The sequence below is a fragment of the Notechis scutatus genome, chromosome Z (genome assembly GCF_049901735.1).
Source record: "Notechis scutatus isolate UNSWTSFEM ecotype Mainland chromosome Z, rNotScu1.2, whole genome shotgun sequence".
Taxonomy (NCBI): Eukaryota; Metazoa; Chordata; class Lepidosauria; order Squamata; family Elapidae; genus Notechis; species Notechis scutatus.
In genome coordinates this window covers 92389070-92512780 of record NC_142025.1, presented here as the reverse complement: position 1 = coordinate 92512780, position 123711 = coordinate 92389070, and the positions used below count along the sequence as shown (strand labels likewise).

The 123711-nt window shown below is 40.2% G+C and overlaps 3 protein-coding genes and 1 pseudogene across 5 annotated transcripts; 1 reads left to right on the top strand and 3 right to left on the bottom strand.

The window, feature by feature from the left end:
- Window positions 1-20849: 20849 nt before the first annotated feature.
- Window positions 20850-30448, bottom strand: CSF3 (colony stimulating factor 3). 2 transcript variants are annotated; one of them, XM_087945131.1, is made up of 5 exons: window positions 30325-30448; window positions 29193-29353; window positions 26325-26432; window positions 24311-24457; window positions 20850-23034 (listed from the first exon to the last, which is right to left on the bottom strand). In XM_087945131.1, exons 1-5 carry the CDS (start codon window positions 30338-30340, stop codon window positions 22876-22878), a joined length of 591 nt encoding a protein of 196 aa, XP_087801257.1. In that variant the 5' UTR covers window positions 30341-30448; the 3' UTR covers window positions 20850-22875. The 2 variants fall into 2 exon arrangements, with proteins under 2 accessions (XP_087801257.1, XP_026535458.1); XM_026679673.2 differs by having other exon boundaries at window positions 30264-30348.
- A 13844-nt stretch (window positions 30449-44292) lies between these two features.
- PSMD3 (proteasome 26S subunit, non-ATPase 3) lies at window positions 44293-56507 on the bottom strand. Its single transcript, XM_026679699.2, has 12 exons — window positions 56310-56507; window positions 54425-54636; window positions 53831-53968; window positions 51717-51853; window positions 51422-51612; window positions 49207-49310; window positions 48994-49108; window positions 48005-48124; window positions 47599-47702; window positions 47083-47238; window positions 45719-45769; window positions 44293-44954 (listed from the first exon to the last, which is right to left on the bottom strand). The coding sequence occupies exons 1-12, from the start codon at window positions 56488-56490 to the stop codon at window positions 44877-44879; spliced, it is 1587 nt and encodes a 528-aa protein (XP_026535484.1). The 5' UTR covers window positions 56491-56507; the 3' UTR covers window positions 44293-44876.
- Window positions 56508-71606: 15099 nt separating this feature from the next.
- On the bottom strand, window positions 71607-115756 carry GSDMA (gasdermin A). 2 transcript variants are annotated; one of them, XM_087947591.1, is made up of 11 exons: window positions 115472-115756; window positions 111168-111404; window positions 102203-102383; window positions 95576-95741; window positions 95371-95464; window positions 85780-85818; window positions 83167-83211; window positions 81269-81465; window positions 74565-74715; window positions 73016-73089; window positions 71607-71926 (listed from the first exon to the last, which is right to left on the bottom strand). In XM_087947591.1, exons 2-11 carry the CDS (start codon window positions 111382-111384, stop codon window positions 71684-71686), a joined length of 1407 nt encoding a protein of 468 aa, XP_087803717.1. In that variant the 5' UTR covers window positions 111385-111404; window positions 115472-115756; the 3' UTR covers window positions 71607-71683. The 2 variants fall into 2 exon arrangements, with proteins under 2 accessions (XP_087803717.1, XP_087803716.1); XM_087947590.1 differs by lacking the exon at window positions 115472-115756 and having other exon boundaries at window positions 111168-111438.
- On the top strand, window positions 103803-108757 carry LOC148129001 (E3 SUMO-protein ligase KIAA1586 pseudogene; annotated as a pseudogene).
- Window positions 115757-123711: the final 7955 nt, after the last annotated feature.

Below are 123711 nucleotides of genomic sequence, written 5' to 3'. Positions count from 1 at the left end.
CAAAAAACCCAATGGCTCCCTAGGACATATGATCTACTGGAAAAAAAATACACACCAACCACTACCTAAATGCACAATCCCATCACCACCCTGCACATATCAACTCCATAGCCAAGACCCTCATCTCCAGAACCAAACGCCTAGCTGACAAAGACCACCTGAGAACAGAACTACACACCTTCACTAACGTATTAATTTCCAATGGATTCCAAAGAAGCACTATCACCAATCTAATCCGAAAAGAGATACCCCCAAAAAAACAAGACACAGAACAAGACAATGGTATCACACTCCTCCCCTACATCAAAGGCACCACAGACAAAATCAGCAAAATTCTCCACAAATACAATATCAGGACAGCCTTTGGCACTGACCAAAAAAAGCCAACATCCTAAAAAACCCCAAAGACAAGATCCAGCTAGAAAACCAAGGAGTTTATGAAATACCATGCAGCCACAACAATGAAATTAAAGCCACAGGACATGAAATTAAAGCCACAGGACATGAAATTAATTTTAAAGGAACCAAATTAATATCCAACACTGAACACTCCAGCAAGAGAATAATCAGGGAAACCATCGAGATAGAGAAACACACCCATAACATGAATAGACGGGACAATACCTCCCACCTACCAGATATCTGGAAGCTAGCCCTCACCAACAAACGAGTCCCAGCCATGAAAACCAACACCAGACCCAAAACAACACGGGACACCACCGCCAATCTCCCTCATCAGACCCAGGCCCAAGCCCATCCTATAAACAAAGGACAACCACCATCCAGAAAACAGACCACGGCTGCTTTGCCAGCTGTCGCACCCCCCAACCCCAAAACCAAACAAGCTGACACACGCCAAGAACACAGACCCAGACTCCAAACTCTAAACCAGACTAAAACCCAGAATGCTACATCACAGCCACCCGCTCAGGATATCACATCAGAAAACTCAGGAAATTACACCACAAGAACTCAAGAAGTTGCAACACAGCAAATGACCCAGGATATCACAGCACAAGACCAAGGATACCACAGCAATAAATCTCACAAGGTCATCACATAACCCATTATCCAAGCCGTTACTACACAGGAGGCTAATGGAAAAGAGATCAAAACACAAACGACCCAGGAGATTACAATGCAGGACCCAGAATACCACAACAAAAGAACTTGCAAGCCCATCACACAACCCATTACCCAAGCGGTTAAAACACGAGAGGCTAATGGAAAAAAGATCACTACAAAACAAACGGCCCAGGAGATTACAGCACAAGATCCAGGATATCTCCACAACAAAACTCACAAGGCCATCACACAGCCCATTATACCAACATCAACTCCATCCACTAATTAAGAGGCAGCAGCGCAGCCAACCAGCCCAGCACACCAGCCCCCACCACCAGTATTTATAGAGAGACGATATGGCCCTTACCACATTCAGGATCCCTAGCTTAGGAACATAGCCAGCTTTAGGGCTATACTTTAGGGTATACTATACTTGGCTTAGACTAAACCCACCATGGTTTGAATAAATCCATTTCTGTTTTTGGAGATCCTAGTACCCCAGGGTTTAAAAATTGCTGTGCTATAATGCACACTTCAAACCCAAGAATACACTAAGGCAGAAGCTTGTCCATCCCAAGGATAAAACATCCAGACAGAAACTGAGCAACGTGGCATATGCAGTACAATGCAGTGAGCCATATGCAGATCTATACATTGGGGAAACTAAACAACCACTTCATAAACGTGTGGCACAACATAGGAGAACAAATACAGCCCACCTGCATTTAAAAGACACAGGCCACTCTTTTGAAGACAACAAAGTCCATATTTTGGGTAGGGAGGATAGCTGGTTTGAAAGAGGTGTTAAAGAGGCCATCTATGTCAAAATTTAACAGTCCGCTCTCAACAGAGGGGATGGGATATGACATCATCTATCTCCAAACTACAACACAGTCCTTTCAGGTTCCACACCCATTTGACCACTCAGGTGACCCCGATGACACAGACAAACCTCCAGGTGACCTTAACAACCCATTAAAAGAATGGAAATGACTAGCTGTCTGTAAGAAATATAAATCCTTCTATTCCCCACCATCCAGTCAGCATTGAAGAAGCTTCTTGGATGAGAAGCAAAATATCTTCAAAGAAAAACCAGAAAGTCCAGTTGTCTCTTGAAAAAAGCACCTTTGGGATAACCATGACCTGCATGATTGAGAGTCTCCATAGACTGCTGTGCTAAAGGATTTCAGAGGAATGTTCTTATCTCTTTTTTTTCCATAAGAGGAAAGAAGGAAAATGAAGCGGGAAAAACCAATAAGGTTATTTGTGGACAGATAGGCTCACATAACAAAAATCTGTAATATTTTTAAAGTCTTCACATTAACTAACTTTTTTTTAAAGTGAAGTTATCACTGGGAACTCCTGCTGAAAGAAGAAGGGGGGAAACCAGGATGATTAAGCTCGCTCGACAAGTTAGTTTAGGCCAGTCACTGTGATGACCCAGGATGGGATACAAAATAAACACAGCCACAAAAAAAACAGGTAAAGCCCCTTTTATTCTTTCACTTTGCTTCCAAACTCCAAATATCCTTGACTGGAGACAAAAAACTCCCACATGAGCAGTTACAAGAAGGAAATGCTATTTAAACTAAAAATGCCTATAAATTATAAAGAGTAAAAAACAACACAAACCAGGTAAGATAGGGGCTTGAAGACATCCACAGATATCAGAACACACACTGGGAAGGACGCCAAACTCAGAGAGGAACAATAAACTAGAGATATTTCCACGCTTTGTTTCCAGCACTGGCCCATACGCGTGTCTGTCCTCTTATCCAGTTGTCACAGCTGCAGCCCATGAAGAGGATCAAGGCCTTCTCTTCCCCCATAGACCATGTCTCTCCCTTATCCTCTCCTCTCTGCGTGCCCTAGGATGGAGAAAGGATGGGCCTGGGTCCTCCTCTGACTCCCAGCCGGCCTCTGCTCTTCCCCAGCCTCCTCCACAACCTCCAGAGCCACTCTTCCACTCCCTGTCGGCTGTTCCTCCTTTCCCTCAGAGTCAGTCTCCACTAGGGGCATGACAGTCATTTTTAGCCTACCCCAGTCCCACAAATGTCTTATTTTAGAAGGGGGGATGGGAGGCAGAAGAGATATGCCTTCCTTACCTAAGGGGTATGTGTCTGTATCTCTGTGTATATATTGCTATGTGTGTATGCACACACACACACACACACACACACACACACACATTTGCACATACCTGTATATTACTAAAATTCTCTTTCTTGTATCCTTTAATTGAACAAAATGGTGCATTTTAGGACAATAAGGTGCTTCCAACGTGCTAACTTATAAAAGGTGTCCAAAATCTGGGGCCCACCACTTCTGTGGAATCAAAATTTGGCAATTTTTATAAAACGTTTTATGTCTCAAAAATTATCATAAAACAATTTATGACATAATAAAAAGTCTTAAAATCATCCTGTGTTGATGTTTGGCATGCTACACCATTCAACACACACTTTTTTCAAAGCAGATACAGCTCTGAATATCTCCCTAAATTTTTAAGAACTTTTTGAGTATATTAGAAATGCTGTCCTTGTTGAAGGTATTGAGGAATCTGGTAAGGAAATGTCTCTGAAATGACATGAGATTATGGGTTATCTAGTATATATAATAATCAGAGAGGAACCTGGTATATAGTACTATGAAACAAACATAGTACTGGGTAGAACTGTATATATTTTCACCAATACTGCTGGGCCCATGACCACAGAGATGCTGGAGCACATCATTTGCATATTAGTAAATGGCTGCTCTATGATTGGCCACCTTCATCACAGCTGCCATTTTGCAAATGGGCCAGGCTCCTATAGCACAATTCTCTGAACACCTGCCACATGCTCTTAACATTTCCAAGACAGGTCCAAATGTTGCCTTCTTCCATCTAGGCTTGTGTTTTGGCAAATCTTGGCAAATTTAAGGTGTTTGGACTTCAACTCCCAGAATTCTGCTGGCTGGGGAATTCAGGGAATTGAAGTTATAGATCTTTAAATTGCCAACATTGAAAACACTGATCTAGGTACTATTTCTAGTATTCATTCTTTTACTAACATATTCTTTTCCACAGTTGTTACTTCAAGGGATAAAACTGGGAAAGCTTCTTTTAGGGAGTTGCAAAATACAAAACAATTGCTCTCTGGGCATACATAGTTTTAAAAATATTGTAGGAAGCCCACCCACCCCTCTCAGAATTAAAATATTCTTTATTCTTAACATTAAAAGAGGAAGGATAGAATATTTCTCCAAAGGAGAAATAGAGAAAACATGTTCTTAAAGGCAGAAAGCAGCCCCAGTCTTTCTAAATAGCCTCCAGTAGAAGCTTCAAGTCTTTAGAGATGGCTATTTTGCACCCATTAAGAAAGACTGGGCAAATCTATTAATAAACAAACACCTTCCGCTCCAACTGATGGGTTTGAGAAGGATGGGACATGACCTTTAGGACATAACAGGATTAACCTATATGTAACTGGCTGACCAACTGCACTCAATGAATAGTCCTCAATGGAACTGCAACTACATCGAGGGAAGTATGCAGTGGGGTACCCCAAGGCTCTGTTTTTGGCCCAGTACTCTTCAACATCTTCATCAATGATTTGGATGAGGAGATAGATGGAGAACTAATTAAATTTGAAGACGACACCAAGGAATAGCCAACATTCCAGAAGACAGGTTTAAGATTCAGAAGGATCTTGACAGACTTGAACATTGGGCACTATCTAACAAAATGAAATTCAATGGTGAAAAAAGTATGGTTCTACATTTAGGCAAGAAAAACCAAATGCACAGGTATGAAATGCTCAATAATACTAGAGTGGAGGAGATATTGGAGTCCTAGTGGACAATCAAATATGAGCTAGTAGTATGCTACAGCTACCAAAAAAGCCAACACAGTTCTAGGCTGCATTAAAAGAGGGATAGAATCAAAATCATGTGAAGTGTTAATACCACTTTATAATGCCTTGGTAAGGCCACACTTGAATACTGCATCCAGTTTTGATCACCACAATGTAAAAAAGATGTTGAGACTCACGAAAGAGTACAGAGAAGAGCAACAAAGATGATTAGAGTCCTGGAAGCTAAAACATAAACAATGGTTGCTAGAATTGGGTATGTCTACTTTGACAAAAAGAAGGACTAGGGGTGACATGATAGCAATCTTCCAATATCTCAGAGGCTGCCACAAAGAAGAGGGAGTCAAACTATTTTCCAAAGCACCTGAGGGCAGGACAAGAAGCAATGAATGAAAATTAATCAAGGAGAGAAGCAATCTAGAACTAAGGAGAAATTTTCTGACAGAACAATAAATCAGTGGAACAACTTGCCTCCAGAAGTTGTGAATTCTCTAACACTGGAAATTTTTAAGAAGAGATTGGACAACTATTTGTATGAATTGGTATAGATTTTCCTGTCTAAACAGGGGGTTAGACTAGAAGACCTCCAAATTCTATTCTATTCTATTCTATTCTATTCTATTCTATTCTATTCTATTCTATTCTATTCTATTCTATTCTATCACCATTGAAATAGCAAAAGACGAAAAGCTCACTTCATTACACAACCTCTTAGAATGACTCAGAACCCTATAAAAATCCATCTGTTCCTAAGCCAAGGGGGTCAGCCAGTCCAGAAACATGCTTCAGTCACTGAAGTTTCTGGCATTTAAATAAACAAAGATCATCTTTCCATGTGGCTTCCATTTTATTTCCAGTGCCTTTCTCCCAGCTTTGAATCAGACCAGATTTTTCTTCCAACAATTGGCATGCTAGATAGGACTCTAAGCTAACCTGTCCAACAGATCTGGCCCTGGTAAACATCCATCTTGCCAGCACCTTGTGTCTGTGGGTGGCTCCCTGGGCCTTGGCCATTTGGAGCAAGGGTAGTAAAGAGAGTTTTGAATCTGGAGCTCAACAGGTTGCTTGGAAAGAAGGTGATTACCTCTAAGTTTTAACTTTAGAAGCCCAGGAGGTGAAAGAGGGTGTGTGTGTGTGTGTGTGTGTGTGCGTGTGTGCGTGTGTGTGTACATTTGAGTAGAAATCCCTCCCTTTGCCACAGCTGGATCATGCTTCCTCTGCACCTTTCCTAGTAACAGATTCATTGTTAGTCCCCCTGGACTATGACTGTAAATTCTAGAACAGGGGTCTCCAACCACCGGTCCCCAGACTGGGACCGGTCCGTGGATCATTTTTTACCAGGCCGCAAAGCTTGGGCACCGCCATCTTGTTTTGACGGCACTTCTGGGTTTTCGGTTGCTTCCAGGTTTTCGGTTGGAAAGTGCTTCCGGGTTTTCAGTTGGAAAGCGACGTTTGGGTGCTCGTGCCTTAGTTTCGTCGAAGGGGGTGGTGGCTTCGAACAAAGAGCCATCCCAATGGCGGTGGAGTCTCACGTTACTCAGGTACCGGTCCCTGGTTCAAAAAGGTTGGGGGCCACTGTTCTAGAAAGCAAGGCAGTTTGGCCAGAGCAAAGGACCTTCTGTTAAGAGAAGGGAAGGAGTGTATGGGGAAGTGATTGAATAAAAGGAAAGTGAGAGATTCATTCCTGGGCAGCCAGCTGAAAATCACTGAGCAGAGCCCTGTTCTGGAAAAGGAGCTGCCTGTTCTCTGATTAATTTCAATAGACAGAATCCTCCCAGGCCATTTGCCTAAAAATACAGGGCAGCAGGCCACAGGTTGAAAGGTACCTTCACCTGATGGGTGTGGTGTAGTACCGCGGATGTAAGAGACCCAGGTAAAGGAACTTCGGAGTCTCATGGCGGATGGTGGGAAGAGCAGCCCCAAATATGGGGAGCTCAGAGTCTAGGATCCCACCAAGATCTCCCCTAGGGAGACTAATGAAAGCAAGAAGACAGGAGACATTGACCATCCAGCGGGGGATGAGGAAAAAGCATGAGTGCGTGAGATTGTGTGAGAAATGGACTGTTCTCAGGGATGAAGCAGGAAAACCAATTTGCCTAGATAAAGGTAATCAAAATAAAATAAAATATAGTAACATTAATCCCTTCTAGATTTTTGCCTTTCTAATTTCAGTTAACAGTGATTAATGGTGAGAATGAAGAGGGTGTTTAAATCTGAATGTTCTGTTTTCCCCTTCTTTCTCCTTTTTTCTTGTCTTTATATTGTTATCTGTGCTCAAAGTCTTTGTGTGGTGGGAATGTAAAATGTCTCCAGTTCACAGTGACAAGAATTTTAAATTAGAAGTTAGAAAATCATGTTAAAATAAGCAATGAAAAGAAAAATACCTTCAGCCTAGTTTGCCTGGCCAGCAAAATAGGATGAAGAGAATTCTGTCCTTTCCCCCATTTCCCTCTCTGTGCCTTTAAGAATGGTCCAAGGTTGTCAGGAGGGACTAGTTAAGCTCCTTTAGAAGAAAAGTTTTGTTTATTTGTGTTTTGCATTTACTGTATGTGTTATAAATGGAATTTATCTGTCTATCTTTTTCCTGAAACGTGAGGTATTTCCATCCCTAGGAGCCTCTCAAGTTTACTCATGTAGACATAACCATTTCTTATCTACTTTTCTTATCCTATCAGTAGTCAGTAAAATTACTATGGAACTAATCCTGGAATATATAAGCATTTTTCAAAAATAATGTGACATCAATTGGAAAACTCCTGACATCAATTGGAAGACTAATTCCGTACCAAGTGAGAAATTGAATAGGTTCCTGACCAACCTAGCTGACAACTTAGAGGGACAGCCAGGGGTGGGATTCTACTGGTTCTATCCGGTTCTATAGAATCCCTTGTTAACTTTCTAAGCAGGAGAACAGGTAGTTAGAAGCAATCTCCTTTTGTTTTTTTCCACCCTTATTACATTCTTGGCAGACAGCCTAGACTTCCTGTCTCCGGAGCTTATGAGGCTTGGCTTTCTTAAAGGGGAAGGGTTGTTTTAAGATTTTTACACTGCTGTTGGGAGGAAATACTTTCCTGGACAATCAGTATTTTGAAGAAATAATTGAATAATGAAGCAAAGCTTTTAGTGACAGGGAACCAAAATGTGTGACATTCAACAAAGCTTCTTGGCTAGCTAGAAAGATTGACAATCAAACATGAGTTTACATACCCTTTCTGAGTTTTGGTCTAAAACTGTTTTTTTGGTGAAGGTTAATTCTGTGCTTGGTGATATTTAACCCTATGTTTATTGATGGGACAATTTTCCCTATTCAGCTTCAAAAAGCAACAGCTACTGTTGTGATTTAATTATTTGTATTGTGTTTGAATTTTTTCTTGCTTCATGGTTTCTCTTTCTATCTGGGGAGGGGGTCTTCCTCACTGCTTTCGTACTATCTGGAATTGTCCTTTTGGGGTATACTTCCAAGAGGCAGGATGCAAACTTGGCATTGATTTTTTTATTGCCTTTCTGGGGGGCATGTGACCTTTCCTTAAAGCTGGATGGTTCCCTTAGGATATCTTGTGAGGTGAGTGAAACCAGGTGGTATCTTTAAGTGGTGCAAATGGATCTAAGGATTGCTTTTCCTGGATGTGCTTTTCCTGGAGAGCTTAAATAACCTCTCTGCTAAAGGGTTTCACTTTATGAGCAAGAATTGGCTGCCTGATAGTTATCACTGCATTTTAACTATTTTCATTCCTCAAGGTGCTCTGGCACCCTGCCTGATTTGTAACTCTGGCTTGCGGGTATTTTTAATCTAATGGTTGGTATTTAGGGCAGCTTTTTGCAAGCAAAGAAGCTTTTTGTATTTTTGTAGTCCTTGACTTACAACAGTTCATTTAGTGACCATTCAAAGTTACAATGGCACTGAAAAAAGTGACATGACCATTCTTCATACTTATGACTGTTGCAGCATCCCCACTGTCATGAGAGGCCAGGCGAGGAGAAACATCCCTTGACATGAATGATGTCGAGTTGGCCATGCCCACCCAATCACATGACCACCAAGCCACACCCACCAACTAACCCATGCCCACAGAACCGGTTGTTAAAAAACCTGAATCCCACTCCTGGGGACAGCCATACTGGAGTTAATTCTTACAAACAGAGAAGAAGTGATAGAGGGAAACTGCAGGAACCTTGGTGAGAGTGACCATGTCATACTAGAATCCAAGCTTCTTGAGCTGTTTCCCCTTTAGGATTTTCATCCAAGGAATCTTTCCCAAGTTCTCTCTGAGTTTGCTAAAATCAGTTCTTTTAAAATCTAGGACTCTAGTATTATTAGGTTCTATTGCTTGTATTTGTGTTATGTTGTGGATTCAAGAAGCTTGGAAAATTCTGAAAAATATGATCATAAAAGCCCAGACCAGCACAATATAACTGAAAAAGAAAAAAAAATCCAAGAAGAAACCAGCATGGCTGCACAAAGACCTCTCTGACAAATTGAAATACAAAAAGGACAAGTACAAAAAATGGAAAGGACACATAACTAAGGCAGAATATCAGCATATAGCCAGAATCTGCAAAGACGAAGTCAGGAAAGCAAAGGCTCAGAGTGAACAAAGACTTGCAACAAAAGTCAAAGATAATAAAAAAAAGTTTCTTCCAACATATAAATAACAAGAAAACAATCAAGGAAACAGTTAGTCCACTAAAGAGAGAAGACGACAAGGAAGTAATAGGCAGCAGAGAGAAAGCAGAGCTGCTTAACTCATTCTTTACACCGGTCTTCATGCAAAAAGAAACTATAGTCCAATCTACCAAAAACATAACTATAAAAGACAGACCAGAAATAAAAGTTAAAATAAGCAAAAAAAAAAAATGGTAAGAGAACATCTGTCTGATCTTGATGAATACAAATCACTGGGACCTGATGGATTACATCCCAGAGTTCTAAAAGAGCTGGCAGAGGTCATCTCAGAACCACTGCACCATATCTTTCAAAAATCCTGAGCACTGGGGAACTACCAGAGGACTGGAAAAGAGCTGATGTGGTTCCTATCTTCAAAAAAAGGGGAGGGAAAACAGACCCAGGAAACTTACAGACCAATGAGCCTAACATTAATACCCAGGAAGCTAGAAAAAAAGTGGGATAGATAGCATCACCATCAAATGGATTTGTAACTGGCTGACAAACCATACACAACGAATAGTCCTTAATGGTACTACATCTACATGGAATAAGCAGTGGGGTACCACAAGGTCCCATTTTAGACCTAGTACTCTTTAATATCTTCATAAATGACTTAGATGAAGGAACTTATCAAATTTGTGGATGATACTAAGCTGGCAGGGATAGCCAACACCCTAGATGATAGGCTCAATAGCCAGATGGATCTTGACAGACTTGAACACTGGGCCTATCTAACAAAATGAAATTCAATGTAAAGAAAAGTAGTCTTAGACTTAGGCAAGAAAAAACAAAAGTACACATATAGACTGGGTGAAACCAGCTTAATAGCAGTAATTGTGAGAGAGATCTTGGAGTCTTAGTGGACAACCAATTAAATATGATCCAACAATGTGCGGCGGCAGCCAAAAAAGCTAATGCAATCCTAAATTGCATTAACAGAGGGATACAATCAAGATCAAGTGAAGTACTCCCCCTCCTCTATAAAGCCTTAGTAAGACCACACCTAGAATACTGCATCCAGTTTTGGTCACCACACTATAAAAAAGATGTTGAGATTCCAGAAAGAGTGCAGAGAAGAGCAACAAAGATGATTAGGGGACTGGAAACGTACAATTAATGATTGCAGGAACTGGGCATGGATGGTCTAATGAAGAGAAGGACATGATAACAGTCTTCCAATATTTGAGGGGCTGCCACAGAGAAGAAGAGGTCAAGCTACTTTTCAAAGCACCCGAAGGCCAGACAAGAAATAATAGATGGAAACTGAACAAGCAGAGATTCAACCTGGAAATAAGGATAAATTTTCTGACAGTGAGAACAACCAACCAATGGAACAGCTTGCCTTCAGAAGTTGTGGGAGTTTCATCACTGGAAGCTTTCAAGAAGATACTGGACTGCCATCTGTCACAAATGGTATAGGGCAGGTGTCAGCAACCCATGGCTCTGGAGCCACATATGGCTCTTTCATCCCTCTGCTGCGGCTCCCTGTCACTCAAAATACACATCCCAACCATCAATGTGTGACACCTGCCAGTATGTGATTTATTGAGCTTTTTGAGCCCCAGTCAACGATGGGTAAATCCAAGAAAAGAAAAGTTTCAGAAAAAAACAGAATGTTTAATTCAAGTACATATGTTAGTTTTGTGGCCACTCAGGAAATAGTTAGGCACGGGAAGGGTTTTGTTGCTCCCGATGTTTTCTTTTCTATGGGAAACGGGTCCAAATGGCTCTTTGAGTGTTTAAGGTTGCTGATCCCTGGTGTAAGGTCTCCTGCTTGGGTGGGGAGTTGGACTAGATGACCTATAGGGTCCCTTCCAACTCTGTTAATCTGTTAATCTAAACTGTGAATTGATAATACCAGGCCAAATGCTGTCATGATGTTTAGTTATTGTAAAACAAATGTTAAAGGTAGACTCTCTATGCCTCTGACAAATTGTACACACCAAAATACTAATTATAAAATTATTTAAAACTTTCAGCATTCTCAAGCTGACAGTCCTTAAGATCTCTTTAATATATGCTTTACAAAAGTTATGCTGCATATGTTGCACTTTCAGAGGTGACACCCTTCATGTCTTGTTCTCTTTCATCATTACCAGAATCCAGCTTCACTTTTTTTCTCATTCTGTGGTGTCCCCCCATTTTGTTGTGGCTGATTTAACTGTTTCTTTATCAACTGCAGTGTTGATGCTTTTTCAAATGCTGCCTGCAAGTTATCTACCCTCCCATTCTATCTCTCCATTCATATGTCAGATATTTCTCTATTCCTATGTCAGATCAACAATGCCTCTTCTGGGAGGGTCACCCACAAAGTGGGAGGTGGTCTTGTTCTCATATCTTTCAGTCTTGCACAGATGAATCCCACGACATTTGGAAACAGAACACAGTGACCCAGACGCTGCCTCCAGATGAGACCTCCATCCATTTGAAGCAGGGAGTTGGGTTTGGATCCGGTCATTTACTAGAAAGTCATCACTGCAATCAGATGGAACAGAACTTCCTTCCCAGGTCCTATGGATCACCCCAATGTCTGTGACAGTTGCAGAGAAAAGGGACTTCTGGGTCCATTGGCCCCCACATAAATCAATCATAGCACTAAATCATAGCATAAATCAATCATAGCACTAAGCCAAGCCCAATACCACCCATCAGACTTAAAAGAGAGGACATTGCTATGGACAAGTAGATACTAAAAACTCTGTTTGCAGCCTCAGAAGATAACTGAAAAGACTATGGGAGGAGGGTGGAAATTAATTGTAGGGTTTTCTTTCTTGCCTCATTTACATTGTAATTAGACAGTTAAATGGAGGGATACCATTTGGGAGTGGTTAGCACAACAAGTCCTCGGACTTCTGTCTGGTGGGAGGGAAAAATTGTCCAGGATGTTTATATCTACATGTCTACTAGGAGTAGCTGCACACACACACACACACACACACACACACCATTCAGAACCATACTGAGGCTATCCCCTTCACCTACCTCCACATAAAGCTTCCCCTAGGCTGGTTCTTGCTCTGTAGCACTACGGCCTATGCATGCATATCTTCCTGCCAATTCCATGGGAGGCCATGTCCACCTTGGGCAATTAACAATCCATATGCCCTCACTGAAGAGGTAGCAGAAAAGAGATCTCCAAACCCCAAGCCCTGATTGTAAGTCACAAATGATGCTGCCCAATAAAGCAAAATATGTTGCACTGGTGGCAGAGGTGGCATTCAGCAGGTTCTGACCAGTTCTGGAGAACCGGTAGCAGAAATTTTGAGTAGTTCAGAGAACTGGCAAATACCACCTCTGACTGGAGATTTTACAGTATCCTTCCTCTGCCATGCCCACCAAGACACACCCACAGAACCAGTAGTAAAAAAATTTGAATCCCATCTCTGACTGGTGGTCTCATTAGTAGAAGTCCCAGGGCTCATTGTGTGCAATTTCAAAAATATGGGCTTGCACACTGGCTAACCTCATTTTGACCTCACAAATCCTGGATGCACTAAACTAAGAGAAAGGTTTAGGAAGCGACCCTTAAGGAAAAATCATGGCTGTGAAGAAATTTGGGGCACGTGCTTGCTTCAAACCTGACTGAAAGCTCACAGAAAGTGACATCAAACATTGAAAGGAATTGGCACAGAAAATTGGACGCTACAAATTTATTCTCTACTTAACAGAACTTTTGCTCTGGCTGCTAGACCTTCATGGGTTGAAAGTTCTCCTTTTGGGAGCCACTGCAGGGATCCTTTTCTGCTGCCCCTATCAATGCCTTCCCTTTTGCATTAACACCCCCCTATAGAGGTGTCCATCAAGTCTCCCTGATCAGATCAATTCTTAACCTTGTGCCAATAAAATGTGTGTGTCACCCACTTTTATTTGGCACAAAGGGGGAATTGTAGAAAGCCTCCCCAGATTAAAATATTCTTTATTCTTAATATTAAAAGAAGAACAGAATACTTCTCCAAAGGAGAAATAGAGAAAACATGTTATTAAAGGCACAAAGCAGCCCCAGTCTTTCTAAATAGCCTCCAGTAGAAGCTTCAAGTCTTTACAGATGGATATTTTGTGCCCATAAAGAAAGACTGGGCCAATCAATTCATAAACAAAACACCTTCAGCTCCAGCTGATGGGTTTAAGAAGGACAGGACATGACCTTTAGGATAGAATAGAATTAATCCACCACTACTGAAATAGCAAAAGACACAAAACTCACTCCATTGCACAAATCGCTAGAACCATGATGACGCATACCAGAGGTGGCTCACAGAGCCCGTCACCCCAGCTCAGCTCTGCTGCACAAGCGCACGTGTGCCTCTCGCCAGCCAGCCGGTCTTAGGTCTCTACCGCGCATACACAGGGCGGATGGGTGGGAATTGTGTGTGCATGCATGGGGGTGGGGTGCATGTGCAGGAATCACATGTGCAGGGGGTGGGGCGCACTTGTGGGAGTCATGCGCGCATGCCAGGGATGGAACAGGGGTCTTATGCACACATGTGCAGGGGCATGCACGCATGTGCAGGGGCTTGGGGGCCCACATGCACATGTGGGTGGGATGCATGTGTGGGGCATGCGTGCATGTTGCATTTTGGAGATGCACATGCGCACTTTGGGCACTTGGTGCCAAAAAGGTTAGCCATCACTGCCCTAGAACATCCCAGAACCCTAAAAAAATCCATCTGTTCCTAAGCCAAGGAGTCAGCTGGCTCAGAAACCTGCTTTTGTTGCTGAGGTTTCTGGCATCCAAGTAAACAGAGACCTTTTTTCCATGCAGCCTCCATATATTTGATTGATACGTTTTTAACTGGTGAGCATAGTTTCCAGTTACTTAACACTGAAAGATGAAGCAATTTGCCTTGCGTTTTTTCCAGTATTACTCAAACTGTTGCATTTTTAAGGGAAACAGGTTAGAAAAGGATATCTGTTCCAATCCCTCTTTTGTATTTTACCCCTCCTGCTCTACTTATTCCTAGGCTAATCTTTTTCTCAAGGGCAGCTTTTTGACGAAAGAAACCTCTCCTTTTGTTCTGGTAAATCTGCAACAAAACAAACAGGAAGCTATTCCAAATAAATACATTGCAGCTTTTTGGCTTACATTTTTGGTCTTACAAACTTACAAGAAAATAAACATTAAGTTTTTCCAAAGAAATGTAGCAATTTGGGAAAGTTTTTTTTGTGAAGAAAGTTTTCTTCCTACGTCATGGCAAGATACCTGGGAACCTGGATCTATAGATATGAATCAACAAGCCCCAACAAAGATTTTGTGCAGCTGGTTTGGATAATCCAGCCTGAATATTTCTTGATTTTAAGGACCCTTTAAGGATGTGTTAATTATGTCAGTTTCACTTTCCACTCCATTTTTGCCTAATTCCATAAACTAATGCCAATTTTTCATGTATTTATAATCTCAGAATGCTGAGCAACTGACCGATCTCCAGCAATTATGTTTAAAAAAAAAACTTGTGAAAAGCCATAAAAAGTCCTGATTTAGCATAACCTGCTATCTCTACCCACTCGGTAAGGGGAGGAGGGAATTATTCTCAACCTCTTTCTTCATAGGAGCATGTGACTGTGGATATGTCTGCATCTGAAAGTGATAGACACATTTTTTACCTCTGCACTTCTCCAAAATAAGCCTGAGTTGCTGTACAGCAGAGGTGGCATTCAGCAGGTTTTGACCAGTTCTGGAGAACCGGTAGAGAAAATCTTGAGTAGTTTGGAGAACTGGCAAATATCACTTCTGACTGGAGATTTTGCAGCATCCTTCCCCTGCCACGCCCACCAAGCCACGCCCACAGAACCAGTAGTAAAAAAAATAGAATCCCACTACTGCTGTACAGGTAATCTTTGATTTACAACCAATTGCTTAGCCACCATCAAAGTTATGACAGACTCCCCCCAAAATTTATTTAGGATCTAATTTTGAAATTATGATGGCCATATCTGCCTAGCTTACCCATAGTCACATTATCACATTTTGAGTGCTCAGCTTTAAGGCAGTTTGCAGCATCCCGTACCATGTGACCACAACTTTTTTTTGCTGGTTCCTGGTATTTACTTTGGAGCTTCCAGCGAAAAACAGTCATTCAGTTTTAAAAAATTCATTTAACAACTGCTGGGAAAAAAAATGTAAAACTGGATGTGGTGATGTGATGACTTCACTTAACCACTATGACTTAAGACCGTAGTTCCAGGTAAAGCTATGGTTGTAAGTAGAGGACTACCTGTATATATGTTTGTCCAAATCCCGTGTCTCCCCTCCCCGTCACCCAAATAAAACCAGATTGACAGCAATGAATTTCAGCAATGGCCCAAAATAAGCAGTATGGCTTATTTTCATGGGTTGTCTGAATTTTTTCCCCATGTATGAAAGGTCCACTTTCTTTTACTTGCTTGTGGTAGGGCAGAGGCCGCGTGGCGCGCCAGTGGAGCCAGTGAGGCCGGAGGAGCTACCCCATGTGCCCTGCACCAGCTTATCTTAGGGCCCCCGCAGCCAGGCCACCAGCTTTGCCTCATAGTGGCAGCTCTGGCAGGCCTGTCCAGCATGACCCCATGTGGCTGCTGGCCCATTTCTGTTTGCTCGCAGCTGCAATGGAACAGGAGGCCATGTGGTATGCCAGTGAGGCAGGGGGAACTGCCCCATTAATCCCACACTGGCTTACCTTAGCCCCCCCCATCCAGGCCCCAACACCTGCCTTGCCTCGCGGCCATGGCACCAGCACACCTCTGAGCCTCCTGCTTCGTTGTGGCCATGAGCAAGCAGAAAAAGTGGGCCATTAGCCACATGAGCTCCTGCTGCAAATGGGTGCTGCTGCTGCTGCTGTGAGGCAGGCGTCAGGGCACATATGGGTTGGCTGCAGGGGCCCTGAGGTTAGCCGGTGCAGGGCAGCTCCACACTCCCGCCTCACCTCATGAGTGCGACACCGCAAGTATCTAGATCAGTGGTCCCCAACCTTTTTTGTACCACGGACAGATACAATCCACAGACTGATCCACGGACCGGTACCGGCATCAGCACGCACGACCAAGGCAAGGTGAGCCGAGCGACTGGCCAGCCAGCCGTCCCCTGCTTCTCCCCGCCACCTTCAACTCCTTTGTACCTTCTTGCGGTTGATGGGCTTTTCGGGCTCTTTCTTAATCTCCTGAGTAACGCGAGACTCCACCGCCATCGGGACGGCTCTTCATTTGAAGCCACCACCCCCTCTTCGACGAAACTAAGGTGTGAGGATTCCTTCAGCACCCAAATGCCGCTTTCCAACCGATGACCGACAAGCTCACCGGAAGCACTTTCTCAAGCGCTGTCGAAACAAGATGGCGGCGCCCACTTCTTTGCAGCCCAGTACAAAATGATCCATGGACCGGTACCGGTCCGGGGCCCGGTGGTTGGGGACTCCTGATCTAGATAGAATGGGCGGGCGGTTGGCTGCACAGGCTCTTAAGTAGGGCTTATTGTGGTGGGTAGGGTTTATATTAGGTGCACATGTAAATACATGCTAGGTCTTATTTTTCAGATAGGCCTTATTTTTGGGGTAACAAGGTCTTATCAACTTGGCTTGGGGCTGAATAAATGGTTAGGGACAGAATATGTGCAGGATTAACAGAAAAGCTGTTAATATGATTTTTCTTGTTTTGCATTCCAAAATTTTATCTGCTGTTAAGAAAGTTTTCAAACGGCATTTCATTCCTGTCCATTTTATATTTTTGTTTAAAAATCCCGAAAATCTTGTACAAAGTGATACCCTCTTTAATTTCCTCTTTCTGCTATGCGTTTCTGCATTAAATTTCACAACCAAAATTATCTAACCAGTTTTAGAATTAGTTTGATAATTCTGATATCCGGTTTTATTTTTCTGGTTTATATAATAGCACATATCGGTTGAAACTGATTCCTAGGAAGCTCTGTCATAGAGAGTTAACCCGAGTGAACTCAAATGGACAAGTTGGGTCATGTTTTCTCTGCAAGTGAGACAGTCATTCACCTGACAGGATACAGTGCCCTCTTGGATTTCTCCCCCCACACACACTTTTACTTCTGGCTTAGCTCCAAAATAACTCTGGCCACATGATTAATCATGTAAGAATCAACTTGCTATACATACACTGTAAATATTGTTTTGTATTACTCCTGGTAAGTTTTAGACAAGTGTGCCCTTAAAATAATAAAATTCAATTTTACTAGCATCTGTTAGTTTGTTATTTTCTACTTGGGTATTTATTTTTTCTGCCTAATAGCTGTTTTCTGTTGGATAAAGAAGACCCTTTAATCCTGTTCATGCCCTATAGCAGTGATGGTGAACCTTTTGGGCACGCCCAAAAGTTTTAGAATTTCCAGCTGATTGGCTGGGTCTTATTTTGTTGCCCTGCAAAGGAAAGTGGGTTAGTGGGATGGGAATACAGTATCCTTCCCCTGCTACACCCACCAAGACATGTCATGCCCACAGAACTGGTAGTAAAATTTGTTGAATCCCACCACTGCTGAAGTTTGCTCTTTCTCATTTCATCTCTGCACATTCTAATATTTTCCTGATTACTTCCTTGTCTTTGGGAATCTTGTCACCTTTCCAATGTTGTGCACACACATACCCAAAAAGCAAGATGCACCCCTGTGCATACCCCCTGCCCCCCTTGCATGTGCCCACCATGTGCCCCACTCCTGTGCATGCACCCCCCATACATGCATGGCACAGACCCGAAGGCCAGCTGACCGGTGGGAGGTGTGTGCGCATGTGCGGTGAAGCTGAGCTAGGGCGACGGTGTGCGTGTCCACAGAGAGGGCTCTTCATGCCACCTGTGGCATTTGTGCCTTAGGTTGTCCACCACTGCCCTATAGGATCAGTAGATAAATATTTTAAAAATTTAATGTTAAGATATCATATAATTGTAGCTTTTAAACTATATGATTGGAGAAAGTGTTGGGGCAGCATGTCTGTGTAGATTTTTTTTTTATAATAAGTTTTTTATTTTTCAGTTTCAAAAATACAAACATTTCATTTTTTTCTCAAGCAGTGTGTCGTCTAGGCACAAACACCTCTGTGCCACATCCTTCACCATTTACAACATCATTTATGTTCACATTGATATTATTTATCTAAACTTAGAGTTAAGATACATCAATCAGCTAAGTATTATACAACTCTTCTGGTGATAGTACCTAATTGGGGTTACATCTCATTATCCTCATCATACATATAATAACAGTTATCTTTTTCTATCTCTATCTTAATTTGTTTTCTATTCTCCTTTATTCTTTATTTCCAAATTCCTTTTTTATTCTCCAACCATAGATAAAATATTTTCCATATCATATAAAACTCAGTTTCAGAGGATGGTATTCAGCAGATTCTGACCAGTTTTGAAGAACTGGTAGCAGAAATTTTGAGTAGTACAGAGAACTGGCGAATACCACCTCTGACTGGCCCCGTCCCCATCTATTCTCTGCCTCCTGAGTCCCAGCTGATAGGCTGGGTCCTCTTTTGTTGCTCTGCATAGGAGAACGGAGCTGGAAAGCAGGTTAGTGGGGTGGGAATAGAGATTTTACAGTATTCTTCCCCTGCCACACCCACCAAGCCACACCCACAGAACTGGTAGTAAAAAAATTTGAATCCCACCACTGCTGAGGTTTGCTCTTTCTCCTTAATTGCTAGTGTTAATCTATTCATCTCTGCACATTCTAATATTTTTCTGATTACTTCGTCTTTGGGAATCTCCTTACCTTTCCAATGTTGTGCAAATACCATTCTAGCTGCAGTTAGTACATGAATAATTAAATATACATTCTCTTTGTTATATATTTCTAAAGCACCTGTAGGCCAGACAAGGAACAATGGTTGGAAACTGAACAAGGAGAGATTTAACCTGGAAATAAGGAGAAACTTTCTGACAGTGAGAACAATCAACCAATGGAACAGGTTGCCCTCAGAAGTTGTGGGAGCGCCATCACTTGAGACTTTCAAGAAGAGATTGGACTGCCATTTGTCAGAAATGGTGTAGGGTCTCCTGCTTGGGCGGGGGGTTGGACTGGATGACCTACAAAGTCCCTTCCAACTCTGATTACCTGTTCTCTGTTATAAACTTCAGGTAAAATCACTAACAGAAATATTTCTGGTTTTAACTCAATACGTTGTTTTATCATCTCTTCCAATCATGTCTTTATTTCCATCCAATATGTTTTTGCTTCTCCATACGTCCACCACATATGATAGTAAGATCCAGGTTTCTGGTGACATTTCCAACATTTAGCTGACTTATCTTTAAACATCTTTGCTAACCTCACCGGTGCAAAATGCCAGCTATAAAATATCTTATACAAATTCTCTTTATATGCAGTTGACATCATTAACTTATAATTCCTATCACACAATTTCTGTAGAGATTCTCAATAATCCAGGTCATAATTGTCTCAAAGGTGCTTTTTCAAAAGGCAACTGAATTGTTTTTTCCTTGAGGAAGACATTTCGCTTCTCATCCAAGAAGCTTCATCTGTTCTGGCTGAATGGTATGGGCGATGGAAGGATTAGTGACAGGATGTTGGAAGGATTGGATCATATTTCTTTGCTATCATCTGCTATCATATTAGCACTTTCCATGAGAGCTCTTGAGCTCCAATACATCATTCAGATATGATAAATTATCTCAGAATCTACTTGCTGGTTGTCAAATGATAGACAATGATTACATGGTTTTCAGTAGTAATTTGAGGTTTTCATTGTATTTCAGTAAAAAGTTTATTTAAATTAGAATGGAACATGTGCAAGTGTTTGTATTTTGAAGAACCTATTTGCACTGAGAATGCCTCCATCCTTAGCGCTTGTACAACTCCAAGCCCAGGTGATCTTGCATTGTTTATTCATTAGGAACTGATCTTAGTAAAAGCTCTGGACTTCTAATGGGTGTTAGGGTAGGCCACCCTGGCCTGCCTCTTGGGTTTTATATATATATATATCTAGTAGCAATAAAACTATAAATTATTAAAATTATGGTAAAAAGAGGGGGGAAGGAGCAAGGTGGGTGGTGGAATCTGCTATTGATCCATCAACCACCTCCAGTGTGAAACACTCCTCTGCCCCCAAGTTGAGGCCTCAAGCAACTGACAGAGCCAGGTCTTCAAGCCCTATAGAAGACCAGGAGGGTGGGAGAAGATCTCATCCAGAGGTATTCCAAAGGGCAGGAGCCATTACATTACTATCTTTTTGAAAATTACAACTGTAGCTTTCTATGTTCCTCATTCAACTTTATTTTCAAAAAAGCTTAGAAAAATGACAATAATGCACTAGAGATTGTTGTGATAGAAAATTTATTTAAAAACAGGTAAAAATTTAACATTGCATTTAGTGTCATGATCATAGAAGTAGTTACAGCTTAGATTAACTGTTTACAATTTATTTCTCACCTCTTCAAAGAACTGACAGACAGGAATGCTGACATTTTACCTCAAATGGAATGTGTTGGCTATACCACAACTAAACACAAAAATAAAACAGCATTTAGAAAATAAAAGTTGTCAAAAGTTTTGATGAAATTGCTCCTTTGAACAAGATTCAAGATACTGACACTATATAATGTTCAAGCAATATCATTTCAAATTCATTCAGTTATAGTAGACATTAGCAGCTGGGGAAATTGAATGACAAGAATTCTGTGCAAACTTTAAACAAACGCTCAAATTTACTATAACGTTCTCCCAAAATGAATAGCTATTTTGAACCCGATGGGATTCAATAGAAATCAGCGATTTTGGCAAAGGACTGCATTAAAACAAAGAAACATAGTATTCAAGTAGTTAGGAATTGAGTGCAACTCTAATGGCTGTTTACCTTTGTGTTCAAATCATTTAAATGATAATTTAATTCCACTGTAACATAAATAAGTTCCATAGATAATTATTAAATAATACCTCTACATAGAATTCTACAGCAAATGAACGAACACTTTATACTTATGGATTTTTAAAGCTTGAAATGGTATCAACTTAACCACTTGGCCCTGTTTAGAATCGGTCTGTCTACCTCTACCACCGGACTCTTAAAGGGAAGAGGTAGATGCCTGGTGACGTAACATGGTCGGCTTGGTGATATCAGAAATTGTCTAGCAAATATGCTGACACAATGGCAGAGGGAGTGCTGTTTACTAGTTTGCTTAAATCAGGAATTTATTTTGGACCAGGATTACTGTATATAAAGTAAGGTTAAGCAGTCTGGGAACTATTTACCTTTTAATGCTACAATTATCTTCTGCACAATAGTATGGCAAATGATTGAGGATGATGAAAGTTATGAACTGAACCTCTTCCTTAAAGAGGCCAAACAAGCCTGCATTCTATTTCATACCTGTAAAAAGTGGTAAGGACACAGACTATGCTGTATACCCCAGATACTAATAAATACAGGAATTGCAAATTTCCCTTACGTTTCATCCTGTAGTTTCATCTAGCTACCACCAGCTAATACTCTTATGTTTAAATATTAAACAGTAGTTTAATGTTGTATGTACCTCAAGATACATAACACACGTGGCTATAAGCACTGTGAACTGTGCGCTCAATGGCTGAAATCTAAACAACTGTTTTCCATTTATCTGATAGCATTGGTATAAATAATAAATAAATATCTAGTACTGAAGTCCAAATTCAAGATTCAACAATTCTGACACTATAAATATTAAATATGCTAATAAATTAAAACTCATAACTATTAAAAACTTATCACAGTAATATCTCATCAGGGAAAGAAGAGCCTGAGTGAACTGGGAACTTGCCATCCCATTTTCACGTACATGTGTGAGATGCTCTTCTCTGATTATCATACCAATAGAAGTGAATGAATGCTAATCTATAAAAAAATTAAACAGTCAGTTTTAAAACGAATTACAACTTAACCCAGTGTTTGTCAACCTTAGCAACCCTTAAGACTTCCAACTTTCCTCAAAGCCAGAATTGCTGAGTTTGAGAAACAGTGACTTAAGAGAATGGAGTGTTCACGATAGAAGACAATAGCTTGCTTTTCACAACATGCTGAATCTCAAGCAACCCAGCTCAACTTTAGTCTAATCTAACATGTTGTACAAACTCAGTTAATATTATTTCATTTAGAGCTAAATTTATCTGAATTACTTTATTGTCTCCTACTTTCAGTGTATTAAAATGGTGTATAAACATTTAAAATAAATTAAAAACAAAGACAGAGAAGCTGGAATTCTGCCTGCCAGAGCAATCCTGCCAGACGAAAGCAGGGCTTAGGACTTCCTTTTGTGCACAGAACTATTTCAGCTTCAAGGTCTTTTGTGAGAATTCTCCATAGATTTCCCTTATGTGCTACAGTGCCTCAGGGCCCGGAAAATCATATCCATAAATTTCTGGAGTTTGCAGAGGACCAGGTAACTTCCAATTTCTCCTTGAACTTCCACAAATCTGGGCTCATTTTCTGCCTGTGGATAGACAACACTGGTCAGGCTGCTTTCTTCCATCTGTAACAAAGATTAGGGAAATTGAGGAATCTCATATTAATAATTAACATTTGCATATTAACTCCAACACTATCTAAATCGGCCTTGCCTCGCATGTTATTCTTGGATCAATCCTATTGCAGCCAATATTGTCACTATCATATCCCCAAGTCCTCTTCAATGACCTTATTTTAATAAATAAGCACTGTGTGTATCAAGGCACGGGGCAATGGGATGTAACTCAGCAGGGAAAAACATGGTCCCAGCCTTCAGAAAAGCAGAGAGAAGCATTTTTCTCCACAAGGAGCAGTGGGTCAAGGGATAGGCTCTTAAATACATATTTGAGCTGGTGTAAGCAAAATAATGCACACAGATATATTTACTTCCTCATGCATAAACACATCCCTACTCTTTGCCCTACCACAGTTGCAGCAACAATTTTATAAGGCATGCTTGAGAATTGCCTTGGTGCAGTTTGTATATGTTAGGATTAATGCATGAACAGGAAAAATGCTCATACCATCTAAAATGAAGTTCAATACATAGAAAGGTGTGCAAAAGCCAGGCACTAGGATTATCCAAAATGCGAATAGCAAAAGCCTAAGTATTTATTACTTTGAAATTTATGCTTATAAATTGACAAAGGCAAAGTTTTCTTTTTACAAGACTCGATATACAATTGTTCAACAAGTAATAGCAACAGAGGTTATTCCTGAAGATGAAGTGTGTCAGTAATTTAAAAAATCTTCCCGCAAACTCAGCACTTTGGGCTGGATTTGAGTGCTGAAGCAGTCCATTTCTTAGATCCCATTTAAAAGCATCTAGCCACCACTACTCTATGAGGACTGAGTAGTTTACATCGTGCAAATACCAGGGCCATAGAGTACTTTGGATCTGATGCTAAAAAAAGTGCTCTGGAATACTAAAATAACCCCTGTGTTCAATAGCAGGAAAATCCCAATGGTCTTCCCTTTCACAGCTATTGTGTGATCCCACAAAAAGATAAAGCCTTTGAGTGTTGCAACAGATGCTATTCATGTTCCATGTATCCTTTGGAAACTGAATCTAAAGCACTCTCCATATCTGCAATTTTTAGAAACTTACCTTCATAGTTCATCAAATTCACCAAGAGAACATTGCTAATGTCCAGGTAGGTGATTTGCTAAATTATTATAACAGATTCACACCTTCATACCTATATTAAACATTTCTTATATTCCCCTTAGAATTGAGTGGTTTCGCCTCACTACCTGGCTCTAATTCTTTCCCAACTTAGAGTATTTATGCAACTCCTCACCTGTTGTTGAATGTTGTGGGACAAGTTGGAAATATCCAGTTGAACACTAAGTACTTTGTCAGAGTAAGTTGTTAAGATTTGGTGAATATGCGAGAGGTAACCAGAGTAGGTTTGGAGGCCTGCCTGTATCTGATTGAAGCAGCTTTCCTACATGATATAAATATAATAGGGAATTATTACAAAAAGTTATTATGCATTCCTTATTCAAATTTCAGAAAAATATTTATTTGATTACAATGGTGTTGTACCACTTGTGTTGAGAGACAAGTTGAGCTGCGTTTTCCAGAGAGTGGACAAAATTATTGAAATTATGAAAAAAGTGATTTCCACAAGAAAATGTACACCTATTTTGATTCTGCTGTGCCACAATTAAAAGCTATGGTATATTAATTACAACTGAGGTTAGAGATAAGGCAACAGTGACACTATCCAGGATGAAATGTTAGAATTGCCTTAATATGGATAAATATGGACATTTTCTACTGTTTTAAATTAAGCAACGAAGGGTAAACTGAAGGATAAAAAGTGACTTCGTTTCACCTCATTTTAAACAATAACCAGTCAGTATATACTAGGAAATAATATAGTAACAGTGGAAAAATTGACAAAGTTATAGTGGCAGCTAGAAAAATGTATTTTGAATAAACATACATTTTAATTATTAAACAATAAAATAGATGTTGATTATGCACTAGACTTGAATGTAGAGCTCTTAAGATATGCTTACTGGGAAAACAGACGGGAATTTTCTCTTAATACTGTTATCAGTGATATTTACCTATTTTGTAATATTCTTCTCTGGAGATGTTGGATATTGGATAGATACATAAAATATAATCACCCTGAAACTGTCTGCTTTTTAAAAAAATCAATTTAGACTCAAGATCAGAGAATTAGAATAAGTGCATTGCTGTCTTCTTTCATTACTGTTTAGGGTTTGCCTATTCATCTTTTAAGAAATAACAAATATTTCACAGTTGAATTTGACATCAGCAGTACTAATGGCCAAATTTGAAGTAGGCACCCATCTAGGAGTTAAGTGTAGTTATACACTTTTTAAGAAAGTACACTTAATGCATGTGTACTATCAGTGGAAGCCCCATTAAAAAGGTTGTTTTAAAATTATTAGGATTAGAAAAAAGATGGGCCAATGACAGTAAATGCGATTATTTCATCTCCAGTGAAATCAAGCTACTGATTTAGATGATTATTGATATTACATGGAACTACACAAAGGGTGCATATCCTTGTTATGGGGAATGTGTAAAAAACTTGCAAGAATAGAATCCACAATAAGGTAGGTGGGCATTTGCAGGAGTGAATACCATTACTGGCTTAAAATCAATATTGCTTTTGTTTCTGCTTTGGTTTGTCTGCAGTACTTTTATAGTATCTGATTATGGATAATACAATCTCCAAGAGTATCTTTGTAAATATGTAAACTGTTAATGTTAAAATAGGAAAAGGTCCTCCTGAGCACCAACACAGGTCCTGTCTTAACTCATTCTAATTTTAAAGGCATTTATTTTCCTTCAGCAAAAAGGAAAAAAAGGAGGCAATATGATAAAGTATAATTATATACTTACACGTATACCTGAGAACCAAATAATTTCCAAAAGCATTTTTAAGAAATTAAAAATAGTTGGTGGCTAGGGTCAAACACACTGTCTTTTCAGACAAATTAATCACCAGCTAGAAAAAGAGCCAATCTGGGTAAAAAAGGATCCCCAAAATCTAGAAAGGTGATTAAGAAATATCCTTATCAGCTTACTTATAAGGAAGGATACTTAGTCATGTAGGCTGGGGAATTCTGGGAGTTGAAGTCCATATGTCTTAAATTTGCTGAATTGAGTCTAGGCAGACAAACAGCACATTGGCTGTGAGAATATTCACAGATGCTCTTAAAATCACAAACATTGCCATGATTGGTTAGAAAATCATGTGCTGCTACCCTAGTACTTCATCGAAGGGAAAAATGTGTTTAAGTTACAATCAGATGGGTGTTGCTACTTACCATGTCACAGGGGTCCTGCTGGCAATGAGAGATATTAACTTGTTGAATGCCCAAGAGTTTCTCTATTGCCATCAGTTCTCTGTTGCTGCCAAAGCTCAATGCTTTACGCTGGAGGAAAAAAAAAAAGGAAAAGATTGAAGAGATATTTCTGTGATTTTTTTTAAAAAAAGAGCAAACATATTTAAGTGCTTTTATATCCTTGCTCCCTAAAAGCAGTATTTTACAAAATCCTTCCTGTCCCCTAATCCTATTTTTATTATACTTCAAAATCCAATGAAGCTCAGAGAATCTGAGCAAGGTTTAATATGTACTTATTAAAAGAATGCATACTGTTAACTTATATGAATATAAAGATTCAGAGGTAAAATTTAGCCTTTATTGTTAAGAATAATCCTAAAGCCTGTCCTCATTGTAAATTGTGCCAAGTTGTACTCAGTTTGCAATACTAAAGTTCTCATTACTGTTGTTTTGGTCCAGCAATGGCTGGATAACTCCAAAGACACTGTAAGCTATTAATGAAGAAATTATCTTAGTCACAGCTAACTTCAAGATTTATAGGTTTTCACGGTTTAGCTGTGTATGGCTGATATGCAAATAGCAGTAAGGAAAAGGACTGAATAATGCTACATTCTGACATAGCAAATACTCATCTTGAGACTCACCATTTAAAATTTCCCACCAAGTTTCTAAATCTTTGAGCAGGATGCTTTAAAGTGTATGAGTAATGTCTATAGAAATCTCAGAAGCTAATGAGGACTGTTGGAGATATGACTTTCAGCGATTAGGAGATTTTGATTGCTCTTTTCATCTTCCTCATGATTAACAAATCTTTTCATCTTCATGATTTACAAATTATGCTCTACTAAAAATAGGGAGGCATTGAATGCATATTAGCCACACAGAGCTAAACAGTTAAAACCAATCAAACTTAAAGTTAGCCGTGACTAAGGTAATTTCTTCGTTAATATCTTACAGCATCTTTGGAGTTATCCAGCCATTGCTGGACCAAAACAACAGTAATGAGAACTTTAATATTGCTTCAATAACATCTGAGTGATTTTATGAAGACACTAGAAGTTAGTGGAAAAATGATAGAAAATCCTACTGGATTCATTGATGCTCCCCTGTAGTGCAGGGAAATCTGATTGAACCCTTTAAAACTGAGCACAATGTGGCACAATTTATAATGAGAACAGGCTTTAAGATTATTCTTAAAATAAAGGATAAATTTTACCTCTGAATTTAGAGCCCTATTCACCATAAGCTATTCTTATACAAATCACTATCCACACAATCCAAACTAAAATAATTATTTAAAGAATTGCAACGGAGCATCAAGCAATTCCACTCCCTTTGTATTTAGTAAGCCTTAAATTTCAATATATTTCATATTCATTTGACAGATTCAGTCAAAATATTCCCTCCCAACACCCAAAGAGGAAGGCATCAAAAATGCTAAAGTTTGCTGGCTTGTTTGCAAACAATTTTCCTCCCTTGAGCTTTGACATTCTGAATTGGCACAATCTTACATGTATTCCGGAAACACGAGACAGAAATATTTGTGTAATTTTAGTAGGGAGGGGCTCTATTCACAGTGCTAGGAAATACATGAGATTAAGACATTTTGGAAGACTGACCTGTAATTTATGGGAAGTACTAGAAAAGGAACCCATATCTGAATGATGTTCCAAGTATTTTATGTGAAAATCTCAGTCACTATGACTTTTGATTTTCTCTATGTATAATGCTCTAATTATTTGTCTATCACTTTTCTCAATTATGTTGCTATTGTAGAAGATATTTGGCACTATGGGCATCAAGATACCTCTAAATAACACTCTTCATGCCAGGTTTTCAGTACTATTAAGTTTAAACTCTATGTTTTGCAGGTATTGCTGGACTGTAACTGCTGGTTTCCTTCATTATAGCTGCTAAAAGTTGAAATTCAACATTTGCAAGATTGATTTTCCACTCCCACAAGGGTTTGGGAGGTTGTGGATCAAATTCAACAATTGCACGTGGTTTTATAACATGAAGCATCTTCATCTAACTAAAAGAGAAGTCAACTGCAAATGCTCTACTGTAGCTTCGTCATAGTTTTAACCAGGTATCCTAACTGATCTACTGATTAATAGTTCAATTCCTTTGTTCAAGAATGCAAGAACTTCTGTAGATGAGTTATGAAGCAATAGACTAGCACATCTAAGTGCACACTGAACGCACACCCTCAAAAATAATGGTTTAAAGCCATATCTGTGCTACCTTATCTCATTCAAGTCTTTTATATTAGATTCTTCCCCAAATCCTCCATTATTTAAAATTATGCATTGATTTAAGTAGTGAGTTAAAGGGTATTTCAGCTTTGGGATTCTTTGAAATAACATTTCAGTGGAAGCTTAACAGAAGAAAATCAAAAGTCTTCAAGTTTATTACTTCAATACATTTAACCTGACAATTTTTTTCCCTTCCACTATTCAACATTTTCCATTAGTCTGAAATTCTTCTGTATTGTTTCAATATAATAGGGATAGTTTATGAATTTTAGATTTAAAAATAGGATTTCATCTAGCTGTATTACACCTGAAATTCATAAATGTCTAGGCTTTCATGGTCAATAACCATAATGGCTTGGAAATTTTCATCAATATATTCTAATTAATCTATAGATTTGTTTCCCTCTACCACTACAGTTCCTTTACTTTTTGTTAGAAACTTGGTATACAGCAATTTAATACATGATTGACTCAAAAGCCAATTCATAAATGCTGATAACATATAGCTCCAACACCTTTAAAATAACCTGAGAAACTTGTTTTACAAACTATATGTATATCTCTTTGTAGATCTCTTCACCCAGCATATACTTACCAGAAGCCCATTCAATACAAGGAGATCAGCCTTTATCCGCATGGCAAACTCCTTATTTTTCGAAACAAACTGATGTAAGCCAGGATCTCCAGAAAATTCTGGGTGAGGTGCACCTAAGCACATTAACCAAGAAAGTGCAATACTGACAAGAAGAAGACCACCTGGGAAAATAAAATATACAATGGTAAGGAGAGACGTCGTTTAAAAAACTAGACCCACTCTATGAACTGCACTAAAATATCTAGCTGATACCAATGTCTAAACGATTGAAACCATTATGTGATTATCATTTATCAGCTCCAGCCCACCCTCTTCACTTACGACGTCCCTTCTGCCGCTTTTGTGATAAAACAAGGAAAACTCGAGCTGAAGGGGCGCCGCTCAACTCCCCATAACTAGAGCCAAGACGAAAGTACAAAGCGCAAGTGAGTGGAAAACTGATTCTGTCAAAATTAGTCTATCATTCTAGCACGTGCAAGAAACTCAGCGAGACTCAAGCCCGGAATACGGGTCTGCCGCCAACCTTTCCGCGTCAGGAGCGTCCCTATCACGTGGCAACGCTGTTTATTTCAGTCTTTGGCTTCACCTGACGCGAGGTCCCGCAAGAGCTACAGCGGGTTTTTCGAATCCCAGTTGCCCAGCTCATTTGAAAAAGGCGAAAGTATCAGTAGGCTGGAAAGCGAAGCCTCGTCTATCGTTCTCTGAACTTTTGGGAGAACTTCGAGGCACATGCCAGAATTCCCCTTTCCTTCCCTCTTAAAGGCCAGTCTTGACCTCTGTAAATAAAACAATTTAACCAGCTCAAGTTTTATTCTCCTACAATCAAATCCGGAGAGAACGGGTTTCCAATCTGGGCATTTCAAAGCTTCTTAAACATTCCTGAAGGCGGTGCTAAGGAGGAGCGGTCGGGAAGGTAAGCCAGGACTCGTCCCTCCTTCCTTCCCTCCCTCAGTCGCAAAGGTGGACAATAGTCCCAAAGGCGGCGGAAAAGTGCTCCGGGGAGCCCTCACCGCGAGGGGCGCCAAAAAAAGCTGCCCTTCCCGAGCAAGGCGCCACCACAAGGAAACTTACCCTCTCGTCTCGGGCCACGCCCGGCCGCGACGAGGAAGGACCTGCCCCGAGTGCTACTTACTCCGTGTTGAATTCATCCTTCTTCAGAAAAGCCTTTGGTCTCGCCCACTTTCTCCGCCCTGTTCTTCGAAAACGACGCACTTGTGATGCGGGAGGCACTGGCGAGCGGATGCCTGAATTGCTGTGAACCAAACTCTTCTCCATTGGGGGTATTTATAGAGGGAATATTCAGGAACTTCCTCCGGGCGGTGAAAAGAGGAGGGGCACTGGAGGCTAATTGAGAGGAGTGGTGTTAGGTTATGACTCTCACATTTTTTTTGTTTATGCACTAATTACGGTAAAGTTAAAATCCACTGAATGTCCTTGATCAGGGTCAAAGGGTGGGTGATGAGGATCTGCAAAAGGAGCCTATTTCTATTTCTCACGAGTGAATAGTTTCACAGGTAATTGTGGGATTGTTTAATTTAAGCCTTAGAGAATTCACAGCTGGCTCCAACATTGATATAACCTTCTGTGATCGTTTAAAACTTTATTGGAATAGCCCAATAAGGAGCTTAAACTTCATGTTTGAAGATAAAGTATTATTTTATGGAAAATTAACGCAGTAACAAAATGCTACTCTATTTTTTTAAAGTTTTCTCTCATGATTTAATTTAAAGAGTTTATAACTAAAAGATCATGTATTTTCTCAATCTTCCAGAGGCATTTTATTTCTCAGATTCTGGGCCTTTCTTTCCTCATATATTTCTTTACACCTTCCATTATTTATTTACTCTAGAGCCATGGATTGATTCCAAGAGTTATGCCACACTTATCGGAATAGGGCTTGACAAACAAAAAACTCATTAATTTTAATAGCTTAATAGAAATTCTGAATCTGCCTAGTAAAAATAAAAGGCATGAGTAAGATGGGGAGACTTGATACATGTGGAACAGATCTGGTGTCTTATCAAGCCCAGAGTTGATAAAAGCATCCAGACTGATTACAGCTACTTAAAATGGTAAATGCTACCATGGGGTAGCATTGAGTCTGCAGCATACTCTCATAGAACTGTAGGAAAAAAAATTGGAAACCCACTACTGCGCCCATGTTTCTTAACCTTGGCAATTCTTAAAATGTGTAGGCTTTTCCAGAATTTCCCCAAATAACCTATCCAATGTGCCTTGTCGATTGGATGGACCTGCAAATGTATGGATTAAGCTGGCCAGAAATTAATGGTGTGTTTTTTCTCTCCTGTAAGATCCTTGTAATAGATAACCATATAACATTATAGTCTGCCCAGATAATTTTGTTCTAGAATATATTAACATTTAATAGAATATCCCCAGACAGCACTGGATCATTTTAGCAGGAAACATGGACTGATTCTAAATGATGAAGGTTCTTCTTAAAGAATGTATGGTGGATTTAAAGCTAAACATGATCTGCAGAACGGCAGTTCTTTATTCTTTTCTGTATTATATGGCTAAAGTATTCCTACTGTACCACTTCATACTTTATATAGTGTCCAATATGTATGGGAAGCTTTAGGCTAGATCTTGATTGTATGTCAGCTTAGCTTTAAAACATATTTGAATGTTTATGATTTAACATATTTGAATGTTTATGATTTAATAAATAATGAACTCTGCCCCTTTAATTAAAAAAAAATCATCCTAGCTCTGTCTCTTTTCTATTCTCAATGATTGGGGACATATACAGATAGTCATGCTAAGCAAGGTACTTGTTATAGTCTCTTTTTAATGACTCTTTGGCCAGTTGTTAAGCAAATTATTACAGTTAAGTGAACCACACAATAGTTAAATGGATCTGTCTTCCCTCACTGACTTGTCGAGGGTTGGCTGGAAAGATTGCAAATGGTGATCACAAGACAATAGGATGCTATAACTGGGATATATACATGCCGATTCTCAAGCACTCAAAATTTGATCATGATTGTGGGAATGCTGCAGCAGTTGGAATTGTGAGGACCAGTTGTAGGTCACTTTTTTCAGTGCTGTTGTAACTTTGAATAAATAAATTATTGTAAGTTGAGAACTACCTGTAGCTTGCTTGCCTAGTTAAAATAGGGTTAGGTGATTTTTATTTATTTGTACCTCACCTTTATTATTTTTTATAAGTAACTCAAGGCAGGGAACATACCAAATACACCTTCCTCCTCTTTATTGAACACATCTTCCTCCTCCTATTTTCTCCATAACAACAGCCCTGTGAGGTGGGTTGGGCTGAAAGAGAATTACTGGCCCAAAATCATTCAGCTGACATTCATGGGTAAGACAGGATTTGAACTCTCACTTTCTAGCCTGGCGCCTTAACAACGAGACCAAACTGACTTGAGAAACAGTTATTGCCTTAATTATGTTGTGTGAACCAGAACAGATTGTCATATTAAATCATCACATGGTTTCTTTGACATCAGTTTTTATTCATTGCATTGTACTGCAGTGTATTGTATACAATTTTATTGTACAGTATATTTATTAAGCCAAATTTACTGCATAATGAGGTAAGTGAATGCAGTCAATATGTTCTTATCTAGAATTGTTCCAAGCATTTTTGGGCAATTGGCCTGCTAACATTGGTGTCTTGAGTTTGTCTGTAAAAATAAGTATTTCCATTCTATTTATTGCAGTGTGATTTACATTTTTGGGAGATGTAATGAAGTAGAGAAGGAGAGAGGTTAAGATTCTTCTGCTATCAATATATATCAGAGATGGGATCTGGGATCCAATTGGATGTCCCTTTAACCTTGGTGAGGAGCATCCAATGATATTGTGGCCCCATGGGAGACAATATTGCAGTCTTGTGTTTTAAACAAAATTTTGAAATTACGTTGAAGGAATTGCCAAGATGATGAAATTTGTTGAGGTGAAAGAATTTGACATCTGGGTTTCTCCCCCCAGCCCCATTTAGCAAATGTTTATTAGGTTAGAGTTAGTCATCTTAAAGCAATACTGTACTTGTAAAGAATTGGCAGTGTTAGTAGTTAAGGATAGACAAACAGGTTTCCTTTCCTAAAATAGAATTTTCCTTTAAGCAGAAAATTCAGAAAAAAGTTAACTATCCCATTCAAAACTAGTTCCTTAGAAGAAAACCAAACTTTGGCTTTAGGTCCCCTCTAGGTTTAGAGAATTGAGTGGCCCCTGAGCAAATCTTTTAGGAGGTCTCCTTCCCACTGTTGGGTCTCCTTTGCTGTCAATTCCCCCACCAGATCCGGGACCTCAGATCAATGGGATTGGGGGTCTATTTCAACTTTGCAATAATGTGAAAGATGCCAGAATGGGATGGCTTTTAAAAAGTATGCTTCACCATCCGTTTCCTCCTCTACATTAAAACAAAATGCAGTTTCAAAAATATTGGGTTGTCTGAAGCAGAATTCAAATGTCACTCTCATTCCACAGCTGGCACCGTAGCTTTTAAAACTCTTGCTGTTCAAGTACCAGTTTATGCTTTAACCTGCCTTTTAACTATAACGATCCTATTCTCTGCTAAACGGCAAGGCAAGCTCTTGAAGAAATAATTAGCACTTGTAGGTTTAAAACTATTTATTAGAATATTTAATATTGCACTTTAACAAATGAGATCAGATGCCCCTGGAAATAGGGTTTTTTTCTTCTTCTTCCAGGCAATGCTTCTATTGAATAAATTCCATTGATATGAATTTGCATTACACTCTTGCACAGTTCATATATGGAAGGGCTGTAACAGGAAGATTTATCTCGTGGTCGTGTTTATATTTTGGGGGCAGTGATGCCTCAATTCCAGGAGGGAGCAGAGAATGAAATGGCTCTGATTGTAAAATTTACAGCCACTGAAATAAAAACAAAGTGCCCCCCCCCAAAGGTATAGAAAATGTAGAGCTTCCTGATTACTAATTAATAAGGTAACTTCTTACATTCATACTTCAACTTATATTCATTTATGGTTTTTTAATGGAATATATGCCTAAATTACACATTGAAGAATGTTCTTCATATTGTGCAATATTATATGGGGAAAACCAACCTCTTCCTTCCCATTTAAATATTGTTTGAAATGAAGCGCCACCTTGAGGGCAGTGATGAAATGTATTTGTTACACGGAAGAGTCATCAGGAAAAGCCTTTTGGATGACTGAGACAAAAAGCTGATTCCCTGAACTGATCAGTCCAGATTGGGAAATCCAGGACAATCTCAAATTTCCCCCCCTGCCAGGATGTAGGGGGAAGGAAGTAACAAATTGATGTGTGTGGAGTCACAGAGAACCTTCTCATGTACAGAATTAGCAAAATTTGGGAATGTTGGATAAACTTTGGGAGGATGGGAACTGCCACTATGTTGTCAAGCAATAGCCTCTTATGCAATAAGTATAAATAAGCCAAAATACAATGTATAAAAATTGACCATATTCATACTTTCATTCACAACTAAATAGCTAAATAGTTCTCATTAATTTTTAATTAAGGTTTTAACGTTAATAAACCAATATGTGATCCCGATTTGTTATGATATCAATTAAATGCCATGTAAACATGGTTTCCAGTTAATAACTAATGGGGAATACTAACTGAACTTTAATCGAGATCTCTACTGGTTAAAGCCAGTATGTATCTATGGAATATTGATATGATCTTACTTCAGAGAATTCCATTTGAGAGAATTATACATCCAGATTTTTACTTAGCAAATTAGGGTAACTTCCAAAATCACAAAATAGTTGTGATGTCATTAGTGGCTATTATTTCTGCTTCTCCAGCATTACTGATTTCTGTATCTAAATAATATATGATATCGACCCCAGGTAAGCATACAACTAAGGCTTCAGCAAAATCCTATCAAGACCACATGTGAGTTTTGTGTCTCTTGGGTCCTGGGACTGGACAAATTTCATCTTGGGGAGAATTGCACAACGCCACTCAGGTTCAGAACACTTTCTGGGGATCTTCCTGGATTCATACTTCCTGCAATTATGAAGGGAAACTTCATGTGAGCCATTTGTGCCTATTTTTGAATTGGGCCGCCTTGTTCATGATTACTATTTGTTAGCCGCTTCCCAATGAGATTATTGCAAGACACTGTTCAATAGGGTTGAAGATCATTCAGAAGCTTCAGTTATTTCAGAATGCAGCAGAGCAGGTAGTTATGGATGTTCCTCATTATGCCCATGTGACACCTGTATTCAGGATCTATACTGACTTCCTGTAGATTTTCGGATACAGTCCAAGATGCTGGTAATCATCTATGATAGGACAGAGTATTTGCAGTATCGCTTTCTCCCAAAAATACCATCCCATTCCACATGCTCCAAGAGAGAAGCCATATTCTAGGTCTTTCTTCTACAGCATGGGACCCAGGAAACATGCCCCTAACCTCTTCAATGTATGGTTGGCCAGACCCTGCAAGCCTTTAGAAAGGTAGTTAAGACTTGGCTCTTTTCCTGGGTGTGTGAACTAGGATGAGTAAAATTCTTGGTTAGTGAGTTGTATTTTAGTCCTGATTGCTCTTTAGTCATTTTAGTTTGCTTCAATAGTATGTTTAGGGTTTTTTTTTTTGTATTTTAATGGTTTTATATACTGCAAGAGACATGTCATTTGTGTTTAGTACATATAAATGTACTAAATAAATAAATACAAACTACTTTTACAAAACAGAAATCAACATGACAGTTTTACTGCCACTGAGTTGCTCTCAATCCCCAGTAATTGTGTAGATAAACACCATGCTTGGAGTGATGTCCTTCCTGTGTCTGGTAAGAAACCATTAGCATTTCTAAGAACATTCCAAGAACATTTTAGATACCATCTAGTTACCTTATCTGCTATATTCATCTTCTACTGCTTAAGAGTTGCCAGCATAGTTAAGCTTTGTTTTTAAACTGTAATTTGCACATGTTTAGAAAAGCTTAACATAATGCATCATAATGCATGATGAAGAATATTAAGTATATATGTGTGTGACTTTCCAAATGCTTGGGAAAACTGCCTAGGCAGAGACTGGGAGAACTGGAGTTGACTCTGTTGAAGTTGTCGGCCATGGTGTCTGTGTACCTAAACCAGATCTGTGCCTTTCGCTCTGGTTTCCAATGCTGGCCTGGCTTAAGGGAGGTGAAAGTTCCTGCCAGCACACATTTCTTCACCTTGCTGTCCAGCATCCCCCAGCGGGAGTAGTTCTGGGCAGGATGCTTCAATGGGAACAGCCTTGCAGCAATGACTGTCTGGAGCGAGTTGCCTGTCACTGTCCCTGCTTACCACTCTCCCCACCTAGGAGCTGTGATGGTTCAGTTCAGCATGCTTCTACCAGAGCCTGGGAACAATTGGAAGCTCAGCTATTGGGTTAATCTGAGCTATCGTATCTTCATAGAAATCAAGTCTGACCCCATAGCCAATTAGATTAGGCTTTAGCTTGCCAGCTTCAATACAGATAAAAATCCCCACGCTCATGTGTGTGTGTGTGTGTTGGAGACAGAGACCCCAGTCTTTCAAGCCTCAGCTTTAAAATCATTTGTACTCTATTCTTTACAATGTCTCTATTATAGTAAGTTGGTATTTCCTTGGGAGGAAACCTCAGGAGGTACCAGCACTAAATACGTTGTTGGACTCTTCTGGGTATTTGCTGGCAACATTTTCCATTTGCCTCAACTACCGGTAATATTTCAGCCTCCTTCCCCTGCATTCTTTCTGCACCTAGGCTAAAATCAAGTCCCTGCCCACTTTGGGAAAGCGGAAGCTGAGGCAACCAAGGTCAGCTGAAGTTCAAGTTCAGGGCTGGCCCAGGTGAATGAAGCAGTGGAAGGGAGGGGTGATGGGACCTTTCTAATTCTAATTCTATTCCTATTCCTATTCCAAATCCAATCCAATCCAATCCTATTCTATTCTAGTGGAATTCACCATTCATTGTTCCATAATCTGAAGACACTTTGATTTTAATATATGATGACATATTCCTAAAAATAATGAAAGAAGTTTAAAAAAATAAAACTGGGATGGACAATTATTGGTATCCTTAGAAGTTAAAATATATTGAATGTGATCTTTCAAGCAATTTATTTAATTAGTACCATTTAGTATCATTTCAATTTCAAAATCAATCTCTCAGCCTATCTGAATGAGAAAAGTACTCGGCAATTTGTGTTACTGTGTACAGGACCGTGAACATGAACAAGAGAAAGAAAAAACCCAGTTGTCTAAAGACAAAAGGAAGATGCTAATGATCAAGCATATTAAAGTTAAAGACTACATCTCCAAAGAGTTTCATGTTCCTGTGACCATAACTGCTAACAATCAAGAAGTTTAAGGTCCATGGGATTATAGTTAATTTCATTAAATGTGGTCTCAAAAGGAAAATTGATCCCAAATTGAACAAAAGGAGAGTTGAAGGTAGAGAGAGAGCAAAACTTGGGCTGAACTTCAAGATCAAGATGCAACAATATCAAGTTACACCATATATTGTTATCCCACTGAAACAACTCAGGGAGATACAAAAAAGCCAGTTTGCTAAATCCATGATGACAAACCACAGTCCTTCTGGGAGAATGTCCTTTGGACAGATGAAACAAAGTGGTGAGCCACAGCAGTTCTATATTCACAGAAGAACAGTATTTTTACCATGCCTATTGTGAAACTTGGAGGGGCTCCATCATTTTATGGAGTTGCTTTGCTCTCTCTAGCAGCAGTGCCTTGAATATGTTCAGGGTATAATGAAATTATAAGATTATCAAGGTACTCTGGGAGTAAAACATAATGCCCAATGTTAGAAAGCTTTCTCAATTGCAGGTCACAGATCCTTCACCTAGATAATGAATCAAAACATACACTCAAGAGGATCCAAGAATGGCAGAAAATTCGACTGTCCTGAAGTGGCCTGCTACGAGTCCTGCTCAGAATCTAATAGCACAACTATGGAAAGATCTGAAACTCATGGTTGGAAGAACCCATCAAACCTTTGCCCAACAAGAGTAGGAAAAATTGCCAGTTGAGAAGTCTTTTTCAGAGCTATAGAAAATGGTTGATTGGATCAAAAAGACATGCTACAAAATATTAGATTGGGGTGCCAATTATTTTGTTCATGCCATTTTTATTTGTTTTGTTACAAGAGTCATACAACAGAAGTCTACTCTACAGATTATGAAAGAAATGATGGATTCCAATGTCAGTTTCAATTTTACAGCAAATTTCAATTCTTTAGGGAAAAGTGGAAGGCACCAATACTTTGGCCACATCTGCAGTTATAATTTGAATTATACAAATAGAGCTAAGGATGGCATTGATAAGACAACAGCAAAAGACATTTGATTATTTTATACTATGTAAGATTTTTGAGTTTCATGTTTATTACTAAGGTCTTCACTGTATTGTTATATATTATTATTCACATTAAGAGAGAAAAAATGAACTGCTTGGAAAAGCAGATATCGTGATTTCTATCTTTCTTTATACTCTGGCAAATTTGCAATATTTAGAACCCATATTATAAGCATTTGTATTTTGCCTTGCTGTGTGATGAATGGATGAAATGGAAACCATTTTTGCTTGAATTTTGTTAAAATTTCTGTTGTGAATATATATACTATTAGTTTTACCATTGTTGCATATTTTTCAAATTAAGATCCCAATCAGATCTTGTTCACGTTGGTACCAATATTGGGCAACATTTATTTTTTCAACTGTGAGCATGTATCTCAGTAAATTATAATATTTCTTACACACACATTCTGGAATTATACCTAGTTAAAATATTTTATTTCAAGCTTAATTTCTGAAATTCTCTGGATGTCACCCCTCCCCTTGTGTGTGTGTATTAGTATGTATGTATGTATGTATGTATGTATGTATGTGTGTGTGTGTGTATGTATGTGTCTATGTATGTATGTATGTATCTATGGTATTCAGCTTTGTTCGGGTATTTTCCCACATCATTATAGTTGCGCTTTTAAAGTTGTAGCAACGTTTCGGCAGAATCTCATCTGCCATCATCAGTCTTCTGTATTGTGTTTGTCTATGAGTCAGACTTTTACAGTGGTTTCAGTTTTAAATTTGGGGCTAGCCTACTGCTGTGCCAGAATGGTTTTTTCTTCATCCTGATTGGTTGGGAGTCTTGGTCTGGAGTTTGCTGTGTTCTGCTTGATTGGTGTTTCTAATATCTTCTGTCTGTTTTGTGGCTTTTTTTGTCTTGGTTGGCTGGCAACATTGTGTTCCTGTATTGGAGGCTTTTAGTGCAGCTACTCAGGAACGAGCTCCACAGAAAGAGATTCCAATTGGATCAGTTAAACAAAGATTTGCTGGCACTACACCTGGAATTGAGCAGCAAAATCCACCCTCTACTTTGGGACAAGATAAAACAACTTACAACTTGGAGAGCTGAAACTGAAACCACTTACAAAAATGACAAACTCTTGAAGAAACTAAAGAAATTAGAACATGACAAGCCCCCAACAACTCACAATAACCCCTGAAACAATTAGAATATAACGTTTCCAACAGAGAACTCACCAAAACAGAAACAGATGCCCTAACCAAAGGATTCAATTATGCTATAGCACCCAAAAAAATCCCCACAGAATCTATCATATGTGCAGTAGAATCCAGCCTAACTAAATTAAATACAGATGAAGCTGATAGAATAAGACACCAAGTTACTAACATCCTATGCACAAGCAAACCACCCAAAAGCAACTTGCACAAAGAAGAACTAAAAGCCCTGCAAGCCCTAAAAAAGGATAGCAGCATAATCATACTTCCAGCAGACAAAGGGAATGCCACAGTAGTAATGGATAGAAAAGACTACAAAACAAAATTGACAGACTTACTCCAAGACTCCACATACAAACCCATAAACACAGACCCAACCACATATCTGGAAAAAATAACCAAGAAGAAAATTATAACCAGCCACATGAGCAAAGAGATCCAACAGACGATCATCCCAAGAGAAATATCTTCCAGATGCCCCAAAATATACGGCCTCCCAAAAATACACAAAGAAGGCATACCTCTCAGACCCATAGTCAGCTCCAGAGGAGCACCACTACAAACCTAGCTAAACACTTAGCAAAAAAGCTACAGCCCCATGCTGAAACAGCAGCTTCACATGTACAAAACTCATACCACTTCTTGGAATTGATCAAAGATCTACACGTGGAACAAGAAGATCTGCTTGTAAGTTTCGACGTGGTTTCACTATTCACTCAAGTCCCGATAAAAGAAACTCTTGAAATCATCAAAAATAAATACCAACCAGCTAAACACCTCATGGAACTAGCAGAACACTGCTTAACCAACACATATTTCATATACAAACCAGATACAAAGATACAAAGCAAATTGAAGGAGCCCCTATGGGATCACCACTGTCACCTGTCATTGCAAACCTGTTCATGGAAGAATTCGAATCCAGAGCCCTGGCTAATGCCACCCACAAACCCAAACTATGGTTAAGATACATCGATGACACATTTGTGATTTGGCCCCATGGAAAAGAAAACCTAAACAATTTCCTAACACACCTAAACAGCACACACCCCAAAATCAAGTTCACCATGGAAACGGAAACAAACAACTACCATTCCTAGATGTACTAATCTACAAAAAAACAGACGGCATACTAGGACACACCATATACCAGAAGAAAACACAAAGCAACCGCTACCTCAACACCCAATCCCACCACCACCCAGCACAGATAAACTCTGTGGCCAAAACACTAATCGCCAGAATCAAATGCCTGGCAGACAAGACACACATAAAGACTGAACTATGCACCCTACCTAAAGTACTGACAGCCAACGGCTTCCACAAAAGCAAAATCACCAGCTTGATCCACAAAAACACACTGAGACATAATGGAGACCTAGAAGATGAATAGACCTATGGAACAGCTGTCCTGCCCTACATAAGAGGTACTACAGACAAAATCAGTAAGATACTACACAGGCATCACATCAAGACTGCCTTCAAAACAGACAGAAAAATAGCAGCCATCCTTAGAAACCCCAAAGATAAACTTGACCTGGAAAACCAAGGCATATATGAAGTCCCCTGCGCATCATGCCGCCACATACATTGGACAGACCAATAGAAGAATAAGTACCCGCCTGGATGAACACAAAAATGCAGTCAAAAAGCTGGAACACATTTCCTCACTAGTCCAACACATGAAAGCCACAGGTCATAGCATCAACTTCAATGGCACCAAAACCCTAGCCACTATAGAAAACCCCAGCCACAGAATTATCAGAGAAGCCATAGAGATTGAAAAAAGACCTGAAAGCATGAATAGAAGAGATGATTCCACCAGACTGTCAATTATTTGGAAGCCTGCACTCACAAACAAAAAATCTCCACACCACAAGCCAGGCAAACACCTGGGCACAAACAGACTCCCCCTGATACCTCCAGCTCAAACACACCCCAACCAGGCACCTAGCTTCCCAATAAATGATAGCTGTCTGTTTACTCGGAGCCAAGCCGCACTAAAAGCCTCCAATACAGGAACACAATGTTGCCAGCCAACCAAGACAAAAAAAGCCACAAAACAGACAGAAGATATTAGAAACATCAATCAAGCAGAACACAGCAAACTCCAAGACCAATAAACACAGACCAAGACTCCCAACCAATCAGGATGAAGAAAAAACCATTCTGGCACAGCAGTAGGCTAGCCCCAAATTTAAAACTGAAACCACTGTAAAAGTCTGACTCACAGACGAACACAATACAGAAGCCTGATGGCAGATGAGATTCTGCTGAAACGTTGCTACAACTTTAAAAGCACAACTATAACGACGTGGGAAAATACCCGAACAAAGCTGAATACCATACATGTAAGTACCCCCGAAAACAACACACACACACACAAATTTCCTTGACTAATGACCATTATTAATCCCCTTACATGCACATTCTGGAATTATACCTAGTTAAAATATTTTATTTCAAGCTTAATTTCAAAAATTCTCTGGATGTCCCGTCCCCCCCATGTGTGTGTGTGTGTGTGTGTGTTTTCTTAAGTTTTCATGGTATTTATATGTATGTATTCAGCTTTGTTCAGGTATTCTCCATCGTCATTATAGTTGTGCTTTTAAAGTTGTAGCATCTTCGCAGAATCTCATCTGCCATCATCAGGCGAACACAATACAGAAGCCTGATGATGGCAGATTAGATTCTGCCGAAAAGTTGCTACAACTTTAAAAGCACAACTATGACGTGGGAAAATACCCGAACAAAGCTGAATACCATACATACATACATATCTATATATTTATGTATATATATCTATATCTATATTCCTTCCTAATGACCATAATTGAGCCTTGAATTACAGCAGTTAAGTCATGCAGTTATTAAGCAGATTGCCATGTGACTTTTAAAACCTTTCTTAAAGCAGTCATTAAAGCTAAGTGAACACAATGGTTGGTATACAAATATATTTTCTTCAATGAGATGAAGCAAAAAATTATAGTCATGTGACCACAGAGCACGGCAAATGGGCTTTTGTGCATGTCTGTTGCTAAATGTCCAAAATGTGATTACTACTGGGGTGCATGTGTGCAGCCATCGGGACTCTGGACTCTGAAACTCCTCAGAGGAGTTGCCAAGCCATTGGTCATTGAGGAATACCTATATCGACAATATGGAAAAATGCTCCTTCACAGCATTTACACTATTTGTTACTGAATGATTTACCTTGGAAATTAAGTTGCATACCATTTGCAAAACATTATAAATTTTCTTTCAGATTGTAAATTGGAATGAATTTTACAGGTTCCATGTAGTTTTCCCCACTGTTGTGCAGTTTTTTTCAATTTTACATCCATTTAATCTTTTTATTTATTGTCATATCCAAGTAGGAATTTATATATGCTGTAACAGAAGCTGTTGATTTTGAATAAGCATTTCAAATACTGCTTTTTAAAATCCTTTTCTCATTCTTAAAATCCTTTCAGCAATTTCTGGAGTAGCTCTATCATGATATATTCCGATCTTCATTGAGTAATTCTTGCTGTGTAAGAATTTAATCTGGCAAAAAAAGGGGGACAGTAGAGAATGAGGCGGCTGGATGGAGTCACTGAAGCAGTTGGCGTGAGGTTAAATGGACTCCTGGGGATGGTAGATAGAAAGGCCTGGAGGAACATTGTCCATGAGTCGCAATGGGTCAGACATGACTTCACCACAAGAATTTAATCTACTCATAAAGTTTGAATAAACCATATCTGCATATGTAATTGTATTTCCCTTACTATATTATCTCCAACAGGGAAAACATGAGAAGCTAATGATGGACTTATTTCTTTCTGAAATTCTCATGCTTTTATCACTTTGTTCTCTTCCATGAGTGTATGCAATAAACATCTATTGAATCCACTGGCTAAATCAAACCTTCCTATACTGTTGTTCTATCATTTGATTATTTCCCCCCCACTCTGTTAATCATGAGATAACTATATGATAAAATTTAAAATTTGGAAGAGCAAGACCACTGTGTTTTGAACTTTGTATTTTTTTAAAGTTTAACTCTAGGTCTTTCCCCACTCCAGATAAATGGATTGACAATTTTTTGCTATCCTTGTAATATTTTCTTTGATATTGGAATTGGTGCAATTTAAAACAGTCATTTATTTAGGGTAATTATTTTGAATGGATGAACAAATGAATTTTTATAATTGCAGCTAATCCTACCCAAGACTGCTATAAATGTCTTCATCTTTCAAGTTATCTTTTGATTTCTTGCCGTAATTATTTTTATATATTTCTTGATTCTTATCCATGTATTTCACTAAATGGGTTTTCTGCCAATCAGATTCCTCCTGCAAGAGATTAATTGGTCCTTCAGTAAAATATCTTGTAATATTTTTACAAGCCATGGTGATGCAATGGTTAGATTTCTTTTGAATTCTTACAATTATTTTGATATATTTCTTGATTATTATTGAGTAATAATGCTTATCCACATGCTTATCAAAATATTTCACTGAATGGGTTATCTGCCAATCAATTCCTCCTGCAAGAAATTTGTCCGAGTAAAATATCTTTTAATAAATGCAAGAAAAAATATCTAATTTCTATATTTATTTTTATTTTAAATACCATGTTTGCTTTCACTAATTAGTGCTAAGACTGTATTCCACTCCCTGTAACACTTACAATTTCTTATCAAATAGGATGATATTTTTAGGCATACCAATTATCAATCAGAGAAAAAAATAGAGTTTGAATTCCTACATTTCCACTGTTAGATCTGAGTAAACATGAATTCCATTTAAGAAGCGTTTTATTTTCCTCAAACTTTTATTTAAAAGTCCTAAACAAAACTTGACAAAGATCAGTCACTGAAATTACTTTGCCAGGTGGAGTAGAACTCCAGTAAAGACAACACTGGGCTAGTCTGGCCCATTATAAGGAACATTTATGACTGAAAACTACAGTGATCTTCAGCTCAGAAGCAAGGACTAACTCTTTAAATCTGGGGTCCTGTGTCTTCTTCCTGCAGCAGCTAGGATTTTTTTTTTTTTGTACCGCCCCCACATGCAGAATATAGAAAGAAGGCAAGTTCTGGTTTTCAGACAATAGATAAAGTTTTGCATTAGAAAACAAAACAAACAGAAACTGTTGCAAACAAATATGCCATCCCTACAGAGCATCAAGGAAAACCGTCATCATCATCCTCTGCCATTTCCTTGGCAAATTCTAGATCCTGCTGCTCACGCTCCCGGCGCTCCTGCAAAACAAAAGTCACGGTATGATTTAGTGTCCTTTATTTGCTACACAGCGATACTGAGTTCCGATGCAAATTATAATTATGCTATGTCACTTTTAAAACTTGGTCCATTAAAAGATCCTATTATTTCACACTTTGTAAAGTTGCTCATTTGGTTGACATACTGCAGAAAGAGAATTGCATTTTAAATATTTCTGAGATGTTTGATCTGAATTGGCTGATATTATGTATATTTGGGACTCCTTAAATTCCTAATATGTATATTCACTTTTCTGAGAAGAGTAGGAGGGAGGCTGGTAAACTGAAGGGCTTAAATGTGTCATGCTTAGTCTAGTGCTGTAAATTAAGCTACTTTGCTTCATCAACCATTTTGTTATTTTGGAAAGGAATAGACAAGAGATAGTAATATGGTATTAGAGATACCTGTGTGGTCTTCAACTCCCAAAATTCTCCAGCCAGCCATGCAGGCTGGGAAATTCTGGGAATCGAAGTCCACACATTAAAATGATCAAGGATGAGAAACACTGCTCTAGATATTATCAAAATTAAACATTAATTTTTTTAAAAAAAGGTTTAAATCTCACAACTCAAGTTTAAGATTAACAAACCATTCTGTATTTAAATCTTACACAATTTCAGCAATTTAATGTCCAGCAATCTAATGCCATTACACGAGATCCAGTTCATTAAGACTGCCAGTCCTAATCTTATGCAAAACAATGCCCCAACTAAGAAACTTTCTGTGTGATTAACAGGAAACTTACCTCTGCAGACTCCAAATCCTTGTTATAAGATTTTGGGGGGAATCTCATAGCCTAGCAATGGGAGAAAACGAAAAGAGTAAACACCAATAAGTTAAAGGCAAATTAAAAAAAAAAAGCTCACAGGAATATTTCACATACTCCTTTTCAATAGCAGAAACAAAGGCACAAAAGAACAATTCAAAGGGGAAATGTTCTAGCTCTTCCACTTGAAACTGGAGGTCAAATTCTATATACCGTTGTTGTTTTTTTGCACTATAAGACACTCCGGAACTAAGACGCAATTAGTTTTTGGGGAGGAAAACAAGAAAAAAAAATCTGCCTCTGCCTCCCAGCATCCATCCGGTATTCATCTGGCTAGCGTCCTTGCAGCAAACAGCAAACAGCCTGGTCAATTTCAGCAAGTGGATTGTCAGGGTTCCACTCTGTTACGCCCACCATCGGTCAACTGAGCTGAGCCACCACCACCGGAGAACGCGGGAGCCTTCGCTGTTGAGCAGCTGACTGGTGGGTGGATCGACCTCCTGGAATACCGCCAATCAGCTGTTCTAGGCGGCGCGGATTTCCACCTATCACTGCCGCTGATCACCATCGCCATCTAGCGGTGGTGATGGGCAGCGGTCCCTTCCGCCTAGAACAGCTGATCAGCAGTATTTGGGAGGTCAATCCAAACACCAATCAGTTGCTCAGCAGCAAAGGCTCCAGCATTCCCTGGTGATGGCAAGCAGTGGTGTTGGTGTTTCTCCTCCCGCTCTCCAATATTCGCTCTAGAAGATGCGCAGACATTTCCACCCACTTTTTGGAGGGAAAAAAGTATGTCTTATACTGCAAAAATTACAGTATATCCTCCTTCAGGAACTGAATTGTCTGCCATAATTTCTGTCCAGAATTGGAAAGTTCCCTGCCTTCCCCACAAGTGAAAAAAAAAAAAACCCTTAATACTTACAATAAGCCTTTGGAGATCTTAAAGAACTTTAAGCATTGATGTTTGAGAAACTACTGATGATATTAACTGAAGAATCAAAGCTCCGTTCTTTTCAACCTTGTTCAGACATTATTATACACTCAGAAGCCCCCTTGTGGAATTCTGATGCACATTTCATCTTTTGCCTCATACAGCTTGCAGGCAGTTCCTTGACACCCTAAACTGTATTGCAGCCAGATGACCAAATTCTAAGCTTTGTGTTTTTTTATTTCTTTGAGGTGTGGGGGCAATCTGCTTCTGAGAAACCGCCATACCTGATGCTCCAAAACCCCATCCCCAAAGTGCATGAGAAAAATGCATGCTTCTCCTTTAGGTGAGGTCACATCATTGGATGACAAGGAGGCTGAAGTGTGTCCTTAAACATTGACTATCCTTGCCTTACCTTAACAGACATATTGTGAATGTCGAGGCAGAAGGAAATACGTTGGTGGAAGGCAAGTTGAGGCTCCCGGGTGGAATAAATGTCAGTCATCTCTTTTGACTGGACATATCCTTTCTCATGGTTAATGCTGGCTTCAATCACACCATCCCGAATAGCCTGGAAATCAAGGCACAATCAAAGGTTAGGTGGCCCTCCAATGACAGATGAGCAAGGCAAATGAATATCAGATAAATCTTTTTGCTTGTTTGGGAAAATAAGGTTTATGTAGTCTGCTAATGGAAAGAAAGGAATATTGTCCAATTCTATGATATTAAATGCCAAAAACAATGTGATGTTAGGCATTAAAAACTAAAAACATCAACAGTGGATTTTGAACGCTATGTTTTGGAATTTTCCAAATATCCAAGACCCAAAGTCACTTTCTCTTACCACAAAGATTGACACCTAGTGGTTTTCAAGTACAACCCAATTGCTCAAGATATCTGGAAGAGGATTGTAAATTGAACAGTCCCTCACCTTGGCAACAATGAATTCAGCATCCTCTGGGCTATCCAATTGCAACTTCTGAGCTATATCAGCTAAGGAGATGCGTGAATACGAAAGGCTGATCATGCGAACACCTGCATTAAGACGTTAAAAAAATACAATGCCTATATATATTTGGATCTTTTTGCATGCATGCATATGTATATGAGCACAAGGGTAAAAAAGGAGCGAACACAAGTAACTGTGATTTTTATTTCTACTCAAAGGGAGCATTCATAAAAGCAGGAATTAGTTCAGTCTTGGGGTCCTCTTCAGAGAGAAAGAAAAATGAGATCATGTCACTAGCAACTACAAAAACAGACGAATTTCCTAGATAGAATTTTAAAGTCCATGTTACCACCAGAAAAAAAATGACAAGGAATTAATGGTCTCTTACCTGTTTTAATCACATTGTGTCTTAGTCGGATGATGAGGGTGTACGTTCCATCTGTTTGGAACTTATCACTAAACTGATCGAGAACCTGGTTGAACTTGGCCAGATTTCCTGTTCGAACAGCTGCCAAAAGGATACAAGAGGATTAAGCTGAAGAGCTGAATGAAATATGTGAAGGATTTAGGCACCTGAATGAGTACTGAAGCCTCAATATTCTGATTTCAATACTATAATATATGCCTTTGCTTGATGATGCTTTGGATTTAACGTAAACATATGTTGAAGCTTTGCTATACATTGGAAGCAAGTTCACAAAACAGAATATTTATTGAACATCAAGTCTAGTGTGTACATTTGTCTTTGAGGTTCCTTTAGAGTTTGTGATTTAATACCTGACCATTTATCTCAAGTTTACACACTGCATGTAAGTAATGTAATGAACAGTTACAACTATGAGAAACTTTGAGAGAATCACATTTGATTCTAGCAAATATAATTGACATTGTTTTAAAATTTCAGGTTCTTTGGCATGCCTGGGTAACTTTTAGCCACTATCAGAGTAAAGGGCAGCATATATACAATCAACACCTCATACACTTCACCATTTTTCCATATGTGTGTAGAATCGCTTACAGCAGTTGGAACAAGACTTCCTCTCTTTTGGACTCTATTGCAGTTCTGCTGGTTTCCCATTGCCAATAACAATGAGAAATAAATAATCTTAAGCTCCAGAAATTGGTACTATCAATACATTAGTCTATGCAAATGTACTACTAATTATGGCTACTGGCCATTTAGCATGAATTTCTGTGGTTCCTAAGGCATCTAAGCAAGTTTACCTACAGTTGCTGTGAACTCTTCCAGAAGGGACTAAAGAGTTTTATATTTTTCTGCTTGCACTCCAATTTTTTTAATGTACTCAACTTAAAAGCCAAGAGCTCTAACATCTTTTCAAAGGACTGTTAGATAAGATCCTCAATGATAATATTTACCCTGTGTCAAAAGGAAGTAGGGCATGAGAGATCTTTTCAGAGATGGCTGCCGAAACTGCAGTCTATCTGGAATCTCCCCTAGTAGCAATTCCACCACAATCAGCAACTTATGAACCTAAATCAGGGATACAATAACACAGCAGTTGTTCAGTTAGTAGCCACAGAATGCATGCATCCCCAGACCACAGCACCTCTGGAGGAATAAGCTCTCACGGTCTGTTTGAAGCCAACAGCTGTATGCTGGGGTGCTTTCCGCAATGCATTTGTCATAGTTCTCCGAGCTTCAGAGTATTCCAATTGGATGGCTTTGATACGGCCTGGAAAGGAAAAAAACTAGTGCTAAGAAAGCGCAAATGTTCACAATAAGGCTACCATGAGATTTTAGATTTTTAGTGAGATGTGAATTTGTACTGTATCACTAAACTAGAAATCGAAATCAAGAATATTTCCTCAAGGAAAAATATTCAATGGCTTTGCTGTAATAATTATAGGGAACATTTTAACACAAGAAATCCTGCTATTATCTAATCCCAGTATAGCTTGGTGTAAGTGAGCAGGCACTATTAATTATTATACATGTCAATAACTGCACCTCTGAATTTTCACAAGATCATGGCAAAATTGTGCTGCCTCAAAGTGTCTCATCGGCTTGCATTTTTCCATGCCAAGACTGGAAGTCTTTGGGGTCTGTGATCATCCACTTTTGCAGAGAATGGGTGCCCAAAGTCGTGTGATATCATGACACCCAGAAGCTTCCAGTCTTTGCACGAAAAGTATTTGCATGAGGACTGGAGGCTTGAAGTAATGCAGTTTCTCTGTCCCAAAGCCTTGAGTCAGTGTGCAAATGCTTTTCCATGCAGAGACTGCAAGCCTTTGGGGGAGAAACCTGTCGCTTCTGAAGTGGCAAGGTAACTTCAGTGAATCAGAGAAGCCGATCAGGCCACACTTGTCCCACTCTCCTTCTGCTCTCATCGCTCTGCTTTGGACTGCTGGGAGAAGGCAAAGAAACGGTGGCACAGAGGCTGGAGAGGAGACAGCTCACTAGATCTTCGCAAGGTGAGTCTCCACAGGCCCAGTGACTGTGGAGATCCGATGTGGCAGGATGGTGGGGGAAGCAACTGTGGGGAACATGAGGTATCTCAGTGGGTTTGGGGCAGTCCATGGGTGACCTTAAGCAGGTAGCCTGTTCCGTCACTACCCCCACCCTCCATGGCCTTCCCCACCCGAAGATATCTCATGTGCACTTAACAACCCATGCATTCGATCAGCGAATGCATGTGTGAAAGCAGGGAATTTTCACGTTCGTTTTATGTGATTCATTCCAATGAATCCTCAGGTTATGAATGCAATTGGCAGGCTCCATTACATCCGTAACTCGAGGACTACCAGCAGTTGCTTTTAAAGTTTTAGTGGCTGAGATCATGGTAGGCAGGTTGATATTTTATTTTAAAATGTATACAATTTATCTGTATTTTCTATTGCAAAATGACAAGGAATCAGGCCACCAGTTTTCTAGCCACTGTGATCTAAATGTTTTCAGAAATCAGAGAAAAGGCTCTAACGGCACCACATAATCCAGGACTTAAGACCACCTTATCCTGACAAAGTATCAAAGGCTTCCCATTTCTGTGCCAGAGGAAGGTTTCAAATTTATTTTTTCAAGTTCTTGTTTAAGACTAGTTTGATTTTGATGCTATCTTTTACAGATAAACCAGTCTTTTCGAGCCCAAAGACATATTGGGTTAGACTTTATTTCAGTGCATGCTATTTATCCAATTAATAAAGATCAGAAACTCTCATATGTGTTCACTGAAATAAAAATGAATTTCTGAACTGTTTTTTTCCAGAAGAATAGACAAGTGCCTCTGTACTTACATAGCATAAATATTTATATTAGAATTTTTAGTTTTTCTTTGTTGCTTTTTATTTTTATTATTAAATTCAAGGCAAATTACCTGGAAAACTACTTGGAAAAGATTTCTTATAATTGAATGTGTTTAATTAAAATAAATTAATTTATAAGATACCATTACAATAATTAGTCCAGAGAAACTACTGAGCAAATATAAATTCTTAGATTTTACAAAATTCAAAGAAATTGGCAAATAAATATGCCAAAATCACTGTTCCCTTCCCAGTTATGGTATCCTTAAGCCCAATATTTCTTGAAATAAATCCAAAAGTAATAAAGATGTCAGAAAAGTAGGGCACTTGTAATCTATCAAACATCGTAAGAATTATAGCTTTTTTAATGCTTCTAATTCTTACAGTTAAAGAAATAAGAGCATGCATGGACAATGAAGGAGGGCATTCTACTCTTCAAGGAGCAAAGTACAGAAAATGGTCAAAAGCAATAAACACCCCTGCTAACTATAATCAAGCAGAGTATGGCATTTTATACCAAAAAGGATCACCTGTTTCCTCTTACCAGTATAGTAGAGGTACCTGGCCCATTCGTTATTGTTTGCCTGCTCGGGGAATACGGATTTGGAGACCAGCTTTTCTGCCTGATCATAAAGGTCATAATGAAGATAGTTTCTGAGCAGCAAATTTAGCAGAGTAGCCTGTCCATCTGCATCATGCCGGAGTGTTGCTGTCCTTAAACGAGCATGAAGGAAACTTCAAAAGGAAAAGAAATGGAGAGAGGTTATGTCACCAGGAAAGTGCAGAAGAATTGGGGGGCGGGGGGGATGATAGTAACATCCAGATGCTTCCAATTTTACCTCCTGGCTACATCCAACTTATTCAAGAATTCATAGATACGAGCATGGTAATAGTAACACTTGGCCACCACTAGATCAAGAGCACGGCGATTCTGAGGACTTATTTTTTGCATCAAATCATCTGAAACTTTCTGGGCCTGAAGGAAAGAAAATAATGTGAAAAACATGTAAGGCTCCGAAGGTTTTACATAGCACGTATGGAACAACTTTTACACTTTCTATCAGGTATGCAAAAAGCACCTGAGATTATTTTTTAACTTTTCATGTTATTTTAGTAAAAAATCAATAATAATGTATTCATTTGGATATGAGGATCCTGTTGCACATATGCAAGCAAAATTCACCCACATCAGCTATGGGGAAAAACAGTTTGCACGTTGAATGAAGAAGTGTGATAAAACCCAACAAATAAGAAGAGGGGATGGGACCAGTATCAAAGGCAATTCTGCAAAATTATCACTACCGTGTTTCTCCAACAATACGGCCTCCACCAATAGGAAGCCCCACCATGTTTTATTGGCATAAAATCAAATTAAGCCCCTCCCCCCAAATTAAGCCCCATATTAAACATGCAAAATGGGGGGAGGGGGCTGTCCGTTAGTAAGTACTTTTGTTGCATGCCCGGATATGGTGCTGCCTGCGTTGGTGGGGCACTTCATATCGGGAGACCTTCCACCGTTGCTTCTCCCTTCTCCCTTGCTGCAGCGGCGTTTGGCGCAGCCACGTGCAGCCAGTCAGGGCTCCTCCCTGCAACCGGAGCCCTGAGGAGACACTGGCTTCAGGCGCTCCCGTCTTCCCTTTGCTTTCGAAGGTAAGCGAATTATTTTACAAAGCCTCCCCTGCCCAAGAGGGCAGCCCAACCCCACGTGGGGAGGCTAATCTCCCGGGGCCTCTTCCGTTCCTCCCCGACCTCCCTACGCTGCGCGCCTCTGACGCGCTGCTCCCCTTCAGCCCAGCGAGCTCTTCCACCTCAAAGAAAGGCCAGGTGGGCGGCTGCGGAGCAGCAGCAGCGGGTCTGAGCCGCCGCAGCGAAACAGCCACCACCCATAGCCCAACGCGGGGAGAACGAGCGAGGTTAGCGCCCGCCAGCCCGGGCGAGATTTGGGAACGAGGGGCAGGAGGAGGCACGCACACACCCGCGGCTCACTTTCCCAGCTTTGCCCAGCCCTTACGGCTCTGGCGCAGCCCTGGCAGGATGAGCGGAGGATCCGGCGGGAGGCGCTCGCTGCCCGCCAGGGCTGCGCCAGAGCCGTAAGGGCTGGGCAAAGCTGGGAAAGTGAGCCGCGGGTGTGTGCGTGCCTCCTCCTGCCCCTCGTTCCCAAATCTCGCCCGGCTGGCGGGCGCTAACCTCGCTCTTCTCCCGCGTCGGGCTAAGGGTGGTGGCTGTTTCGCTGCGAGCGGCTCAGACCCGCTGCTGCTGCCCGCAGCCGCCCGCCTGGCCTTTCTTTGAGGTAGAAGAGCTCGCTGGGCTGAAGGGAGCGGCGCGTCAGAGGCGCGCGAACGTAGGGAGGTCGGGAGGAACGGAAGAGGCCCCGGAAATTAGCCTCCCCACGTGGTGGGTTGCTGCCCTCTCGGGCAGGGGAGGCTTTGTAAAATAACCCGCTTTACCTTCGAAAGCAAAGGGAAGACGGGAGCGCCTGAAGCCAGTGTCTCCTCAGGGCTCCGGTTGCAGGGAGGAGCCCTGACTGGCCGCACGTGGCTGCGCCAAACGCCGCGACAGCAAGGGAGAAGGGAAAGCAACGGTGGCCCAACCCGAAGGTCTCCCGAATATCCAAGCTGTCGCTGCCCGCCCACCCACCCGAGGATGCAAGGGGGGGAGAATTAAGTCACCCCCGAAAAGATGTCCTAGCCGTTTTTTCGGGGGTCAAAAAAAAATAAGGCCCGGCCTTATTATGTGAGAAACATGGTAGTTACTTGATTATAAATCTGACACAATTTTATGGATTAAAACCTTCAAAAGATGCAACGTCCCTGTAATTGATACATTTCTCCCTTACAAATACATTCACTCATAGTCGTACACTCTTCTGTATATACCTTTAGCCTCTCTAAGTCTCTCTGATCTCTGGCAAGTCTTTGCTTTCAATTAGGAAACAACACAAATGGTCCAGTACCTCTTGGTAGCGTTTGCTATTCATCAAATAGATGACCAGGAGTAATTGGAGATATGTTTCTACTTCCGGCAAAAGAGGAGTAGAAGCTGCCTTCCCTGTGCGGGGTCGGAACTGTAGGTCCACTTCTGTGTCCATGGGCTATACAATATAAGAAAAGAGAGAGAGAAAAGGTGGGAAAGAAAGGAAGAAAAACAGACAATTTCCTGCCTTTCTCATAAAAGCCAATTCACCTATGGCTTAAGATCAACTTTCCCACTTCCATAATTCAACATTTAAATTATCCTTAAATGTTTCCATGTGGTGGAATGTAATCTGGAGTAGCAGGAGGGAGGGGCTGCTCTTTTCCAAATAACAGAGACAGCGGAGGTTGAAATATCTGATGGGAAGAAAGAGAACAAGATGGGACCCTCCCTTGGATTTCAGAAAGTATTAGTTATTAAAGCCTGACAAGATTTTATTTGTTGGTGAACAACAGTAAAGGAACTATTCAGAAGTAACTTCACATGCTGTTCTTGGTTCTTTGGGCCTGACAATCAGAGATAATACATGTCAATTCTCCTAAAATTCAATGGGAACACCTAGCCTATCTCCCACCTTAACTTCCTCTGAACTTGCCTCCTCCAGGAAGCTGATGAGGAAGTCCCGCACAGCACTGTTAGATGTGAAAAAGCCACTGATGGCTTTTTGGAGCACATTGGGGTTGAGGCGACGGGAAGTGGAGGGCAAAGCTCTGAGGGCACGCAGGACATAACGGGGTTCCTTCCCTAATACAGCTTTCTCAAGTTGCTTCACATGTTCTTTGATGTCTGCAATGGATAATAAACAAAGTAAGCTCAATAAAGATGACTTAACATTATAGTGTGGCATGGTAGGAAATGTCCACCGCTGATTAGACTAATTTATTATTCATACAACAAAAACTTACACAAAGTCACTAAAATATAACAATGTTCTACTGTTTTATCATGTGTTTTTTGAATTCTAAGCAATAATTCTGGTGCTATTTTAAACTAATAGCAAACTTACTCAAATTCCTACCTATCAAAGCTATTTATAATATGGAAAAATGTCTGCAGTAACTGTGAATTAAGCCACCATGGATACTGGTTTCTGGGTTATAATGCAGATTCCAGTATCTTCTAAACCAGTCTTTCTGAATTTCATATTGGCACTCCATACTTTAAGATGTGTGGACTGCCAGAACTTCCCAGCCTGCTCTAAGGCACTGGCGTTTCAGTTAATGTATTGACATACACTAATTTGAAGACTACCTCCATTGCTAGATGAAAATAATAAAATACAAATGGACAAAAATCAACATTATTTTGAAGTGTGGGAGCTCCATGAGTTATCTGTGAATGATGAAAACTGAATGCTGGCACTATGCAGATTAATCTGATATGAAACAAATTTTCAGGGATTGGACCTCAGCTGTAGAATTTTTTCCAGAGAGATTTATTTAATACCCATATTCTGGCATTTTAGCATTAAAGTATTTTCCACTTTTACAAAATTTTAATCATTACTATTTAAAAATATATATAATTGCTTGTGTTTCTTGCATTTTTATAACTTTTTATTTATTTTGATTTATTCTATATCTATTTTTTAAGATTCCACTTTGTTGAATCTACTATGCTTTATTATTCCAGCAAGACAGTCATCTCCATTAAAATATACCATGTTACTAAGCTGGTCAGTCAAAGACTCCATCATCTACCACACCCTTTAAATAAAAAAAATTGTTGAAAATATATGCAAGCTAGTCTCTGCCAGGTTATTTTAGACCAGTATTTTTCAACCACAACCTTATTACAAAATAAATTATACTGTACTATTACACAATTCAAATCGTTTCTTTGCCAACACAAAACTTGTGAGAAATCAAAATTTTGAGCAAGACATCTTCTAACTAGATTGCATTTTTTATGTACTTCCTGTGTGAGGCTCATAACGTTTTAGCAGGTTTACACAAATGTAAACCACGCAAAATTTTCACAGGCCAGATCTGGTAGCCCCCCAAAAACTCAATGTCACCAGCTTTCAACTCAAGGAAGTAATTCAGGAGCTAACACTGTAATGCATCCCGTGTCACCCCAAGCAATTATAGTGTATTAAACAAACCATGATATGGCTTATGCTATCAATACTTCACACCCTCCCTAAATTGGGCTCCCTTCTCCAAGAGCTTCTGTAGGTTTAAAGACTTCTGTAATTTAATTTTTTTTTTCTTTCAAGAAATAACCCCTCTTAATAACCCCTTTCCAAACCGCAATTGCACTCACAAAATCCGACCTATTTTCGGCAGGACCCCCCCTCCCCCCAGCCCTGCCCCCTAACCACGATGGGAATGGGAACGGGGGGGTGGGGGTGCGGAGAGGGCATTCCAGGCCCCGCCCCTTTCCACTGCTCTGGCGGTTGCAGCTCCGCTTCAATCGCGTACGATGCTAACTCTGCCCCCCTCCCCACACCTTCCCACCTTCGAGCGTGACGGCATCGAGCTCGCGCTGCGATTTCTCCGCCGAAGCAGGTTCGGCCGGAGGCGCCTCCTCGGGCATCTCCACATCGGCTGCCGGAGGGGGCGGTTGAGGGGGCTCGGCGGGAGGCAGCTTGGCCTTTTCGGATCCGGCGCGGCGTCTCGACCCGCCTTCCTGCTTCATGGCTCCGTCTTCCACGCACCGGAGGGCGACCGTGACAGAGCAACAATCGCAGGGCGCGACGCAGGGCACGACGGGAAAGCAGAAGCAAGTTCGACCAGCCAATCACCGGCGGGCGGGTCGAGGAAAGAACGCGGATTGATTTGCCTTCCCAGCATCCTCGAGGAAGGAGATCCGTTGTTTAAAAAAAAAAGGAAGGGAGGGGACTCTTTCCGCCCCTTCCACTCTCTTGGCGAAGCATCCAGGTGTTCGCCTTGAGATTTGAAGTGAGGGAAGGCAGCAGCGACAGCGCTTTAAATAAGTAGATCAATAGATCTTTGCCCTTGCGAGATCTCCTTATTAACAGCGCCTCTCAATCTTGGCAACTTGGAGATTTTTATTTTGATTGCATTTTATAAGTAGTTCAGCATTTCTAATATTCCTTCCTCCTCTTTTCCCGACAACGACAACCTTATGAGCTGAGAATGAAGTCACAGGCTGACAGACACTGGGGGGAAATGTGGCATAAAGTCACCCAAGCCTGAGGTGGCAGTTTCCTGGTTTCTAGCCTTAGCTCCCTAGACCAGTGGTGGCAAACCTTTTTCGGCTCCCGTGCAGATAATTGTGTGCGCGCTCACACGCTAGCACCCAGAAGGCAATGCCTGCTGCCCCCCCCCGCATCCTCTTACCGCGCACTTCATGTCTGTGCATGTGCACGTGTCACCCGCGCAACCCCTGCATGCCAGATACCCGACAATCAGTTGTCCGGTGGAGGTGGTGCGTGCGTGCACAGTGGTGCTCTTCCCGGCGAGCTTTCTGTGCTGGGGGAAATGGCTCAGCGTGCCACTTCCGCCACGCGTGCCATAGGTTCGCCATCAGGGCCCTAGACCTATTGCCTTCAACTTTGGGGTTGAAGTCCACACAACTTAAAAGTTGCCAGAATTGAGAAACACATTCCTTTATAGAAAATCGTTAAAAAACCTTGAAGCAAAGTCGCTATTGCTCATCCCCTGACATCTGCATTTTCCTAACAAGATATAAAACGGAATTGCTGGCAGGGGATTGAAATCCATCACATCTAAGGGCTTTAGGCTTATTGCAACCTTTTAAACGCTTGTGAGGATACTGTTGTTTTTGTATCAAGATAAGATACATTTTTATGTGGGTTGGGCTAAGCTAAATAACTGAGTGTAGGATTGAAGCTTTATTCGTGACTAGCTGGATACCCATGCTTTGCGACGACACTATGTGATTGAGCTATGCAGGAGAAATTTGGTTCACAATCCCTTGGCTCGGTGGTCGGTTATTGAAACACATAAAGGAATATCAATCTCACTGCCTTGAGTCTGGGAGCAGTTCCATAGGTGAAAAGTGTAGACATTTTGGTGAGGTACCGATGTTTAGTACTGTAAGGAGCCCCAGACTGCTGAGTGAAGGAGTGGAACATCTCCTTGGTTGGGACTGAGATAATGGAATGTGAGGCAACTGGTAGTGATTGGGTTATGCAGAAGAAATCAGGTTCACAGTCCATTGGCTCAGTGTGGTGGGTGATTGAAACACATAAGGGAATATCATTCCTGCCGCCTTGAGTCCGGAAGCAGTTCCATAGGTGAAAGACATAGACATTTTGGTGAGGTATTGACATTTAGTACTGTAAGGAACCCCAACAGCTCCTGAGCTCTCCAGTACCCTCTGGTGTTCTGCCGTGGAGAAGATGGCTATTACGTCAATATACCTCAGTGTGACACAAAGACCAAGGATCTTCTCAAGAAGATCGTGTCTGCTGCTGACTTTTACAGCTACAGGATAATGGAGAGTGATGGCAAAGAATGCTACCTACTGCTGTTCTGCAATCTTGTGAGGCAACTGGCAGTTTGAATAGAATTCTTTTCAGGTGGGGAGGGGAAGTAGAATGTCTAACTTCTTAGCATCAGAGCGTGTTAATAGAAGGGAACTGGCAGTTGGAACAGAGTTCTTTTCAGATGAGGGGGAGGAGTAGAACTCCATAGCATCAGAGTGTGTTAATTACTATATTAAGGAATAATAATGATCTGATGATCATTTCAAAAAATCCTTTCTTAGCGAGCACCTAGAAACCAAGGGGAGCATACGTGCCATATTTCAAGTTTGTAGGTTTTACGGTTCTGGAAATTTTGTGAGTGGTACTTGGCTTTTATGAAGAAATGACTACAGTGATTAAGATCTTTCTTGTATAGTTCTTCAGAATAATATATATTTAATATTTGCACTGTATATTTCTCCACAAGCTCGCATAAACAATGCATTATAAACTCTTAACTGATCAGATCATGTGGGCCAAAGTAAAATATCAAGATTCACTCCTCATTGTCTTAGGAAATTTGAACAGTGCTAACCTAAGCTAAGAGCTACCAAAATACTTTTAGCATGTCAACTGTCTCACTAGAGGCAAGAATACTTTAGATCAGGGGTGTCAAACTCCCACCGTCATGTCATCGTCACTTGATGTATCAGAACTTTTCTCCCCTTTGCTAAACCATGGGTGGGGGTGGCCAGCACATGATGCATCCGACCCATAGGCCGTGAGTTTGACATTTCTGCTTTAGACCAGTGTTTGCCAACTGGTGGGCCACGGCCCACTGGTCCGTGAGAAAATTTTGGTGCTCCGCAGAGAAATGTCTCTCCCAAAGCACCCCCCAAAGCAATTAATCCAGGCTGCGTAGGAACATACGGTTGCGCCACCCATATGGCCCACAGGAACACAAGACTTGTGTCGCTTGCATTATGAACATGAAGTAGTGAGGGGAGGGAGGAAAGGGCGGAGGGGAGGAACTTGCCCCACTCAGCCCACACCTCACCTGGCCACTGGGCTGCTTCTTTCCGCTTCTTTCTTCTGCTTTTGGCTGCACGCAAGGAAAGCAGCAAAAGTCTTTCTCTTCCCCAAACTCCACTAGAAATAAGATTTTGGGACCCTGCAAGGCAACCTGCTTCAAAAGGCTGCGCTGGCAAAGACTCATTTCTAGCAAAGTTTGGGGGAGAGAAAGAAAGACTTCTGCTGATTCATCTGCTTTCCTTGCATGAAACCAAAAGTCAGTCTCCCCCCTCCCTCCATCTCTCTCTGTCCCTCTGTCTCTCCCCCCACCGAACGGAGTTGGAGATGATATCTTGTGATCCCAAATAATGATCAATCGGTAGGAAAACAGGGTGGGGAATTTTCCTGCAGACCAGAAGCCAGCAAGGAAACAGCAGAAAAGAAAAAAGGGATTGAGCTGTTAAAAAAGGGAGGATAAAGGACACCAAAGCGGGTCGGGGGGAATGACTCCCCAAAGAAGAAGGCAAGCTCAGTGTGGCAGAGAGAGACCAGCGGCTGTCCATGAGGGGTGAAGTGAGGGAATAAGGAAAAATGATTGTGGAAAGGCCCGGGCAGCATGTCACAGCTGCTGGACAGGGGGGCAAAGTCCCACCCACTGCCACCGCTGCTGCTTTTTCACTCTCGCTTCCAGAGAGCACTGCCACTACTGCCATTGAGCAGCCCAGCGCTTGCTCCGCTTCTGCGCCTGGATTGATCTGGTCACACATGCACACACCCATGCTCTGCCTCGGCCCAAATTAGGGATCCTCTCCAAATGCCCACCCCCGAGTCAACAAAGAAGGCATGGCTAGTTTGGCTGGAGAAACTGCTTCATGGCTTTTCCTTCCCCCTTTCTTTCTCCGCTTCCCACCCAGTGGAAGGACTCTCGCAGACATGGAGCGGATCTCTGCAATGGGATTGCAACTTTGGTGGAGGAGCCATTGGCCAAGGGGTGGGAGGAATCAACGACCCAGGCATGTTTTTTTGGGTTTCACTCTCCAGTTCTCTGGGAACTCAGGCGTGGCTTTGATGGCAAGCCTGGCAGCTGTATGTATCCTGAGAACATGTCCTTCTCCCTAAATCTGAAAAAGCAGGGGTTCAGAGCTGATAAAATTGGTGTTTAAGTGAAGTTCAGAAGTCTGACTACGACCATCATCCAGACCAGAAGTCTCCAACCGTGGCAACTTTAAGCCTGGTGGACTTCAACTCCCAGAATTCCCAGCCAGCTTTATTAGTGATCTGTGGGATTTAAAATTATGAGTTTGGTTGTCCCTGAGGTCCAAAAGGTTGGCGATCCCTGCTTTAGACCACTGCTACACAACATTAAAAGATGCTTATTGATCTTTTACCATGAGCAACTGTGGGACACTCTGACCGTTGTATGATTCACCTTGTACTTGTTTATAGACAAAGGCTTAAAACCATAAAACCAACAATTAAATCAGTGAAGTCTTGGACTGAGAAGGCTTGCCTTGACTGCACTGATTGGAACGTTTTTGAAGATAACTGTAGACTTGGATGAACTCACAGACACTGTACACATCATATGTTAGTTTTTGTGAAGACCTATGCGTGCCAACTAAAAACCTGTGAATATACAGTAACAACAAGCCTTGGTTTACAGCTAAATTCAAGGAGCTACGCTGTGCCAAAGAGGAAGCTTACAGGAAAGAAGATAGAAAGCTGTACAATCAGGCCAGAAATGTATTAACAAGGGAGATCAGGGCAGCAAAAAGAAGCTACTCTGAAATAAAGAATCAGTACTCTACAAATGATCCAGCAAATATGTGGAAAACTCTTAAAAACATCACTAGTTACAGCAAACCTCTTTCAAATGCAGAAGGAAATTGATAACTGGCAAATGACCTGAATATGTTTTTCTGTAGGTTTGAGAGGAAACCATTGTCACCTACCTCCACCATTTCCATATCAGATACACTAATAACAGCCAAGTCCCATCTTTTTGGAAGGCCCCATCTCTGGTTATTACAGAAAATGATGTGCATGGTCTATTTCATAAAGAAAAACCTAGAAAAGTACCAGGCCCAGACAAGATAACTCCTTCTTTGAAAGCTCTTTATCCACATCTTTAATAAATCACTAGAGATGTGCTATGTTCCTTCTTTCTTCAAATGGTCTACTATCATCCCAGTGCCAAAGAGACCCTCCATCAGGGAACTGAATGACTACAGACCAGTTGCTCTAACATCTGTAGTTATGAAAACCTTTGAAAAGCTAGCGCTGTCCCATCTGAAAACCATCATGGATCCGCTGTTAGACCCCTTGCAATTTGCCTACTGAGCAAATAGGTTGGCAGATGATGCTGTCTTTGCATACATCCTACATTTTTCATTTTTGTAGACTTTAGCTTGGCATTCCATACCATTATTCCAGATATTCTTCTGACTAATCCAAATCAGCTAGCTGTGCCTGACCACACTTGTAAATGAATCATAAAACTTTCTGACAGGAAGCAGCAGGTGAAGCTAGGCAAAATTACATCAGATACCCTATACAATTAGCACCCTCCCCAGGCTGTGTGCTCTCTTCTCTCTATATACCAGGGGTCCTCAAACTACAGCCCTTGGGTTCGATACGTGCAGGACCACAAGGCTGTGCTGCTCATATCTCCCCTCTGCCAGCTAGTTCGTAACCTGTGGCTGAGCATGGGCCTTACCTTCGCGAGCAGCCACAGTGAGCAGAGCGGTGCGAGGCCCGTGGGCTGGAACTGGGAGGTAAGGCCAAAGGTGGAGGAGAGAAATCTACTTCGGGCCTGCCGCACTCAGCTTTCTATATTTCTTCCTCCCTCAGTCTCCATTAAAATATCAGAGACATTGTTAAAAAGAGAGAGGATGTGTTTTGCTTCTAGCTGCCAGCTCTCTCCCTCTCCCTCTCAAATTTGTTAGTCACTGATAATAATTGCAAACAGTATTCTGTAAGCTTTTAATTTTAAAAAAAAATTATATTGGAAATAAAAGAAAAACTAAAAAGGAAGGAAAAAAACTGAAAATCATTCAAATAGCTTCCTCACTTTCATTTTTCTCTCCCATTCTTTCTTCTCTTGATGTGTTCTGAATTTATTTAAATTTTATTATTCAGTTTCAAACTGAAATGTTTTATGAAGTTAACGAATGTTCTGCTGCCCAAAGCATATTAGATATTAATTGTTGTAAACCTTTTTTGGGGAGGGGGAGTCAGGAAAATGAATTCAACTTTTATGGCACGAGGAGGGTAGCACTCTTGTGCACACCTTGCCATGTCCCTCACTCAGCCTGTTCTGGAACAGATCAGCTTGGAGAGGAAAGCTTGCTAACTGTCTCAGGAGAAGAGTCTTCTGTTTTGTAGTGAGTGAAGGAAGACATGCAGCCAAAGGTAACAACCCAACTTGTTTATTAAGTTAACAGTGAGAACAGAACGGCTGAACCCGTCTGACAGTTCCCCTTTTATAGGGGCTGTCAGACAAGCCAGCCAATCACATTCAAGAGATTTTCCCGCCTAAACTGCGGACCTGAGTGAAAACTTCAGTTATACTAAAAACACAACATCTTCCACCAGCTGGCTGCTGCAGTGAACCTGAAACTGAGCTTGTGTAGGACTCTGTGAATTGTGAGCCTGTAGTTTTATGGAGCTTAAAGTTATTATTACTATTTTGGATAGCATATTTTTTGTGAAGATTTTTTAATGTCTTTTTAATCACTTGAGACTTTCCGGAAGAGATTGGACTCCCATCTGTCAGAAATGGTGTAGGGTCTTCTGCTTGGGCAGGGCGGGTTGGACTAGATGACCTACAAGGTCCCTTCCAACTCTGATTATCTGTTCTCTGTTAATATGTGAGGTGATGAATAGTAAGCATATGCATGCATATGTGAACACACATATGTTCCCTGGAAGGAAAACATAGTTGTCCACAAAAACCTTATTTACAAATTACTGCTGGTTCTTAAGCTAATTCTGTAGGAATTTGATAAGGTTTATGATTTTATATAATTAACTTTTAGCAAAAAGATGCATAATTCAATTTTACATGCAGATTGTATATACAGTATAAGCTGATCCTGGCATCATAATAAGCCAAAATACAATTCAACCAATTGAGTTTATTCAGTAAGCCTTGATTAAATAAATTAAGTTTAATTCAACTTGTGGACCAAACAAGAAACTCAAATCACAGTATTTGACTGGTCCATTATTCACTGAAAGCTGTTTTTTTTAATTATTTCCTTGTTTTGCAAACCCAGACAATGCAGTTTATTCACTTATCAAAATTAGCTTAAGAATAGCCATATTAGAAAACACAATTATACTCAACTTGTGACTGGCCAGTTTCCCTTTATCTTAGAAGTGTTGTGTCAAGGAAGCAGTAGGATGGTACTACAGAATCTGTGTAGATTCTGTCTCCTTCCTGTCTGAAATAATTTTAAAATGAAATTTTGTTTCTCTTCTATAGTAAATTAAATATAATAGGATTATGAAACAAAATGGGTAAGAAATAGTGCAAGCAGGGCTGAAACTGGAGAGTCTTCAATCTGCTCCAAGCCCTCTGGTTATGCAGCCATGGTGTTGCTTTTTTATAAAAATGTACAGTAGCTGCTTGATAGTGATGCTTCCATGACTTACTGGCAAATGCTAGAGTGAAAAATGTTTTTTGTGTTACTGCTTAAAGCCACAAAAATTTAACATTATTTTAAAAAGAAAAAGAGAGAAATAATTTTAGTTAGTGGCTGCGATATTGATTTGTGTCTGAAGGATTATTTATATAATAATAATAGCAACAACAATAATGATAATGATGATGATGATGATAATAATAATAATAATAATAATAATAATAATAATAATAATAATAATAATAATAATAATAATAATTTATTTGTGGTCACAGACCAAAACACAAGTACAACAAAAGAAGGACATGGGAAAATTAGTCATGAACAATAGGTCACCAAAAACTTCACTAAGGGGAATTACAGTGTTCTCTGATGGTTACAGCTCTTAAAAAAAAAATTGGAAACCTGAGAAGTGATGTATGAGGAGCCATCCCCTAGACAATATAAGAACAAATTACTAACATTGGGTCTAGAAGGGTCTGTTTCAAGGAGAGACAGTAACTTAGATCTGCCCGCGTTATACATAGGGCAATATAAAAGGACATGCTCCACAGTTTCAACCTCAGCTCTGTCACAGGGGCATAGCCGCTCGTTAACCGGGAGCCTCTTAAATCGCCCATCCATAGTGCTGAGAGCAAGACATTAAAGCGAGCTAGGGAGAAAACTCTTCTATACCTGGGAATGGTTAAAGTGTAAAAATAGGAAGCTATTCTCAGTCCGTAATTATTAAATTGGCTGAAGATCAGAGGGGAGCAAGTTTTGTTAGCTCTGGGTATTGCAAGTCAATGTCCACAAGCTGTTGGACTACCCTAAATTGGGCTTCCTTAAGGGCATAATCTCCCAGGGCATGCCCCGTAAAACCTAGCAGGTGTAATTTCTTCATCAGCTCCCTCTCCCAATGAGAAATATGAGAGTCAGCAAACACCAGGGAGTGGTAGCTACCAGGAACTGCCAGAAAGAGCACCCGAAATCACCATTTAAAGGTGTTAATCCAAGCCATACATTCGACTGATCGAGTGCCCAGTTCCAGGTACATCGGAGCAAAACCAACACAAGGAGGAAGACCCAGAAGTTTTCTAAGAAAGTCAGCCTGGGTTCTTTCAATACAATCCTTGAAGCCCTGTATCCATATGGGAATTCCGTAAAGAGTTTGAGCCAAAGTTTTGGCTTTGTAAATATGCAGAGCAGAAGGAATAAACTGGCCTCCTTGGGTATAAAAAAAATCTTAAAATCTCGGGTGACTACAGGAGGCCGAATTCAGCACTTGGGTTTGATGTCTAGTCCAAGCACTGGTGGTCTGAAGTTGAATACCTAAATACTTAAAATGGAAAACCTGCTTAACAGCATTACCATTGATAGCCCAGTTATACAATTTCCGGGCTCTAGAGAACACCAATACTTTGGATTTGTCATAATTAATGGACAAGTGGTTCTCAGCACAGTAAGACCCAAATGCAGAAAGTAATCTTTTCAGACCTGGCCTTGACAATGAAAGGAGGGCCTCATCGTCAGCATAAAGGAGAAGCGGGATCTTTGTAGTTGACAGCTTTGGGGCATGGGACTCAATATGTCCAATGTGAAAGGCCAAGTCAGATAAGAAATTAAACAAAAGAGGAGCCAGAACACAACCCTGCCTTACTCCGTTCTTAATCGGGATAGGATTTGAAAGTTCTCCCTGCAAACCACACCTGACCTGACTAAAGGTCTGGTTGTACAAGGATCTAATTAGGAACAGAAGACGTCTATTGATAGAACTTTTGAGCAGTTTTGACCACAACAGTCCCCTAGGGACTAAGTCAAATGCTGACTTTAGGTCAATAAAAGCAGTAAAAAGTTTGCCACCTGGTATGGTAGTATATCTATTGACCAGGTGCGCTAAGACAAAGCAGTGGTCCAGTGTGGCACAGTCCGCTTTAAACCCAATCTGTTCAGCACCAATAATATTAGACTCCTCAACCCAAGTGAGGAGTCTACATTGGAGATATTTAGCACACAGTTTTCCAATGATGGAAAGCAGGCTTATGGGGCGATAGTTGGCTGGGTTGTTCCTATATCCTCGTTTAAAAACTGGAACAATAATTGCTAAGCTCCAGGAGGTATGGATCCTGCCAGAGGTATTAATATGCGTAAAGAGTCTTGCTAAGAGAGGAATCCAACTTTCGGGATTGGATTTTAGCAAATCAGGGGGTATAGCATCAGGGCCAGGGGCTTTGCCTGACGAGTTCGGAGATAAGCTCAGTAATCTCAGCATGAGTCATGGGTTGCCAGTCAGGAACTGCAGGAGGCAGCTGTGGCCCAAGCACGGTTGAACTTATTGATGCCTGGAAAATTGCCAAGAAATGGTTTTCCCAATCTCTGTTAGAAATACAGCAGAGGGGGAGTTCTTGATGACCCTGCAAGGAGCTGGCAACAATTTGCCAAAATAATCGAGTGTTCTTCTGCTGAATGGAGAGGAGAAGTAGCTCCCACTTCTCTCTCTCTTTAGCTTTCTTTTTCTTAGCAATTAGTCCTTTATACTCCCGCTTCAAGCGATAGTAGTCCTCTGGTGGGTATTTATCCCCTCGATTACGATAGAGCAGGTAAACCTGATTAATCTGGTTCCTGAGCATCAGACACTCTTTGTCAAACCAAGAATTATTTCTTGAATGATATGGACCTCTCGGCCTATGGACGGCTCTTAGCTCCCTTTGAACATTATTAATTAGTGATTCAAAGGCCGAGATTGTCCCTGGGCCACTACTTGTTAGGGCCTGATTGTATAGGCTGAGACACTCCAGAGATGATAAAAAGGAGTGGAACTTTCTTTCAGTATTAGAAGACCATTTGATCCTCCTTGTATACGAGGCCACATAGGGATCTAATATCTGGGGACCCCTAGGGAGATGTATATTTGAGGAAAGCCCAATGATTGTAACCAGAGGGTAGTGGTCGCTCTCTGTAAGGCAGTCCATATAGAAAGCATGGACTGCCTTTCTAAGAAGCTGGGATACCAGCACAAAATCAATAACACTACTCCCACATGAGGAACTAAAAGTAAACTCACCAGCTAGATCACCTAGGGTACTCCCATTAAGAATTATCTTATTGGGTTGGGCTGCTAAAAGGGCTAACTGAATGCCAGCAAAATTTGTTAATTCATCCTTAGAATGTCTGGCTGAAATCAGGTGTCCTATGGCCTGGAGGGTTTCTTGGGAGTAGAGTGCCTCAATCGATGGGGGAACTTGGACTCCCAATCAGGCATTAAAGTCGCCCCCTATAAGGATGTACAGCGCTGGGAATTTAGTTTCCATACAAGTAATGTAATTCTCCAGCACACCCCATTGAGCCTTAGTATCAGCTTGCCTCATCGTCGGGGGAAGATAAATGTTGAACACTAACAGTTTGCTGCATCCTCTCTTAATTAGGAGTGCCATAGCTAAAGAGCCACAGGGGGGCAGCTCCACTGTCTCCACTTTCAAAGAAGTAAAGACCAAGTAAGCTAGACCATCCTTAGGCCTTCCTGTCATAGATTGTCTGGTAGTGGCCAAGGAAATGACCGTAAACCCTGTAAGGGATATCTTATTGCATGCCTAGGTCTCCTGAAGCAGGACCACATCAAATGAGTGAATATAGTTGGCAAATTCTGTGGTACCACACCTTCTCCTCCAGCCTGCTATGTTCCTACAAAAGGCACTTAAGTGTGCAGGGGTGTTTGCCAGATTTAATAGTCATTCTGTGTGATTAATTTTTCCCAGAGCGCCTTTCGGATCCGAAAAGATACACCCGTTGTTAAGGGTCATCCTCTTAGGAGGCAAAGGCAGGGAAGGATGGAGTGGAAGAGAGCCTTGTTCATGGGGCTGTAGGGCTCTAAGCGCACCCCTGTTCGTACTTGTGGCATTAATTGGTTGCTTAGCTGGCAAGTATTCAGCAGCATCAACAGATGGAGTTTGAAGTAGCCCTGGATCTTCAAATTTACGAATCAGACATTCTGGAGAGAGCACCAAGGGAACTTCCGTTGGTAAATCAGTATAGACTCCCTGGAGTCCAAGGGAATCCTTATCAGGTAGTGAAAGACTCCAGAGCTTGGATTTGACTGCATCCAGATGCTTTATGATTTGGGCCCTTTCTGATTGTGGAAGCGCACAAAAGGAGTCGAAGAGCTGTGTCTCCTCCTGGTTCCAGAAATTGTCTTGACATAAGTCAATCTCATAAATAGATGGAATCCCAGAGGCACTGACCTGGGGCTTATTTATTTACTAAAGAACCTTGGGTTCCCTGGCCTGGTGTCGCTTCCTTTGGGGCCATTTCTTCCCAGCTGATCAAATCAAGGGAAGCTTCCTGGTAAGATGTTACTCGCTGCAGTGGGTTAATTTGACCAGTTGTAGGAGGGACAGTTAGACTACCATCTGAGAGGACGCCAACTGGAGGTTTTACGGGAATAGGTGTATAATTAGTACGCGATGTAGTATCCGAGATGGCATTCAAGGTTGGCACATTAATATGTGCTGCTGAGGATCTTTTGGGGGCAATAAATCTCCTGCCACTCACAAATTGTCAATTACTCAAGAGTGGCTTAATCGAAATATCTTTGAAGACTCTTCTTGGCAGAATGCCGAAGGATCTTAACAGGGATCCTCTTCTGAAAAGTAGTTTTGGGGCGTTGGAGTTGTCAAAACTGAGTAGCACTCTAGTGCAGTATTCAGGAGAGGGTAAAAGTTCAACCTTCTTCAAATCATCAGCTTTTAGCCCCAATAACTGTAATATATGGCCCCTCACCAGCTGTGTTGAACCCCAGTGAGGTAAGTTGCCATTAATGGGATTAATGATGGCCATCTGTTTTGATTGTAAGACCAGGTGACTGTTTGCGTCAAAAGATGTAAAGTTCGAACTATTGGTAGGATTACATTGGCCAGTGCTTTTGCTGAGGCTTGGCAGGGAGAACCCTGCCGCCGCATCGGGCTGCTGAGCGGTCAACCCAGGACTCCCACTGGTAGTCCAGGAAACTAAATAGTTTAAAGTACTTATTATTTTATCAAGCTGGAGCTGAATGCTCGCTATAGTTTTTGCAACCAAGAAACATTGCTGAGCCAAAAGTTCTGTAAGGGTGGGCTCATTTAAGTATTGGTTGGGGGCCATAATTTTTAAATAAGCCTTTGTTCTCGGGGGGCAACGCCCTCAACCGTCAGAAGATGGCGCCAACAGCAGCCAGACAAAAGGGAGCAGGAGCTTTCAAACCGAGAGGCCTAGCTAAAACAAAGTCCTCATCTTGGGTTGCTTCAAAGAAGGTTGAGGAACCAGGTCAGTGAGAGATCTGCTCCTTTTCCTTGTCTTCATTATATTAAGTAGAACAATAGAGGGGGAGCTGTATAATATAGCATAGAGTCTAGTCCCTGAAACAAGTCCTAAATCCAGAGGAAAAGGAATCGGGAGTCGAGAAGAAACGAGTCCTAATGCAAACAATGGCAGAGCTCCTCACAAGTATACCAAGGATCCTGCCCTCCCAACAGAGCAGGGAACATGAGTAAATAAAAATGATAAAATAATAAAAATAGTGGATAAAAATAGAATAAATCAGATAAGAGAAATCACATCAAAGCTAGGCATTGCTAGACTTCCAGCTAAAGGAGTAAGATCTTTAGAACAACAACAACAAAGAAGCAGCAGCAAGGCCCTCCTATAGCTGAGGCCCAGCTCGGGCTTTTTAAAAAAAATACAGCTAAACCATAGCTGAAATATAACTAAAAGTTGGATTAGTGATCACACTGCAAAAATTTCAAAAATGTAAAGGGTTTAAAAATAAAAATTTGAAGACTAAGATATGATAGAAAAATAGCCTTAAAAGCAGGTAACAATTAGAATAGGTTAATTTAAGCTTAGTTAAGCAGAGAGCCTACTTGCTTGCTGCTCCCATCTCCTCCCCCATCCAGGAAGTAATACACATAAATACAGTAGGAAAACCGGATTATTTATATATGGGGAGAAATTATTTCCATAGTCACGTGGTTCGTGCTAAAGGAGCGGCTGTTTTACTGTTTATTTTATATTTGCCAATAACATGAATTGAGGAGAAGGTGCCTGGAAGATAGATTGTGATAGAAGTAATGTACAACTAATTACACCAATGTAATAAGGACTAGATTTAAAATGCGATTCTTTATCTGTTTCTGAAATGTCTTATGTTCTAAAATGAGAAGATGGGACAATGTGTTTATGGTTTAGATTTAATAATATGTTTAAGAACATTAATTTTATATTGAAATCATATACAAGTAGTCCACCACTTCCAACCATAACTGGAACTGTCTATTTGCTAAGCAATGTAGTTGTTAAATATGTTTTGCCCAATTTTATGATCATTTTGCTGCAATCATTAAATGAATCACATGCGCATTAAACAAATCCAGTCTGAATGTATGTGCAAGGATTGACCATAATTCACTTTTTTCAGCAGTTCCCAATTTCAAATGGTTGTTAAATGAATGGTCTTATGTCAAAGACTACCTGCAAATCTAGTTTTTCTTAGTTTTTCTTTTTCTCTTTATATTTAGTGATTATTTTAATCACTGTAATAGTAATAGCACTCAGACTTATATACAGCTTTACAGTGCTCTACAGCCCTCTCTAAGTGGTTTAGAGCAGGGGTCCTCAACCACCGGGCCGCGGACCGGTACCGGGCCGTGGAGCACTCTGTACCGGGCCGCAAAGAAATTTTTTTTTTAAAAAATGGCGGCTTTCTTCACCTTCGGTGAATGCTGCTGGGATCGGGGATCAAGGACACAAATGAAGGAAGGGGAGGGAGGAAGCAACCGAAGCCTGTCCTTCTCTCTGGGTCAGCTCTCTCAGTCGCTCTCTCGCTCCTCCACCAGCCCAGGAAGAAACTGCTTCAAAGAAGGGGGGCTTTCCTGTCGCCCGAAGCACCCGTTTCTCCCCACCCCACCCCGTCCGCCCGCCCGCCCGCCCGCCCGCCCGGGGTTCAACCCAGTGCTCCGTTCTGCCTGCCTGCCTGCCTTCGTTAATGGTTGAATCGGAACAGCTTCGGCTGAGTAAAAGAGGCGAATAGTTATTATTCTCAGCCGAAGCTGCTCCCAAACAACCAGAAACTAAGGCAGGCAGGCAGGCAGGCAGAACGGGACACTGTGGATTGAAGCGCGTGGGCGGCGGGGTGGGAGTGGGGGTGAAACGGCGCTTCGGAATAGCTGCGGCGACAGGAAAAGGCCCCCGCTTCTTTGAAGCAGTTTCTTCCTTGGATGGTGGAGCAGCGAGAGAGCGAAGCCTCCTTTTCTTCTCTCTCTCCCCCGGTCCTTGAAAAAATTTTCTGCTTGAAACCGGTCCCTGGTACAAAAAAGGTTGGGGACCACTGGTTTAGAGAGTCAGCCTATTGCCCCCAACAATCTGGGTCCTCACTTTACCCACCTCAGAAGGATGGAAGGCTGAGTCAAACTTGAGCCTGATGAGATTTGAACTGCCAAATTGCAGCAGCCAGCAGTCAGCAGAAATAGCCTGCAGTACTGCACTCTGACCACTGCACCACAATGGCTCATGGTAATGGTTTCTGACTGGCCCTAATCTAAGTTTGAACAATTTACTATGCCAAACTCCAAATGATTTAGAATTTTGTGTGAAAGCAGTGATGGAAAATTGAATGCAAGAAGTAATTATCTAATATAAATTGATATTCTCAGGCAAACTTCCTTTCAAATAAGGCTATCAGATTACAACTTTCATTTTGAGTATATTAGACTGCTGCATTTGTGCATGATTCTTTTCTATCTGCAAAAATACTCTGATTTACAAGAATGGCTTAAAAACTTTTCTTAGATAGAAGATCAATTGCAAATAGAGCCACATATAGCGCAGAGAGGTTTGAGGAAGAATCAGGGAGTATAGATCCGGTAACAGTGCATCCACTTCGTTGAACGGATATTCCACTTATTTCTTCAATTAATGCTCCAGTTGTATCCCATTCCTCTTCAGGTAACTGCTGGATTTCCACAGTAAAATTCTGTTTTTCATTCCAAAAATATTTGTCTAGGATCCCTCCAACCTTTGGAAACAAAAGATAAATAAAATAGAATTTGCAGTACTTGATCAGTAAGATACACGTTGAAAATCAATTGAGGCCAATATAAAATGCAGTGTGTATATGGCATTATATTAGAATAAATTTCAAATCTGAATGCTATAACCTTGTAATTGCCTCAGTCTTATTGGAAGTGATGCAATTCTGCTTTGAGGATCCTGAAAGTATTCTAAGCATGAAATACCAGTGTGGTAACAGTAAAATGATCTATTTCAATCTCAAAATGTTTGGATTTGAAACAGTTTGCATAGCAAAAAATTGTTTCAGTTGTACCCAAAGTATGTACAGATAGTCCATTGGTTTAGCAATCCTGTAAGGTTGCATCAGCACTGGAAACAAATTACTTAGGACTGGTCCTTGTACTTGCAACAGTGCAACATTGCCACAGTCATATGATCAGAGATCAGGTGCTTGACACTTAGCGTGTATTTAACAACATTTGCAGTGCTCTAGAGACATGGGATCATTATTTGCCATTCTCCCTGCTGGCTTCCAAGAAGGTAAGTCAATGGGAGAAGCTGGATTCACATAACAACTGTAGTGATTTACTTAACATTCATGGCAAAAGTGGTGATAAAATCAGTCATAAAATTGGGTCACACAATTGACCATAATATTGAGTGTGACTCACTTGGTAACTGCCCTACTTAATAACAGAAACTGTGGTATCAATTGTGGCCATAAGGTGAGGACTATCTCTTCTGTATGCCTCAATGTTTTATTAGCATACAAATACAATAGAAACCCAAAGTTCATTTTGCATTGCTGTTAAGTCTACAATAAACAAGCAGAAGCCTTGTACATATAGCCTCTTAGTTCAGTTAGAGCAGGGGGGTCAAACTGGCAGTTCGTGGGCCAGATGCATCACACACAGGCCATGCCCACCCTGCCTCCGCAAAGGCAAAAAAAGTCGCAGTACGTCATGTGACATCACATAACGCAATTGAGTTTGTCATCTGTGAGCTAGAGGAAACTCACGTGTAATATCTTAATGCCTCAGAGAAGAATGAATGTTAACAAAAGCAAAATTATTTTTACTTTAAGTTCTCTTACCAGGTTCAGTTGCTGGGATACAATCTTTTTTTCCACAGATTCTATCAGTAGCATTATCTGGAATTCTGTCAGTTCTGGATTTTATAGGAAAAAAAAAAGAGAAAATAGGTCTGTTCTAGAAAATGTTACATCAAAAATAACTGCCCAACATTTCTGTAGCAGTAATTCTTTATTCTCAATTGGAACAGATGATTTAGATCAATTTGAATTAATAACCCCTTACATTATCTACAGTTAATTCTAAACTGGAATGTGCTACCGGTATAAATAAATGAAACTGGATTAACCATACTAAATCACATAGCAGTTCTGATTCCTTGCAATTTACCTTTCAGTGGTCAGTTACATCAGTATCATATTAAGGCAGGCTCCTATGTTTCTATCTTTCTACTGTATGTGAATTCAGCCATTGTGAATTCACAAAGTGAAAAATCATTTAATAAATTTTGATCAAGTTATTAACGAAGTTTATTGGCCCTTAAACATGGTTTATTTTAATAGCAGTGTTCATACAGTATGTAAAGTCATTATGAATTAGCACTATGGGTGGATTCCACCCATGTCTAAAGTTGCATTCCCTTGTATCTTCTGAATTTTTTGTTGTTCAGTTTAATCTTAGGTGCAACTGTAACATTTATTTATAATAAAGATTACTCATTAAGAAAACTTTTGGGGACAAGTCTTCAGGTTGCTTTATGCTATGTATGAGCAATGTCTGCCCATCCAATTATGGGCCTATGGAAATGTACAGATAGTCTTTGTTTAGCAATTGCCTCATTTAGCAACTATTTGCAGTTACAATGGTGAAAAAAAGTAACTTTTTGACTAATCCACGCATTCACAATATTTGCAGGTGTATAAAGCAAAGGGAAGGTGAGGTAAGATTATAAGCATGATAGAGGTTTCACTGGCAACTGCTTCACTTAATTAGTGGATTGACAGTCCCGATTAGGGTCACTAAACAATGACCCTCTTCTGGCTTCAATAGACTTCAGCAGATTTTGGCATACCTATGCATTTCCAGATGAAGATGTTCTATCTGTTTGGGACATAACACTCTGATTATGTGTAGGGTTTATTTAAAGCAGGACCAACAATATTGGAAATCTCTCTCCCCCGCCCCCATTCCTGCCCACACTCTTGTATGGTGGTCTAGCTCTGATTGGGTCATGGTGCAATTGTTTTCTAAGGTCTTTCTTCTGTTTTGGTTGAAAATTATAGTAGTAGCTTGTTCAGCCTCCGCGCAAAGTTGGTTAGGGTACAAGTCCAGGAAGTGGTAGCCAAATAACTAATTGATTATCTCATCTCTGATCAGTTAATAAGTCTTGTTTGTAGTCACTTGAACAACATATAGATATTTGTACAAAAACACCTTACAATTTTTTATTTAATTATATTTTGCATTTCTTAACCACCTCTCTTCCTCAGAGAGGGAGAGAGAGAGGGGAAATTTTGTAAAGATGTGTTTGTCTTCCAATTTTACTTGCTCTTAGGCTGAAAGTTAGTGAATTATTAATGACCATTGTAATTTGAAAGAGACTATTTTTACCATCAAGAGCCTGAAGAAAATAGAGGGTAGCCTCGGCAAGTTCAGTGACAATTGCTCCTTTGACATCTTGCAAGTTGTCCATCAGATCCTTAAACTCTGATTCGTCCATATTTAGTCTGAATTGTTCAGGATCCTCAAGAACCTGTTCCAGCTAGAATTCAAGTTGGAGAAACAGGCAGGAAAATAATATTTTACAGATGGATTTGGTGGTACATATGTACATGGATGGGTTACTGTAATGTGAGAATTGAATCTGAATTCAGTTCATTGGGAATTTAAATGAAATTTTTAAACATAAAACTTAAGAACCACAGGGGGAAATGCTTTTTTAAATTTGTGACAGAGGAAACGTAAGTCATTTTTTTCTAGCATTGGGCAAAAAGGATATTGTGATTTTTGGTAACTGATAGGCTGGCAGTCCCCCAGTGTAACTTCCTCCTTCCTGTCTGCCAGATCTTCTTGAGCTTCCCCCAAATGCTCTTTTGAGAGAAACAGTAATACCTGAGAGTTGGAAAACCTGGCAGTTGTTTAGGTCTTAGTACCCAATAATCCCAAAAATTAAGTAAAATTTTATTGCAAGGATAAATGGCAGCCCTTTAAGGTAACCAGACTAGAAAAGTCATGCATGCTAATGCTACTTATTATAAAGTTATGGTAACAGAAATAATATAATTCATGACTTTGCTTTTCTAATGTGGTCTAGTTTATCTTGAAGAATTGACATTAATCTTGCAAATATCTGTGTGCTCCCCCTCCTTCTCTTTTATCTTTGTGGGCACTCAAAACTCTTGTCTGAGATGCTTACTCAGGTTACAGTTGTGTGCTAGGCTCAGATGTTTTTGATCTAATAGTTGTCTTGGTTGTCTTGGCTCTTCTTCCTGTCCCTCAGGATTATTTTTTCTGCCCATCATAGAGCCTTTGGAAAAAATCATCTTGTGAGCTAATTCTGCACTAGGAGGCTTTGGTTACTATGCCTTAGTCACCTTCAAATTGCATTACTGCAAATGATTCCACATGGGGGTGCCCTTGAAGGCCAACTAGAAATACAATTGGTCCAGAATGCAATGCCACACAAGTTCTGGGTGTCCTGTGATTCATCCAACTTACACCATTGTTGCATGAGCTTCAGTAACTATTAATTATTCCTGGGTACAATTTAAGGTGCTGGTTATTACTTTTGAATGCCAACATGGCTCAGGACCAGGCTACATGCAGGACTATTTGTCCCCAGAGGTTATTTGTCCATTCCAAAAGGAGATAGGCTGAGGAGTCCCCTCCCTTAAATACTGTCATCTCATGGGATCTTGGAGGCATGTCTTCTCTAGTCACCATACTCTTTGGAATAGTCTCAACTTCCAGTGGCACTTCCATCAAAGACAGATCCGAGTCTGCAATTGTGCACGGCTTCGCTTTGTGCTCTACCCATTGGAGGGTCCCGAATGGGACTGGAGCTACCCTATGGGGTGGTGAAAAGGGGGGAGACTGCCTGTCAGGTCAAGGGGAGCCGCATCTCCCCTCCCTAGCTAGGAACATTCCCTCTGAAGACGGGCTGTAGCAGTAGCCTCAAAATGGCTACCATGAAGATGGAAGGCTAACTGGGAACTAAGGTTGTGCTGGAGCGGTGAAGTAGTGAATGGTATGTGGACCAGGTGAAATATCTGGACATTAAAAGGTAACTCCGGAATAGAAGAAAAGAGTTCTCGTTAAGGATTGTAGAAGAGGCGATTTGAAAGAGAGAGGAAATATTGAAAACGTAAGAAATTGGACTTTGGAAAATATTTAAATGGATATGAAATAATTTAGAGAAAAACGTTCAACTATAACAGATTAAGAAATTGAATTGGATACTTATACAGAATTTGGCACTAATTAGGTATTGATTAAATGCTGAAATTGACTATTTCAAAAAGAAATAACAGCAAATAATTGGGAATTAGTGAAGTTATTAAAAGCTTAAAAAAGCAGAAAACTAAAAGGTGGAAAGTGGAAACTGAATTAAGAGCACCACCTAATGATAAAGAAAACTTTTTACTGGCTTTATGAAAAGTGTTTGGTCTACTTAAGATCTAAATGTGAAAAGAAATACAAAGAACTTTAATATAACAACCCCACCCTCAAAAGTGGAATATTAAAATATTACAGTAAAGGGACACACAAAGATACTACGCTGGTACTGACTGGTGATCTTAAAATATTTTGAAAAGCAGCAAACTGAATAAAACTGGAAAATAAAGACTTATGGACTCTGACTGTAAAAATTAAAATATAAAAAGATGCTGGTTTAAATAAACTACAGGATAATCGGATTGGATATAAATATTAAGGAAGAAAAAGAAGAAGTGAAATAAAATGAGTGAAATATATAAAGAAATAAGACTGGAACTGCAAAGCATGAAAGATATGATAAATAAAAGCTCAGAAATATGGAGTACTATAATGGAAAAACTAGAAATGATGACACAAATCACAGAAGAACAAAGAAAGCCAAAGGGGGAGAAGTTAAACAAAGAAGAAATCAGCTTTAAAGACTAAAGGGAACAGTGACCATTAAAAAAGGACAAAAAAAGAGTAAAAATTAAGATTTTAAGAATTGATCTGATAAACAAAGGGGGAAATATCTGGAAGGTTAAGCAAAGGAAGAAGAAATTACAGAAGAGGGAATTACAGAGAAAAGGTCAAAAGAGGGAGGGGGTTAAAATAAATAATTGGAGAAAGAAATTTGAGGGAAAATAACAGGGAAAAGAAGGGAAATTAAGAGAAAAGACCAAAAAAATGATAGAAAATGGGAAGCAAGCTAAGATGAGAAGAAATTATATAGTCAGGAGGACAAGAGACGATGGTTAAAGATGAGTAGGAAAGGGAATTCTGCATGGAAATGTATTTTGGTATTTAAGAATATGATATAAAGGTTAAGAAGATTGGAATTGATTTTTTTAAGAAGTATTATCAAAACTAGACATAAATTTAACTGGAACAGATATGGAAATAAGAATTTACTACAAGATTACTAATATTTAATAAGATAATGAATAAAGTGAATATGGAGCATGAGAATTAAAAATTATTATATTGTCCCAAAACACTTATATAATAAATTATTTTTCCCCTTTTATTTCATTTGGTCAATTATAAGAGCTAATAATTGACCAAATGAAATAAAATGGGAAAAATAATTTGTTATGTAAGTGCTTTTGGAATAAATATAAGAATCAGAATGTAATAGAGAAAAGGGAATACCAAGGGAATCTGATACACACACATACACACACACACATAAACACACACACACCATAATGTAGAGGATTCTTGTCAATGTAGAATATAGTAATTAAAAATGGCTATATTGAGGTTTCCGGTTTGTCGGCTTTGCGAGCGGTAGGGATTCGCGAAGCTGCGCGATCCCTGCCGTGCTAGCAGTTTTTGGGGCTCCGATCTGAAAGGGTGCGGAGCAAGGCTGCCACTGCAGGGCAGCTGAAGGTAGGGGGATCCGAGAAAGGGTTTGGGGGTGCTGCAGACCCCCTCCCTAGCCGGCAGAACCTCCTTTTACCAAGACGGTGCAGCGGCGGTCCGTAATGGCCGCCACAAAGAAGCCGGCAGCTGGGCAAGTATGCGCTGGAGGAAGAGGAGAAAGTTTTTAAAAGTGAAAGTCTTCTTGGTCGACCCAGGACTCTAAGATATATTTAATTTAATTCCTGAAAATGATGGCTTTTTGGATGATTCTTTCCACAAGAGAAAATAAGCGGCAATTCTGAGGTGCTGAAAGGAAAGTTTACTCTCCCCCGATGGAATTAATAAATGGATATTGAGAAACCTGTTTTTTTTTCAGGTAAATCTAGCTTTTTGGGATAAGTCGGAAGGGAGAGGACAAAAAAATATATTTATCTGGTTGGATTTTGTTGGAGGAGATGCCTTAAGGATTTGAAAACAGAAATAAAATCTTAATAAGGCTTCAAAACACAGATTTGAATTTTCTTTTTTCCTTTGTCTGATACTACCCCTGGAAGAGAAAGGGGGAATTTTGGCTTGGCTTGGACTGATTGAGGATTGTGGACTTTGGGATTGTCTTATTTTTCTTTTGGAATATTTTGGTTGGTGTGAGAAGAAAGAGGGAAAAAGAAAAGAAAAGATCTATAATGGCTTTTTTCTTTGAGGAACTGAGGGATGAATATGAGCAAACAAAAGCAGCCTGTAAAGATGGTATGGAAAAAGCTTTTCTTTTTTTAGAAATGGTGTTGGTTAACTACGAACAGACAATACAGATGGAAGCTGAAGAAGAAGAAGAAGAAGATGAAGACGCCATCTTCAATGAACCCCAAAATTCATCTAAGAAAGAAGGAAGGAAGAAAGCGAGGAAAATGAAGGATTTAAGATCTAAAAAAACATTTAAGAAAGAGAAAAATATGATGCAAAATAAATACAATGATAGCAAACAAGAGAAAAGGGGAATACAACAGAGAAGGGATGCCAGCAAGATAGAGGTTAGAAGAAGAGGGGGTAGGAAGATTTGGTGGGGGAAGAAAGAAAGGGGAAAGGCGGAGAAAAGCCACAAAGTTTTAAAATTAGATGGGAAAAGAGGAATCCTTTTTAGGGATAATGGGTAAAGCATAAATTTTTTTAAAAAAGATTCTGCAAGGTACACAAGATGGTATTGTAACATTTGTATTAGAAATAAAAAATTAGAATGGCTTAAGAGTTAATAAGAAATTAAAATGTTGAAATGTTTAATAATGATTGATTTTTAAAATGTAATAAAATATTGAAGGGAAAGGCAATGAGAATGCTATAAGATTTATTATTTAGATTTATTATTTAAGTACGTATTTAGGAGGATATTATGTATTTAAACATTTTTGTTTTTTTACTCTGTTTTTATTGTTACTAAAAGTAAAAATTAGTAGATAGAATGTACCAAGCAGAATCAAATTGGGTATTAGGTGTTATTTTAAATGTTAGTCTAATTAATTTAGGGAGAGGATAGAAGGGCATCATACTCTGATTAGTGATTTCAGGAGAAATTCTTTTTTTTTTTTCTCATTATAAGGAATGAGATAGAGGGATAATAAAGGATGGGCAAAAGATACAAATATAATGATTTAAACTAAGATGGATTGAATAAGATAGAATTATGAAGAGTGAAATGTGTGGAGAAGTTTATATAGAAGATACAGAATGGTAAATAAAATAAGTAATGATCTGTAAGATGAGCATGAATATAATTAAAGCCCATATAAAGAGAGGTACCTGGGGCCAAATTACTTTACTAAAAGATTTTTTATATGTATGTTTGTGTTTGTTTATGTCTTTGAAAGTATTGGTGAAACCTTGTAGAAACATAGAAAGAGAGTGACGATAATCAAGTCAGAAAGAAATAGATGAAATAATATAGAAATGTATTGTATAAGATAAGGTTTTATCTGACTTGTTAAATCTATAATGGAAAAAGGTTCAAATATGTAATGGTTGATGATGATTTGTTTGTTTTTTGAAATTAATAAAACTTGCTTAAAAAAATAAAAAATAAAAAAAATGGCTATATTGTTATTAATTTCTATAATGGGTTAAAGATAATAAAATGGGGTAAATGTATAAGGTAAATGGGTGGCAAGATTGAATTGACAATGAAAGGGGATAACTATTGGAAAATATAAATCAAGATGAACTTTATTGAATAATGAATGGAATAATATAATGTGATAAAACCTGCAAAATGTAAAAACCTGGAACCACATGTTCATTTAAAGAGATGTTTTTAAAAAAATAAAAATAAAAAAATGTATTGTTAAAAAAAACTCTTCAGAATAGGCTCCCAGCTCAGATATCTGAAATTTGGTTTCCCCCAAGCATTGGACTAGCATACATACTGGGTCAGAAGGCTAATAGATTATTTGGTCTGGTACATGGAAAACAGGATGGTTGTGCTGTCCAGCCAGTATATAGTAATGGGAATTGGTATAGTTAGTTAGGAATTGGGAGCTGTCCCCTTAAGGGAATGCATCATGGTAAATCTAGTTAAGGTATCCTGGGAAATGTAGTCCATGTCATGTGGCCACATCTGTAATCCTGACTGGTCACTGAATTGACCCTTGGTGGGTTGGGGGAGGTTTCTGCACTCTTGCCTGGAACCCAGCAACATGCTGCTGCCTCACCCCCTTGCTCCTTCATTTTGGGGATGAAAGTTTACCATCCTTTTACACCAGAAAGTCAGCTATGCAAAGAGTTGGACATTGAGATGAATCTCGACATAAACGTGAGTTATTGAGAATGCCTGATGAACCAATAAAAAGACTTTGTATGGATGCTTTGTGGAGTTACCTATCTGCCTTTATACATTCAGTCAGTAATTATAGAGGACAGAATAATGGTTTTGTTTTCATTCTTGTTTTTACTGATTGATGTCAGCTTCCTGGGATCATTATACAAGACATATAAACCCTGTAAGTAAGCAAATAAATAAATAAATTTGGTAATAGCAGCAGAAAAATCTTATATCTCAAATATTAAAACATAATTGCTGATTGGGAGACAAATAGGGAAGCCTAATAAGAGAGTTCACCTATTGACTTCTTCAGTGAGAAATCTTTGAAGAAGTCAGCAATTATATAACAATATAATCTTGTGTAGGTCATATACAGCTGCCACAATTATGTAGATCTATGAGAAGCAAAATAAATGAACCACAATATTAACAACAGAAACTTCTTTACCTGGAGCTGCAGTTTTTCCAAAAGGTCAGATTTCTTCATTAGAACCACAAAATTAGTTAGAAATTTGCCACGCAGGTTTAAAGACATTAAAGAAAATGGTACATATTCTTCCTCAACTTCCCTTCGAAGGTTTTTCTTATTGCCTTTCCAAACAGAGACAAAAGTGTTGAAATCTGTGTTTTCTGTTATTTTCGTGGCTAATGTGAGAAGAAAAAAATGTGGATAAAACAGGAGGAAAAGGGAGAATTAGTATATTCGTTACCTTAAGTTGTATATGAAAAAAGCCAGGATAAAAAAGCTAAAAAATAAAAATTTGGATATTATTTTATTTTAACTGAGCCCAGTAATAAATATTGCCAGCGTATAATATCATTGCAGAGTCTTTTAAGTTCTATATGTTTTACAATTTGGTCTCTGAATGAATCATGTTGAATGTTATTATTTTTATTATTTTATTATTAATTGTGAGAGAGCAGGCTTTCCAGAAAATTGTTAGCATCTATGATGCTTTCTTCCCTTTTCTTTAAACCACCACCCCAGCATCAGGATGGCAAGGTTGATTATAAAGGCTTTGAATGAAACAGCTTGAAGGTATGTCTGAGAGAGAGAAAAAAAAGAGAGAAGGAGGTATATGTTTGTGTGCAGAAATAAAGCAGCCTAAAAAAGAATGTTTTCCTCTAGTAGTACTCACAAAGGGTAGTCATTGGAATAGCAGTAATAGAGCAGCAGTAATTGTGCAGAAGAGTAGTGAAAAAGAGTATGTGAAAATGCAAGTGGTTGTGTTTTGTCTAGGAACCCGTGTTGTTAGATCTTTTGTGTCTTGATCCCATGAGGCCCATAGTAGACAAAACAGATAGGCATTAGCTATTGTTAGAAGACTCATCCCCCGCTTCAAATGAAATTACAGACTTTCAATCAAGCTCCATAAAAGACACATATTGGGGGACAAGATTTTGGGAATGGGACAACTTGCCACAACCAATTTGCTGTGGCAAATTCAGTGCGGCCAACTCACCACAGCCAACTTGCCACTGCCAACTCATCACAGCCAACTTGCAGTGGGCGAACTCACCATGGCCAATTCACTGCAAGACAACTCATTGCAGAACATTTTTAACAATTCTATTTAATTATTTAAAATAAATATTATTTTAATTTTTGCCATTCACATTTAATTCTGTTCCTCTTTTTCATCCTTTATTTAATGATTCTATTCCACCATTTCTTTGATATTAGTGTAACTCTTTTCCTGCAGCGAGTTGTCCTTGGTGAGATGGCCGTGGTGAGCTGTCCTGTAGCAAGTTGGCCATGGCGAGTTGGCTGTGGCAGGTTGGTCATGATGAGCTGGCTGTGGCGAATTGTCATAGACCCGTTCTTTTCCGGTTCTAATAAGGGGGAAAATGCAAAATACTTTATTTTAATCACACTGGTATACTATGGAAGCACCTTTTCCCTCGGTAAACATCATAAGCATATTTCTGACTTCATGTTTGGTATTAAGACAGAGAGTCAATGAAAAGAAATTTTGAGGGAATATAGAACTAGAGTTAAGAAAGCATCAGTTCAGCGTCTGACTGACATCTTCAGCTTCCTTAATTTCTTGCCAATATGGCTATGAGTGTACAGCAGGTTGGCTCAGGTTAAACATAAAAAAATTAGGAAAAAAATCCCAAGGCTCTTAATTCTTCTGGTGCTTGCATTTGTAACTGGGTCCTTTTGAAATATTAATATTGACTGTCCCCATTCTTGCACATGAGCACTGACCAAAATATGTCATGTTTTCTGCTATGAAGGTGAATTTCCAGGAAATTCAGTATTGGATTATATCATTTTCTTTTAAAAAATTATACATTATCTGATTTCCATAAAATTCAATATAAATGAAGAAATCAATGTACCATCTCCAATCCTTTTCAGCTTCATGCCCACATCTTTCAAAAAATCTAAAAAGAAAATAATTTTTTTTTACTAGTAATCAATAGAAACATTTTGTATTAGCTAGCAAGATTTTAAATGGTTATTAGTATTCATAGTACTTCCCTAGGTAACTCGTATAAATAGCTGCTAAAATTTTAAGACATCTATTGCAGGCTTTTTCACTTTGAACTTAGCAAACTCTTTAGATTTACCATGGTTGCTTAATTAGGCTTGATTGACTTGTTAAACATACTTGTGTAATAGCAAAGAGAACTCTGAAATGAAGTATGTATATAAAAGATTAATGAAAGGGAAAGACCAAAAAGATTTTACCTGCACTTGCAGACGAAAATTGTATTTCTGAAATGCAAAAGAATTACATGAATAAAATGAGGAAATAGAATGAGATAACAATATCAATCTCAGACCTGTCAGTTTAGTTTAACTTCCCATCCAGTACAATAAATTTTTTGAAAAAAATCTGTACTTTCTTATCTACTTTTTTTCTTACATACTTCTGTGTTGTGGCCCTGATTCCCGAGCCTATGCTGTCAGAGGAAGAAGACCTGGAAGATGAGGGGGAGGAACTGAGAATGCCTTCCTCCCCAGGACCTTCCTCCCTGGTAATGCCTCAGGTTCCATCAAACAACCGAGAGGAACAGCCTGAGATTAATCAGAAGGTATGTCGGAGCAACCCCTGACAGGGAGTGAAGAGGAAGACTATTGGCTTGACCCCAAGCAGCGTCGTAGGGAGAAACGTGAGCAGCAACGTAGGAGGCATGGGAGGGTCAGAGAGTGAGCTGAGTTATTGAGCCACACCCCACAGGGAATAAAAGTGGGTGTGTTTTCTCCTTAAACTTTGTACGGGACAAAGTTTAACCTTACTTCAGATTTTCTTCGTGAATTATTATTTTGTGGACTACCTTGTGATTTTTATGAAGTAAAAGAATCGTTTATCTCTGTGAGTAAAACTTTATTTGCTGCCAGTTCGGACTTGGCAGGCAGGACGTGGTGGAATGGCAAGAATACTATCAGTTCCAAAGAATTAACTCTGCGAAGTCCAAGCCAGCTTGCCTGCCTGTGTTTGTGTGTGTGTGTACTCTTTCATCTTTTGGGAAAGAGGAAAGGCGAGACAGAACACTTCTGCATATAAAGAACACTTGTTGTCATCCCATATTTTAGATTTAGAGCAATGATGTGCCAAGCACAGCTTTTCAAAAAGTTCATATATTATCTTATAAATTTACAATATTTCATTCACTTATCTTAAAGCCAGGGACCTGGAATAAGTCTTTCCCAAATTAAGGCAAATATATGTGTCCCAGGAAAATGTTGCAGGATCCAATCTGAGTCATAGGGGCCAGAGTTTTGCCTAACGAGCTTTTTGACTCATGCTGGAGCCCATCCTCAGGTATTTTTCTGTATGCTTTGGGATGTTCCATGTGTGGTATTTATATGTTGCCTGTTATGTGTAGCTTTTTAGATGTAGGTTGGGGAGTTGATGGCTGGCTATTAAGTTGTTGGCTCTTGTTTCCTTGTGTTGTCCAGAAACTCCTTGACTTGATAACTCCAACTCCTAAGTTCTGGATAAACTGGGGGGGTAAATCAGCACTTCCGTTGATTGGTGAGGGGCCCTGTGTCAATCACTTCCCTGGCTATTATTGTGCCTGGTCATTCAACAATCTTAGTAGCTGCAAAATCGAATGTATGTCCGTGATTATTGTAATGTGAGGCAACAATGAGTTTGGGTCTCCTAATCTTGCTTGCTTGTGTTCTTGCAATTTGGTGGTTAGCTTCTTCCCCATCTGTCGTACATAGTCACGGGTAATCCATGCAAGGGAGATTATGTTGGAAATGTCTCCCATCTCCAAGCAATCTTTACGGTGCATAATTTCATATATTTTTCCACATATTTCTTAGAGGTCAATGAGTCAGGCTAAGCCTTAGTAAAGGCAAGATTAGGCTTTTTTATATGATTTAAAAACAAACAAACACATATAATATGCCTAATTTAAGTTTGATATACCAAGTTTCCTTTTCTCTCCCAATGAGAATTTGTGCTCCTGTAGTGTTATAGCTGGGCATGGATTTATAACAGCCTACTTTTTTCTTATGAAGGTGAACAGATAGTATTATTTTAAACCTCTGACCTATTTTGAATGTTATCAGTGCTTAATTGATAAATTCTTGTTTTAATGTTTAATGTTCAAGTCCTCCCTCAACCATGTAAGTTCATTTGATGATGTTCAGCCAGCCAGCCATTTCTGTAGTCTTCCCTACTACAGAGAACTGCTGCTATGACAATAATCTTGGAAGAGGCGTGCTTTGGGCTTCAGGATTCTTCATCGAGATCAGTGTTGTCAAACTTGTGGTGTCACATTGTTGTTACATGATGTATTGCAACTCCCCCCCCCTTTGCTAAAACTGGGGTGGGCATGGGCAGCACATGATGCATCCAGCCTTTGGGCCACGAGTTTGGCACCCCTGATCTAGATAGTGGTGTCTATTTTAGAAGCAGTAACAGAACAAAGAATTCAGGTATATAATGATATATTTATTAAAATAGTAAAATAAAATGGCTGAAGTACACTTACCAAAAGTTCCTGTTTTATCAGTTGAGTAATAACAAATACCTAAAGTAAAAATTAGGAAAACTTAATTGTTTATATTATGCTAGCTAACAATATGATATACAAATTTTTGGAAGAAGAACATATCAGTAATTTTTAAATTTTCAAAGAAATCTAACACTAAAAAAAAAAGAAACACCTTAATTCTACATTCAAATCTCCCTCCCATTTTTTGAAAAGAGGGATGAATTATCACCAGGATCCTGTTATTGCCTCCAAATCCTGCTATGCAGTCTCATTGTAGCCTGGTGAGAATAGCTCCTGGCAGGGATGAAAAACAATGCTAAGATGGTATATATGTCAAAAATATATACTTCCAAAGTATGAAAATCATCCTAACTGTCTAAATTAAAGCAAACAGGATTAAGAGTTGGTACTTTCTAATGATTTTCTGACTTGGTCTAATTTTGCTCTGACTGATGAAGTTGCTTGGATAGCAATGAAATGTCTCAGATTAACAAAGTTTGGTCCAGTTGCCATGATTCAACCTTCAGACCCTTTGGCTTGGATGAATGAGTTTTCACTGACATAAAGGAGTGGATGGTTTAATAATCGGAAGCAAGAAAGTAAGAAGAAATGTATACTAGTGGAACTCAATTTTTTTAATAAAATAAATAGCTTCCAAATCTTTTGAATTTGGTTCTTTTGTAGAGGTTCTACCAGTATACAAGGAACAAAAAGGGAAAGGCCAGTGCGTAGCGGAGTTTAATGTGTGGCTAAAGGAGTGGTATAAAAAGGAGGGCTTTGGTTTTATTAGTCATGATGTCTGCAGCTGGTCCAATGAAAAACTGTACAAAAGAGATGATTTGCATCCATCAAAGAAAGAGACTGGGTTACTTGGCATTAAATTCATAGATTTCCTGGATAAAAATTTAAACTGAACAGCAGGGACAGAGATGGATACAGAACATTTCTGTCCCCATCAATCTAAAATTAATAATGATACGAGTGCATGCAAAATAGATGTTTGTGCAGGTAAGATTATCAATCTTCCTGTCAACCAAAACCAAGCATTTAATAGTGAGTGCCATACCATGTGCATTAATCAAACAGGTGGCAAGAAAGTAGGGGCAGGCAGGCACAACACAGGTTATGCAGACAGTAAACAAAGTGTCAGACATAAAGATCTCAAGTGCCTATATACAAATGCACAAAGTCTGGGGAACAAACAGGGTGAACTTGAACTATGAATACATGAAGGTAGATATGATATAGTTGGAATAACAGAAACTTGGTGGGACGAAACCCATGATTGGAACATGCTGATAGAAGGGTACAAACTATTCAAAAAACCTAGACCCCATAAAAGAGGAGATGGAGTTGCACTGTATGTAAAGGACCACTATATTGCTACAGAAATGCATGAAACCAAAGATGAAAACCTCCTAGAATGCATATGAGTCAATATAAAAGAAAAAAAGAATGACATATATATTATAGGCCACCAAATCAAGCAGAAAAAATAGATGTCCTTTTTGCCAACCAACTAACAAACATATGCAGGAAACACACAACAATAGTTATGGGAGACTTCAATTATCCTGATATCAATTGGAAAACTAATTCTGCACCAAGTGAGAAATCAAATAAGTTCCTAACCAACCTAGCTGACAACTTTGTTGTCCAAAAGGTAGAGGGTGAAACTAGAGGGACAGCCATACTGGACTTAATTCTTACAAACAGAGAAGAAGTGATAGAGGGAGTTGAAACTGCAGGAACCTTGGTTGAACCTTGGGTGAAATGCAACCTGGGTGAGAGTGACCATGTCATACTAGAATTCAACATAACACAAACACAAGCAATAGAACATAATGCACCAGAGTCTTCGATTTTAAAAGAGCTGATTTTAATAAACTCAGAGAGAACTTGGGAAAGATTCCATGATGAAAATCCTAAAGGGGAAAACAGCTCAAGAATCTTGGGAAACTCTGAAAAGTATGATCATAGAAGCCCTGATCAACACAATACCACTGAGAAAGAAAAACAAGAAATCCAAGAAAAAACCAGCATGGCTGCACAAAGATCTCTCTGGTAAATTGAAAGAAAAAAAGGACAAGTACAAAAAATGGAAAGAAGGACTTACAACTAAGGCCAGAATCTGCAAAGACGAAGTCAGGATAGCAAAGGCTCAGAACGAACAAAGACTTGCTACAAAAGTCAAAGATAATAAAAAAAGTTTCTTCCAACATATAAATAACAAGAAAAAAATCAAGGAAACAGTCGGTTCACTAAAGAGAGAAGACGGAAAGGAAGTAACAGGCAATAGAGAAAAAGCAGAACTGCTTAACTCATTCTTTGCATCAGTCTTCACGCAAAAAGAAACTATAGCTCAACCCACCCAAAACATAACTGTAAAAGACAGACCAAAAATAAAAGTTAAAGTAAGCAAAAAAATTGTAAGAGAACACCTGTCTGACCTTGATGAACACAAATCACCGGGGCCTGATGGATTACATCCCAGAGTTTTAAAGGAGCTGGCAGAGGTCATCCCAGAAGCACTGCACCATATCTTTAAAAAATCCTGGAGCACTGGGGAACTCCTAAAGGACTGGAAAAGAGCTGATGTGGTTCCCATCTTTAAAAAAGGGGAAAAAAAACAGACCCAGGAAACTATAGACCAATCAGCCTAACATCAATACCTGGGAAGATACTGGAAAAGATAATAAAAAAACAGATCTGCCAGTGGTGGGTTTCTACCGGTTCTGTCCACCTCTGTAGAACCGGCAGCTCTGAAGAGCAGCAGACATAGAACTGGTTCTATGTCTGCTGATGTTTTTGCCCACCTGCCCGCCCGGGCTCTTACCTGACCTTTATTTCTTGAGTTTTCAACTTAAGCTGCCGTGCGAGGCACAGCTACAGTTGAAAAAGCAGGAAAAAAGTACTTTTTCAAAGGCTGCTTCTTGGCACGCAGTGCTGCTCAGCTGTCCAGGTACCAGGCTGATGACGATTTACAGGCGCGCACACAGCATGCAGGAAAGCACATAGTAAATCACCGAACCTTGTAAATCACCAAACCAGTAGTTAACCCTGTTGGATCCCATCCCTGAGATCTGCCAACATCAAGAAACAAGTAAAGTAATAACTAGCAGTCAGCATGGATTTGTTAAGAACAGATCATGCCAAACCAATCTAATTTCATTCTTCAACATGGTGACTAAATTAGTAGACCAGCAAAATACTGTGGACTATATATATTTAGATTTCAGCAAGGCATGCGACAAAGTAGACCACAACCTACTTCTTAGTAAGCTAGAAAAAAAATGGAATAGATAGCACCACCACTGGATGGACTCGCAACTGGCTGAGAAACTGTACTCAATGAGTAGTCCTTAATGGGTTTAAGTCTACATGGAGGGAAGTAAACAGTGGGGTGCCACAAGGTTCCGTCTTAGGCCTAGTACTCTTCAATATCTTCATTAATGACTTAGATGAGGGAAAAGAAGGGGAACTTACCAAATTTGCAGATGATACTAAGCTGGCAGGATTAGCTAACACCCAAGAAGATAGGCTCAAGATCCAGATGGATCTTGACAGACTAGAACACTGGGCCGTATCTAACAAAATGAAATTCAATGTAGAGAAAAGTAAAGTCCTACACTTAGGCAAGAAAAACCAAAAGTACGCATATAGACTGGGTGAAACCAGGCTCAATAGCAGTAACTATGAGAGGGATCTTGGAGTCTTAGTGGACAACCAGCTAAATATGAGCCAGCAGTATGTAGCAGCAGCCAAAAAAGCTAATGCAATCCTAAGTTGTATTAACAGAGGGATACAATCAAGATCAAGGGAGGTACTAATACCACTCTATAAAGCCTTAGTAAGACCACACCTAGAGTACTGCATCCAGTTTTGGTCAGCACATTATAAAAAAGATGTTGAGACGCTAGAAAAAGTACAAAGAAGAGCAACCAGGATGATTAGGGGACTGGAGCCTAAAACATATGGAGAACAGTTACAGGAACTGGACTTGGCTAGTCTAGTAAAAAGAAGGACCAGAGAAATCAGGAAAACATTGAATGGTGTTGTGGGAAAGGATAGAAAAAAATACTAGGACAGCAACATAAAATACTGCAAGAAATGGCAAGTTTCACGACAATTACAATGAAGACTGGGAAGAAACCCGTTCCAGCAACAGCAACAGCTATACCATCTCCATCTACACAAAGATCTATCGAAGGAATGTTCACAACAGACAAAACAACCTCTGTGACGAATATGCAGGCTACAATGATAAAGCTACAGGAAAATATGACTAGAAACCACGGAGAAATGAAGATTGAAATGGAAGAAGTCAAAAGAGAAGTCAGAAATGATATTCAGAAGCTAGACAAGAAGGTGGGGGGGGGCTGATCCAAGAGGTTTTACAAAAAAAGACCAAAGACTGCAAATGATTGAGAAGAGAGCAGAAAAAACAGAACAGAAGTTGGAATCGGTGGACCAGAAAATGAAAGAACAGAATAAGGAAGTGGAAAACTCTTTGATCCAGCTGGAAGTGGAGAGAGCCTCATTCTACCTGCAATTTCAGAATGTGGAAGAGGCAAAGGAAGAAGACTTAACAGCAATAATGGCGGAAATAATCGCAGAAGTTCTCCAAAGAGATAAGAGCAAAATAACTAACGAATTGGACAAAGTTTACCAAGTTTACACGAACTATGCCAGAAGATTTAGATTGCCAAAGGAGGTCCACATCCGTTCTGCATGAAAAAAGTGAGGGATATAATCTACAAAATCACCAGAGATGAGCCTATGTCCTATAGAGGAAAAGAAATTATTATGCTAAAGCAAATCACGAAAAGAGTGCATGAACAATGGAAAGAATATCACTTCCTGGCCACTCGATTTAATAAAAATAACATATTGTTAAGATGGATATAACACCTGAGGTAATGTTGGTGTCATGGCAAGGGAAGAAGATTAAGATAGATACCTTGGAAAAGGTGCAAGACTTCCACACCCAACTGGTAGGAACAGAAGAAGCGGGCAGCAGCAGAGAAGAATTGGAATCGAGCAGCCAAGAAGACCAACAATTAGAAACGAAAGAAAAAGAGCAGGAAGGTGAGGTAGAGAAAAGAGAAGAAAGACCACAAGAAGAGAACAGAGTAAGAACAAGGGCACAAACAGAGGCAAAGAACAACAGGAACTAAGTAGTAACAACAAAGAAGGAAAATGGAAAATAAATTGAAAATATTGTCAGTAAATGTAAATGGACTCAATTCTCCATCTAAATGAAATCAAACTTTAAAGAAATTGGTAAAACAAAAAATGGATATAGTGTGCCTCCAGGAGGAACACATTAGAGCTCAGGATAAGAAATATCTATAATATAAAAAACTAGGAAAATTCTATGCAGCATTAGCGGAAGAAAAAAAGAGAGGAGTAGTAATATATGTTAGAGAAGGAATAGAGGCAAAAGTATTATATACAGATTCAGTGGGGAGAACATTAATGATAAAAGTTGTATGGGAACTGAGGAAACTTTTATTTATTGCAATATATGCTCCTAACAAACAATATGAGAAAATTTTAGAATTAGGCAAAGAAGATATTTGTATGATAGGAGATTTCAACGCAGTCTCGGACATAAAAAAGGACTACCAAGCACCAGTTAAAAAAAAGAAAAAAAAGAACACCCTTCCAAAAACATTTTTTTAATATGGCAGAAGAACAAAATTTAATTGATATTTGGAGAACATATAACCTAAAAGAAAAGCAGTTCACCTTTTATTCTATTCCCCACAAATCATGGCCGAGAATTGATATGGCGTGGATAAGTAAAACTCTAATGAAAGATATAGTGCAAGTAGAAATAGCACCAAATGTGTGGGCAGACCATAACCCTCTAATAGTAACATGGAAAGGCCAATCAAAACAAAGAGGAAGATGGAAGTTGAACCCACAAATTCTGAGAGATAAAGAATATTTAGCTAAATTTAAAAAAGAATTTTGTTTTTTGAATTAAATATAAAAGAACATACTTCTTTACAGAATCTGTGGGACACAACGAAAGCCTACCTAAGAGGAATAACAATAGCATATAATGCCAGAAAGAAAAAAGAAAGAGAAAAAGAAAGTAATGAGTTACAGAATGATATTAGAAAATTGGAAAGACAAGCACAATTAATATCAGAGAATGAGCAAATTATAAACAAATGTAACTTAGCCAAACATAAACTGAACATATTGGAACAGGAAATAAATTTAAGAGCATTGAAATTAGTAAAGCAAAATTATTTTGAAAATGCAAATAAGCCAGGAAGGGGGCTTGCATATAGGTTAAGAAAGGAAAAAGAAAAGAGATGGATTCAGCAATTACAAGATAAGGAGGGAAAGGTACAAAACAATATGGAAAAGAAATAGTACTGGAATATTTTAGTGAACTCTATAAACAAGAAGATATGAATAAAGACATAATTAAACAGTACTTAGAGGAAGAAAATATTCCAATACTAACAGAAGAAAGGGAAAGATTAAATGAAGATATCACTAAGGGGGAACTAAAAGAGGCAATTAGTAAACAAAAAAATAATAAAAACCCCTGTAAGTATGCAGTGGAACAGATGGATTACCTGTAGAACTGTATATAAACATTTAGGTGAAATATTTGACCCAATTCTTTAAGAAATTTATAATGAGGCACTTACAGAGGCAAAGCTACCACTGTCGTGGAGAGAAGCATACATTACATTGATACCGAAGGGGAGTGCAACCACTCAGATAAAAAATTATAGACCAATTTCTTTATTGAACGCTGACTACAAAATATTTATGAATATAATGGCTGAGAGATTTAAAAAAATACTGAGTAGATACATATATACAGATCAAAATGGTTTCCTTCCAATAAGACAACTTAAAAACAATACAAGGACGGTATGAGATATCCTGGAGTACTATGAGGCACATCCAGAAAAACAGGCTGTACTACTTTTTCTGGATGCTCAAAAAGCCTTCGATAAAATAAATTGGCAATTCGTGAGGCAGCAAGTAAGGGAGATGAAATTTGGGGACAAATTTGAAAAAATGTTAAAGTCAATATATTCAATCCAAAAAGCACAGATAATAATTAATGGAGAAACGACAAATTTATTCGAGATAGGAAAGGGAGTCAGGCAGGGATGTCCACTTTTACCTCTGCTGTTATTTGTTATCTGTATTAGAAAAAAGAAATGCTTTGGATTAGGAAATAGGATGGTGGAAGTGTGGAATCAGGAAAAGATTTTAGAATAATAGTTGATTACATTGCTGACTTGTGTTCATTTTGCAATATGGCTGGTTGCAAAAAGGCAAATGAAATTTTGGTTTGTACCAATAGAAGTTACTTTTTATCATGGAAGTAATACTTTGATTTTATTTGTTTTGGTCGAACATTATTTTAAGTATTGTGTTCAGTCAAAGTCACTTCCTTTCCAGACATATCCAGATAGAATAAATAAGTTCAGAGAAGGAAAGTAATGATAAGAGGATTAAAGAAATGGATTCTGGAAAAAATAATCAAGCAATGAATCAGCGAACACCTAGAAACAAACAAAGTAATAACCAAAAGCCAACATGGGTTTGTTAAAAACAGATTATACCAGACTAATCTGATTACATTCTTTGACAAAGTGACAAAATTAGTTGACCAGGGGAATGCTGTCGATATAATTTACTTGGACTTCAGTAAGGCATTTGATAAAGTAGACCATAACCTACTACTAGATAAAGTAGAAAAAATGTGGATTAGACAGCATCATCACCAGATGGATTTGTAACTGGCTGACCAACCACACTCGACGTGTAGTCCTCAATGGAATTGCATCTACATGGAAGTAAGTATGCAGTGAAGTACCCCAAGGCTCTGTTTTAGGCCCAGTACTCTTTAATATCTTTATCAATGACTTGGACAAGGGGATAGATGGGGAACTCATCAAATTTGCAAATGATACCAAGCTAGTAGGAATAGCCAACACTCCATAGGATAGGCTTAAGATACAGAAGGATCTTGACAGACTTGAATGTTGGGCGCTATCTAACGAAATGAAATTCAATGGTGAAAAAGTAAGGTTCTATATTTAGGCAAGAAAAATCAAATGCACAGGTACAATATATGTGGTACCTTGCTCAATAGTAGTAAATGTGAGAGGGATCTCGGAGTCCTAGTGGACAACCATTTAAATATGAGCCAGCAGTGTGCAGCAGCTGCCAAAAAAGCCAATAGAATCCTAGGCTGCATAAACAGAGGGATAGAATCAAGATCATGTGATATGTTAAGACCACTTGGTAAGGCCACATTTGGAATAATGCATTCAGTTTTGGTCGCCATGATGTTGAGTCTCTAGAAACAGTGCAGAGACTGGAGGTTAAAACATATGAAGAAGGGTTTCAGGAACTGAGAATGTATAGTTTAATGAAAAGAAGGATTAGGGGAGACATGATAGCAGTGTTCCAATATCTCAGGGGCTGCCACAAAGAAGGAGTCAAGCTATTCTCCAAAGCACCAGAGGGCAGGACAAGAAGCAATGGGTGGAAACTAATCATGGAGAGAAGCAACTTAGAACTAAGGAGAAATTTCCTGACAGTTAGAATAATTAATCAATGGAACAACTTGCCTCCAGAAATTGTGAATGCTCCAACACTGGAAGTTTTTAAAAAGATGTTGGATAATCATTTGTCTGAAGTGGTGTAGGGTTTCATGCCTAGGCAGGGGGTTGGACTAGAAGACCTCCAAGGTCCCTTCCAACTGTTATTCGATTCTATTTTTGGAAGGGTATGATAGCACTCTTCAAATACCTGTATAGATAGTCATCGACTTTCAACTATTCTTTTAGTGTCCTATCAAAGTTGCAATGGCTTTGAAAAAAGTGACATTGCTTTTTCACATGACCATTATATTATTTTCATGGTCAAATGATCAAAATTCAGACACTTGGCAACTGGCATGTATTTATGATGGCTGCATTATCCTGGGATTATGTGATCACCTTTTGCAACCTTCTGACAAGCAAAGTTAATGTGAAAGCCAGATTCACTTAACAACGTTTTTATTAACTTAACAACTGCAGTTATTCATTTAATAACTGTGGCCAGAAAGTTTGTAAAATAGGGCAAAACTCAGTTAACACCTGTCTTGCTTAGCACTGAAAACTTTGGGCTCAATTGTAGTTTGTAAATCACGGACTACCTGTATGTTATGAAGAACATACATTGCTCTCATTCATTCCAGAATTCAGGAATAAAATGATGACTTTAAATTGTAAGAAGAAAGATTTCAATTGCATTATGTAAACAAAGTTTAACAATAAAAGCAGTTGAAAAGTGGAGAGACTGGGAGTAGGAGATATAGGCAGCTGTGCTGCATTGAATAGAAGATTGAACTCAAATGTACCAACATCTGCCTTTTTTAAGAAAATGGATGAACGTGAGAACTGCACTTTATTATATCAAATATCTATCCAGCTCACTTCTATCTGTTATCAGCTAACTGTTAGATCACTGAAACTTTCAGCTTGGCTGGAACAGTAACATTTCCAGAAAACTAGTCATTGACACAAGCCTCAGATAAAAAAAGCCCCTTACCTACAGTTTCTTCTCCTATAAATAATTTCTTAGCTTTGAATGCCAAGATGCATCCCTTTGGAATAGTGATTATTTTCTTCCTATCTCTGGCACCCTAAAAGACAAAATAAAATCTTGCATCAGCTATATGGGATAAAATAACTTGGTGAGAGGAAATGCATATTCTTTCCTTCAATTTCATGATAATTCACTGTTCAGATTAGACCTCCAAGCTCAGTTTGATGTAGGCTTTATGAAAGATGCTGCTTTCCACTTTGTTAGATTCTCCAAACGTTGTCGTTTCCACAGCTTCTGCTGATGCAGTGATCAGATATAAGTTCCTCTGAAGCTTCTTTGATTGTTTAATAAATGGATGTTCATTGTTGATTTTTCTAAAAAAGAATACATGTATACCTCAGTAAAATATACTGCAATTGAATTTATAACTTTTTGGGAACAACCCCCCCCCCCCGATCCAATAAGTATAAGTTTCATTGCAATAAGTAATAGCAATAGCACCTACTTATATACTGCTTTACAGTGCTTTACAGCCTGCTCTAAGTGGTTTACCCAACAATTTGGGTCCTCATTTTATCTAACTTGGAAGGATGGAAGGCTGGGTCAACCTTGAGCTGGTGAGAACTGAACTGCTGAACTTGCAGCCAGCAGTCAGCAGAAAGAGCTTGCAGTACTTATGTTGCTTTGAGAGTCCAGGAATGGGTTAAACTCCTACTTCTGACATCATAGAGCTGGGTCTGCCACTATAAAAAGCTAGCCTCTGGCTGGCCTGCCCATCTTTTAAAGGCTCAGCTTCTTGTCTGACAGCATAGTCTCTGGAAGAAGTGCTTTTAAACAGCTAAAGGAAAAGTTTGAACTCAAAGAGATAGCAATACATTTAAAATCCAGTTCCCGGGGATCCGGTAGAGCTCTGTCTCCAGGAGAGCGGGGATCCGCTCTCCTGCAGTGCCAAGGCTTCGGCCCTGCTGCACAAGGACTGTGGACCCAGGGAACGTTTAGAGGAACCTCCCACGGAGCCCCACTGATCGCAACCTTGTTGTTGCCGCCACCAGCCAAACCGCTTTATAGCTGACTCCGGAGCTTCATTCCTGCCGCTTCTCAGCTGTTCCGGCTTAATTCGATCGCTCAGGGCCTGGTAAGAGACTAAGGAGCAAAGATGGTGGCTAGGTCATCCCAGGGCCACCCCACATGGTGGGCGGCCATTTTAGAATTGCCGGGCAGCCATTTTAGAATTGCCAGGTAGCCATTTTAGAATTGCCAGGTGGCCATTTTGTTTTGGGGGAAAGTGCCTCCCCAAGGCCTCACAGTCTCCTGACTCGCCTGGCTTAGGCAACAGGCAGCACCTACATGAAGGAAGCTCACAGTACTCTTGGCGTCTGCTCTGCTAGCCAGATGGAGATGGAAGCCCCCCAACCTGGCCCCAAAGGACTGGAATACTCCCAACACTCCCAAGCCCCTTTGAGGAAAAAGAAAAGACAAAGAGGCCTTTCTGCTAACAGAGAGGCTGCTGCAATGCAGCACTTAAGGAACAATTTGCAAAAGGCTCAGATAAAGGCCCAGATTCAACATGCTTCTCACTCTGGGGAGGTGCATGTTAGCCCTGAAGTTTCTTTTAAGGGGGGCCGGAATCTGCTCACAGTCACCTGTTAGCTTGATCCCCAGAGAAAGTGGAGGAAGAACAGTTTCCCCAGGACCTAAGCAGATCAGGGCTTTCCTCTAGACAGGCTACCTGGGGGTCTGGCCCTTCCTTCCTCCCTCAGTGGTCAGGGGATTCAAGGGGGGTATAGGCTTAGGCCTGAAGCAACCTACACCCCCACAGCTGCGGGCTTACCTCCTGAGGAGAATAGTCCCGAGGACCTTAGGGAAATGGTCTCTGTAACCATAAGGCAGGGTCTAGCAGAAGGATTTAAACAATTCCTTCACCCACAAGGGGAAGGCATGTTCTTGTTACATCAGGGTTTTCCCCAAGGAGTCCCCCACTCTCAGAAGGGTATTCCCAGACAGCAGTTCTGTTTCCAGCCCTCCCATTTGGAGTGGGGGGAGGAAAAAAAAGTAGACTATTCCGAGGCCTCTGACCATAGTCGCTCTACTCATTCTGAGGAAGAGAAAGAGGAAGGAGAACTCATAGACCCCAATATGTCTGAGGAAGAGGACTTTAGAGTTGATCAGCCTCCCTCAGCAGGGGTTTTCAGGCCTTCCTTATTCAAGCCTCTGTTACAGAAGGCTTTGGTTACTGCACAGCTAAGCTCTGAGGAGGTGGCCCCAGAACCACAGGCTACCACATCCTCCCCACTGATTTTCCTTGATCTAGTGAAGGAACAGTACACCTCTCCAGGGGCAGGGCCTCGCCCGTCTGCTCACAACAGACGATTCTATAATGTGGGCCCGTTCCTGACCAATGCCCTGCTGGTACCTTTGGTGAATGCTCGTTGGTGGCATTGTTTCTTCCTCAGGCACTCCCACTGAACCAGAGGATGTGCTCAAGGCAGAGGACAAATGGTCTGAGCAAACCCTAAAGCGCACTCATCAGGCAGCGACTTGGGCGATTAGAGCATCAACGGCACCCTCATTTTTTTACAAAATCTTCACTGCACTGGCTTCCCCAGCTTCAGTAGAGGCTCCCGGCCACTGAGTTCAGAGCACATCAAGATCTCAATAAGATAATTGCAGCGGTGGAGTTTATGGCAGACGCCACTCTGAGCTCGGCCAAGTTCGCTTCCAGGGCCATGACTTCTTCAGTGGTGGCCAGGTGGCTACTTTGGCTATGCAACTGGCAATCTGATTCCCATGGTAAATGGAAGTTGTCATCAGCTCCATGCATGGGCAATAAGCTATTTGGTGATGTTCTTGAACCATACTTGACAGAGACCAAGGACAAGAGGAAGGTCCTCTCTTCGGTGGGGAAAAGGTCTGAGTATCGCCCCGGGCCATACTTTTGTCCCTCATTTTTCAGACCCGAAACCAGCTCTCGGTTCTCTAGACGTCAGAGGTCCTTTCCTGCTCACCAAGAACAGTGTCCTGAAGCTTCCAGCAGGCAGCAACAGGCCCTCGGTAAATGGCCCTTTTGAGGGGGAGTAGGTCGTTGATTCAGATGCTCAAAATGGGTGCCCCATCTCCCCCCCATCGGAGGCCATTTGGCTTTCTTCACCTCCAAATGGGAGGAGTCTACATCGGACACCTGGGTTCTTGAGACAGTGAAGTCGGGCCTCCAACTGGAGTTTCTCTCCCCACCTCCATGATAGTTTATTCGCTGCCCCACCTCCAGGGACCACTCTAAATGGGCCCTTACAGAATCGGCAATCCAACATCTCATTGACATACAAGCCGTTCAAATGGTTCCGGAGAATCAATGAGGGCAAGGCTTCTATTCTTGCCTCTTTGTGATCCCAAAGGCCTCTGGGGAGGTGGCGAGCCATCTTGGACCTTAAATTCTTAAACAAATTTATCCCATACAGGCGTTTTAAGATGCAGACCTTGAATTCTATCCTTGAGAGCATTCTAGAGGGCGAGCTCCTCTCCTCCATAGACCTCACGGAGGCTTATCTCCACATTCCTATCTGGCCTCATCATCGCTAGTTTTTCCATTTTTGTTACCAGAATGATCATTTCCATTATCAGCTTTACCCTTCGGTCTCTCGTCGGCCCCAAGGGTCTTCATGAAAATCTTGGCAGTTTTGGCAGCTTCACTTCGCACCATATTGGTGAGGGTCCAGTGCTACCTGGATGACATACTCATCCAATCACAGTCAACCCATTCGGCCCATCGCAACCTTCACATCACATTGCAGATCAGAGACCACAGGTTCTTGATCAACCTAAGCAAAAGTCACCTTTCCCTGACGACCAGGTTGCTTCACTTCAGGGCAATTATAGATACGTCACTTTGCGCGGTGTTCCTCTCCCCGGACCAAGGGGAGAGCCTTTAAAGTGGCATCAGTCAAATTCGGCGACAGAGCACTGTCTCGTTGTCTCTACTGTCCCAGATCCTGGGAAAGATGATCTCCTGCATTGGGATCATTCCGTGGGCCCGTCTCCATGCCCGGGAACTCCAATGGTTCTTGCTCCCCTTTCCACAGGCAGGAACCAGCCATGCTACCATAAAGGTACAGGTTCCTTCTCAGGTCCTTCGCTCCTTCACATGGTGGCAGTCCCAGGCTCTAGAGAGGGGTCTTCCCTTCAAGGAGTCAGACAGGATCCAGCTCAACACAGATGCCATTCTCCACGGCTGGGGAGCCATCTAGAGGGGGAAATAGCCCAGGGGTGTTGGTCACAGTCAGAAAGGACATGCCCCATAAATTGGCTGGAACTCAAGGCTATTTTCTTAGCCCTGAAACACTTACGGAACAGGGTGGCTTCACTATGTGTTAGTCATGACGGGCAATGTGGCCGCAAAGGCCCATGTCAACAGGCAAGGGGGGACCAGGTCCAGGGCCTTGATGAGAGAGGCAGAGTGCCTGGGGAGGTGGGCAGAGAGACACCTCCTTTCAATCAGGGTGGGCCATATATTGAGAGTTGACAATGTCCAGGTCAACTGGTTGAGTTGGTCCACAGCAGACGAGGCAGAGTGGAGTCTACACCTCTCTCTGTTTCAGGACTTGTCATGCTGATTCGATCCTCCAACCATAGGCCTCTTTGCCACCCCCCAGAATGCCCAGTTGGGCAGGTTCTTCATCAGGTTTCTGACCCAGGGAGTGGAGGGGACCAATGCGCTTTGGAGTGCCTGGCCTCCGGGTCTCCTCTACACCTTTCTTCCTCTTCCCATTATTTTGGCTGTAATTCGGAAGTTGTTGGAGGTAAAGGCGGAGCTAATTCTCCTGGCGCCCCAGTGGCCCAGGAGACACTGGTTCGCAGATCTGGTGAACCTGTCTGTGTCCCAGCCATGGAAGATCCTGGCATCCAAGATCTCCCCTGCATCAGGGGGCATTACTTCACCTGAACCCCCAGTGGTTCAGCTTAACCATTTGGCGCTTGAGCGGCACTCTATGAGGGCTTCCAACTTTCCTGAAAGTGTAATCGACACCATTCAAGCATCCCGAAAGCCGTCTACCACATGCATCTATGATGCGACTTGGAGAGTATTCTGCTCCTGGTGCATGCCTTTGGCCAGAGACCCCTCTTCTGCTTCTGTGGCAGAGGTTCCTACAAGAGGGCTTAGACCCAACACGCTTCGCTGCCAGGTAGTGGCTCTTTCCCCTGTTCTATCCTGGGACAGATATGCTTCTTGGTCCCATCACCCTTCGGTGTGCAGGGGGTCTAACCTTCGACCCCCTGTTGTACATAGGTTTCCCACTTGGAATTTACCTAAAGTGTTACAAACTCTAACGAGGCCCCCTTTTGAGCCCCTCAGATCTGTATCTCTACAAATGCTGTCCCTCAGGGTAGCATTTTTAGTGGCCATTACCTTGGTCAAGAGAGTGTCCAAATTAGCAGCACTCTCGGTGCGACAGGACCTGTGTCTTTTCTATCAGAACAGGGTAGTTCTTAGGTTAGACCCCACATTTATCCCTAAGATAAACATGTGGTTTCACCTGGTGCAAGATGTGTTGCCAGACTTTTGCCCCAGACGACAACATGAATTGGAACACCGATAGCATATGTTGGATGTGAGGCGGGCCCTTCGGATTTACATCAAACGGATGGCGGTCTTTCAAAAATCTGAAGCCATGTTTGTGTCATTCCATCCCTCTACCCTGGGGAACAAGGTGACTGCATTGACAATTGGTAAGTGGATTAGAGCTTGTATATCCAAGGCATAGCAAACTTTGTCCATGCTAGTTTCCAGACATATCACAGCCCACTCCACTAAGAGTGCAGCTACTTTGGCCACCTGGTCTACTCAGGCGTCACTGGAGAGCTGCAGAGCGGCTACTTGGGCTTCGACTTCGTCGTTTATATGGCTTTATCGCCTGAATTCATTTGTTTCAGCCCAAGTATTGTTTGGTTAGAGGGTGCTTCAACAGGTGGTTCCTCAGTCAGAGTGACTGGACCAGACGTTGGTCCTCCCATGGACATGCAGGCTTTGGTATGTCCCATTCCTGGATTCTTGAAGCAGCATATAGGAGAATGGGCATTGGTATAATTACTTGAGAATGCCCTTTCTATCTATGCTGCAAGAGAGTCCAGCCCCACCCTATACATCTGGTTATGATGGTTGGGGAGGGGTGAAATTAATTTCTTCTTTATCTTCCAGAGACATTACGTCTGTCAAGTATCCTTGCCTAAAAGATGGGTGGGCCAGCCTGAGGCTGGCTTTTTATAGCGGCAGACTCAGCTCTATGATGTTGGAAGGAGGAGCTTAACTCATTCCTGGACACTCCTGCAGCGTAGATAGAAAGGGCATTCTCAGGTAATTATACCAATGCCCATTCTAACCACCACGGCTCATAATCCTATACTGTTGACTTCCTTTCCATTTTCTGCGTACATTTCTAAGCTATGTTCTTTACCATATTTGGTTAATGCTTAGAAAGAATTAAATCTTGTTGCAATTGAAGATTTATAGCTGTCTAAAGGCTTTAAATTATATTATATTTTGGAGTCCCAATGACATAGTTCTATGACTAAGCTGTAATGCTAGGAAGGGTGGAAGGAAAGAGGACCAGCAACAATAAGGAAGATAGGCTCAACTGTAGATGCACCACTGGAAGACCTGAAAGATTAGGTTGGGTACAGATTCTCCTGCAGAAAAGCTTGTGATTGCAAAAATTAAAACTAATTGAAGTCAATTAATCAGAGACTTTATGTAAAGTACTGTTTTAGAAGAATGGCAAACTTGAGGACAATGTTAAATGTGGCTGGAGTCTTTTTTTCATTTGGCTGTTTATGTTATACTTACTTTTCTTTCATCAAAGAATCAAGGTCTTCAATTGGAACATGTATCTTTTTCATCTTTACAGACCTTTCATGAGAAATGCTGACAGCGCTAGTTATTTCAGTGTCAGTAATTCCACTAATATCCCCCTTCAGCATTCCATCTACAGTTTCTTCAAGGGTGAATAACTCTGAATCCTTCTGAACTAGAGGACAAATATTGTCAAAAATTATAAGTTTGAAGAAGTACTACAGAAACACATAGAAATGGAGCAGCAGACAACTATTTTAATAAGAGAAAAACTATCCTACCAGTAAAGGATTCTGTTGATAATGAATCAAACTGTTTCTGATCTAAATCAGTATTATCTAATTAATTACAGTTTATACTAAGAGTTCCAGAAAGTGGGAAATATTTCTACTTGCAAGTTGGTATATTTTCAATTTAAACTTCTTGACATCTCTTGAAAAGTGCCTTTGAAAGGTGAGGGTGTGCTCTAGAAACTTGTTTCATCTTTGTCTGTGAATAATAGATAGTTGTTTCACAACAGCTACTTATTTATTTCCCTATGCTTAAGAGAAAAAATATTGCAAATCTACCTTGACAAAGAACTGTTAAGACAAATTTGAGTGTTTTGCTACTTCTGATGGTAGATATCATCTTGTGATACTTGTCATCAGTCAAGACTGTTTCTACCTTTTTATTTGGAACAAAGAAATTCTGTTCTACTTGGAACTCTGACTATAAGAGTCTTTTATTCTTTGCAATGGCCTTTCAAGAGACTGCATTATTTTTCTAGAGTCAAGACCAGGAGTGTCAAACTCAAGGCTCGCGGACCAGTTCTGGATGTTTAGATATGGTCCGTGGGCAGGAGTGGGATTCTACCGGTTCACACCGCTTGTTAATGTTCCCAGTAGTTTGGAGAACCAGTAAAATGGGCCCCTGGCTGGCCCCGCCCCTCTCCACCTGCTCACCCGCTCCCGGAACAGTTTTTCATTATTGCACATGTGTGACATTTGCGCGCATGCGCAACAATCACTGATGCATTCTCCCCCACCCGCCCCTCCGTTCCCGGTCCAATCATTCATTATTGTGCATGTGCAACATTGCATGCATACACAACAATCGGGGATGGCATTCTCCCCTGCTGCCAGCCTCGCCCCGCCCGCTCCTCAGTTCCCGGCCCAGTCAGCCATTATTGCGCATTCACGACATCGCGCGCATGCGTGACAATAGCTGACTGCATTCTCCCCCATCTGCCCTGTTCCGCCCCGCCCAGTCACTACTTATAGCTCATGTGCTATGCTTCCTACATTTTCCTGCCTGGCACCATTGCTCCCAGCAGCAGCAGCAGCAGCAGCTGAGCCAGCCAGCTAGCCAGCCAGCCATTGCTGCTTGCCTTCTTCTGCCCTGGGTGAGTGAGGGCAAGCCCCGGTCGCCACCTCCCTCTAGCCTGGCTGGACTGCTGCCCTCGCCCGACCGGATTGCCTTGCCCCGCCTGCCTCCCCAGGCCTGCCTCCCAGGCCTGTCTTGCCCAGCATGCCTCCCAGGTCTGCCTTCCTGCCTTGCCTGGATGGCTTGCTTTGCCTGGACTGCCTCCCCCGACTGGCTTCTGTTACCGAAAATGCAGATTGGTGAGTGAGACCTCCAAGCAACACCCAGTCGCCTACCTGCTGCCACCGCCAGCCCCGGTTGAGTCCTGACAATGACTCCTGGACTGCAGATGCCCTTGCCGACACTGCCTGCCTTGCCCGCCACTGTCTTCCCGCGGCCCTCCATTGTTGCTGCCTTGCCTTCCATCACCGATTGATGAGTGAGGAGGCAAAGGCAGTAAGGCGGTCGCCTATCTCCTCCTGCCGCCACCGCCGCCATCCCCAGTTGAGTGCCAACTCCCGGGCCACCCAGTCTTTGCTTGCCATCTTTGGCTGGCCGCCATCTTTGCTTGCCTGCTGTCATCTCCCCTCGCCCGCAGCCCACTACACTGTTGTTTCTGCCTTGCCTTCCACCACCAATTGGTGAGGTGAGTGAGGTGAGTGAGGAGGCAAAGGCAGCAAGCCCCGCCAGTCGCCTACCTTCTCCTGCCGCTGCCACCACTAGTCCTGGTTGAGTGCCGACTCCTAGGCCAGCCACCCAGCTGTCCTTGTGGCAGCAAGCTCCAAGAAGATTGAGGAGGACCCCAGCATATCTGGCTAGCCAAGTTGCCTAATTTTTGGTAACTTGCTTTTTTATTTTTTTATTTCTTTTTTTTTTATTTTTTAGGATCTGTTTTAGTTTTTATTCATCATAAAAACAAAACAGATACTAAAATAAATAAATAAATAAATAAAAACATTTTACTGTTATTGTTAGATGTTGATACTTCTGTTTCTTTCTCCTTTGCTTTTTGCTATTAGGAAAAAGCAAAGCAGAAACATAAGTATCAATATGTAACAATAACAATAGTGTAACAAAAAAAATCATTTATGTATGTATTCATGTTTTCAGTATCTACTGCTTTTATGATTAATAAAAACAAAACCTATACTAAAATATTATTAAAATTATAATAATTTTAAAATAATAATAAAAATTATAATAATTATAATCTTAATAATAGTTTTAGTATAGTTTTTAATAATATTTTTAGTATAGGTTTTGTTTTTATTAATAATAAAAACAGTAGATAGTGAAAACATGAATACATACAAAAATGAATTTTTTTGTTACACTGCTGTTATTGTTACATATTGATACTTATATTCCTAATAACAAAAAGGAAAGGAGAAACAAAAAGAAGTATCAACATCTAACAATAATAGTAAAACAATTTTTATTTGTGTTTATTTATTTTTTTAGTATCTGTTTTGTTTTTATGAATAAGTATTGTCAGGCAGGTCATATATCATTTTGGAAAAAGCAAAGGAAAACCAAGTATCAACATGTAATAACAGTAGTGTAACAAAAAATATTTAAATTTCTTTGTATTGGCTTATTTCTAATTTTGTTAATTATATCAACAAGTTTATAATTATCAACCCTCTGTATTTAATTCATACATAGCAATGATCATTCTGTGCCTAATTTCTATCTCTTATCTCTATCCATTTCTGCACATTGTAATTTTTTAATTTCATTTTCATCTATAGCAGGGGTGGGCAAACTACGGCCCGCGGGCCACATCCGGCCCGTTGGTCTGTCCAATCCGGCCCGCCCCTGAAAAAAATCGCTGGGCATGGCGTATTGCCCTGTGCCGCGTGGCCCCCAAAGCTGCAAAACAGTGCGGAGCTCTCGGGTAGGAAAGAAAAGAAGAAGTTTGCAAAGGCCTCGGCTGGGAGTTCGAAATCACCTTTGAGTGTGACCTCTCCGAAGGTGAGTCCCCACCGATCCCCTTTTTTTTCCAGGGCTTCCAGGCTTAAACTTTGCAAAGGCAAAGTTTGCAGGCTGGAGCGTCTTCCTGCCGAGGAGTGGGAAGGGTTCCGCCCAGCGGGCAGGCGGGCTACTTGGAGCGGGCTGCTTGGAGCCACCTAAAGCTAGGCCGCTGCTGGTGGAGCCTTGCCCTGCCTTGGTGCCCCGTTTCCCGGCTTGGCGGTCCTGCTCGGGCGGCACTTTAAAAGCCTGCTCCCAGCACCCGAGCAACTTCCCAGCAACTTGTGGCTTCCTTTTTCCTCGCGGGCGCTCGCGCCTGGCCCCAAGCCGTGCGGCGGAGGGGAAGCCCGGTGGGCGGGCGGGCGGGCTGCTTGGAGGAGGCGACCCGGCGGCGCTCTGGGTTTCCCCTTCTCCTTCTCTGCCTCCTTCTCTGCCTCTCCCCTCTTGCTCCTCACAGTTGCCCTGAGCTGGTGTGGTTCTTTACTTGGGCAGCCAGACGCCCGCAGCAGCGCCCGCAGCAGCAACAGGCAGTTCCGCCCGGGCTCCGCTCAGGTGTCCGGCTGGGGCTGTCAGGAGTTGCTACCGCTGGCGCGGCTCCGCGTGGCTCCAGTCCCGCGTTGCCTTGGGAAGGGAAAGGCAAAACCAGGAGCCGCTGAGCCTGACCCTCCAGTGCCGCTGCTGCCGTTGCAAAGCACCGCCGCGGCTCTTCCTTTTTGCCTTTCCCTTCCCGAGGCAACGCGGGACTGGAGCCGCGCGGAGCCGCGCCGGCGGTAGCAACTCCTGACTCAGGGGGCCTCCGAGGGAGGGGAAGGAGGAGAAGAAAGGGGGCGATTCCCCAAAAATCTTGTGCTGACCCGGCCCGTCTGTCAAATTTTAAAAGTCAATGCGGCCCCCGAGCCAAAAAGTTTGCCCACCCCTGATCTATAGGGATCTCTTCATTTTTCCACTGTTGTGCAAACATAATTCTAACTGCTGTTAACACATGTAAAATTAAATATGTATTGTATTCCCTTTATTTATGTGGGTACCAACAAAAATATTTCTGGTTTTAAAATTTAAATCTATATGTTGCTTTACCATTTTTACTAACCTTGACACTACATCCTCTTGAATAGCTGTTTGAGTACTAGCAGAGCCCAATACTGAACCTAATTCAAATATTTCAGTTTTTTTAAACTGAGGAATAAATTTCAGAAAAAGAATTCAGTCATTGCTCTGTGAATGTGCCTATCAATTCCATTCTTAATCTACCTTCTTAGATGATTTTGTACTTATATCTTTTTTTTGTACTATATATATCTGCATAAGGCTGTAAAAAGCTTCAGTACATTTTAAAGCTGCATTCTAAAAAGGTTAGGTGGCCAAACATGGCTTCCCCTAGCTTTTCTCTCTCTGCTATAGAGAGAGCATTCCATTAGGGACTTTTGGTCTAGGTAAGTAGTCTTGACTAGGAAAGATTTTTGTGCCACTACTGGCACAAAATAACAAACTCCTTTGGTTTGTTAATAAATAGTATTTCCATTTTAAGTGTTTCTTTTTCAATTAATGAATTGCAATTATTAAAATATCAGCTATTGTTTTATATACACAGTACAACATCTTTTTTATAGACTGTCATTCGCTTTCTTCGCTGGCCACTGCCTTCACCACTCAACTTACAACAACAATTGAGTTCAAACCACTACATTGTTGAATTTTTTTTTGCAGTATATTACCAAGATGAAAAGGCAAATGAGTTTGGCTGCTTTCTTCGGCAAGAAAACAAAAGGAGATCCAAAAGAGTCACAATCACAACCATTGGAGTCTGAGGAAAGCAGTTACAGCACATCATCCACACTGCAACCAGGGGAAAGCAGTGCCAGCATATAATCCACACTGCAACCAGGGGAAAGCAGTGCCAGCATATAATCCACACTGCAACCAGGGGAAAGCAGTGCCAGCATATAATCCACACTGCAACCAGGGGAAAGCAGTGCCAGCACATAATCCACACTACAACCAGGGGAAAGCAGCAGCAGCACATCATCAGGTACTGGAAAAACTGAGTCAGACATTGAAAGGAACCTTCCTGACTGCTGGACACTGCAGCAGTACAACAACTTTAGGGGAAAATATGATGGACTGGAAATTTCCCAGAAAATAATTAGGTTGCAAGCATTGCAGAAGATTTGAAATTTTGACCAAAGAAAAAAGAGCTAATGAATGGAAGAATTTCCAAAATGAACCAGCAGGAAAGAGTAAAGAAGTTCAGCAAGCTTCTCTCAGAAAGAAATTGAAGGAACACTTCTCATCTAAGGCTCACAACATCTGTACAGAGAAGTTGAAGCAATGTGAGCAGGATGTGATAAGCAAAGGACTGGAGAAGATGAGTGAGAAATATTTGGATAGTACATGTAGAGTGTTTACTACACTGTATAATCTGGCACAAACATGCAGACCATTTTCATATATAGAAGATTTGATTGAACTGCAAATAAAAAATGGTGTAGATTTGGGAACAGGGTTGCATTCACGTAAAACTGCAGTTGCAATAGTAGATTTCATTGCAAAAGACATCAGGAAACATTTATTTAGCAAAATTATTGAGAAAACTCGCAAAATTGTTTGATAATTGATGAAGCAGCCTCAACGATATCTTCCAAACCAGTTCTCATACTGTACTTAAAAGTTGAGGATTCAGTTTTCTCACCAACAATTTTCCTTGACCTAGTAGAATTGGATAAACAAGATGCAGAGACAATATGTTGTTCATTTATGAAAAGTTTGAATAAAGTTGAGTTTAATAAGAACTATCTGGAGAAACATTTAATTAGATTTGGCTCTGATGGTGCCAGTGTTATGCTTGGGAGAAAATCTGGGGTAACCACTAGGATAGCCAAAGAGTTTCCAAACATTATAATATGGCACTGCCTAAACCATCATCTGCAACTTGTTTTAGATGATTCTATTAGGGAAATAAAGCAAATAAATCATTTTCAAATTTTTATTGATAAAATATATTCTATTTTCCATCAATCGAATAAGAACTTAATTGAACTTAACAAAATTTCTGAACAACTTGAGATTGAAATTATAAAAATTGGTGGAGTTTTTGGACCAAGATGGGCTCCCTATAGTTTAAGGTCAACCCTAGCTGTGCGGCGTGCTTATCCAGTGCTACATCAGTTTTTCTGTTCAAATAAAAAATATTCCGATGTGGCTGCCCATCTTGAAAACATATTATTTTCTCACTGATTTGGCCTTGATGATTGATGACCTAACTGAAATATCTCTTCTTTCTAATGCATTGCAAGTGAGAAACATAGACATTATAAAGGCTGAAAAACTTGTGGTAAGATCAATTAAATCATTTGAAATGCTTATAAAGGAAAACGGTGCATATGAAAAAAAGGTTGATGAATGTTCTGACCCAACCTGGTTCCAAGAGAGCCAACACAAGACAAAGGCAGCAGCCCCCACCTTTTAAGGTTTCATTCACAAATTCTGTTTCTTCACAGATAAAAGGCTGCTTCCAACTAATTAACTCCAACAAGAAAGAGCCTTGTCAAGTTGTTCTCCAAGGCTGCCAAAAACCCACAGATAAGAAATAGTTTACAAGAGTTTTCAAATACTTGCTATAATGTCCACGAGGCTGAGTTTCAGAGCATCTTTGCCTTCTGCAAAGAATGCTTCTTTAAACCTGGCTTTTATCCTTTTGAGGGAGGGGTCATTACCTTGCAGCCTTACTCCTGAGTCGCCTGTGCTGCTGTAACTGCTCTCAACAGAACTGGTTTTTAAGAAATTTGAATCCCACCCCGGACTATAGAGTTAGATAAATGGCAGAAATTGAGGGATAGGAACTATAAACTAACAATGTCAACTGCACATAAGGAAAATTTATATAAAGTGTTTTATAGATGGTACTTTCCACCAAAAATATTGGCAAAGATGTTTAATAACATGTCCGCTAAATGTTGGAAATGTAATCAGATACTGGGTTCATATTATCATATGTGGTGGACGTGCCCAAAGGCAAAAAAATGTTGGACAAAAATACATACATGGTGAGAAAAAATGGTAAAGCAACATATAGATTTAAAACCAGAAATATTTTTGTTGGGTATCTTACCAGAAAAATACAATAAAGGAAATACATATTTAATTTTACATGGGTTAAATTCTAGTGGCTAGAATTGTGTTTGCACAACAGTGGAAAAATGAAGGGATCCCTACAGATGAAAGTGCACAAATGGATAGATTAATACTTAAAATTAAGGAGAAAGAAGAAACTGAATGTTTTTTAACATTGGATTTGTTTTACCAATGGCTAACTAACAGAAACAGAAGTTAGATATTTAAAAGCATAAGAGAATGATTAATTATATAAGGAAGGTTTACTAAAATGGATAAGCTATGATGATGATGATGATGATGATGATGTGATTATTATTGCTATATCATTATTATTATTTCTCAAAATGAACTGTACCCAAACAACACACTGTTTATGTAGACATTTTATGTATAATAATAATAATAATAATAATAATAATAATAATAATAATAATAATAATAATAATAATAATAATAATAATAATAATAATAATAATTCTCAAGTGGGATCATAACCCTGAGAAAGTGGTCGAAAATGAGCATGCAAAACTACTGTGGGACTTCCGAATATAGACTGACAAAGTTTTGGAACACAATACCCCGGATATCACGATTGTGGAGAAGAAAAAAGTGTGGATCGTTGACATTGCCATACCTGGTGACAGCAGAATCGACGAGAAACAACTTGAAAAAATCACCAGATATCAAGACTTGAAAATCGAACTGCAGAGACTCTGAAATAAACCAGTGCAGGTGGTTCCAGTGGTACTTGGCACACTGGGTGCTGTGCCTAAAGACCTCGGCAAGCACTTAAAAACAATTGGCGCTGACAAAATCACCATTGGTGAGCTGCAGAAGGCCACCTTACTGGGATCTGCCTGCATAATCCATTGATACATCATGCAGTCCTAAACACTTGAGAGGTGTTTGACTAGTGATTTGTGATACGAAACAAAGCATGGTTATCTCATCTGCTATGTATACTGTAATAATAGTAATGATGATGATGATGATGATGATGATGATGAGTGCTTTTGATCAGCTTTAATTGATATGGTAGAAATGTTTCTATGTGGAAAAAGTAGCCCTCGGGCACTCAGTTTTGGTCCTTAAATGCCCCTCAGTGGGTGGGAAAATGAGTCCAAAACTTCCAGTCTCAACAACACCTGTGACATCATCTCCTTAGCCTTACAAAGCTTTAGTAGGACATAAACGCTATAAAAATGCATCCTGAGTCTTGTTTCAGACAGTATAAATGGATTTTGGTTAATCTATTTTTTCAACTTTGCTATTTATTCCAGTTTTCATAAACATGAGATCAAGGGTCCTGAAAGCTTACCATCAATCACTGAATATTCATTCTCTTATCTTTCTGCCTCTGAAAATCTCAGAAAACTTTGTTCATACATTTTGAGTACATACATACAGGTAATACAAAAGTTAGTGATAAAAATGTTGTATTCTACAATTATTTTATACTTTTCGCAAAATGTAACAGACAGATAATTCCATAAGTAAAAATATATGAATGAGATAGACTCTTGAAGATTACCTAGACTTGAAGTGTCATTTCCTGATAACAGCAGATGATGTAACTGATAGTCAGTTTTGAGAAAAGGACAGCTCTGCCACCACGATGTCTTCCTTTTCTTTTGCAGCAGGCAAAAGGGCCTAAAATTGTTCTGGTCTATCAAGCTGGGTACTGGAATCCAATCTCCTTGTGAGTCTATCATTTTTGCCAAAGATTTAGTTGCGTTATAAAATGTCATATCTGAAGAAGAAATGTTGTCTAAGAGAAGGAATGAGGAAAGAAACAAAATCATAACTAAGTCCACACAGTATGCTAAACTCTGGTTTAATAATGAACAAATTACAACTGTCTGGGTTCTCACCAATCCAACCTAACCCAAACACATTATGATTTAGTTAATATTGAATCCATGCAATGAGTTGCAATTTGGAGAATTTTTTTTAATGTTACATTGTCACTTCCTAGGCTTAAAACATGTATTGCTAATTGCATATTTTGTAAGGCTTTGAAGTAATCTAATTCAATATTACAATAGCTTTTCCAAATATGGGTAGTGGGTTGTTATTTGGAGAACATATAGGTCTTCAGATGCTGCTTGATAACAACCACCAGTGCAGCTCACCACTATCTGTGCTATTTAGAAATGCTGGAAAGTTTTCATAGAATCATAGAATCATAGGGCTAGAAGGAATGTTGGAACCCTGCCCAAGGCAAATGGCTGCCCAATATTTTCTTGAAAACCTCCAGCAATGGAGCATGCACAACTGCAGGAGGCAAGCTAATTATTCTTACAGTAAATTTCTCCTTAGGTCCTAGTGGACTCTTTAACCAGCTTGCACCCATTGCTTCTTGTCCTGTCCTCAGGTGCTTTTAGGAATAAGTCAACCCCCTCTTCTCTGGGTAGGCCCTCAAGTGCTGAAGACAACTGTTTATCCTTATTCCTTCTCTTCATTAGGCTAAACCTAGTTCTCTTAATTGTTCATTATACAGTTTTGCCTCCAGACCCCTTACAATCTTTATTGCCTTTCTTTCTTTCTTTCTTTCTTTCTTTCTTTCTTTCTTTCTTTCTTTCTTTCTTTCTTTCTTTTTTCTTTCTTTCTTTTCTTTCTTTCTTTCTTTCTTTCTTTCTTTCTTTCTTTCTTTCTTTCTTTCTTTCTTTCTTTCTTTCTTCCTTCCTTCCTTCCTTCCTTCCTTCCTTCCTTCCTTCCTCCCTCCCTCCCTCCCTCCCTCCCCTCCCTCCCTTCCTTCCCTTCCTTCCCTTCTTTCATTTCCTTTCCTTTCTCTTGCCTGCCTGTCTGCCTGCCTGTCTTATGGTGGTCAGAACTGAATGCAGCATTCTAAGTTGTGGCCTCAATAGCCAGTGTGTCATTGTTACTATCACTTCTTGTGATATTTCACTATAATGATAGTGACTCTGCTGGCTCACACTTAATGGTGGTCCACTAAGACACCTGCATCCTTTTCACAATTATTACTGTTGAGTCAGGTACCACTAATTCTATACCTTTGCATTTGATTTTTTCTGCCTAAGTGCAGGACCTTATTTTTCTCACCACTGAATTCCATCTTGCTGCATCTTGTTGGATGGTGTAGTTCTACAACTTGTGAAATGTTACAGCCTGATATTAACAAGTTCAAGACTTCTAGTCCAGCAGTTGCCCACTGGTGGGCCATGAGAAAATTTTGGTGGGCCACAGAGAAATCTCACCTCCAGAGCACCCCCCCCAAAGCAATTAATCCAGGCTGTGCAGAAACACAAGGCTGCACTGCTCACATGGCACGCGGGAACCTTCCCCGCCCACTCACTCCTTACCCAGAAAACTTGCCTGCTAAATTGCTATTTGTCCAACCATTAGCTGTTCTGCTATGCTGGGAGATTTAGATTAGCTAGGAAGCAGGAAATGGTTGGATTTCTTGCTTTCTAGCTAGTCTTTAGACCTTTGGCTCTGCTTTTAAGCACAGCCGAACCTCCCTTAGGACTGAAGATTCTATTATTCAGTGCAGACGCATGGCAAGCAAATTTTATGTGACAGACTGAGCTAGCCAATGGCAGATAGATAGATCACTGAATGATTCTGTGAGCAACTCAATCTGCCTGTCTGCTTTGCCTGATTTTGAGTAAAAGTAGCTCTTTTTATATAAAAAATTCAATATTTACATACATGGTGTATTGTGACTTAATTTTGTAAGTTTGCTTGCAAGTAAATTTTATGTGACAGACTAAGCTAGCCGGTGGCACGTAGATAGATATCTGAATGAATCTGTGATTCTGTGAGCAACTCAATCTGCCTGCCTGCTTTGCCTGATTTTGGGTAAAAGTTGCTCTTTTTTAATAAAAAAATCAATATTTATATAAATATTTATAATATTTACTTACAAGCCATGCCCAGCCAGTCACGACCTCCAAGCCACACCCACAAATTGGGCCACACCCACAGAACCAGTTAGTGGTCCCTGGGATTTAAAATTATGAGTTTGGTGGTCCCTGAGGTCCCAAAGGTTGGCGACCCCTGTAATATAGTCTGCAGTCTGTATTCCACTGTGATCAACCCAGCATCATAAGTTAATCAGAGATTAATTTAAAAGACAAACTAAGAATATGGAAGTACAGGTACCAGCTCTCTATTTAACACCAATCACTTAGCAACCATTCAGTGTTATGACAGATGCTGGAAAAGGGATAGCTCAGCTTCTGATGTCAGTCCTCCTCCCACATAATGTGATAATGTAACCAAATTTCAGGCACTTGACAACTGGCCAGCATTTACTGCCATTTGCGTAACCACGATTTATGACATTTCTGCCAGAAATCAGTTTCTGGCCATCCCTTCCCTGCGACCAATGGATTCACTTAATGACCATGGCATTTGCTTTACAACTACAGTAAAAAAAATAAAACTGGGTCCTGACATGTGGTAACCTGTTTTATGACTGTCATAGCAAAAGAGGTCTGACTATAACAGCCAGCCTTACTGAGGTCTTGCTAAAAGTCACTCATGCCTTGGTCACCTCCCATCTGGATTGCTCTATATAGAGCTATCCTTGAAGACTATTCAGAAACTTTCACTGATGCAGAATGCAGTAGAATACACAATAATTGGGGTGGGGGTATGTTTGTCCATGTAACATCTCTATTGTGCAAAATGCACTGGCTTCCTTCTTCCCCCCACCCCCAAGTGCAATTAAAAGTGCAAGTGATTAGTTTGAAAACCCAATATGATACAAGACCTGGCTATCTCAGGGACCACCATTCCATCCTATCAGATCTGGTAGGGTGTGTACACTCCTAGTCCCTTCCACTAAATATCCCTAAGCTAAAATGGGAATGTTCACAATAGCAATTGAATAAAATGTCTTTAAAAATGAATACCCTACTTGAAAGTCTCTGGAATTCCCTGTGGGGAAAAAATGCCTCCACTCAAATAAGGATGTAACCAGGCAAGTCTCCTTCAATTTCCTGTTTGATTTTTCTCATTGAATTATGCTATAAAGCCGTGTTTCTCAACCATGGCAACTTAGAGATGGGTGGACTTCAACTCAGAATTCCACAGCCAACATTCAGACAGTCCATCTGACCCATCCTAAAGTTTATATGATATAAAGTTTAAGCTGTGTTGCCAATTATAAAAAGTATGTTAAGGTGCAGATGGAGAAAATAAGTGGATGATTGCTCCAGATTTCATGAATGATTGCTTTGGCCTGAATTGGAATATCAGAACTTCCAGTGGCTTTAGGGATTGGATCAAAACAACAGCAACAGTGTTTAATTTTAGGCTTTTCCACTTGAGGAAAGTGGTTTTCTGTGTCAAAATACCATTATCCACCAACATGAAGTTTGAATACATCCTTGGTATAGCTGATACTTTTAAAAAGAAACACGTTTTTTTTTTAAAGAAAAGATGAAGCATCTAATATTGTATACATCAGTGTTTCCAAAACATTTTCTTTCTTTGCCCAAAATCCTTCTCAAAATGTCCCTGTTGTGATTGGGTAATGGGTTTGTGTATCCTTACCCAGAGAAAAGTTATTTTTGACTGATTTGGAGCAATTTACCCAGATTTGGGAAACAATGTATACACGAAGATAATGTCCCCCTTACAAACATTGTTATCTTTAGTTCTCCATTTTATTTCGCGTCATCATTTTTGAGTTAGTTTAAAAACTAGGAGCGATACATAACACTGTATTTATAATTTCTGCAAGTAAAAGAACTCCCGGTTCATTCCTGTCCCTGGGAAGTTTGCTTAATTGGAAGAATAATATTCAACAATCCGCCGCCGAGCAAGCTTTAAGTAAAAAAAAAAAAAAAATTTAATTTTTCTTACCTTCGTCTATCCTTTAAACGGCGCTCCGGAGAAACTCAATCTTTGACTTGTAGGGATGAGAAGCTAAATACGCAGGGGAATTAGGTAGTGCGTTAGAATGGCTTTATTTTGTTTTCTTTTTCTTCTTTTGAAGAAGCCGATAATTAACTCGTATTTTTTTCTGTTCTTAGAAAATATTGCGGTGTTCTACCTTACGCTTACGACATTAACAAGCTTATTTTTGAGTAGGTGCTTGTACACCGTTCGAGGGACCGCAGCTAGTGAGAGAACGAATTGCTCGGAAAGGGCGGGGGTTGTTAGAGAATGGGTTGTTGCTTCCATCTGTAGTTTCCGAAATTGAGAAATTCCATGTGTGGAGAATCGAAAATATTGCAGCGATCGACGGGGCTTTTCCTAAGTATAGGGGTCATGTATACCCTGTCATGTGAGTTAGCTGCAGGATATATGCACTACTTTCTCTTTCGACGTTGGCAGGAAGAGCAGTAAATCATAGGACAGAAAGCGGTTTCGAAATCCCCCATCCCTTCCTGGACGAAGTAAGAGTGTTCAAAGTAACAGGAATGTTCAAATGAACATCCATTAAGATTACAAAAACACCGATATAAAATAACAAAATGAGAAGAACAACTTTGCATAGAAGGTGAATATTTGTTACTTACCACCGTTTTGCTCTCATCACCCTTTTTATCGGAAGCCTTAAATTTACTGTGTGGGCTGTCATTTTTGTGTATTATCTCAAGCACCAAACTTTCAACAGAATCCAAGTTTTTGGCAATTTTTTTTCCTGATAAAATGACAGGAACTCATGTCTAAATGTTTATGTTATGGAAAAACGCCACTTTTTCATGAGTACTTTGGAAGTCAAAGAAACTTCTTTGTCTTTCGTTTTATATATTTATTTATAGCCTTTGCAAGCTGCACCAGTTGTGAGATTCTGGGCAGTGTACAAACAAGAAAAAAACAACAAAAAAACCAACAAGGTTGGGCTTAGAAAAGCCAATTTCATGGATAGGCAGCGGAAAAAAGTTTGCTGGATATGTTTGTGTTGTGATTAAATACAACTATTGCAAACTTGAGGGAATAGCAGATATAGCAGCTAGAAATGAAATGGTGTACTTTTTTTTTTTTTTTTTTTGTACCTCAGATTGGCTTGCCTGGCAAAGATGCTAACCCCTGGTTTACAACTTAGTATTTGACCTGGGATGTCAGCTGGAGCCTGAATTCTTCTTTATATTATTAGTACACCACGATTTTTGACAGGCAATCTCCAGGACATGAAACAGTTTCTCACTTAGAACAATCATGATTATTTTTAGCACAACTCCAGTAATAGACATAGTTATAATATAATAGCTATGTCCAGTCCAAATTTATATTGTGAAAAATGGCTATACTATAATAAATATTTTTTTTTCTTTATCAGGGCATAAATGGCATATTAAGACTTTTTCTGCTTTTTAATACAGATTAGGAAGTGACATTTTGGGACACATTTATGCACCTAAAGCTATTCCAGTAAAGGTGATAGAATTTGTTTGACTCTTAGAAGCAACTGTTCCATTTTGGTTCATGATAAGGCATATTATTTACAATAGGAACAAACATTATTTGTGTAGATGGAGCCAAACTTATTTCCTGATAGCAGAAAGATTGTGATGGTTAGGGTCAAGAAGTTTCCTTTTTCCCTTTGTTTCTGGGGGAGTTTTAGAGATTCTTTGGGATTTAAAACTATTTAAACCTATGTATTCCATCTCACACTTGTGAGAAATATTTGGCCAGAAAAATCACAAAATCAAAGGAAAAAAAGTGTATGTCAAAGATAATAATAGCTGCATCACAGCTGTAACCACACGTTTGACCACAAGTCAAAGATTTGTAGTATAGGACTTGAAAAAAAAGCACTTTAAAAAAAAGAGTATGTAACTAAAATTCTATACTCGTGCATTGACTAAATATCTTTCTTGATGATTACTATGAAGGGATCAGAGATCACTTTAGTGTTGGATTTACACAGAATAAACAGTAACTGTGCATGGATTTCATAGTTCCTTTACTTCCCATTGTCCTATCCAAATGTATGGCCGATAGATAGATAGATAGATAGATAGATAGATAGATAGATAGATAGATAGATAGATAGATAGATAGACAGACAGACAGACAGACAGACAGACAGACAGACAGACAGACAGACATATCTCTCTCTCTCCCTCCCTCTCCTCCACCCTCTCCCCCACCCTCCCTCCCCCTCTCCCCCCTCATTTAAAATCCAAAACAGGCCTCAGTTATAGATGTCTTGAAAATCCACAGATGATCAGCATAATGCTCCCAATCCTATTTTTGATATATTTAAACATCATTCTACAAATTGGACAGTACTATTTTTGCTAGTGTATTTATTTTGTGATTCAGAGTATTATATGAACCCATAATTAACCAATTAATTAACCCAATTGAACTAATTAAATAAGGCAAGGGAAAATGTGTTTTGTAAATGTAGTCAATGTGAAAATGCCTTTAAACAGAGTTTAGGAAATTTGCTTTGTATAGGAAGGAACTGACAGGACATCAGAGTAAACTAGAATTTTGAACAGCTTGCTTATTGAGAATCAATCAATAATGTCTATACAAAGTTAAATTGCTCCCACTTGGCTTCTTATGCCAACAAAAGTGCTTTATCACATTTACTAAGCCCACACTGCTTTACATACTCTTGCTTATTACACAACACCCATTGCACTGTATGGATCAAAACCCAGTATTTTGTAGTAAAAAGTTTGTATCTATTGTTCTTTGCAAACCAGCACTTCTCTTTTTCTTTTTTGAAGGAAACCCCAATTTCAGCACATTTTCCCAGAGCTAATGGGTATTTTTTTTATTGGAGTGCCCATTCTCAGACTGGGAAAAAGCCCTAAATGTCTTAGATTGTTTGCAAGTTTAATAACAATATTCAGATTTTCAACAATACCTTCTGCATGCTGACATGTCACCAAGGTTAAAGAAAGAATTTTCAGGCACCTTTACACGTGGGAGCAGTTTCAAAGTCAACCTTACCTTGCAACTCATATCATAGTAGTCTAACAGGAGAAATGCTTCTGCAGACCTCCAGATCAATATAGGTAGCCCTTGATTAACAACCACTGATTCAGTGACCATTTGTAATTACAACAGCTTTGAACAAATGCTCCTTAAAACTGGTCCTTGAAGTTCTGGAGGTCCCAGCACCCCTGAAGTTACATGATCATGATCCACATGGTTGGCAATTGGCTAGCACTTAAGATGGTTGCAGCATCTCATGTCACATGAACATCATTTGAAACCCTTTCCGCTGACCTTTCACAAGCAGTCAGTGTGGAAACAGGCAGGGAAATTTGCAAGTCATTCTGTAGGTCCCTTGCACTCCAGCAGCTTTTTCTCCTGAGTGGCCTAGTTATATCCCCTACCCACAGCATCCACCCACCTTGATGGCTACCCCTGCACTCTTGCACACACTCCTTCATCCACATACCTGTCTGCCATCCTGTTTGCGAGCTGCCTAAAACTTGCAATTTCCCCACTGATTTTGCTTGTTGTAAGCTGAAGGAAGTTGTGGGTCGTTACCTAAATTGCCTAAAACTTGCAATTTTTAACAATGGCAATGGGGAGTGCTGGGATTGCCATTGCTAAGCTATTCAGTCATGTCGCATCATGCTTTATAACTGCATCAGTTGGTGAAAGAAATTCCAGACCCAATTGCCATGGTAATCTGAGAAAGAACACCTGTGCAAATACAAGTCCATATAGACAAATTCATGGTGATTTCAGTACTGTAATTGACCAACCTAAAGCAGAGAGAATGAGTGCTGATTGGCTGCTCAGTGCTCAGTATTGGCTGCTTTAAACTGAGCAATAGGTAAAGGTGCAATAATAACTCCAGGATCCCCATGTTGAATGTGCCTTCAATCTGCAGAAGGTGAGGATAAAATGTGCAAGGAAAATGGAGCAATGGGCATGCATTACAGATGTAAAGGAATTTCAGAGTTTTATTTATTTTATTTTTTTATTTTGATTTGTCAATCGCTTACAAGATAATAGGTATAAGTTAAAACATAGTTATGAATACATGAAATGGGTACATATAAGAAAAATAAAAGAAACAATAGGACAGGGACGGTAGGCTTGTTGGTGCACTTATGTACACCCCCAACAGACCTCTTAGGAAAGGGGTGAGGTCAATAGTAGACGGTGTAAGGTTAAAGTTTTTGGGGTTTGGGGAAGAAACCACAGAGTCAGGTATTCCAGACATTGACCACTCTGTTGCTGAAGTTGTATTTCCTGCAATCAACTTTGGTGCAATTAACCTTGAGTATTGTGTACTCTTGGGTCAATTAACCTTGAATCTATTGTGTACTCTTGTGTTGTTATGATTGAAGCTGAAGTATTCATTAACAGGTAAGTCATTGCAATGTATGATTTTATATACCATACTTAGATCAGACCGAAGACGGCGTAATTCAAGGTTTTCTAGGTCTAGAATTTCAACTCTGGTGGCATAAGGTATTCTACGAGTAGAGGAGTGGAGAACTCTTCTTGTGAAATATTTCTGGACTTTCTCAACTGTGCTAATATCAGATACGTAATGTGGGTTCCAGACTGATGAGCTGTATTCAAGTATTGGTCTAGCAAATATTTTGTATGCTCTAGTTAGTAGTGTGATATTACCAGAGAAAAGGCTATGTAGGATTAGGTTAACAACTCTTTTTTTTTAAATAAATTTTTATTGGTTTTTAAAACAAACATATACAAACAAAACATAAAAACATCAGGCCATCTTCCATATACATACAGTGTGCAGTTTACAAATTGTTTTGTGCTTCCATTTCGTAGTCTTCAATTACAATTACATTGTATATGATCTTGTATTTTCAATCCAATATTAAATACACTGTTCAAAAAAATAAAGGGAACACTTAAACAACACAATGTAACTCCAAGTCAATCATACTTCTGTGAAATCAAACTGTCCACTTAGGTAGCAACACTGATTGACAATCAATTTCACATGCTGTTGTGCAAATGGAATAGACAACAGGTGGAAAGCATAGGCAGTTAGCAAGACATCCCCAATAAAGGAGTGGTTCTGCAGGTGGTGACCACAGACCACTTCTCAGTTCCTATGCTTTCTGGCTGATGGTTTGGTCACTTTTGAATGCTGGCGGTGCTTTCATTCTAGTGGTAGCATGAGACGGAGTCTACAACCCACGCAAGTGGCTCAGGTAGTGCAGCTCATCCAGGATGGCACATCAATGAAAGCTGTGGCAAGAAGGTTTGCTGTGTCTGTCAGCGTAGTGTCCAGAGCATGGAGGCGCTACCAGGAGACAGGCCAGTACATCAGGAGACATGGAGGAGGCCATAGGAGGGCAACAACCCAGCATCAGGACTACTACCTCCGCCTTTGTGCAAGGAGGGACAGGAGGAGCACTGCCAGAGCTCTGCAAAATGACCTCCAGCGGGCCACAAATGTGAATGTGGCTGCTCAAACAGTCAGAAACAGACTCCATGAGGGCGGTATGAGGGCCCAACGTCCACAGGTGGGGGTTGTGCTTACAGCCCAACACCGTGCAGGATGTTTGGCATTTTCCAGAAAATACCAAGATTGGCAAATTTGCCACTGGCACCCTGTGCTCTTCACAGATGAAAGCAGGTTCACACTGAGCACAGGTGACAGACGTGACAGGGTCTGGAGACGCCGTGGAGAACGTTCTACTGCCTGCAACACCCTCCAGCATGACCGGTTTGGCAGTGGGTCAGTAATGGTGTGGGGTGGCATTTCTTTAGGGTGCTGTACAACCCTCCATGTGCTTGCCAGAGGTAGCCTGACTGCCATTAGGTACCGAGATGAGATCCTCAGACCCCTTGTGAGACCATATGCTGGTGCGGTTGGCCCTGGGTTGCTAGACCTCATGTGGCTGGAGTGTGTCAGCAGTTCCTGCAAGACGAAGGCATTGATGCTATGGACTGGCCCGCCCGTTCCCCAGACCTGAATCCAATTGAGCACATCTGGGACATCATGTCTCGCTCCATCCACCAATGCCACGTTGCACCACAGACTGTCCAGGAGTTGGGGGATCCTTTAGTCCAGGTGTGGGAGGAGATCCCTCAGGAGACCATCCGCCACCTCATCAGGAGCATTGTCTTTTAATCTTATCCCAGTTTAACCACAGAGACTCCCCTATATAATGTCTTCTAAAGTACCCCTGTGTTTTAGCTCCTTTATACCATAAAAAAGCATGCCACCCCAATAACAGATCATGTCCTTCTAATGTCAACAATCTAGTATTTCTTAATGTTATCCATTCCTTAACCCACATCAGATTTGTAGCTTGGTAATACAACTCCCAATTAGGCAAACCAAATCCTCCTCTTATTCTAGCATCTTGCAAAAGTTTAAACTTTATTCTCGCTTTCTTACCTTGCCATATATATTTCAAAATAGTCTTTTCCAAGCCTAATTGGAATTGTTTGAAACAAATATAAAATTCTGGGTAATATATTCATCTTGATTGTTGATATTCTCCCTATTAATGACAGTTGTAAATTTTCCCATTTCGTCAAATCTAGCGCTATCTGCTGTTTAAGTTTGATATAATTATTCTCTTTTAGTGTACTGCATCTTGCTGTCAAGTATATCCCCAAGTACTTAATCTTATTCATTACCTGAATTTTCAATAGGTCTGCCAGAGGGCAGAGCTGGCATCGCGACGATACGGCATGCGATCTTGGAGGTCTGAGATTGCTGCTGCTATCTTTGCTCCTAGATGATCCTATCAGATCTAAACCGTCCCGAAGAGATGGTGAAAGTGAAGAGTGCATCCTGTCGATCCCAGGGATACCGCAAAGTCCCTGGTAGATCCAGGAGCTCTTCTTGCCAGCGGCAAAGAGGCAGCCATTAAAGCTGCTGAAGTTGGGACAGCTCCGAAACGGAAGAGAATAGAAAGAGAGAGTGTGCCAGTTTGGTGAGAACTTTTTCTTTATTCTAAGATCTGAAAGGACACCCTGAGGAAAAGAAAGAATCTGTAAAAGTTTTGACAGAAGTGATTAAGCGGGGAGGACTTCCGGTTTGTCAGGCTTCGCGAGCGGCAGGATTTGCATGGCTGCGCGATCCCTGCCGCGCTAGCCGTTCTTTTGGGGCTCCGACCCAGCCGGGTACGGAGCTAGGCTGCCCTGCAGGGGCAGCTGAAGGTAGGGGATCCGGAGAAGGGTTTGGGGGTGCTGCAGACCCCCTCCTGGCCGGCAGAACCCCTTTTCCCAGGACGGTGCAGCGGCGGTCCGTAATGGCCGCCACAAAGAAGCTGGCAGCCGGGTAAGAATGCGCAGGAGGAAGTGGAGAAAGTGATTGAGAGGAGAAAGTTTTTCTTGGCTCCTAGGACTCTAAGACATATTTAATAAAATTCCTGAAAAGTATGACTTTCTGAATAATACCTGCCAGAAGAGGAAAAAAGCGGCTGCTGGAAGGTGCTGAAAGGATAGCTTTCCCTCTTTTCCCTACGGAATAAATAACTGGATATTAAGAAACCTATTTTTTTAGGTGGAAATTGGTTTTAAGCGATGAGTGGGAAGAGAGAGGATTAAAAGAAAATATTTGTATGCTAAGATTTGTTGGAGCAGATGCCTTAAGGATTTGAAGACTAGAATATATTGTAACAAGACTTTAAACAGATTTGGACTTTCTTTCTCTTTGATTGATATCACCCCAGAAGGAGAAAGTGAGAACTCTGCCTTGGTTTGGACTGATTGATAACTTTGGGACTGTTTTATCTTTTTTATTTTCTTTTGAATATTCTGGTTGTTGTAAGAAGAAAGAAGGAGAAAGAAAAGAAAAGATTTATAATGGCTCTTTCTGTTGAGGAACTAAGAAATGGTGTGGAAGAAGCTTTCCTTTTCTTAGAAATGGCGCTTACTAATTATCAACAAAAATTACAACAGATGAAGACAGCAGAGGAACAAGAAAGAAAGGAAGGAGCCATCTTTAATGAATCTCAGAATTTGATCCAGAAAAAAGGAAGAGAGAAAGAAAAGAAAAGAAGAGAAAAGAAGAAAATTAAAGGATTTAAGGACTTAAGATCTAAAAAAACATTTAAGAAAGGGAAAAATAAAGTGCAAAACCAATATGATGATTGTAAACAAAGGGGAAAAGAAATACGACAGAGAAGGGAAGCCGGTAAGGCAGAGGCTAGAAGAAGGGGGTAGAAAGGTTTGTT

Bases quoted from the DNA above. Each gene is read 5' to 3' on its own strand.
- CSF3 (XM_087945131.1), bottom strand. The intron at 26,433-29,192 runs GTAAGTATATGC...TTTTTCCTCCAG, and splicing joins TTGTATTGAATGGGCTTCTG to CGTAAAGCATTGAGCTTTGG. The intron at 23,035-24,310 runs GTGAGGAGTTGC...TCTTTGTTACAG, and splicing joins CCCACAACATTCAACAACAG to ATGGAAGAAAGCAGCCTGAC.
- PSMD3 (XM_026679699.2), bottom strand. From the start codon at position 56,490: ATGAAGCAGGAAGGCGGGTCGAGACGCCGCGCCGGATCCGAAAAGGCC. The intron at 49,311-51,421 runs GTAAGAGGAAAC...TTTCCTTTCCAG, and splicing joins CAGGTACCTCTACTATACTG to GCCGTATCAAAGCCATCCAA. The intron at 49,109-49,206 runs GTGAGAGCTTAT...TCCCTGATTTAG, and splicing joins CTGTTGGCTTCAAACAGACC to GTTCATAAGTTGCTGATTGT.
- GSDMA (XM_087947590.1), bottom strand. From the start codon at position 111,438: ATGATTTTGTTTCTTTCCTCATTCCTTCTCTTAGACAACATTTCTTCT. The intron at 85,819-95,370 runs GTAAGGGGCTTT...TTTTTACTTTAG, and splicing joins TATAGGAGAAGAAACTGTAG to GTATTTGTTATTACTCAACT. The intron at 73,090-74,564 runs GTAAAAATAGTC...TATAAAATCCAG, and splicing joins TTTTCTTCAGGCTCTTGATG to AACTGACAGAATTCCAGATA.